This window comes from Pseudochaenichthys georgianus, chromosome 10 (assembly GCF_902827115.2).
Source record: "Pseudochaenichthys georgianus chromosome 10, fPseGeo1.2, whole genome shotgun sequence".
Classification (NCBI taxonomy): domain Eukaryota; kingdom Metazoa; phylum Chordata; class Actinopteri; order Perciformes; family Channichthyidae; genus Pseudochaenichthys; species Pseudochaenichthys georgianus.
The window spans coordinates 399,818-515,488 of record NC_047512.1 but is presented as its reverse complement, the minus strand read 5'-3'; the positions used below and the strand labels follow the sequence as shown (position 1 = coordinate 515,488).

Here is a 115,671-nt window from a genome sequence, read left to right as displayed (position 1 = left end):
ACATGTGGTACTGACACGAGAAGGGTCTAGCCATAGATATATATAAACACTAGATGGCTCACACGCGCTGCTGGCCAATGGAGACCGACGTTGCCACTTGGCCGCCATCTCGCTACAGGCAGTGCTCTCATTCATAACATTATGGTTTACTATTTAAATAACCATAGCTTGCTCAATTTTCAACCGATTTTCAAACGGTTTGGTTTTTTATAAACATCAAAGATGTAGTTATGATACTGCATACTTATAATCATGGACTTTCATATGAAAATAACATTAATCAGATAAAGCAATAGCTATACACACACACAAGGTATTTATATTAAATATTTGCCGGTGTATATATTTCCATTTATTTTATTATATTGTCAATATTTAAAATAAATTATAAATAAATTATAAAATTAAAATACATTTATATTTTATATATAAAAATCGGTCTCATGTTACCACTCTGTAAACCAAGAGTTGTTAATTGAGCAATGCCTTAGCTTGAAGAACAGGGACACAACTAATGACAATAGCATATGTTGATATATTATTTAGATATTCACACCTTTATCAGAAGAACCAAACCAACATAAAATGTGCTCACAGACAGGCCAGTTCTGTCTAATTTATCACAATTATTTTTGACATGAGATCTTCATATCATCCTAGTTTTGTATTTAGTTTCTAGATTTGTAAACAAATCCAGAACCTTTGAAATATGTTATTGAAAAAAGACCAAGAATAATATAAACTGTACCATGTGTCCTTTTGTGTCCTTCTGTAGTCCATTTGTGGTTTGTCTTGACTCACCCGGCTGATATATCACAAAATCCACTGTTTAAATTGTTCCCTATATTGCCCCTATGCCCCTGTAAGGTGTCCTTGGGTGTTATGAAAGGCGGCCCCCCAACATAAATGTATTATTATTATTAAGAAGAACAACTTGGTGTGGTGTGGAGGGGATGTAGGAAGCAGGAGCAGGTGGGGAGAGATGGGGCTTCAAGGTTCAAAGTTATTTGTTTTAAATGTGTCTTGCACACAATAAAATAAAATACAGTATACCACAAAACCAATAAGACACACAGTGACACATGGCACACTAACAATCAATCATCGTCCAGCCTCAGCTTTGGTATTCTTTCACAACCATGTTATGGGTTTATTAGACTGAGCAAACATAAACATATGTGGTGATCCCACGGGTTCTTGTTTGCAGACAGCGGCGATTGGAGCATCCGTAGGCTGCGCAAAAGTCCGGCATAGTCAGGTACTTCTGTAAACACAAAGCCAGCAAATTCCTGTATCATAATGCAAGATGTTTTTAACAAGCCAAACCACGTGGAAGAAATCATGTGTAACTTAAGTTGTGTTGAAAAGAAAGAGCAGTTCTGCCTCTCCCACTGGTGTAAAGTTGCTGGGTGAACTTTGTAATACTAGGTCTCACTGACAGCCTCTTGTTATTAGCCAGCTAATAAATACAACCACATACACAAAGAAAATCTGCAATTTCAACATGTCCAAGCATCCTGTATCATAGCCATGCTAATCATGTTTATAATAAACCAAACCGTTTGTAAATCAGTCAAGATTTCAGCGAGTTAAGAGTATTTTTGTGCAGATCACTCACCTTACAACAGCTACCATAACGCGAATCAGAAGAGGCTTCTCAATACTCAAATTTCCCCTCCTCGACTCCTCGACTCCTCGGTCCTCCGGTAGTGACCCGGAAATGAATTTCAGCGCGCCATTTTGAAGGACGTCTCATTTCTCTAAATGCACACCGAGGACCGAGGATCGAGCGTCGAGGAGGCTCTCTGGAGGAGCTATAACCGAGGATACACTGATGGTTCCTCCACGGCTCCTCCGCGGATGCATTTCCGGGAACGGTGGAGGCGTGACGCACGGCCGGACTTATCTCAGCCAATGACAGCTCTGCATGCATCCCCTGGATATTATTTTAGAAACTGCTCTCATCCCAACGCGATGTTTACAGTGAGAACAGCTGTGAGGTCCTGCAGAAAGCAGAGCAGTGTGTAAAATATATATCACTCAGTAGAACAGGCCTACTCTCTTTATTTGCTTTAGTTTAGTAGATATCTACAAACAAAGAGTCGATATTTTTCTAAAACCATTTAGTGCTTCACATAATAAAATACACAACGGCTGTAGCCTGATTATGCTTTAGGAGCTGTAGGTGTGTGTGGTACAGTGTGTAGGTGTGTGTGTGTGGTAGGTTACAGTGTGTAGGTGCGTGTTGTACAGTGTGTCGGTGTGTGTTGTACAGTGCGCAGATGCGGCGGACAGACAGGTCTCCGTTGGTTTGGTGTCCTCTGCTTACTTTTAATACTTGCAAATACAACTTTTGGCCCGTAATTTCAATTCCCCATTTCAGCGACCAGAGAGAGGGGGGGGGATATATCCAGTCTCTGATTGTGTTACGTTATTATGAGAGTGCTCTCACACTTTAAATTGCATATATTTATATAAATATATTTGTGTGTGTGTGTGTGTCCGCATCTGTAGCCTGGTATTTCCTCATTATACCGCACTCTCAATGAATTCAAAGTAAATATGTGGGGGAACAATGTTCAGCTGATCTAACAGAGATTATAAAATATGACAAAACACTCCAGCTGATGCAGCTGTTGCCACGTAATAATGAACGGACGTCGCTTTAATATGACCGCTCAGAGGAGAGGAGTTCTCATTTCTTTAAACGTCTGCTGCTTCCCCTCCTCTCTCCTCGGTTCCCCTCCTCGGTCCTCCGCTCGCATCTCCTGTGGGCGGGTCTAAGTATCGAGGAGGGGAGTCGAGGAGGGGAAATTTGAGTATTGAGAAGCCTCTATTGTAACTGTCATTACCCGATCCGTCACCCTGCCCGATCGGTTCTGCGCATGTGCGAGAGGGTCCGCCATGTTGGACAACTCCAGACGGCAAAGCTCAAAAATAAAACTCGAGAGAGATGAGTCATTGTTATTACAACGTGACTTCACTATTATTTAACAACTCTTTTTATTGGGTTCTTTTATTTGGGGTTAAGTACATTGTCAGAATAAGTGAGGAATGAATTTAACTTCTGTTAGACAGCCATATGCCATACATTTTTGCATACATTCACAGTAAATATGTATTCAGTATGATAGCTGTCTAACAGAAGTTAAATCTATTTCTCACTTATTCTGACAATGTACTTAACCCCTCTTAATAAAAGAACCCAATAAAAAGAGTTGTTAAATAATAGTGAAGTCACGTTGTAATAACAATAACTCATCTCTCTCGGTTTTTCTTTTTGAGCTTTGCTAAAAGCCACTGTGTCAAGTGTCCATCTTGGGTTGCCGTCCGGACTTCCGGACCATCTCGCACATGCGCAGAACCGATCGGGTAGGGTGACGGATCGGGTAGTGACAACTCTGATTCGCGTTATGGTAGCTGTTGTAAGGTGAGTGATCTGCACAAAAATACTCTTAACTCACTGAAATCTTGACTGATTTACAAACGGTTTGGTTTATTATAAACATTATTAGCATGGCTATGATACAGGATGCTTGGACATGTTGAAAATGCAGCTTTTCTTTGTGTATGTGGTTGTATTTATTAGCTGGCTAATAACAAGAGGCTGTCAGTGAGACCTAGTATTACAAAGTTGACCCAGCAACTTTACACCAGTGGGAGAGGCAGAACTGCTCTTTCTTTCAACACAACACAAGTGGTTTGGCTTGTTAAAAACATCTTGCATTATGATACAGGAATTTGCTGGCTTTGTGTTTACAGAAGTACCTGACTATGCCGGACTTTTGTGCAGCCTACGGATGCTCTAATCACCGCAGTCTGGAAACAAGAACCCGTGGGATCACCTTTCACGTGTAAGATATGACAATAATATGACTAAAATTAGGATAATCGTTAATTACTTAGTGGATGTATGTACATTACAAGTCCTGCTACACAGGATCAGTGGGGCTATGTGAGATAATAGTATTGCAAGATTGTTGTTGACCTCTTTAGAATATGTTGTTACCATTTCTTTACACAATTATTTAATGTTTCTATTGGACACCTTTTTTATTACTCTTAGTGTGGTTGTCTTATTCTTAAAGTAGGCTATACATACATGCATACATACCAAAAATATGATAATTTCGGTGTGTATTTTTGTCCTACCCTTAATGTTAAAGGAAAGAAGGGAGGAACATGTTGACAATAATTTATATATCTGGCTACCTTTCTCATGTTTTTAAGGTTTCCCAAAACCAAAGAGAGGAGGAGGCAGTGGGAACTCGCCCTAAGAAGGGACGGTGTTGTTTCCTGTGACAGGACACCGGACAGGGCAGACTGTCCGGCTTAAAGATGGTGTTGTGCCAACAATATTCAACTTCCCAGCTCATCTTCAAAGGGTATCATCATTGGCCAACAACAATTCAAGGTGTATAAGATTGATATATAAATATGTGATTAAATGTCACACTCTAGTTTTTCTTTCTGCAAGTTTAGGAATAAATGATGTGTTGTGTATTACAGCACATTTTAAACACTCAACATGTGTTTAATGTTTATTTTAGCCGGAAGCAACAAGAAGCACAACCACTTCAAGAAGAGCGGAAGATGAACCTCAGCCTAATGTTGTGAGTATTCTGAATGTGGCCAAGACCAGAGAGATGGTCATTGATTTCAGGAGGGTGAGGATGTCTCCTCTACCCCTGTGCATTCTGGGAGAGGATGTGGCTGTTGTGGAGGAATACAAATACCTGGGAGTGCACTTAGACAATGGGCTGAACTGGAGGATCAACACTGACACTGTGCACAAGAAGGGATATTAGAAGAAGGATATTAATTTCCATATTACTATTATTTATATATTCGTATATTTTGATATTTATATATTAATGGCGAATCGCTACCACTAGGAGCATATATCGCCACCTACTATGTATTTATTAAATCTTCATGTTCCATGAGACGCAGCACTATGTTCCCCACATATGTTTATGTTTGCTCAGTCTAATAAACCCATAACATGGTTGTGAAAGAATACCAAAGCTGAGGCTGGACGATGATTGATTGTTGGTGTGCCATGTGTCACTGTGTGTCTTATTGGTTTTGTGTTATACTGTATTTTATGGTGTGCAGCTGGTCCTTATCTCCAAGACACATTTAAAACTAATAACCTTGAATTCCCATCTCTCCCCACCTGCTCCTGCTTCCTACATCCCCTCCACACCACACCAAGTTGTTCTTCTTAATAATAATAATACATTTATTTTGGGGGGGGCGCCTTTCATAACACCCAAGGACACATAGGATAGTTTATGTTTAAATTGTTCCCTATATTGCATAGGGGCAATATAGGGAACAATTTAAACAGTGGATTTTGTGATATATCAGCCGGGGTGAGACAAGACAAACCACAAATGGACTACAGAAGGACACAAAAGGACACATGGTACAGTTTATATTATTCTTGGTCTTTTTTCAATAACATATTTCAAAGGTTCTGGATTTGTTTACAAATCTAGAAACTAAATACAAAGCTAGGATGATATGAAGATCTCATGTCAAAAATAATTGTGATAAATTAGACAGAACTGGCCTGTCTGTGAGCACATTTTATGTTGGTTTGGTTCTTCTGATAAAGGTGTGAATATCTAAATAATATACCAACATATGCTATTGTCATTAGTTGTGTCCCTGTTCTTAAAGCTAAGGCATTGCTAAATTAACAACTCTTGGCTTACAGAGTGGTAACATGAGACCGATTTTTATATATAAAATATAAATGTATTTTAATTTTATAATTTATTTTAAATATTAACAATATAATAAAATAAATGGAAATATATACACTGGCAAATATTTAATATAAATACCTTGTGTGTGTGTATAGCTATTGCTTTATCTGATTAATGTTATTTTCATATGAAAGTCCATGATTATAAGTATGCAGTATCATAACTACATCTTTGATGTTTATAAAAAACCAAACCGTTTGAAAATTGGTTGAAAATTGAGCAAGCTATGGTTATTTAAATAGTAAACCATAATGTTATGAATGAGAGAACTGCCTGTAGCAAGATGGCGGCCAAGTGGCAACGTCGGTCTCCATTGGCCAGCAGCGCGGGTGAGTCATCTAGTGTTTATATATATCTATGGCTGTCAGTACCACATGTGCTCGGGGTCCGTTACGCTTACCAATGACGTCACGCATTGGCCGTACGGCACCCAAGAGGCAATAATAATAATTCTAAATAAAACAAGAAGTTCACCTAAATTACTAAGACACTGCAACGAAAGTAACAAAAACAATGTAATATCCTTTTTTTTCATTTCAGAGAACACAAATTGGGTTATTTACATAATTATGTTTATACTGGTGGTGACATTTACGGGACACAATTCACTGGGTTATATAGTGTGTGTTGAACCACGGACGAGTTAGTGAGTGCACCTGTGTTATGTTGTCATTCTAGCTTGTGTAGCGTGTATACAAGATCATCCTGCTGACTCCCATTCATCGGCTCTACAACACTGTCGATTGTTCTTTTTTAACATTCAAACATAAAAAATAACAATTGACATTAATCTGAATGAGGGAGGTGATTTATTATCATTACAACGTAATTTCCCGATCATTTAAATATGAATATGGTGAAATACATTCTTACAATAAGCAAGAAATTGATTTAACTCCTGTTTGACAATAACTGTACATTTATTTCCTTTTATCTAAAATTAGAAATCAAATTTGATCATACACCAATAGGGCGGGTCATACTCAGGTGCTATATGAATCTGAAGTTCGTGGCGGGCCATTTGAATCACGATTTGAATCAATCAATCAATGTTTATTTATATAGCCCAATATCACAAATGTTACATTTGTCTCAGTGGTCTTCACAGTGTGTACAGAATATCAGTATGACAATACGACACCCTCTGTCCGTAGACCCTCACATCGTACAAGGAAAAACTTCCGGAGAAAACCCACAGTTTAAAGGGAACATGGGAGAAACCTCAGGGAGAGCAACAGAGGAGGGATCCCTCTCCCAGGACGGACAGACGTGCAATAGATGCCGTGTGTAAATTGAAAAGATAATACATTTGCAACATAGGTAGTCCAAATGTTTGGAAATGCATGTGTGTATAATAGGAAGAGGAATCCACAAGGATATCCATCCAGGGCTCGCGATCCAGGACACAGGACCGCAGGATCATTCATGACTCCGGATCCTGGCGTATATAGACACCAAAAAGAAAGACATTTGGGGAAGCTGGGTTAATCGGAACATGAGAGGACACAGGTACAGACAGAGAGAAGAAGAAGTAAGGTGTCCCCCGACAAACTAAGCCTATATCAGCAAAACTAGGGGCTGAATCTAATCAGCCCTAACTATAAGCTTTATCAAAAAGGAAGGTCTTAAGCGCACTCTTAAAAACGGATAGGGTGTCTGCCGCCCGAACACAAACTGGAAGCTGATTCCACAAATGTGGAGCTTGATAAGAAAAGGCTCTGGCTCCCATTGTACTTTTAGAGACTCTAGGAACAACCAACAACCCTGCATTCTTGGAACGCAATGCCCTAGTAGGACAGTAGGGTATAATGAGTTATTTAAGGTAAGATGGCGCCTGCCCATTAAGGGCTTTGTAGGCGAGAAGAAGAATTTTAAATTCTATCCTGTGTTCTATAGGGAGCCAGTGTAAGGCAGCCAGAACAGGAGTAATGTGGTCCCTTTTCCTAACTCTGGTTAGTACACGAGCCGCAGCATTTTGAATCAGCTGAAGCGACTTGACTGACTTCTTGGTACTCCCTGATAATAAAGAGTTACAATAATCCAGCCGAAAAGTAACAAATGCATGGACTAGTTTCTCTGCATCGTTTTGAGGCAAGATATGCCTGATTTTTGCAATGTTACGTAGATGGAAGTAGGCGGTCCTTGAAATTGATTTTATGTGGGCGTTAAAGGATAAATCCTGATCAAATATAACACCAAGATTCCTTACAGTCTCACTGGATGCCAAATTAATGCCATCCATAGTTAGTATATCTTTAGATAATTTGTTTCGTAGATTCTTCGGGCCAAGTACAATAACTTCAGTTTTGGTCGTGTTTAACATCAAAAAGTTTAAGGTCATCCACGTTTTTAAGTCCTTGAGGCAGTCTTGAATTTTATTTAGATAATTAATTTCATCAGGCTTGATTGATAAATATAGTTGAGTATCATCCGCATAACAATGAAAGTTTACAGAATGATTCCTTATAATATTGCCTAACGGAAGCATATATAATGTGAACAAAATAGGTCCGAGCACTGAGCCCTGTGGCACTCCATGGCTAACTTTGGTTTGCGTGGAAGATTCATCGTTAACACGTACAAACTGAGAGCGTTCAGATAGATAGGACCTAAACCAGCCTAAAGCAGTTCCCTGTATGCCAACTAAGTGCTCTACTCTTTGCAATAGGATATCATGGTCGATAGTATCAAATGCAGCACTGAGATCGAGCAAAACAAGAATAGAGACAAGTCCCTTGTCTGAGGCTATTAGAATGTCATTTGTGACTTTAACCAGAGCTGTCTCTGTGCTATGATGTGTTCTAAAGCCAGACAGAAAATCTTCAAATAAATCATTGTTTTTTAAGTAATCACACAGCTGTTTTGCGACCGCTTTCTCAAGAATCTTTGAGAGGAACGGAAGATTAGAAATAGGTCTATAGTTGGCTAAAACCTCTGGATCGAGGTTGTGCTTTTTAAGAAGCGGTTTTATCACTGCTACTTTGAATGATTGTGGAACATAGCCTGATAATAAAGACATATTCATAATATTTAATAAAGAAGTGCTAATTAATGGAAAAACTTCCTTCAACATGCACGTTGATGGTTTAGAAGAGAGAATCCTTGAATGTAATTGTTCAAGGTTTGTGGCTGAAAAGCATTCTAGTTTACTATCTAGTGTAATATTAGAACTTACGGGCGGGCAATAGGGCGGGTCATACTCAGGTGCTATATGAATCTGAAGTTCGTGGCGGGCCATTTGAATCACCATTTGAATGCATAAATAACAGGATAGAAATGCAATTTTTGGTCATTAGTGGTCAATAAAGGTTTTGATTTGCAATATTTATACAACATATCGATATGTCTATGTAGTTACATCAATGTTTTGTTTTGTTTTTTAAAGTAACATTTGCTATTATTTGAGGATTAAGATAAAAAAAGAAGTACTTTATTGATACCAATTGGGGAAATGTTTACGCTGCATTAGCAAAAGACAAGGCATTGTACATTAGACAGTTAAGAGACTAGAATTAAACAATCGAAAATGTAAACATCTTAAATAGAAATAAAATAGCATTACACAAAGTAGAAAATAGACAGTGTGAACAGCTATCTTACCTGTTAACATATACATGTTAGGCTAACGTTGCCTTGGTTAAAGAGCCTGTTGTTTATTGCTTTGAATTCTTTAAAAAAAATGTTATCTTCTTAAACCTGTATGGTAGTCAGGAGCATCACTTCATAATGTTTATTGATATATTTAGAGGGACGGGAGGAAGGTTTAAAAATTCTGATTAGATACATTTCTACCATTACTTTAATTCGTGGTGGTTTCAGTAATCCATCATCTAAAAGACTAATGTAATCTTTATGACATTCAGAAAGGACAGGAGACCAACAGGTGCCTATCAATGATTGTCAACTGACAGCACAATGAGTCAAAGGACTAGCAGCAGCAGCATGATGATGATGTTAAATGTGTTGTTTTAGGAACATCCATTGTAAATAAATGGAATTCAATGAACATTGAATGGCATGCATGCAGTTTGTCTGTGCCTTTTCCTCTGTGTTGTCCTGGCATATAGTCTCCCTCATGGTTTGCTGTGCTGCCGGGGGATGCTCCAAGCGCTCTGAGAAAGGAGTACAAATGTAAGGTTTCCCCACTGACACAGAGAGGAGGAAAGAATGGCTGGCTCAAGTCAGCAGGAGCAATTCACCATTGTCAGAAACTTTCTTACGGCATCAACAACTATTTTGGTTCTTTCTGACTTTCTTTCTGCCTCAGCAGCACAGTTGATCCCCATAGACAGCCACGCCAATATTCCTCATGACTCCTACCTGCTTTACACTCCCTATTTTCTCGACTCTACCTGTAGTGACTATTTAACCTAATCTATACTCAAGCCACTGAGGGATGGGAACGGGAGACCTTTGTTCTGACGCGTGTTCCAGACGATAAAACAATGTCCATACGAGTCATGTATCTTTCAATCTAGTATCGATCCATTTATTTTGTGTTCAATATGCATGCCAGTCAGGATTTAGGTTTGTAGGAGATCCGGGGCATTGCCCAAGAGTTGTTGGGGTGCAGGGGTAATGTGCTATTTTCTTACAAGTAGAGGGTGGACCGAACATCCTTTAGGGGGGTCGTCGCCTCCTCTAATATTTTTTTAAATATTGAAGTTAAAAGCATCAATCTGGTGCACTTTGAGAGCAACATTAACCCTACCTTAATAATACCTTAAAGGGGACATATCATGCTATATTTGAACAATATATTGTAGGGCCATACCTATATAAAGTATATAAATTGTTTTTTTTTCAAAATACCAAACAGATCCTGCATTTTAGCCATGCCTCATTTCGCTCTATTTGCTCTTTCCAGCCCTGTTTTTGCAGGGGGCTGATTCTGTGAGCTGCACCATGCCCCCTGCAGGAGAGGGGAGCGCGCTTTGAGATCAGCTGCTGGGCTGCAGCGGGGAGAAGAGGGGGAGAAAAAGAGATCTCCGTCCTCCGTGTTTTATTCTTATATTATTATATAGAGTCATTATTCATTTGTTTTAAAGCTCAATAAATAACAAAGAAGACCTTTGACCGGCACTTTTCTAACTTTGTCCGGAAGATTTAAACTTTAACGGACATGTTGACCGGCGAAAAAAAATCTAACTGAAACTCTGCCGCACGGTCCCCTCGTTCCTTGGAAGAGGCGGAGAGGTGGGTGTTTGTCATCAGCTGGTGGACTACCGGAGAGAATTACAGCGAGGGAGGGATTGCATTGAATTACAGCAGCGGGAGCAAACGCTTGCCTCGAGGAGGGAGAAAAAGAGCCACAGCGGAGAATAAACAGAAGGGCAACCATGGCAACCATGCGCGGGAAGTCTTCTTCGCTGCTTTTGTGAAAGACTACAGCGCCACTTACAGGCCTGGCATATGTACTACAGCGTCTCCTGCGCTTTCGAGCGGCAATGGCCGGCCGTGGCCCAACCCCACGTTCCCCTGATAGGTGGAGAATTGACCACTAAGCGGAGCACCACTTCTGTGATGTAGAAAATAATTCAAATCTGGATCAGTCTGTATCAGATCCGTTGCAGCCCCGTTTTTAGAGATTTGGGTATGGAGGAAAAGAGAGAGGGTTGTGTTTTCTGACACTTGGTGAGTTCCCTGGAACACCGGGGACACATATTCATGTATAAAAGACGTACAAACGTGCATTTTGCATGATAGGTCCCCTTTAAAGCGGACAAAAGGCACTGGAGAACACTTATTCATTAACACCCTTTAATGAAGCAAACTAATGCCTTAACTCACTCAAATACAGTCGTTTACTTATTTCGGTGAAACGAATGTGCGTAGAGTTTTAAAGGATGCGGATAGTCTCACCTTGATTCTGGTGCATTGCTTATCGTTTTATAGATCTATTCTCATCCACCATCTTTGTTTGTGACGTAAAGAGTGTAAGAGTCATGTTTCTGACTGTTGCCTGTCAGTTCCGTTGCCTGTCAGTTCCGTTGCTATGGTTCCGTTGTTATGTGTACTGAAACGAGAGCCGGTATAGAGAGGCGAAGTCCCTCCCTTTCCGGGAGCCTCCATGGGACCCCGGAAGCGTAAAATTATACATTGAAGTCAATGGAGAGAGAAAGGTTATCTTTTGATCCCGTTTGAATTGTGCCACGAATGACACATAGGATGTTTGTCAATTTAAAAGAATATTTTGCAAGTCAAAAAAATAAAAATGTGTCGTAAAACTGTGAAGTTACACATTTTTTTGTGTGAAACCGCTGAGTGAACTACAGGTCTCTCGTCTCGCACAATACGCGTCACCATCACAAAGACGGCCGTCACGTTAGCAAATTTCACCTGTTTCTTTCAGAATGAGAATAAAAGTATAAAACGAGGTGAACATCACTACAAGTCTGGACACGTTGAGAGCTGGACATACACGAAAGGGGAGTTAGTCGGTTCTGTAGCGGGACCGGCTTTACAAGGTTTCGGTGAGTAATATGAGTGCAATGTGTAACGTTAAGGTCAGCTAGCTAACATTAGCTAACAAGGTACACTAACGTGTTTTGTTTCAGGAACTAGTTTTCTCCTTAAGAACTTCGTGGTCTCTGTGTATGCTGTGGATAACATTAGTGTTCACAAGAACAAGATACAGTCCCGTGTTTTGTTTTAGTTGCTCTTCAGATTGAAGCGGCCAGTTTTATATCGACTATACTGTATGTGTGATCTCCTTTTACATCTCGTTGTGTCATTTGAGTTTATTTGCTGTGTGTAGATTCAAGGGTTTTGGTTATCTTGTCAATTTGTTTGGTTATCCAGGCACAGCTGTGTGTGACTCCCTCTGATACACTGGTATGTGTTTTCCTAATGTAGAGAGCATTGATTAATTAATAAACTACACACTGAGTCTAGATCCTGACCACATCCTTTTTTATTGTTGATCAAATGTTTTTCAAAAATGTATTCATACACATTTAGAAAAATACAATGTACAATCACAACCAGTACAACACACATTACAAAAAATACAGAAAAAACAAACAATAACAACAATCAGACAAGAGGACAAAACTATGGAAAAATAACCCCTCCCACCCCCAGATCCAGACCATCCTTGTATTATTGCTCATTCAATCTATTATAGCATGCTAACAAACATGGTACTTACTTTATTTGTACAGATCTGCATGGGAGACGATGGCGCGATGCAGAGCGCTGTCTGTGATTGTGCACGGGGGATGTACAAATGCAGCCACGCTGCAGCATTGGCAGCCGGTGTCTCAACTTTACCAACAGTCAGAGGAGACATACAACCCACTGGCCAGAGACATCGCCAATCAGGATGTAGACTGGTTCAGGTCTGCACTGAGGGGTGCACAGTGTGGCATGGCATGGCCTTTGTCAGGCCATTGTCACCGTGCCGGAGCTGATGAAGGGGCACGGGGGTCGGGGGCTTGAGGCAATGCTTGCCTCAATGCGACTGAGCAGAGACCAGCAAGCTGCCATCCAGACAGTGAAGTGTCCACCATCATTATACATGATGGTGTATATAGGATATATATATATATATATTTGTATACATATCTGTAAATTGTATAATTTTATTTGATTTAAAAGTCTTTTTGATCTCTCTGTCTATAAACACAAACTAAGTAAGATTGACAATAAAGTTGACTTTGAAAAATATATATATTCTTTATGAAAATAGTTGACTGTTGGAGAAATTAATTGATTTGATTTTCTGAAGTTAATTTAACTTTGGCGACCATGTAAGGTCATTATTAAAAAGGTACAATCAATTTGTTTAGGGTTGACTAAAATAATGATAAACATTTCATTTGGATAATTTACTGACAGAATAAGAAACTCAATGATGCTCTACTCACCTGTTCCTTTTTATAAAGTGAAACAGTTGAAACGATAGATTTTAGTAAACTTAAAAACAACCTTCTCCAAAAGCTATCAAGGAATATACCGAATACTTGTTTTAGAACTTTATTTTTATATAAATAGTTTGAATGATCCATAATTGACAGAAGCTTGTGTTTACACTGACCTGTTACTCATATATTAATGTCTTTGTAACTTATTTAAACCACTACATCACTCATTTCTTTCATTCATCACGGTTCAGTAAACTAAGTGATACATGAACCAGTTTAATAATTATAATGACGTAGGATTGCAACTCTTTGAAACTGTAGGTGGCTCTTAAAAGAGCTTTTGTGTTTGGGTGTGCTGGTCTCAGGTCAGTTTAAGCCCTCTCTCGCGGATGCAGCGGGCCAGCTGGATGTCCTTGGGCATGATGGTGACCCTCTTTGCTTGGTTCATCTTACCAATGGATGTCGGTGCAGTCCACAATCATTTTGCAGTTGAAGGCAGAATGGATGTATTATTGACTCCGAATGAAACACAACTTCATGTCATACAATACATTGACTTTATTTGTAATTGTGTAAAAAAATATGAGCATTGATTAGCAAGCAGGACCTGCAGGAACAGAGCACGGTGATGGATGGAGCTGGGAAGAGAGAAGAATAAAGAAAACAGTTCAACTTTATTATCGGATATTAAAAATTCAATTTCAAAACAAGTTGCCGCTCCTACAGTTTTCTAGTATGTAAAGATGATTTCACATGACCTATGCAAAATATCACACTCAATACATGTGTGTCTCTGGGGGGTGCATTGTGCCTTTGATGTATATAAATAATATACCATAACCAAATACTATTACGTACAGTGGAAATCAGGTTGCCAGAGCAGGTCAGTCCAGTGTGCATGTTCCTCAGGGTCTCAGCAGTTACAGGTGAGGTAAAGGAAATAAAAGAGAAAAAGGTCAGTAACAACACTTTAAAGTAACAACACTTTGAATAATTATCTCTTTTAATAATGTTCTATCAGTAATCACTCAACTACTGTCTTTCCAACAAACAGATTGACTCACTATCATCACAATGAAACACGTCCAGAAGAATGTACCACAGATGGAAATTAGCTATTAGCTATAATCTGGCATATTGCATCTCTTCTCTTTGCTGAGATTAATGTTTTTGTATGCATGGTCCTTCTATAAATAAATAAATGTCATGCAAAGCTGCCTGCCTGCCTTCCTTCCTTTGACTCTCCCTGAACTGCCTGATCTTTAATGTTCAATGTTAACCATTTGAGCAGATAGCATTAAGTAGAAAAGATCGCAGATGCTAATGTGCCGTTAGCCTACCTCTCGCCCCCTTAGCACCTGGTGGAGGGGGCGATAGGCTCCTCTTCAAATGTTTCACAAAATACTTACCATCATGACTACTCTTACTGTTTAACATTTGTGTTTATTTCATGTTAAGGCTAATACAAATGACAAGGCTAAGTAATGTGATGCTAACTAACGTGCTCGCTACTAGCTAGGTAGCTAACTTGACTATGTTCAATGCAAAACATGTGTATTACCTGAGATGTCTGATCCAGCGACTCCTGGTCCTTTCATCAGACGGGAAGCGATAGAACGAGCAAGTGGTATGATCACTTATGTGATTACAACCTGGTACAAAGCACACAGGCATCTTGTAAAAGTGAATTTATTTTTAGCAATCTCTTATTTATTGGAGGGAATAAATGAGTTATGAGATCTTCTTCTTCTTCTTCGCTTTAATTACGAGTCGCAACCACTTGGAGAATTATCGCCTGTGACATCACTTACGCGAGCCAGAATGGGATTTGGGATTTGTAGTCTTTGTAGTCGCGTATTTTTCATAGTCTTATATTTCAACAGTTTTACGACAAAATGTGACTTTTTTGACATGGAACTTATTGTTTAAGATTGACAAACATCATTATGTGTAGTTCGTGGCACAAATCAAACGGGATCAAAAGATACGTGTTCTCTCTCCATTGAATTCAATGTTAATTTTTTTTTTTAAGTAGATAATAAAATAAAAATTGGAATACGTTATTTTAGTGTCTTGAAAGTAGACTGAGGTATGAAGGGTTAACGTTACATCTTAGAATAATTTGTAGTCATGTTCTGTATACATACTAACATATAAGGGTATTGACTTAGTGTGGTTTATCTTTTTGTCGCTGCTTTTAATTTAAACTGAGCTGTTGTGTTCATCAGTAAAGTGGAACTTCTGTGTGAACTATTCATATCTTAAACTGCACTGTAACTTTTTATTCATGTACTTTTTATTCATGTTTTTTTCTTTTAATGTTTCTTTTATTATCTTTTACTGTTTTTAAATGCCTTTGTCTGAATGTCTTTCATTTTTGTAAATCGCCTTGAATTGCCTTGTGTTGAAAGGTGCTATATAAATAAACTTGCCTTGCCTTGGTTACTCCATGTTTACTAGCTATAAGATTAACGTTACTGTACATCACTCTTTTTCACTTCTTACTCAGTCAGCCAGAATGCAGATATCACCATTAGATTCACAAACCTGAAACATCATCCATTTCTTCACTGCTGGTGATGACATTGTTGTCAGCTGCTGCTGCTGCTGCTGCTGCTGCTGCTTGTGGCGCCTGCTTCGATGAAAATAACTTTCTAATATCCATAACTTTATAGGCTATTAGCTTAAAACTCGTCAGGCACTAGGAAGGATCACTTTTTCTTCAGGGCAGGGAAGGCTACGCAGTACGCAGGCTAATGTCCCGCAGCGGCTGCCTCTCTGGTGGACTCCGGTACTGCACATTACTCCCGAGACATTTACAAAAGAAAAAAATCTTTTTTTTTTTAAAAATGTATTTAAGTGAAACATCCAGGGCTTTTCAGAAAACATCCGGGGCTTGAGCCCAAGTAGCCACCCCCTAGCGCCGCCACTGCCAGTCACGCTGAATACAAACAGGTTTAACTCAGCTCATCTCGACAGGGCTTCTCCGGACACGGTCAAAACACTGTTTGCTTCCCTCCCACACACCTGAATCTGATGACCAGGGACCAGTAGTTAAAAACTTTGAATCTCAATCACATCCGATTTTTAAATGCAAGTTTTTGTGATCCAGGATCAGACAACTCGGACAGATTTTGTCCCAGTATTTCAAAGCAATTCAGGACAGGATCACCCTGATCCAGATTCAAACTTTTCAAGATTACTAGATCATGAATATCAGTGCTTTAATCCCACTGATCTCCATCTAGTGGATATGAAAAATAATACAAGGAAGACAAGAGACCACATTGAAGAGACATCTATAGAGTCTAATTATATTTTTAAATACAAAAAGGACATAAAATCATAATGGAATTGTAATTAAAAAAAATACTCCCACTAGGGTAACAACAAAAAAAACATTAATTAAAAGGCAGCTGGATCATCCTGTCATGTCATCAACATTTGGTTGGAAGAAAAAAAAGGCCACCACAAATGTGACCAGAAATTGAAAAATAAAATTGATTTGCCATGAAGGCTAACAATTGTGTAACAAACGTTGCCATCTTATTTATATTGAAACATATTTTTAAATACATTGTACAGTTAATTTTTCTCTGGTAATCCACTGGAACTCTACCCCTCCTGATCTGATCTGATATCAAAGTGATCCTAATCCTGTTTTTTGGTTTTGAACTACCCAAAATCCAAATCTGATTTGATCAGATAGGGATTACAAATGTTGATCTACTGGGCCCCGGTGATTACCTATATGCACTCATAAGTTGAATGCTCCATCCTGTGTTCAATGTTAGAACTGCATTATACATTCAGCTTGTGCAGATACAATTAAAACAAACAAGACATTATGGCTCCAACACTTCCCTTGCTTTGGTTCTTCTTCCTCATGCATTGTTTTGTTGGCACTATTCTTGGTTATTTTAATCTCTCTCTTTGGACAATCTGATCGCCATGCTTTGTGATTCCCCCCACACTGACTATACTTTGGTTCCTTCTCAGTTTCTACCGCTGCACAACTTATTCCTATATTTGCCACGAATCACCAAGGCATGTCTTCAGACCAAAGAACTGTGACCAAACTTACAACATCGTCTGCACTGTATTGGCTTGGGTTCAAACATCCTCAATGGGTAACCGATGTGATCCAGGAATACTTCGTCCAGCACCGAAGTCCATAGGGACATGGCTTGGGAAACGGAAGATCACCGGTACGAGTCCCCGAAAGACCAAGTGCAACCGATGTGTCCCTGAGCAAGGCACCTTTGATGACACTGATACCCGGGCAGTACATATGGCAGCCCACTGCTCCTAACACTAGGATAGGTGAAATGCAGAATGTACATTTCCCCTCTGTGGGACGATTCATGGTATCTTCTTCTACATGTACACACTTCAATTGCTGTATTATTTACTCGAGGAACTTATACTATACCTAATTGTTTATTATATAATTGTTTTCTGCTACTTAACACCTCAACATTATATCTCAGAGGAAAATATGGAACTTTTTATGGCACAATTTTATTTTACAGCTTATTTTACAGATTCAGATTTTTATACAAAATAAAATCATCTCGTGAATTATTTCGTATTTCAACAAAAAATAAACTACCAAGCAGCATAGCCAATAATGTTATTAAAAATAGCTCCAACTTTATCAGCTTGAATATTAAGGTGATGAACAAATTGATAAATACATAATAACAAATATGATTTATTAATAAATAAGTACTTTTACATTTGGTATTTAGATGATAACACTGCAAAAAGTATAATCATTTGTAATATTTGTATTCTTTCTATATCCCTGATAATCTTCAAAACCCTTTCTGGTTATTTGAAGGCTCTATCCAGACTATCTTCTGGTTATTTTCTGCATCAATCCCTATTATCTCTTACAACAACAAAAGACAACATCTTGGACATAACCGCAAGACTGTAACCTCTTCACATTCTGTTGAAATTGTGAGTCAATTACCAGCCATATCTCACACATTGCTGTTTTTAATCATTAATATGTGGATAACAGTTGAACTGGATGATGTAACATTTATGCCATCTGCTGGAAAGAAGACGTATCGCTCTGTTGGCGTCATTTGGACAACAAAAACAGAGTGAAGCTCTCATACCATAAACAATCTTTGAGTACAGACACCGTCCTGCAGAGAGCACACAGCCCAACAGCACGTTTTCGGTCTAGCGTCACTTTACAAAAACGTTTGCATTAAGACACTAAGACTAGCTGGTCCATTGTAAAGGTCAGTCCACCTTAAATGAGCAGTGGGTGATCAGCAGGTGAAAGGCAGGACACGGGAACTTGGTCCTGAGGAGATGTAACGATTATTAAATAAGAAATAGACGAGTCAAGGGGTCAAAGAAATTAACATTTTTGATTATTAGCGAATCGGTTGCAGATGGGTGAAAACAGGCTTAGGGAGTAACGTATTACATGTATCGGCATTAGGTCATCAGGACACAAAATAGGAAAATGTATTCCCTTACAGTTACAGAAGCAAAAACACTTATGTTTTGTTATCATTTATGTAAAACAGGGCTCATTAACAGGATAGCAATGATACAAAACATTTAGAAATAAAGAACAATACATTAAATCATCCTATATGAAAACTTGGAGCCCTCAATCCAAATAAAATGGTTCATCAACAGTCAGTGGTTAACGTATACATCAGAATGACAAAAACATTAAACATATTGTCCACTTATGTTGATAAAGATGGAGTTCATTTAAGTCTTATATGGATGTTGTACAACAATGTTAATCCAGTCAGAAAGATTTGTCTCACGTGTGAACTGTCATAAAACTTATTCATTGTCCTCTCCATCAGCTTCTGATTCTATGTGTTCAGCTGAGCTGCTGATTGGAGGCTGCCTCTCTGTTATCCTCAGTTTGAATTTCATTAAGCTGTGAGGACTGACGACCAACACAATTGTGCCTTTTGAAATGATTACGCCATTTAGATCTTTTGTCACAAACAGACTGATTAGATGTGTGTTTTCTCTCCTGTGTGGACTCTCATGTGTATCTTTAATTTCATATTCACGGCAAAAGCTTTCTTACAGACTGAGCATTTGAATGGTTTCTCTCCTGTGTGGACTCTCATGTGTGTCTTTAAACTTCCACTCTGTGCAAAAGCTTTCTTACAGACTGAGCAGATGTGTGGTTTCTCTCCTGTGTGGACTGTCATGTGTGTCTTTAAATTCAAATTCATGGCAAAAGCTTTGTTACAGACTGAGCATTTGAATGGTTTCTCTCCTGTGTGGACTCTCATGTGTTCCTTTAAACTTCCACTGTGTGAAAAAGCTTTCTTACAGACTGAGCAGCTGTGTGGTTTCTCTCCTGTGTGGACTCTCATGTGTTTCTTTAAATTTCCACTCAGTGAAAAAGCTTTCTTACAGACTGAGCAGCTGTGTGCTTTCTCTCCTGTGTGGACTTTCATGTGTGTCTTTAAATGTCCACTCCGTATAAAAGCTTTCTCACAGACTGAGCATTTGAATGGTTTCTCTCCTGTGTGGACTCTCGTGTGTCTTTAAACATCCATGCCGTGAAAAAGTTCTCTCACAGACTGAGCATTTGAATGGTTTCTCTCCTGTGTGTCTTTAAATTTTCCTTCTGTGAAAAAGCTTTCTCACAGACTGAGCATTTGAATGGTTTCTCTCCTGTGTGTCTTTAAATTTTCCTTCTGTGAAAAAGCTTTCTTACAGACTGAGCAGCTGAATGGTTTCTTTTCAGCACTACGTCGGGGATCACTGAAAGATTCTTGTCTATTTTTAAGTGAGTTTGAGCCTGAGGCAGGTTCTCTGGTCTTCTTCCAATCAGCACTGTGTTCAGCGTCAGGTTCAGAAGAGTCATCAGAGTCTTTAGAAGAGTCTCCAGTGTCGTCCTCAGTCTTTGGTTGTAAACTGCTCTCTGGATCCGAGTCCCTGGCTGGTTCTGGTCCTCGACAGTCATCTCCATCAGCTTCTGTTTCCATGTGATCAGTTTGTCTTTGATGAGGCTGTGAGGACTGAGATTTCTCTTTAACATCTTCACTCTTCACAGGGTCAGGAGTGAAAGTGGACTTGGTGATATCAGCCTCCTCCAGCTCCTGAAGCGGCTCTCCCTCCTGACTGATCCTGAGTTCCTCCTGTTCCTGCTTGATGTGTGGGGGGGGCTCTGGGTTCTCCTGGTCCAGACTGGAGCTCCACTCCTGCTGGTCAGGGAGAGGCTCTTCTTTAACCACCACCAGCTGCTGGACATCTGCAGGAAACAGGAAACACACTGTTATATCAGTCTTGGACCTAGTCAATATAATTAGGTATGTTATTGAATTACAGTTTCCAGAGAAGAGAGGCCCATAGTCTCTTCCGCAATTATTAGGGGTGAGCGGAAGTGCAAAAAGGCCCTCCTCAGGATAATACAGTTAAGTCCTGTTAGTTAGGTGGTTCATATCCTGACAGGGTATGAACTACACTTAAAGAGGTCACGAGATAATGACCGACATGACCTCTATCTCTCAAAGTAACACCCTCGCTGGAATAAAGGCACTCTTACTCTCTTACTTTTTAACATTATACTCAAAGGGCCAGCAAATATCCCCCCGGGCCAGATTTGGCACGCCAATTGAATAGCCCTGCACTACGCCTACATTATAGAATGAAAATACTGTTACAAATGAAAATCCTGCATTCAAACTAGGGCTGCTCGATTATGGCAAAAATCATAATCACAATTATTTCTGGTAAATATTGATAGTTAGTAAAAGTTGACTGTACGCTAGAGACCGGAGGATAGAGACACGGCAACTAAAGCTTCCCTTGTGACGTGTTTATATGGATTTATTAAACAGACTGCAAGTCACAACACAACCTGGCTGAGGGATTTTAGGGAGGGGGGGTGGGGGCAGGATATATAATGCACGACACATTGAGAGCATCATTGCGAAAGGGAATGCAGCAAAAGAATAGTTTTTTTTTCGATGAGGTTGTTTTCATAATCGTTGCAAGCCAAAATCGTAATAGTGATTAAAATACGGTTAATTGCACAGCCCTAATTCAAACCTTATTTAAGTAAAAGTGTGCAAGTATTATCAGAACATTTTACGGCACCCTCTTATGTCACAGTAATGATGGTGCAGTAAAATGTTCCTTGTCAGTGTTTCATTTATGATGTTTCTTGATTGTTTGGAATGTTGCATTTTACTGCTGTACATGTTTAAAGTCAAAGCCAGTTGAGGTGGTTCGGGCACCTAGTTAGGATGCCACCTGGGCGCCTCCCTAGGGAGGTGTTCCAGGCACGTCCAGCTGGGAAGAGACCAAGGGGTAGACCTAGGACCAGGTGGAGGGATTATATCTCTTCGCTGGCCTGGGAGCGCCTTGGGATCCCCCAGTCAGAGCTGGTTGATGTCGCCAGGGAAAAGAAAGTTTGGGGCTCTCTGCTGGAACTGCTGCCCCCGCGACCCGACCACGGATAAGCGGGAGAAGATGGATGGATGGATGGACATGTTTAAAGTTCCGCTTCTATACATGAGGGATGAGAGAACCTGCTAAATATTAAAATATGTTTGTTTTTTATATACAGTACCAGTCAAAAATTTGGACACCTTCTCATTCAATTGATTTTGTTTATTTTAATGTGTTTCTACTTTGTAGATTAATACTGAAGACATCAAAACTATGAAAGAACACATATGGAATTATCTAGTTAACAAAAAAGTGTGATTTTTTATTCTAGATTCTTCAAAGCAGCCCCCTTTTGCCTTGATGACAGCATTGCACAGTCTGGGCTTCTCTCAGTCAGCTTCACGAGGATGTTAGTGCAATTAATGGTTCACCAACTTTAAATGTTAACACAGAGAGAGAGAGATCAATAAAACATAAACACAGATATGGTTGAGATTAATCAATATTTAGTTGCACAACAACAAATAATAATATTGGAGTATATCACCTCGCTTCAACAGCAACCAATCGCGGAAATGCCCCAACGAGTAGCAGTTTTACACAGGCATATATAGCTACTGTAATGAACACACACACATTTCCCCCTATGAATGCCATACTTGTATATGTTTCAGATGTCGAAAGGTATTAGCGAATCCGGTGCTTAAACAAATAGCTCTAAACCCCTGGCCAAAATGTCCCTAAATGAAGTCCGAGTTTGAAATATATCTCAAATAATGTATGCACTGCCATTTCTCCACATAAACATAACAGTCTGCAATGAAACGGTTGTCTCGTCTGTGCTCCACTTCCTACTTGGTGCACCGGTAAGTTTCTCGTGCGAACGAGAAACTTTTTTTTCTCTCTATGAACCTTTAGGGCAGGGCTATTCAACTTCATTAGCAAGTGGGCCAAATAGGAAAACCACTGGGGGTTTGTGGGCCACACAATACTTTGTCAAGGAATCACTACAAATAACTCTTGCTTACAGTAGTGTTAATATATACTAATACGAACAGTAATTTACACACATCTGGTTCTCCATAGTTATATGTGTATTCCCAAGTGAAAGAAATGTGTTTAATCTTAATCTCGATGTAGTGCTATGGTCTATAGTTTTCTCTCTATTAACCCTCCAGGGCTCCGTATGTATATCTCTCTCAGAATATATATTCTGTGTGTATGTATGTATACATTACATTACAACCCTACTAACCCAAGTACAGAGCTTTCGACAGGGAACTCCTTGGTCTCTATTTGGCGGTTCGCCATTTCCGTTTCCTGCTGGAAGAGTTTGCGACGTTCCTGGATCACAAGCCACTGCATGTCCAAAGTGGCCGAGCCGTGGTCTGCCCGACAGCAACGCCAACTTTCGTACATCTCCGAGTACACCACGGAAATAACGACACATCGCTAGCAAGGCTAACGTGGTCGCAGACTGCCTCTCCAGAGCGGTCATCAGAGCTGTGCAGCTGGGCCTCGATTACCTCCGCATGGGCGCTGACCAGGCAGCTGACCACGGGGTCCAGACCCTCAAGGTCTTGGTCACAGGATTACGCTTGGAGGAGGTCACGGTCGGTGACTCGGGCGCGAAGCTGTGGTGTGACATCTCCGCGGGCCAGCCTCGACCGCTAGTCACAATTTTTCCGACCGTGAAGTTGGTGTCGCTGAAGTTCGTGTGGCAGGGGCTTAAGAAGGACGTGAGGTCCTGGGTCAACTCATGCGTGGCCTGTCAACGTGCTAAGGTCCACCACCATACTAGGACACCTTTTGGACTTTTTGTGGTTCCCGAGGGGAGGTTTGACCATGTCAATGTCGACATCGTAGGTCCGTTTCCCCCCTCTCATGGTTTCACCTACCTGTTTACGATGGTGGACAGGACGTTGGCTTCCGACGTCACCCGCGCTTTCATCGGCACGTGGGTGGGGCACTTCGGGACTCCGTCTGACCTCTCCTCTGACCGCGGTTCTCAGTTCACCTAGGAGCTGTGGAACGCGATTGCTGTGGGTTTGGGGGTCAAGCTGCACCGCACCACCGCATATCACCCCCAGGCTAATGGATTGTGTGAGCGGTTTCACCGATCCATGAAGGCGTCACTGCACGACAGACTGGGTGGATAAACTCCCGTGGATTATGCTCGGCCTCAGGTGTGCCCCCAAAGAAGACCTGTAGTCCTCGTTGGCAGAGCTCGTCAATGGCCAGGCGCTGCGGGTCCCCGGGGAATTCATCCCCGCCGCCACTGTGCCCTGGTCTGCAGCCGGGCAGCGCTCCTCCCTGCTGGAGACCGCCGGGACATTCAAGCCCGTCCACACGTCGCAGCACAGCAACCCAGCTTTCCGGGTGTCCCCCAGATTACGGTTGGCGGATTTCGTTTTTATTGGCCACGACGCCCACCGCGGCCCCCTTACGACGGCCCCCTTACGACGGCCCATTCAGGGTCATACGACACGGGGTCAAGATGCCTGGTGGTGGACGTTGGTGGCAGGCCTGAGACTGTGTCCGTCGATCGGATTAAGTCTGCTCACGTGCACGTTTCCAGGCCGTGGAGTCAGTGTTAATTTTGTCAACGAAAACTATGACGAAAAATGTTCGTCAACAACCTATTTTACATGACTAAGATGAGACGATGGCGAGCTAAAAATAGTTTCTTGATAATGAAAACTTTGACGAAATGTATATTTAGTTTTCGTTGACGAGACGAGACGGGACTAAGGTGTTAATGGTGGACTATCGGACATTCAAAATGCAGCATATTTTCCCCCAATTGTCGGTCTTGTCTGTCAAAATGCATCTTACGTTTCTAACTTGCAATTAGGGGTGGGCGATATGACGATATATATCGTCGTGACGATATTAGGTCTCCACGATATGCTTTTTCAGAGATATCGTCCTATCGTGATAAAAAAAAATATATATATATATATTGCGGGAGGGGAAGAGGCTCTCCGTGCACGGCGCAGGGGGCTATGACAGCGGACGGAGAGCCTCTTCCCCTCCCGGTCCCCCAGCCACACCTACTGATTTTAATTTCACCATATATCAAACCCGATCGATTTCACAATGTCAGCGCACCTCTGCTTTCGTTCAGTCCGAGTTGTTTGACACGCTCCCAAAGTCCCCGCCCCCTTTCTTTGCAGCGAGGGAAAATACACTGTTGGCAGTCTGCACACACAGCAATAATGGACGGAGAGTCAGATTCTGATGTAGAAGAATTAGATTTAGTCCCCAAAAAGAACTCTACGTCTGTGGTATGGAAATATTTTGGATATAACACAACAGACACGGAGCAAACAAATGTAATTTGCAAAATGTGCAAAAAAGGACATTTCAAAGCGACAGATGGCAACACGTCGGGCTTACGAGACCACCTCAAACGCAAGCACCAGAAAGAGCATGCAGAGACTGTAAGAGTGCAAGGTCCCCCGCGTGTGAATGCACAATCTACCGCAGCGACTGCACCAAAACAAACTACCATAGGGCAGGCATTTCATAAAGGGGCTCCTTATGGAAAGACTAGCAAACGGTGGAAAGACATAACTGACGCGGTGGCGTTTTATGTTTTACCCTTCAGTTATGCTAAAGTATTTTATTACACTTCAAGTCTACTCTAAAGTTTACATTTTAATTGTTTGGCACTGACTTTTCCTCATTGATGTTTTATGTTTTACTTAGTTATGTTTTACCCTCCTTTTCATGTGTATTGATGTTCACTGCTCACTTGTTCATTCAGGGATCATTTCAGAAATAAAACCAGCTTGAAATGCTGTTTTGGTCTGTTACTCCTTTTTGTTTTAGTTTCTGTTACCTTGTAGGTGCTTGTACTGTTAAGTAACTTGAAAAATAACCATAATAACCGACATGAAAAAATATCGTGATATATATCGTCTATCGTGATACTGCTTGAAAATATCGTGATAACATATTTTTCAATATCGCCCACCCCTACTTGCAATATCATTATTTCTGCTCTCTTCACTCCAGAAGAGCGATCTCCCTGTGTCTCTCTGTGTGCGGGGGGCAGGGCCTAACAGACACGCTGCAGCGGCACACAGAGATCTGCCGGGGACGGAGCGTTCAAAAGTATAGAGACATTCTACAAGGCTCGATGTGGACAAAGCTCGTTTGCCATTAGTGTTTTCTCGTTAGCGCATTGACACGAGTAGAGTAGTCTGTCCAAACAGCCGGCCAAAAGGCGTCATATTCAGTCGGAGAAATGCACAATTTTCGACATCCTTAACTCGTTTTCTCCATTTCAGAATAATATATATGATATGTTTTATAATGATTGATCATGAAAGTGTTCTCAAAGCTGGTAAAGGTGCAGCTAGTTTGAATGACTTTGTATACTGCAGGGTAGCTTGTGGATTTACTCCAGGTGGAACTAAAGTCTGATTTAACACTTGATTATATTTCACATCATTCATCCAGATCTGTAAAGTAACTAAAGGTATTAAATACATGTAGTGGAGTAAAAGTACACCATGTAGCTCTGAAATGTAGTGGAGTAGAAGTACACAGTAGCAAAACATTTAAATACTCTTACAGTACTTATACAGTACTTATACAGTAAAGTACAAGTACCTCAACATTTTACTCAAGTACAGTACAATATAATAACATTATATATATTTCATTTATTTCACATTTAAATAAAGCAATTAATTTGATTAACAATTTGTTAGTTTTTCCCTTTAACAAATAACAAAAAGTAAATAGAAGAATACCGTTAAAGTACCGGATCGATAAGCAGTATCGATAAGACTAGTAGTACTGTAAAAAACCTTAACGATACCCATCCCTAGATATTACACACGTAAAGTGTTAAGAGAGTGAAATGTTGCTTTACGAATGTCAACACTTGATGCTGTCCCATTGATTCCGATTTCAGAAACCTGTATTTGCCTAACTGAATTGGTTTAGAGAGAGAAAACATTTTGCCTATAAGTTGACTAAAATGCAATTTTTCATCGACCAAAACTAGACTAAAACGTTTTGAGTTTTCGTCGACTAAAACTAGACTAAAACTATGAAGGATAGAAATGACTAAAATGTGACTAAAACTAATAACCATTTTGGTCTAAAGACTAAATCAAAAACAGCTGCCAAAATTAACACTGGTTGAAGTTGGCTCTGCCCCCACGTCGGGGCCTCCTCCCATGTCCCGCCCCCTGTGGAGATGCCCTCGCCCTCGTTGGCGCCCCTGCCCTCGCCTGTGGCCCCGCCCTCCTCGGCCCCTGTGGTCCGTACGCGCCGGGTGGTACTTCCTCCCAGGCGCGAAGGTTTGACCATGGGTGAATTCTGGGGGGGCTTGTGTGGTGATTGACATTATTCACCCATGGACCTATGGGTTGGGGTATTGTTCCGCACGGACATTTGAGTTAGCCGGACTTCCCGTTTACCCCAGTCTTGCTTCCCGGGCTTGAAGTGTTTACATGTGTGTTAATGCTAAATAAAAGTCTAGCTTGTACCTTTGATGAGCCTCCGACTCCCGTCTTATATTAATATTGAAATCAGTACATTACATGGCATATTATTCAATGTTTTCATATTATTCAATGTATGTATTTTTCTAAATATATTTATGTTGGTAAGTTTGCTCTTCCGTGATAAACTATTATTATTATAATTAAGTACATTTGTCTCATAATACTTACATACTTGTACTTAAAGATATGAATGCAGTACTTTAACTTATTATTAGTATTTTCACAGTGTGGTGTTTGTACTTTTACTTCAGGATCTACTACCTGCAGCAAGTGCTGATAAAGAGTCTAAAGGGTTATTAATGCGATAATAAAGTGTTACTGAAGAGTGTAAAGTGTTAATGAAGAGTAAAGGGAACAGACCTGCTCTGTGTATCCGAAGCTGAGGCTGTAAAACAGCGTCCAGTAGTTTCTGGAGTCTCTTGTTCTCCTCTTTGGAAAGAAACAGCTCCTCCTCGAGCTCTGATATTGTTTGTTCAAACAGAGCAAATATCTCTTCAGAATCAGAAGCAGTGACTCGCTGCTGCTTCAACGACAGCAGCATTTGGACTTTACTCATGTTTCCTGGATCACCTTTCCCTGCAGACTCCGTTAAACACACCGTTTCTCTCTCCGTCAAACTCTCAATCTGACTAGTGTTGCTAACGTGTTTCCAGCTAGCATGCTAAGCTAGCTCCTATAGTCCGAGGTAAACGCTCCAGAAAAAAGAGCACAGAGTCCGTTCAGAGGTTTATCCAGACACACAGATGATGGATCAGTAGAGCTGGAGCTCACACACACTTTCTCAGGAACACAGAGAGAACCGTAGCGACGAGACGCCACATGCAGGGCTCGAGTTATGTGTGAGCTAGTGATGTATCCGGTCGCGAACGACGGGAGCCGGTGTCAGTACCACATGTGCTCGGGGTCCGTTACGCTTACCAATGACGTCACGCATTGGCCGTACGGCAACCCAAAAGGCAATAATAATAATTCTAAATAAAACAAGAAGTTCACCTAAATTACATTTAAGACACTGCAACGAAAGTAACAAAAACAATGTAATATCCTTTTTTTTCGTTTCAGAGAACACAAATTGGGTTATTTACATAATTATGTTTACACTGGTGGTGACATTTACGGGACACAATTCACTGGGTTATATAGTGTGTGTTGAACCACGGACGAGTTAGTGAGTGCACCTGTGTTATGTTGTCATTCTAGCTTGTGTAGCGTGTATACAAGATCATCCTGTTGACTCCCATTCATCGGCTCTACAACACTGTCGATTGTTCTTTTTTAACATTCAAACATAAAAAATAACAATCGACATTAATCTGAATGAGGGAGGGGATTTATTATCATTACAACGTAATTTCCCGATCATTTGAATATGAATATGGTGAAATACATTCTTAGAATAAGCGAGAAATTGATGTAACTCCTGTTTGACAATAACTGTAAATTTATTTCCTTTTATATAAAATTAGAAATCAAATTTGATCATACACCAATAGGGCGGGACATACTCAGGTGCTATATGAATCTGAAGTTCGTGGCGGGCCATTTGAATCACGATTTGAATCAATCAATCAATGTTTATTTATATAGCCCAATATCACAAATGTTACATTTGTCTCAGTGGTCTTCACAGTGTGTACAGAATATCAGTATGACAATACGACACCCTCTGTCCTTAGACCCTCACATCGTACAAGGAAAAACTTCCGGAGAAAACCCACAGTTTAAAGGGAACATGGGAGAAACCTCAGGGAGAGCAACAGAGGAGGGATCCCTCTCCCAGGACGGACAGACGTGCAATAGATGCCGTGTGTACATTGAAAAGATAATACATTTGCAACATAGGTAGTCCAAATGTTTGGAAATGCATGTGTGTATAATAGGAAGATGAATCCACGAGGATATCCATCCAGGGCTCGCGATCCAGGACACAGGACCGCAGGATCATCCATGACTCCGGATCCCGGCGTATATAGACACCAAAAAGAAAGACATTTGGGGAAGCTGGGTTAATCGGAACATGAGACTACACAGGTATAGACAGAGAGAAGGAAGAAGTAAGGTGTCCCCCGACAAACTAAGCCTATATCAGCAAAACTAGGGGCTGAATCTAATCAGCCCTAACTATAAGCTTTATCAAAAAGGAAGGTCTTAAGCGCACTCTTAAAAACGGATAGGGTGTCTGCCGCCCGAACAAAAACTGGAAGCTGATTCCACAAATGTGGAGCTTGATAAGAAAAGGCTCTGGCTCCCATTGTACTTTCAGAGACTCTAGGAACAACCAACAACCCTGCATTCTTGGAGCGCAATGCCCTAGTAGGACAGTAGGGTATAATGAGTTATTTAAGGTAAGATGGCGCCTGCCCATTAAGGGCTTTGTAGGCGAGAAGAAGAATTTTACATTCTATCCTTCTATCTCAATCAGATCCGACCAGATTTTGAAATCCAAGTTTTTGTGATCCAGGATCAGACAACTCGGACAGATTTTGTCCCAGTATTTCAAAGCAATTCAGGATAGGATCACCCTGATCCAGATTCAAACTTTTCAAGATTACTAGATCATGAATATCAGTGCTTTAATACCGATCTCCATCTAGTGGATATGAAAAATAATACAAGGAAGACAAGAGACCACGTTGCAGAGACATCTATAGAGTCTAATTATATTTTTAAATACAAAAAGGACATAAAATCATAATGGAATTGTAATTAAAAAAAATGGCTTGGGTTCAAACATCCTCAATGGGTAACCGATGTGATCCAGGAATACTTCGTCCAGCACTTCGTCCAGCACCGAAGTCCATAGGGACATGGCTTGGGAAACGGAAGGTCACCGGTACGAGTCCCCGAAAGACCAAGTGCAACCGATGTGTCTCTGAGCAAGACACCTTTGATGACACTGATACCCGGGCAGTACATATGGCAGCCCACTGCTCCCAACACTAGGATAGGTGAAATGCAGAATGTACATTTCCCCTCTGTGGGACGATTCATGGTATCTTCTTCTACATGTACACACTTCAATTGCTGTATTATTTACTCGAGGAACTTATACTATACCTAATTGTTTATTATTTAATTGTTTTCTGCTACTTAACACCTCAACATTATATCTCAGAGGAAAATATGGAACTTTTTATGGCACAATTTTATTTTACAGCTTATTTTACAGATTCAGATTTTTATACAAAATAAAATCAACTCGTGAATTATTTCGTATTTCAACAACAAATAAACTACCAAGCATCACATGTGGGGTGTACGCAGGTGTAGTTAGTAGTTGCGTTGAGTTGAGCGGTTGTGTTTTAGTGAGCTGGTATTTTTCGGTAGTTTTACATTGTATTTCACCATTTGTAATCATGGTGCAGTATTGTGTTTGTGCAGGTTGCACAAATACCAGCCTGTCAGGACATCGAGTCCACAGTTTCCCTAACAGGAAAAGAAAGCTAGCTAACTTTCAGTCCTGGGTTCGTTTTTTGTGCAGACAAAGAGACTGAACTTCAATGCTGCGTCTGTGACGAAAAACGCGGTCTTTTGTGGCGCTCATTTTCGACCGGAAGATTATGAGTCAAGTGATGTGAGGGAGTGCAGTATGGGATGAAGCCAGGGCCGTGTGAGGCTGATATCTAGTGCGGTTCCGTCAATACACACAGCTCCGGCAGCAGCAGCAGCAGCCGCCGGTAGTGTATCAACAGTACATCATCAGTATCAACAGTTCTGCCAGTAACGTTACTATATTATCAATGCTACTTTAGTTATAGCCTGATATATGATAGCTAACTTTACAATGTTGTGATGTGACGTTAACTAACATTCTGTAGCTAACGCCGGACACTCACCAAGATAGCTGCCCCTTCCCTGCTCTCTCTCCCCCCCCCGGTACAGCTCCGAAGGTAGTGTGGAGTTGCATTAGGTAACGCGAGATACGGCTGATACTTGAGCATTAGTTTCTGTTATGGATCAGTATCAACAGTCCTGCCAGTAACGTTACTATAGTATCAATGCTACTTTAGTTATAGCCTGGTATATGATAGCTAACTTCACAATGTTGTGATGTGACGTTAGCTAACATTCTGTAGCTAACGCCGGTCACTCACCAAGATAGCTGGCCAGTTCTCCACTGGTTCTCCTCACACCACAGCTCAATTTCTCTCCGATGGCCGTTATTTCTTCTAATCCTTGGATGCTCCTGGTCTCTTGGACGTCTAGCAGGCTCATAATTATAAGGTTGTGGTCCGTCATATGCATTCGAATATTCTTGTTCAACTTCTTCTGTGTCGAAACTAGCATTGGGATCCATGTTTATTAATACCTTACACCGGCCGCTCTCCCCCTTGTTTACCCTGTGTTACGTCACACGCGGGAGGTCACGTGCCTAGGATTTTTTATGCGGAAGTGAACATTTCTTACAAAAACGACGCCAGATGTCACTGTAGTGTATATTTCTGTATATTTTTTTGAAAATCTAGTGTTTTCATCATTTTCCTACACATTTATTCACAGGTGTCTTTAACCTGGAAGTTGCTCTTTAAAGAATGTAAAGACAGACAGGTTAGCGAATGTGATAGATAACATAATTACGTCATGCTCAAGCCCATGCCCTCAAATCTAAGTCAAACCAGTGTAATTTATTTTGTGACAAACGAGGCAATTAATGGCAATGATAACTGTCTACTATGGCTATCTTTTTAGCTAACTTACCAATGTGGCTAACATCTGCAATGTACATTTGGTCAATCATTATGTATATTACTGTACTATTACATGTTAATAAAATATAAAATTAACTATCAAAGAAATCACATAAACTCAAGTATAAAGAAGAGACCATGTTGTAAGAAAACACTTAACAGATCAAATACAATTTTATTGATCATGAAAATAATAAAAGAAAATATCGAAAAATAATCGGAATCGCAAATTCTTCACTTAGTATTGGTATCGAAAACAAAATGTTGGTATCGTGACAACACAAATCCAGTCAGACAGATTTATCTCACGTGTGAACTGTCATAAGACTTATTCATTGTCCTCTCCATCAGCTTCATCACACTTGTCCCTTTGGAAATGACCACGCCATTTAAATCTTTAGTCACAAACATTGCAGCTGTATATTTCCTCTCCTGTGTGGACTCTCATGTGTGTCTTTAAACTTACACTCAGTGAAAAAGCTTTCTTACAGACTGAGCAGCTGTGTGGTTTCTCTCCTGTGTGGACTCTCATGTGTTTCTTTAAATTTCCACTCAGTGAAAAAGCTTTCTTACAGACTGAGCAGCTGTGTGCTTTCTCTCCTGTGTGGACTTTCATGTGTGTCTTTAAATGTCCACTCCGTATAAATGCTTTCTTACAGACTGAGCATTTGAATGGTTTCTCTCCTGTGTGGATTCTCATGTGTATCTTTAAATATCCTCTGTGTGAAAAAACTTTCTTACAGACTGAGCAGCTGTGTGGTTTCTCTCCTGTGTGGACTGTCATGTGTTCCTTTAAACTTCCACTGTGTGAAAAAGCTTTCTTGCAAACTGAGCAGATGTGTGGTTTCTCTCCTGTGTGGACTGTCATGTGTTCCTTTAAACTTCCACGGAGTGAAAAAGCCTTCTTACAGACTGAGCATTTGAATGCTTTCTGTCCTGTGTGGACTGTCATGTGTCGATTTCGATCTCTTCCATCTGTAAAAGCTTTCTTACAGACTGAGCAGCTGAATGGTTTCTCTCCTGTGTGGACTGTCATGTGTTTCTCTAAATGTCCACTCCGTGAAAAAGCATTCTCACAAACTGAGCATTTGAATGGTTTCTCTGCTGTGTGGAATATCATGTGTGTCTTTAAATGTCCACTCTGTGAAAAAGCTTTCTCACAAACTGAGCATTTGAATGGTTTCTCTCCTGTGTGGATTCTCATGTGTCGATTTATATCTCTTCCATGTCTAAAAGCTTTCTCACAGACTGAGCAGCTGAATGGTTTCTTTTCAGCACTACATCGTGGATCACTGACAGATTCTTGTCTATTTTTCAGTGAGTTTGAGCCTGAGGCAGGTTCTCTGGTCTCCTTCCAATCAGCACTGTCTTCAGTGTCAGGTTCAGAAGAGTCATCAGTGTCTTCAGAAGAGTCTACAGTGTGGTCCTCAGTCTTTGATTGTAAACTGCTCTCTGGATCTGAGTTCCTGGCTGGTTCTGGTCCCCGACATTCATCTCCATCAGCTTCTGTTTCCATGTGTTCAGTTTGTCTTTGATGAGGCTGTGAGGACTGAGGTTTCTCTTTATCATCTTCACTCTTCACAGGGTGAGGAGTGAAAGTGGACTTGGTGATATCAGCCTCCTCCAGCTCCTGAAGCTGCTCTCCCTCCTGGCTAATCCCGAGTTCCTCCTGTTCCTGCTTAATGTGTGGGGGGGGCTCTGTGTCCTCCTGGTCCAGACTGGTGCTCCACTCCAGCTGGTCAGGGAGAGGCTCTTCTTTAACCACCACCAGCTGCTGGACATCTGCAGGAAATAGGAAACGCACTGTTATATCAGTCTTGGACCTAGTCTATATAATTAGGTATGTTATTGAATTACAGTTTCCAAAGAAGAGAGGCCCATCGTCTCTTCCGCAATTATTAGGGGTGAGCGGAAGTGCAAAGAGGCCCTCCTCAGGAGAATAAAATTAAGTCTTAATAGTTAGGTGGTTCATATCCTGACAGGGTATGAATTAATTTACACCTAAAGAGGTCACGAGTAGGGGTGCAACAACTAATCGACTTAATCGATTAAAATCGATGACCTAATTAGTTGCCAACTAATTCAGTCGTCAATTCGTTGGTGACGTCATCATGTGTGTTTTACGCACCGTTAAACTCCAACATTATCTGTCTTTTTATCGGTACTGGAGACATTTAAAAAATATATGACATGTATTATTGCTACATAAACATTATATCACAGTCTTAGTGTCACCAACTCGTTAAAAATGCGTCTATGGTGTATTTTCGATCTTTCCAATCGAGACAAGATCTCTCTCTCCCCCGTCTGTGTGCGAGGGGGCGGGGCAGTTTACACACAAGCGTCTGCTACATGCAGCAACCATAGGCAGCAACACACGGCGGGGATGGCGGAGAGAAGCGCTCCAAGGTGTGGTTAATTGTTACCCGTCTCGATGTGGACAATGCTCTTTGCCACAAAAAAAAAAGTGCAATAAGAGTTTAGCATGTAAGGGCGGTAACACGAGCAATTTGTCTAAACATTTTGCAAAAGTGCACCACATCCAGACGGAGAAATGCACCGGGTTCGACTGTCTTTCTTGTAGCCCCCCATCCACGAATAACTTTTCCACATCAGCAACACACGGAGTTAACAACATTATTACAAACATGGGATAATGATTAGAGGTAACTGAGTTATTTATTTTGTTAAAGTTTCAGCTATTCTGTTTACAGTTAGTTTAATATGATTTGTCAAAACATTGTTGTTTCTTTTGATGTGAAATATTATTTATTTAATTTAAATAAAAAGCAATGTTAATTTTGTTCACAATTTGTTAAGTTCATTTAATATTGTATGTATTTTTGAATCAAGTATTCATCTTTATTGTCTTCATTGTTAGTTTCCACATGCCTAAAACAACCTCAAGCTAAATCTAAAAGTTGATGGCTAAATAAGAGCGTTTGAGAAATTGTGCAAGGCATACAGTAATAGTCCGAATAGTCGATTAATCGTTTCATTAATCGATAGATTCATTGATTATCAAATGAGTCGTTTGTTGCAGCCCTATTGTAGTTATCCCATGTATAAATAAAACGTGTTCTTCAGCAACCCTTGCAATTTGGGATTTTATTGTTGGTTGGTAGACCTCGTGAGTTGGTCATTTCAAAAGTAGCTCACCAGCCAAAAAAGTGTGGGAACCCCTGGTCTAAAGGGTTATTGTTGAGCATATTTGTATAATAACAAAGTCATGTTTCAGTTCATGTGTATGACATCATCAGAATGTGCCTGAAACGTGGTGATGCTAATGAGCATGTGCAGATACAATAAACCGTCCGTACTCCAGGCCAAACTCTGAGCGATGTGGTCGTGTGTTTCTTCGGTCCGTTAGCATACTTACAAGCTACTTTGGTTGACTGCAAACGTGGAGACTTCTGCTGAATATAATGTCTCACGCAACAGGTTATGGGCCCAGTCAAGGAGGCCAACGGTGGTTTAAGTTGTTATTCGACGGTGACGAGAAAAACTTTGAGTTATGGGAGACGAGATTGTTGGCGCACATGGAACTGCGCAGCCTCATTGAAGTTATCCTGGAAGAGCCAGCGATAGACTACAACGACTAACAAGCACTTGAAGAAGACGCAACAAAGAATGCAGAAGCATATGCTGAATTAGTGCAGTGTCTAGATAATAAGAGTTTATCACTCATAATGAGAGACGCGAAACGAGATGGAAGAAAAGCGTTGGCAATACTCCGAGAGGACTACGCAGGAAAGGACCAACCACGAGTCGTGAGCATGTACTGTGAACTCTCTTCTCTCCACAAAGCAAGCAACGAGACTGCTACTGATTATATTATTCAAGCGGAGACTATATTCACATCTTTGAGAAGGGCCGAAGAAAATATCAGTGACGGGTTGCAGATTGTCATGGTAGTGAAGGGGTTACTGGACTCATTTAACCCGTTTGTCACTCAAACCAACGACCGTCTAACATTCGGTGAGTTCAAAGCTAAACTGCAGAGCTATGAGAGCACTGACAAATATAGGACGAGTGACATGAATGCGGACGAGGACGGCGTTATGAGGACTAGCGGGGCGAGGACACGAGGACGAGGAAGAGGGAAGAAGATGGACTTAGCCGACACTGAATGCTACACATGCGGAAAGATGGGGCATATGGCTAGGGCATGCCCTAACGAGATCCAAGCGAGGCGAGAGGAGCGACGGTGGGACACACCACACCAAGGAAGGGGGCGAGGCCGAGGCAGAGGGCTGGGCCGTGATCAGGTGAAGGCAGACAGAGACACAGAGGATGATACCGGTGCATAGGGCTGCACGGTATTGAAAAAAACTGACATCGCGATTTCCCCCCCCCCCCCCCCCCCCTGTGGTATATATTGCGTTTTTTTTAACCTGTTAAACCCCAAAGTCCCGGCGGGTACTTTACTTTTTTTTTACGACACCGTCTCAGGGGATCGTAATATTTAAGAACCTATTCATGTGTTATACCAGATTAACGGAAATAATCTCAGCTAACTGACGATACAAACCATTTTTACCAAAACAAAACACAAGTTTCATAAGAAGCATCTAAATGACCCCTGAGCGAAAAATGCTAACGCACTTTGGCACAGAACTCAAGATAAAAGCACCTTTATTACTTATCGTAGCTGCACATAGAAGATATCCGATTAAAGCTAAGGTTCCACAGATTATTTAGGTATATAGTATCATCACTGAGTGATCTGAACTCAGACAGGGGAAGCAAACACAGACATCACAACACGTACCTTTACGTAGCTTCTAGGGGAGATGTCTCACCGTAGCTGTCCATCTGATCAAAAGACGTGTTCAATGGCATTAAAACGAGAAAAAACGCGGCTGAATCGGTTAATCCATAGGTTTTTAACGTCTCTGTATAAAAAAAGGATTTAATTTATAATCCATAATTCCATTTTTATGTAAAAATCGCAGAGCAAAAGTTAGCTGCTAATGGTAGCCACCAGAGTGGCTGCTGCTTCCGGTCTTGGCTATGCGGCAGTCTAACACACACACACATTACCAAATAAGGAGTGAGAGTGACGCATAGCCAAAACCGGAAGCTGCATACACTCTGGTGACTACCATTAGCAGCTAACTGTTGTGCTCCGATTTTTACATAAAAATGGATTATGGATTATAAACAATTGCTTCAAAGCCACAGATACATTATCAACCTATGGATCAACCGATTCAGCCGCGTTTCTCGTTTTAATGCCATTGAACACTTATTTTTATCAGATTGACAGCTACAGTGAGACGATCTCCCATAAAAGCTCCGTAAAAGGTACGTGTTGTGATGTCTGTGTTTGCTTCCCCTGTTGCGAGATCGGATCGCTTAGTGATGATACTATACTTAAATAATCTGTGGAGTCTCAGCTTTAATCGGATATATTGTATGTGCAGTTTCGATAAGTAATAAGGGTATCTTTATTTTGAATTCTGTGCTAAAGTGCGTGAGCATTTTTTTTTACATGAATAAAACCGCACGTCCCTGCGGTGTGAATACCGCGCATGCCGCGGTTATCGCCATGACACGGTATATCGTTCAGCCCTACCGGGGCATCATTCTTTTTCAAAATAAGTGACTGTCAAAATCAAGTAGGAAATAAGAGAGGTCTTATGGTCGACTGTGGTGCCACGACACACATGATTAATGACCCGGCAAAGTTTAAGACAATCGATAAGAGCTTTAGACCCGAGGACCATGTGATAGAGCTGAAAGATGGAACGAAAACGACCGGGATGGCGAAGATGAGAGGAGAAGCCGAAGTTGTTCTGCTCGACAGCGAGAGACGGCAAGTGAAAACGAGGCTCAAACGAGCGCTTTACATCCCATCTTTTCCACGGAACATTTTCTCCGTGAAAGCAGCGACAGCCAGCGGAGCTGAGGTCCGTTTCAAGGACGGTGATGAATGGCTGATTCATCAAAATGGTACCAAGTTTAAAATGGATGTGTATGGTAGGCTATATTACCTTAGCACAGTAGAGGATGAAAATACTGATGTTTGTAATGGTTGTCATGACATCCCGACATGGCATAGAATACTTGGTCATTGTAATTTTGAGGATGTGTCTTCACTAGCAAATCTTTTATCACAACTAGACTACTAGGAAATAGTGCTACTTGGAGATTTCAACTGGGACTGGTTAACTGCAGTGTCAGAGGATTTTAAAAACCTTCTCTTTAAATGTTACTCAGATTGTTGACAGTCCTACTCGCCCTAACATTAAGTCCCCTAATAAATCCTCCCTAATTGATCTCATTCTAACTAATGTTCCCCATAAATACTTATCTGTGGGAGTATTTGCAAATGATGTTAGTGATCACTGTGTTGTAGCCACAATTAGGGACACTAAGGTTCAAAAGGTTAAACCTCGTATTATTATTAAGAGAGACATAAAACATTTTGTGGAGCAGGGTTTTGTGCATGATCTGTTTGATTTTGATTGGGGGAAAATCGATCTGTGTGCTGATGTGGAAACCGCATGGTCTTATTTTTATCTTGGTTTTATGGAGATCATTGATAGACATGCACCCCTGCGTACATTTAGAGTGAAGGGACGAGACAATCCTTGGTTTTCTGCCGAACCGTCCAGTCTCCTTCATGAGAGAAACAAGGCCTGGGCAAAGGCTAGGAAATCAGGCTCAGAGGTAGAATGGCTGCGTTTTAGGCAGCTAAGGAACAGCTTCACTTCACATGTCAAAAGTGCTACATCTAAGTATTATCTGTCAGTAACCACAAAGAATCTGAATAATCCTGGAACATTTTGGAAAGCCATTAAATCGTTATCCACCGGCGATATCCGTAATGAGCTACCTCCGTGCCTTACCACAGCATCTGGCTCTACATCGGACAGGGCCACTATGCTCAATTGCTTTAATGAGCATTTTGTGTCCTGTGGCTCTCTGTTTGATTCTGTCACTAACTCTGCTTCTGTGAACACCACAGTCTGTGATTCTGAAAAACGTGTTTTGGAAAACCCTTTTAGTTTTACTCCTTTTACTGTTGATGTGGTTCGTGAAGCTCTAACCAAGTTAGATCCTAAGAAACCGGCCGGCCCGGCCAACGTAGAACCTTTCTTTTTAAAGATAGCTGCAGATTTTATTGCTCCACCTCTCACTACTCTTTTTAACCTCTCTCTCAGCACAAATGCAATTCCAAAAGTATGGAAGTCAGCGTTTCTCCTGCCTTTGCTAAAAGGAGGGGAGGCCATCGTATTAAATAATTATAGGCCAATCTCTAAGTTGTCAGTTCTGGCTAAGCTTCTTGAACGCCTAGTGAGTGAACAGGTAAAGGAGTTTTTATGTACAATGACATCCTGTCTAAACATCAGTCAGGCTTCAGAAAGAAACACAGCACCATCACTGCCACAATGAAAGTGGTGAATGATGTGGCGAGTATTTTAGATAATAAGCAGAGTTGTGCAGCTCTATTTATTGACCTGTCCAAAGCGTTTGATACCGTCGATCATCGCATCTTAAAGCAGAGGCTACTCAGTATTGGCATATCCAGCCATGCAGTGGGTGGTTTGTGAACTACCTCTCTGAAAGGTCCCAATGTGTTCATTTTGATGGGCTGTCTTCTGAGTGGTTGAACATTACTAATGATGTTCCTCAAGGTTCTGTTTTAGGTCCACTTTTATTCTCCATCTACATCAACAGTTTAGGTGAAAATGTGGATGAAGCTACTTTACATTTCGATGCGGATGATACCGTGATGTACTGTGCAGGTCCCTCCATTAAGGAGGCTGTTGTTGAATTACCGGCTGTTTTTAACATTATTCAGACTCAGCTCTCTGAACTAAAGCTTTAGATATTGTAACTACGCAAGGAATAAAACTTGAAGTGGTTACCTGTTACAAATACCTTGGTATCTGGCTTAATGATTGTCTCACTTTTCAACGTCATGTCAATAATATATATGCTAGTGGATCGCCGGAGCTGTATTAGCTTAACATGCTTATTGTAGTTGTAAGTGCACTGTCTTGATGGAGGGCTGGACCTGTGTTATACAGGAAAGGAGTGAGCAGGGGGGAGTTGTCGATTCTTGTTCAGTTTTCTGTGACTTATCTTCCTCACCCTCTCAGACTTTCAGTTGCGCACGCTACTAAAGAGACGCGCTACCATGGAAACCAAACAATGGTGTAGCTGTATTAAAGTCTGAGTGCAAACAGTCGTGAGTAAATCCAATTTTGTCAGAAATTGGGAGAAATGCGGGAGAAATGTGACCCTGGGAGGAAACCGGGAGAGGGCAATGAAATCGGGAGTCTCCCGTGAAAATCGGGAGGCAAGTATCTGCTCCCTGGTCTCACGGAGAATTGTAAGTGGCTACTGCCTGAGATCGAATGCTGTGGTTTTATTAAATGTGCCAACTGCTCGTCTGTCTTGGAATAGTCTGCAAATTAAAAGGAAACTGAACAATCTGGTGCCACAAAATGTTTTTAAAGCTCGGTTGGATGCTAGTCAATCGGAAGCTGTTGGTACCTGCTCATGTGGATAATTATGTAAATGGTGCTGTGTGATGTCCTTTTGTTGTTCTATTTATGTTTTATGTGGAACTACTTGAGCAGGTCTCCCTTGAAAAAGAGATCAATGATCTCAAAGGGATTTATCTGTATAAATAAAGGTTTGAAATGAAAGGAAATACATAATTATAACATGATTTATTAATAAATGACTACTTTTAAATTTGGTATTTAGATGTTAACACTGCAAAAAGTATAATAATTTATATTCTTTCTATATCCCTGATAATCTTCAAAACCCTTTCTGGTTCTTTGAAGGCTCTATCCAGACTATCTTCTGGTTATTTTCTGCATCAATCCCTATTATCTCTTACAACAACAAAAAACAACATCTTAGACATAACCGCAAGACTGTAACCTCTTCATATTCTGTTGAAATTGTGAGTCAATTACCAGCCATATCTCACACATTGCTGTTTTGAATCATTAATATGTGGATGATGTAACATTTATGCCATCTGCTGGAAAGAAGACTTATCGCTCTGTTGGCATCGTTTGGACAACAAAAACAGAGTGAAGCTCTCATACCATAAACAATGTTTGAGTCCAGACACCGTCCTGCAGAGAGCACACAGCCCAACAGCACGTTTTTGGTGTAGCGTCATTTTACAAAACGTTTGCATTAAGACACTAAGACTAGCTGGTCCATTGTAAAAGTCAGTCCACCTTAAATGAGCAGTGGGTGATCAGCAGGTGAAAGGCAGGACACGGGAACTTGGTCCTGAGGAGGTAACGATTATTAAACAATAAATAGTCGAGTCAAGGGGTCAAAGAAATGAACATTTGTGATTATTAGCGAATCGGTTGCAGATGGGTGAAAACAGGCTTAGGGAGTAACCTATTACATGTAACGGCATTAGGTCATCAGGATACAAAATAGGAAACTGTATTCCCTTACAGTTACAGAAGCAAAAACATTCCGATAACAGGAACATTTATGCAAAACAGGGCTCATTAACAGGATAGCAATGATACAAAACATTTAGAAATAAAGAACAATACATCAAATCATCCTATATGGAAACTTGGAGCCCTGAATCCAAATAAAATGGTTCATCAACAGTCAGTGGCTAACGTATAAATCAGAATGACAAAAACATTAAACATATTGTCCACTTATGTTGATAAAGATGGAGTTCATTTAAGTCTTATATGGATGATGTACAACAATGTTAATCCAGTCAGACAGATTTCTCTCACGTGTGAACTGTCATAAGACTTATTCATTGTCCTCTCCATCAGCTTCTGTTTCCATGTGTTCAGCTGAGCTGCTGATTGGAGGCTCTGCCTCTCCGTTATCCTCAGTTTGAATTTCATTAAGCTGGGAGGACTGACGACCAACACACTTGTGCCTTTTGAAATGATTAGGCCATTTAGATCTTTTGTCACAAACATTGCAGCTGTATATTTCCTCTCCTGTGTGGACTCTCATGTGTGCCTTTAAACTTCCACTCTGTGCAAAAGCTTTCTTACAGACTGAGCAGATGTGTGGTTTCTCTCCTGTGTGGACTGTCATGTGTGTCTTTAAATTGATATTCATGGCAAAAGCTTTCTTACAGACTGAGCATTTGAATGGTTTCTCTCCTGTGTGGACTCTCATGTGTTCCTTTAAACTTCCACTGTGTGAAAAAGCTTTCTTACAGACTGAGCAGATGTGTGTTTTCTCTCCTGTGTGGACTCTCATGTGTGTCTTTAAACTTCCACGGTGTGAAAAAGTTTTCTCACAGACTGAGCATTTGAATGGTTTCTCTCCTGTGTGGATTCTCATGTGTTGATTTAGATCTCTTCTATGTCTAAAAGCTTTCTTACAGACTGAGCAGCTGAATGGTTTCTTTTCAGCACTATGTCGGGGATCACTGAAAGATTCTTGTCTATTTTTCAGTGAGTTTGTGCCTGAGGCAGGTTCTCTGGTCTCCTTCCAATCAGCACTGTGTTCAGCGTCAGGTTCAGAAGAGTCATCAGTGTCTTTAGAAGAGTCTCCAGTGTCGTCCTCAGTCTTTGGTTGTAAACTGCTCTCTGGATCTGAGTCCCTGGCTGGTTCTGGTCCTCGACAGTCATCTCCATCAGCTTCTGTTTCCATGTGATCAGTTTGTCTTTGATGAGGCTGTGAGGACTGAGATTTGTCTTTATCATCTTCACTCTTCACAGGGTCAGGAGTGAAAGAGGACTTGGTGATATCAGCCTCCTCCAGCTCCTGAAGCGGCTCTCCCTTCTGAGTGATCCTGAGTTCCTCCTGTTCCTGCTTGATGTGTGGGGGGGGCTCTGGGTTCTCCTGGTCCAGACTGGAGCTCCATTCCTGCTGGTCAGGGAGAGGCTCTTCTTTAACCACCACCAGCTGCTGGACATCTGCAGGAAACACACTGTTATATCAGTCTTGTACCTAGTCAATATAATTAGGTATGTTATTGAATTACAGTTTCCAGAGAAGAGAGGCCCATAGTCTCTTCCGCAATTATTAGGGGTGAGCGGAAGTGCAAAGAGGCCCTCCTCAGGATAATACAGTTAAGTCCTGTTCGTTAGGTGGTTCATATCCTGACAGGGTATGAACTACACTTAAAGAGGTCACGAGATAATGACCGACATCTGGAACATATGTGGGTGTGTTGGCTAATGTAAGGGAAATTGTGTGTGCATTTATTACAGCTGCTATATATGATGTGAAAGACTTGTACTCATTGGAACATTACCACTGCTTGTGTGCTTGTGTGCAAGGTTATGTTTCTTCATTATTATTGATTGTTGTACAATGAAATAATAATTAATCAACTATATCTGTGTTTTATTGATTCCTCTCTGTTTTTATTCTTTCCTTCTTTGAGTGCTGAATTGCCACAACAACACAGTCGGAAAATAGTCTAATTATGTTGGCTCAATTCACCTCAAGTAGCCCAGCCCCTTTCCACTTACAGTTAAAAATGAAAAAGGGTGTTTTCTTCGGGTTTAGCACTAGCCGCAATGTAAACAATGAATTGTATTTGGGATTGTTCACAGATACACTACGCCAGGGCTATTCAATTAGTTTGGAATGGGGGCCGGTTGATGAAAATAATCCAAAGCAAGGGGCCGGGAAAAAGATGGCTTGAAATATGAGCAATCATATTAAGAGCTTCAGATACAGTACAACAGCATAGTGGAGTGCATATATTGTGTTTAATTCAATCAAACAACATAGCCCCAAGGCCTTTATAGATCTAAATGCTAAGTTCAGAACTCAGTAGACCTAATGTGTGAACTCAGTAGACCTAATGTGTGAAGCTAATTTAACAATCAACATCATTTAATTTAATTTAGATGACATGATCTAATCTTTCACGCAGATAGAATAAATGACAGGAGTTGTCACTACAGTAGCCATTAGGTGAGTTTGAAACCCGAGCCCGCCCAAGTTTTAAGGCAATGTCTTCCTCTCTATATCTCAAGGTAACACCCTCTCTGGAATAAAGGCACTCTTACTCTCTTATTTTTTTTAAAACTTGGATGAAGCTACTTTACATTTCGATGCGGATGATACCGTGATGTACTGTGCAGGTCCCTCCATTAAGGAGGCTGTTGTTGAATTACCGGCTGTTTTTAACATTATTCAGACTCAGCTCTCTGAACTAAAGCTTTAGATATTGTAACTACGCAAGGAATAAAACTTGAAGTGGTTACCTGTTACAAATACCTTGGTATCTGGCTTAATGATTGTCTCACTTTTCAACGTCATGTCAATAATATATATGCTAGTGGATCGCCGGAGCTGTATTAGCTTAACATGCTTATTGTAGTTGTAAGTGCACTGTCTTGATGGAGGGCTGGACCTGTGTTATACAGGAAAGGAGTGAGCAGGGGGGAGTTGTCGATTCTTGTTCAGTTTTCTGTGACTTATCTTCCTCACCCTCTCAGACTTTCAGTTGCGCACGCTACTAAAGAGACGCGCTACCATGGAAACCAAACAATGGTGTAGCTGTATTAAAGTCTGAGTGCAAACAGTCGTGAGTAAATCCAATTTTGTCAGAAATTGGGAGAAATGCGGGAGAAATGTGACCCTGGGAGGAAACCGGGAGAGGGCAATGAAATCGGGAGTCTCCCGCGAAAATCGGGAGGCAAGTATCTGCTCCCTGGTCTCACGGAGAATTGTAAGTGGCTACTGCCTGAGATCGAATGCTGTGGTTTTATTAAATGTGCCAACTGCTCGTCTGTCTTGGAATAGTCTGCAAATTAAAAGGAAACTGAACAATCTGGTGCCACAAAATGTTTTTAAAGCTCGGTTGGATGCTAGTCAATCGGAAGCTGTTGGTACCTGCTCATGTGGATAATTATGTAAATGGTGCTGTGTGATGTCCTTTTGTTGTTCTATTTATGTTTTATGTGGAACTACTTGAGCAGGTCTCCCTTGAAAAAGAGATCAATGATCTCAAAGGGATTTATCGGTATAAATAAAGGTTTGAAATGAAAGGAAATACATAATTATAACATGATTTATTAATAAATGACTACTTTTAAATTTGGTATTTAGATGTTAACACTGCAAAAAGTATAATAATTTGTATTCTTTCTATATCCCTGATAATCTTCAAAACCCTTTCTGGTTCTTTGAAGGCTCTATCCAAACTATCTTCTGGTTATTTTCTGCATCAATCCCTATTATCTCTTACAACAACAAAAAACAACATCTTAGACATAACCGCAAGACTGTAACCTCTTCATATTCTGTTGAAATTGTGAGTCAATTACCAGCCATATCTCACACATTGCTGTTTTGAATCATTAATATGTGGATGATGTAACATTTATGCCATCTGCTGGAAAGAAGACTTATCGCTCTGTTGGCATCGTTTGGACAACAAAAACAGAGTGAAGCTCTCATACCATAAACAATGTTTGAGTCCAGACACCGTCCTGCAGAGAGCACACAGCCCAACAGCACGTTTTTGGTGTAGCGTCATTTTACAAAACGTTTGCATTAAGACACTAAGACTAGCTGGTCCATTGTAAAAGTCAGTCCACCTTAAATGAGCAGTGGGTGATCAGCAGGTGAAAGGCAGGACACGGGAACTTGGTCCTGAGGAGGTAACGATTATTAAACAATAAATAGTCGAGTCAAGGGGTCAAAGAAATGAACATTTGTGATTATTAGCGAATCGGTTGCAGATGGGTGAAAACAGGCTTAGGGAGTAACCTATTACATGTAACGGCATTAGGTCATCAGGATACAAAATAGGAAACTGTATTCCCTTACAGTTACAGAAGCAAAAACATTCCGATAACAGGAACATTTATGCAAAACAGGGCTCATTAACAGGATAGCAATGATACAAAACATTTAGAAATAAAGAACAATACATCAAATCATCCTATATGGAAACTTGGAGCCCTGAATCCAAATAAAATGGTTCATCAACAGTCAGTGGCTAACGTATAAATCAGAATGACAAAAACATTAAACATATTGTCCACTTATGTTGATAAAGATGGAGTTCATTTAAGTCTTATATGGATGATGTACAACAATGTTAATCCAGTCAGACAGATTTCTCTCACGTGTGAACTGTCATAAGACTTATTCATTGTCCTCTCCATCAGCTTCTGTTTCCATGTGTTCAGCTGAGCTGCTGATTGGAGGCTCTGCCTCTCCGTTATCCTCAGTTTGAATTTCATTAAGCTGGGAGGACTGACGACCAACACACTTGTGCCTTTTGAAATGATTAGGCCATTTAGATCTTTTGTCACAAACATTGCAGCTGTATATTTCCTCTCCTGTGTGGACTCTCATGTGTGCCTTTAAACTTCCACTCTGTGCAAAAGCTTTCTTACAGACTGAGCAGATGTGTGGTTTCTCTCCTGTGTGGACTGTCATGTGTGTCTTTAAATTGATATTCATGGCAAAAGCTTTCTTACAGACTGAGCATTTGAATGGTTTCTCTCCTGTGTGGACTCTCATGTGTTCCTTTAAACTTCCACTGTGTGAAAAAGCTTTCTTACAGACTGAGCAGATGTGTGTTTTCTCTCCTGTGTGGACTCTCATGTGTGTCTTTAAACTTCCACGGTGTGAAAAAGTTTTCTCACAGACTGAGCATTTGAATGGTTTCTCTCCTGTGTGGATTCTCATGTGTTGATTTAGATCTCTTCTATGTCTAAAAGCTTTCTTACAGACTGAGCAGCTGAATGGTTTCTTTTCAGCACTATGTCGGGGATCACTGAAAGATTCTTGTCTATTTTTCAGTGAGTTTGAGCCTGAGGCAGGTTCTCTGGTCTCCTTCCAATCAGCACTGTGTTCAGCGTCAGGTTCAGAAGAGTCATCAGTGTCTTTAGAAGAGTCTCCAGTGTCGTCCTCAGTCTTTGGTTGTAAACTGCTCTCTGGATCTGAGTCCCTGGCTGGTTCTGGTCCTCGACAGTCATCTCCATCAGCTTCTGTTTCCATGTGATCAGTTTGTCTTTGATGAGGCTGTGAGGACTGAGATTTGTCTTTATCATCTTCACTCTTCACAGGGTCAGGAGTGAAAGAGGACTTGGTGATATCAGCCTCCTCCAGCTCCTGAAGCGGCTCTCCCTCCTGAGTGATCCTGAGTTCCTCCTGTTCCTGCTTGATGTGTGGGGGGGGCTCTGGGTTCTCCTGGTCCAGACTGGAGCTCCATTCCTGCTGGTCAGGGAGAGGCTCTTCTTTAACCACCACCAGCTGCTGGACATCTGCAGGAAACACACTGTTATATCAGTCTTGGACCTAGTCAATATAATTAGGTATGTTATTGAATTACAGTTTCCAGAGAAGAGAGGCCCATAGTCTCTTCCGCAATTATTAGGGGTGAGCGGAAGTGCAAAGAGGCCCTCCTCAGGATAATACAGTTAAGTCCTGTTCGTTAGGTGGTTCATATCCTGACAGGGTATGAACTACACTTAAAGAGGTCACGAGATAATGACCGACATCTGGAACATATGTGGGTGTGTTGGCTAATGTAAGGGAAATTGTGTGTGCATTTATTACAGCTGCTATATATGATGTGAAAGACTTGTACTCATTGGAACATTACCACTGCTTGTGTGCTTGTGTGCAAGGTTATGTTTCTTCATTATTATTGATTGTTGTACAATGAAATAATAATTAATCAACTATATCTGTGTTTTATTGATTCCTCTCTGTTTTTATTCTTTCCTTCTTTGAGTGCTGAATTGCCACAACAACACAGTCGGAAAATAGTCTAATTATGTTGGCTCAATTCACCTCAAGTAGCCCAGCCCCTTTCCACTTACAGTTAAAAATGAAAAAGGGTGTTTTCTTCGGGTTTAGCACTAGCCGCAATGTAAACAATGAATTGTATTTGGGATTGTTCACAGATACACTACGCCAGGGCTATTCAATTAGTTTGGAATGGGGGCCGGTTGATGAAAATAATCCAAAGCAAGGGGCCGGGAAAAAGATGGCTTGAAATATGAGCAATCATATTAAGAGCTTCAGATACAGTACAACAGCATAGTGGAGTGCATATATTGTGTTTAATTCAATCAAACAACATAGCCCCAAGGCCTTTATAGATCTAAATGCTAAGTTCAGAACTCAGTAGACCTAATGTGTGAACTCAGTAGACCTAATGTGTGAAGCTAATTTAACAATCAACATCATTTAATTTAATTTAGATGACATGATCTAATCTTTCACGCAGATAGAATAAATGACAGGAGTTGTCACTACAGTAGCCATTAGGTGAGTTTGAAACCCGAGCCCGCCCAAGTTTTAAGGCAATGTCTTCCTCTCTATATCTCAAGGTAACACCCTCTCTGGAATAAAGGCACTCTTACTCTCTTATTTTTTTTAAAACTTGGATGAAGCTACTTTACATTTCGATGCGGATGATACCGTGATGTACTGTGCAGGTCCCTCCATTAAGGAGGCTGTTGTTGAATTACCGGCTGTTTTTAACATTATTCAGACTCAGCTCTCTGAACTAAAGCTTTAGATATTGTAACTACGCAAGGAATAAAACTTGAAGTGGTTACCTGTTACAAATACCTTGGTATCTGGCTTAATGATTGTCTCACTTTTCAACGTCATGTCAATAATATATATGCTAGTGGATCGCCGGAGCTGTATTAGCTTAACATGCTTATTGTAGTTGTAAGTGCACTGTCTTGATGGAGGGCTGGACCTGTGTTATACAGGAAAGGAGTGAGCAGGGGGGAGTTGTCGATTCTTGTTCAGTTTTCTGTGACTTATCTTCCTCACCCTCTCAGACTTTCAGTTGCGCACGCTACTAAAGAGACGCGCTACCATGGAAACCAAACAATGGTGTAGCTGTATTAAAGTCTGAGTGCAAACAGTCGTGAGTAAATCCAATTTTGTCAGAAATTGGGAGAAATGCGGGAGAAATGTGACCCTGGGAGGAAACCGGGAGAGGGCAATGAAATCGGGAGTCTCCCGCGAAAATCGGGAGGCAAGTATCTGCTCCCTGGTCTCACGGAGAATTGTAAGTGGCTACTGCCTGAGATCGAATGCTGTGGTTTTATTAAATGTGCCAACTGCTCGTCTGTCTTGGAATAGTCTGCAAATTAAAAGGAAACTGAACAATCTGGTGCCACAAAATGTTTTTAAAGCTCGGTTGGATGCTAGTCAATCGGAAGCTGTTGGTACCTGCTCATGTGGATAATTATGTAAATGGTGCTGTGTGATGTCCTTTTGTTGTTCTATTTATGTTTTATGTGGAACTACTTGAGCAGGTCTCCCTTGAAAAAGAGATCAATGATCTCAAAGGGATTTATCGGTATAAATAAAGGTTTGAAATGAAAGGAAATACATAATTATAACATGATTTATTAATAAATGACTACTTTTAAATTTGGTATTTAGATGTTAACACTGCAAAAAGTATAATAATTTGTATTCTTTCTATATCCCTGATAATCTTCAAAACCCTTTCTGGTTCTTTGAAGGCTCTATCCAAACTATCTTCTGGTTATTTTCTGCATCAATCCCTATTATCTCTTACAACAAAAAACAACATCTTAGACATAACCGCAAGACTGTAACCTCTTCATATTCTGTTGAAATTGTGAGTCAATTACCAGCCATATCTCACACATTGCTGTTTTGAATCATTAATATGTGGATGATGTAACATTTATGCCATCTGCTGGAAAGAAGACTTATCGCTCTGTTGGCATCGTTTGGACAACAAAAACAGAGTGAAGCTCTCATACCATAAACAATGTTTGAGTCCAGACACCGTCCTGCAGAGAGCACACAGCCCAACAGCACGTTTCTGGTGTAGCGTCATTTTACAAAACGTTTGCATTAAGACACTAAGACTAGCTGGTCCATTGTAAAAGTCAGTCCACCTTAAATGAGCAGTGGGTGATCAGCAGGTGAAAGGCAGGACACGGGAACTTGGTCCTGAGGAGGTAACGATTATTAAACAATAAATAGTCGAGTCAAGGGGTCAAAGAAATGAACATTTGTGATTATTAGCGAATCGGTTGCAGATGGGTGAAAACAGGCTTAGGGAGTAACCTATTACATGTAACGGCATTAGGTCATCAGGATACAAAATAGGAAACTGTATTCCCTTACAGTTACAGAAGCAAAAACATTCCGATAACAGGTACATTTATGTAAAACAGGGCTCATTAACAGGATAGCAATGATACAAAACATTTAGAAATAAAGAACAATACATCAAATCATCCTATATGGAAACTTGGAGCCCTGAATCCAAATAAAATGGTTCATCAACAGTCAGTGGCTAACGTATAAATCAGAATGACAAAAACATTAAACATATTGTCCACTTATGTTGATAAAGATGGAGTTCATTTAAGTCTTATATGGATGATGTACAACAATGTTAATCCAGTCAGACAGATTTCTCTCACGTGTGAACTGTCATAAGACTTATTCATTGTCCTCTCCATCAGCTTCTGTTTCCATGTGTTCAGCTGAGCTGCTGATTGGAGGCTCTGCCTCTCCGTTATCCTCAGTTTGAATTTCATTAAGCTGGGAGGACTGACGACCAACACACTTGTGCCTTTTGAAATGATTAGGCCATTTAGATCTTTTGTCACAAACATTGCAGCTGTATATTTCCTCTCCTGTGTGGACTCTCATGTGTGCCTTTAAACTTCCACTCTGTGCAAAAGCTTTCTTACAGACTGAGCAGATGTGTGGTTTCTCTCCTGTGTGGACTGTCATGTGTGTCTTTAAATTGATATTCATGGCAAAAGCTTTCTTACAGACTGAGCAGATGTGTGGTTTCTCTCCTGTGTGGACTGTCATGTGTGTCTTTAAATTGATATTCATGGCAAAAGCTTTCTTACAGACTGAGCATTTGAATGGTTTCTCTCCTGTGTGGACTCTCATGTGTTCCTTTAAACTTCCACTGTGTGAAAAAGCTTTCTTACAGACTGAGCAGATGTGTGTTTTCTCTCCTGTGTGGACTCTCATGTGTGTCTTTAAACTTCCACGGTGTGAAAAAGTTTTCTCACAGACTGAGCATTTGAATGGTTTCTCTCCTGTGTGGATTCTCATGTGTTGATTTAGATCTCTTCTATGTCTAAAAGCTTTCTTACAGACTGAGCAGCTGAATGGTTTCTTTTCAGCACTATGTCGGGGATCACTGAAAGATTCTTGTCTATTTTTCAGTGAGTTTGAGCCTGAGGCAGGTTCTCTGGTCTCCTTCCAATCAGCACTGTGTTCAGCGTCAGGTTCAGAAGAGTCATCAGTGTCTTTAGAAGAGTCTCCAGTGTCGTCCTCAGTCTTTGGTTGTAAACTGCTCTCTGGATCTGAGTCCCTGGCTGGTTCTGGTCCTCGACAGTCATCTCCATCAGCTTCTGTTTCCATGTGATCAGTTTGTCTTTGATGAGGCTGTGAGGACTGAGATTTGTCTTTATCATCTTCACTCTTCACAGGGTCAGGAGTGAAAGAGGACTTGGTGATATCAGCCTCCTCCAGCTCCTGAAGCGGCTCTCCCTCCTGAGTGATCCTGAGTTCCTCCTGTTCCTGCTTGATGTGTGGGGGGGGCTCTGGGTTCTCCTGGTCCAGACTGGAGCTCCATTCCTGCTGGTCAGGGAGAGGCTCTTCTTTAACCACCACCAGCTGCTGGACATCTGCAGGAAACACACTGTTATATCAGTCTTGGACCTAGTCAATATAATTAGGTATGTTATTGAATTACAGTTTCCAGAGAAGAGAGGCCCATAGTCTCTTCCGCAATTATTAGGGGTGAGCGGAAGTGCAAAGAGGCCCTCCTCAGGATAATACAGTTAAGTCCTGTTCGTTAGGTGGTTCATATCCTGACAGGGTATGAACTACACTTAAAGAGGTCACGAGATAATGACCGACATCTGGAACATATGTGGGTGTGTTGGCTAATGTAAGGGAAATTGTGTGTGCATTTATTACAGCTGCTATATATGATGTGAAAGACTTGTACTCATTGGAACATTACCACTGCTTGTGTGCAAGGTTATGTTTCTTCATTATTATTGATTGTTGTACAATGAAATAATAATTAATCAACTATATCTGTGTTTTATTGATTCCTCTCTGTTTTTATTCTTTCCTTCTTTGAGTGCTGAATTGCCACAACAACACAGTCGGAAAATAGTCTAATTATGTTGGCTCAATTCACCTCAAGTAGCCCAGCCCCTTTCCACTTACAGTTAAAAATGAAAAAGGGTGTTTTCTTCGGGTTTAGCACTAGCCGCAATGTAAACAATGAATTGTATTTGGGATTGTTCACAGATACACTACGCCAGGGCTATTCAATTAGTTTGGAATGGGGGCCGGTTGATGAAAATGATCCAAAGCAAGGGGCCGGGAAAAAGATGGCTTGAAATATGAGCAATCATATTAAGAGCTTCAGATACAGTACAACAGCATAGTGGAGTGCATATATTGTGTTTAATTCAATCAAACAACATAGCCCCAAGGCCTTTATAGATCTAAATGCTAAGTTCAGAACTCAGTAGACCTAATGTGTGAACTCAGTAGACCTAATGTGTGAAGCTAATTTAACAATCAACATCATTTAATTTAATTTAGATGACATGATCTAATCTTTCACGCAGATAGAATAAATGACAGGAGTTGTCACTACAGTAGCCATTAGGTGAGTTTGAAACCCGAGCCCGCCCAAGTTTTAAGGCAATGTCTTCCTCTCTATATCTCAAGGTAACACCCTCTCTGGAATAAAGGCACTCTTACTCTCTTATTTTTTTTAAAACTTTAACATCCTCCGATAGCAGATCAGCACTTTTCCCCTCTAGTGCTGTAATTTGGAAAGGGCCAAGGAAGTTTGCCTCAAGCTTGCCACCTTTTCTTTGTTGGCCTGTCATAAAATGCCCCCCCCCCCAAAAGAGGTTTCTATGAATCCCACCCTCAAGCATTTTTCAGGGTATGGTTCTAGGACTGGCACCAATAAATGGAGCAAGTTTCAGGAATGTCACACTTTTATTTTGTAAGATAGCAAGGGGGGGCATATTGTGATGGCCAGGCCTGTCATAAAATGCCGCCCCCCCCCCAAAAGAGGTTTCTATGAATCCCACCCTCAAGAATTTTTCAGGGTATGGTTCTAGGACTGGTACCAATAAATGGAGCAAGTTTCATGAATGTCACACTTTTATTTTGTACGCATAGCGTATATAACAATATGCTGACAAAGACTATGTAACATTTGTAAACATATATTTTGATTATTAGATGACAACTATGTAAAATTAAACAATACATTTTAAAGCACGTTTATACAGACAGGACGTAACAATAATGATAACAAAAAGATTAAAAAAAACAAAGGTCTTTTATTTTGAAACTCCACATCAGAATGTCCTGATTTTTTTCTGGGTGAGTATATGGGGTGTCCTATCACCCTGCAGTGAGATGAGTCTTGGATCAGGGAGAGACTTCGTTTTATTCTTATCTAAACACAGGGCTGATAGCTCATATATGGGATTTCAAAGGTCTTTTATTTTTGAAACTCCACATCAGAATGTCCTGATTTTTTCTGGGTGAGTATATGGGGTGTCCTTCTATCACCCTGCAGTGAGATGAGTCTTGGATCAGGGAGAGACTTCGTTTTATTCTTATCTAAACACAGGGCTGATAGCTCATATATGGGATTTCAAAGGTCTTTTATTTTGAAACTCCACATCAGAATGTCCTGATTTTTTCTGGGTGAGTAGATGGGCTGTCCTTCTATCACCCTGCAGTGAGATGAGTCTTGCATCAGGGAGAGATTTCGTTTTATTCTTATCTAAACACAGGGCTGATAGCTCATATATGGGATTTCAAAGGTCTTTTATTTTGAAACTCCACATCAGAATGTCCTGATATTTTCTGGGTGAGTAGATGGGGTGTCCTTCTATCACCCTGCAGTGAGATGAGTCTTGCATCAGGGAGACATTTCGTTTTATTCTTATCTAAACACAGGGCTGATAGCTCATATATGGGATTTCAATGAGATTTCAAAGGACTTTTATTTTGAAACTCCTTACATTTTACATTTACTCGTGGTAGTTATACGTAGTTTGTTTTAAATAATTATTGATCACATTATATAGTACATATTTCTTAATTTAATATGTTTGGTTTGTTTTTATAGGTGATTTTGTTATTGACCGAGTAAGCGCTGGGATTTTACCGTAATGCTTCTAATATTCGCGCACCCCAATATCACGTGCGGGCTGGCTTGACTGTGTTTTCCCAAGTGGAGGCTGGCTTGACCGCAGTTCAAATACGGAGCGAAAGTTAAACCATAAGAATCAGACTATGAGCTACCACTAAACAACTCACAGTCTGAATATTACCATTAATAAAAACCCTGAACGTTTACTTTTCGTTTTAAACGTCTTTTTAAGGTGTAAACCTATGGTGTAAACGTGTCATTAGAGGCGTAAACGTATCATTTAGAAATGCGCGTTCCCGTGACAAGGGGGGCATTTCATGACGGGGAGGCATAATGTGACACAACACCGGGCTTGAAGTGTTTACATGTGTGTTAATGCTAAATAAAAGTCTAGCTTGTACCTTTGATGAGCCTCCGACTCCCGTCTTATATTAATATTGAAATCAGTACATTACATGGCATATTATTCAATGTATGTATTTTTCTAAATATATTTATTTTGGTAGGTTTGCTCTTCCGTGATAAACTATTATTATTATAATTAAGTACATTTGTCTCATAATACTTACATACTTGTACTTAAAGATATGAATGCAGTACTTTAACTTATTATTAGTATTTTCACAGTGTGGTGTTTGTACTTTTACTTCAGGATCTACTACCTGCAGCAAGTGCTGATAAAGAGTCTAAAGGGTTATTAATGCGATAATAAAGTGTTACTGAAGAGTTTAAAGTGTTAATGAAGAGTAAAGGGAACAGACCTGCTCTGTGGATCCGAAGCTGAGGCTGTAAAACAGCGTCCAGTAGTTTCTGGAGTCTCTCGTTCTCCTCTTTGGAAAGAAACAGCTCCTCCTCGAGCTCTGCTATTGTTTGTTCAAACAGAGCAAATATCTCTTCAGAAGCAGCAGTGACTCGCTGCTTCTTCAACGACAGCAGCATTTGGACTTTACTCATGTTCCCTAGATCACCTTTCCCTGCAGACTCCGTTAAACACACCGTTTCTCTCTCCGTCAAACTCTCAATCTGACTAGTGTTGCTAACGTGTTTCCAGCTAGCATGCTAAGCTAGCTCCTATAGTCCGAGGTAAACGCTCCAGAAGAAAGAGCACAGAGTCCGTTCGGAGGTTTATCCAGACACACAGATGATGGATCAGTAGAGCTGGAGCTCACACACACTTTCTCAGGAACACAAGAGAGAACCGGAGCGACGAGACGACACATGCAGGGCTCGAGTTATGTGTGAGCCGGTGTCAGTACCACATGTGCTCGGGGTCCGTTACGCTTACCAATGACGTCACGCATTGGCCGTACGGCAACCCAAGAGGCAATAATAATAATTCTAAATAAAACAAGAAGTTCACCTAAATTACATTTAAGACACTGCAACGAAAGTAACAAAAACAATGTAATATCCTTTTTTTTCGTTTCAGAGAACACAAATTGGGTTATTTACATAATTATGTTTACACTGGTGGTGACATTTACGGGACACAATTCACTGGGTTATATAGTGTGTGTTGCACCACGGACGAGTTAGTGAGTGCACCTGTGTTATGTTGTCATTCTAGCGTGTGTAGCGTGTATACAAGATCATCCTGCTGACTCCCATTCATCTACAACACTGTCGATTGTTCTTTTTTAACATTCAAACATAAAAAATAACAATCGACATTAATCTGAATGAGGGAGGTGATTTATTATCATTACAACGTAATTTCCCGATCATTTGAATATGAATATGGTGAAATACATTCTTACAATAAGCGAGAAATTGATTTAACTCCTGTTTGACAATAACTGTAAATTTATTTCCTTTTATCTAAAATTAGAAATCAAATTTGATCATACACCAATAGGGCGGGTCATACTCAGGTGCTATATGAATCTGAAGTTCGTGGCGGGCCATTTGAATCACGATTTGAATCAATCAATCAATGTTTATTTATAAAGCCCAATATCACAAATGTTACATTTGTCTCAGTGGTCTTCATAGTGTGTACAGAATATCAGTATGACAATACGACACCCTCTGTCCTTAGACCCTCTGTCCTTAGACCCTCTGTCCTTAGACCCTCACATCGTACAAGGAAAAACTTCCGGAGAAAACCCACAGTTTAAAGGGAACATGGGAGAAACCTCAGGGAGAGCAACAGAGGAGGGATCCCTCTCCCAGGACGGACAGACGTGCAATAGATGCCTTGTGTAAATTGAAAAGATAATACATTTGCAACATAGGTAGTCCAGATGTTTGGAAATGCATGTGTGTATAATAGGAAGATGAATCCACGAGGATATCCATCCAGGGCTCGCGATCCAGGACACAGGACTGCAGGATCATCCATGACTCCGGATCCCGGCGTATATAGACACCAAAAAGAAAGACATGTGGGGAAGCTGGGTTAATCGGAACATGAGAGGACACAGGTACAGACAGAGAGAAGGAAGAAGTAAGGTGTCCCCCGACAAACTAAGCCTATATCAGCAAAACTAGGGACTGAATCTAATCAGCCCTAACTATAAGCTTTATCAAAAAGGAAGGTCTTAAGCGCACTCTTAAAAACGGATAGGGTGTCTGCCGCCCGAACACAAACTGGAAGCTGATTCCACAAATGGGGAGCTTGATAAGAAAAGGCTCTGGCTCCCATTGTACTTTCAGAGACTCTAGGAACAACCAACAACCCTGCATTCTTGGAACGCAATGCCCTAGTAGGACAGTAGGGTATAATGAGTTCTTTAAAGTAAGATGGCGCCTGCCCATTAAGGGCTTTGTAGGCGAGAAGAAGAATTTAAAATTCTATCCTGTGTTCTATAGGGAGCCAGTGTAAGGCAGCCAGAACAGGAGTAATGTGGTCCCTTTTCCTAACTCTGGTTAGTACACGAGCTGCAGCATTTTGAATCAGCTGAAGCCACTTGACTGACTTCTTGGTACTCCCTGATAATAAAGAGTTACAATAATCCAGCCTAGAAGTAACAAATGCATGGACTAGTTTCTCTGCATCGTTTTGAGGCAAGATATGCCTGATTTTTGCAATGTTACGTAGATGGAAGTAGGCGGTCCTTGAAATTGATTTTATGTGGGCGTTAAAGGATAAATCCTGATCAAATATAACACCAAGATTCCTTACAGTCTCACTGGAGGCCAAATTAATGCCATCCATAGTTAGTATATCTTTAGATAATTTGTTTCGTAGATTCTTCGGGCCAAGTACAATAACTTCAGTTTTGGTCGTGTTTAACATCAAAAAGTTTAAGGTCTTAATTGATAAATATAGTTGAGTATCATCCGCATAACAATGAAAGTTTACAGAATGATTCCTTATAATATTGCCTAACGGAAGCATATATAATGTGAACAAAATAGGTCCGAGCACTGAGCCCTGTGGCACTCCATGGCTAACTTTGGTTTGCGTGGAAGATTCATCGTTAACACGTACAAACTGAGAGCGTTCAGATAGATAGGACCTAAACCAGCCTAAAGCAGTTCCCTGTATGCCAACTAAGTGCTCTAGTCTTTGCAATAGGATATCATGGTCGATAGTATCAAATGCAGCACTGAGATCGAGCAAGACAAGAATAGAGACAAGTCCCTTGTCTGAGGCTATTAGAATGTCATTTGTGACTTTAACCAGAGCTGTCTCTGTGCTATGATGTGTTCTAAAGCCAGACTGAAAATCTTCAGATAAATCATTGTTTTTTAAGTAAGAGCTGTTTTGCGACCGCTTTCTCACGAATTTTTGAGAGGAACGGAAGATTAGAAATAGGTCTATAGTTGGCTAAAACCTCTGGATCGAGGTTGTGCTTTTTAAGAAGCGGTTTTATCACTGCTACTTTGAATGATTGTGGAACATAGCCTGATAATAAAGACATATTCATAATATTTAATAAAGAAGTGCTAATTAATGGAAAAACTTCCTTCAACAGCTTAGTTGGAATCGGGTCTAACATGCACGTTGATGGTTTAGAAGAGAGAATCATTGAATTTAATTGTTCAAGGTTTATGGCTGAAAAGCATTCTAGTTTACTATCTAGTGTAATATTAGAACTTACGGGCGGGCAATAGGGCGGGTCATACTCAGGTGCTATATGAATCTGAAGTTCGTGGCGGGTCATTTGAATCACGATTTGAATGCATAAATAACAGGATATAAATGCAATTTTTGGTCATTAGTGGTCAATAAAGGTTTTGATTTGCAATATTTATACAACATATCGATATGTCTATGTAGTTACATCAATGTTTTGTTTTTTAAAGTACATTTGCTATTATTTGAGGATTAAGATAAAAAAAGAAGTACTTTATTGATACCAATTGGGGAAATGTTTACGCTGCATTAGCAAAAGACAAGGCATTGTACATTAGACAGTTAAAAGACTAGAATTAAACAATCGAAAATGTAAACATCTTAAATAGAATTAAAATAGCATTACACAAAGAAGAAAATAGACAGTGTGAACAGCTATCTTACATGTTAACATATACATGTTAGGCTAACGTTGCCTTGGTTAAAGAGCCTGTTGTTTATTGCTTTGAATTCTTTAAAAAAAATATTATCTTCTTAAACCTGTATGGTAGTCAGGAGCATCACTTCATAATGTTTATTGATATATTTAGAGGGAGGGGAGGAAGGTTTCAAAATTATGATTAGATACATTTCTACCATTTCTTTAATTCATGGTGGTTTCAGTAATCCATCATCTAAAAGACTAATGTAATCTTTATGACTTTCAGAAAGGACAGGAGACCCACAGGTGCCTATCAATGATTGTCAACTGACAGCACAATGAGTCAAAGGACTAGCATCAGCAGCATGATGATGATGTTAAATGTGTTGTTTTAGGAACATCCATTGTAAATAAATGGAATTCAATGAACATTGAATAGCATGCATGCAGTTTGTCTGTGCCTTTTCCTCTGTGTTGTCCTGGCATATCGTCTCCCTCATGGTTTGCTGTGCTGCCGGGGGATGCTCCAAGCGCTCCGAGAAAGGAGTACAAATGTAAGGTTTCCCCACTGACACAGAGAGGAAGAAAGAATGGCTGGCTCAAGTCAGCAGGAGCAATTCACCATTGTCAGAAACTTTCTTATGGCATCAACAACTATTTTGGTTCTTTCTGACTTTCTTTCTGCCTCAGCAGCACAGTTGATCCCCATAGACAGCCATGACTATTTAACCTAATCTATACTCAAGCCACTGAGGGATGGGAACGGGAGACCTTTGTTCTGACGCGTGTTCCAGGCGATAAAACAATGTCCATACGAGTCGTGTATCTTTCAATCTAGTATCGATCCATTTATTTTGTGTTCAATATGCATGCCAGTCACCAGTGACGGATTTAGGTTTGTAGGAGATCCGGGGCATAGCCCAGGAGTTGTTGGGGGGGGGGGGGGGGGGTAAAGTGCTATTTTTTTACAAGTAGAGGGTGGACCGAACATCCTTTAGGGGGGTCGTCGCCTCCTCTAATATTTTTTTAAATATTGAAGTTAAAAGCATCAATCTGGTGCACTTTGAGAGCAACATTAACCCTACCTTAATAATACCTTAAAGGGGACATATCATGCTATATTTGAACAATATATTGTAGGGCCATACCTATATCAAGTATATAAATAGTTTTTTTTCAAAATACCAAACAGATCCTGCATTTTAGCCATGCCTCATTTCGCTCTATTTGCTCTTTCCAGCCCTGTTTTTGCAGGGGGCTGATTCTGTGAGCTGCACCACCCCCCCTGCAGGAGAGGGGAGCGCGCTTTGAGATCAGCTGCTGAGCTGCAGCGGGGAGAAGAGGGGGAGAAAAAGAGATCTCCGTCCTCCGTGTTTTATTCTTATATTATTATATAGAGTCGTTATTCATTTGTTTTAAAGCTCAATAAATAACAAAGAAGACCTTTGACCGGCACTTTTCTAACTTTGTCCGGAAGATTTAAACTTTAACGGACATGTTGACCGGCGAAAAAAAATCTAACTGAAACTCTGCCGCACGGTCCCCTCGTTCCTTGGAAGAGGCGGAGAGGTGGGTGTTTGTCATCTGCTGGTGGACTACCGGAGAGAATTACAGCGAGGGAGGGATTGCATTGAATTACAGCAGCGGGAGCAAACGCTTGCCTCGAGGAGGGAGAAAAAGAGCCACAGCGGAGAATAAACAGAAGGGCAACCATGGCAACCATGCGCGGGAAGTCTTCTTCGCTGCTTTTGTGAAAGACTACAGCGCCACTTACAGGCCTGGCATATGTACTACAGCGTCTCCTGCGCTTTCGAGCGGCAATGGCCGGCCGTGGCCCAACCCCACGTTCCCCTGATAGGTGGAGAATTGACCACTAAGCGGAGCACCACTTCTGTGACGTAGAAAATAATTCAAATCTGGATCAGTCTGTATCAGATCCGTTGCAGCCCCGTTTTTAGAGATTTGGGTATGGGGGAAAAGAGAGAGGGTTGTGTTTTCTGACACTTGGTGAGTTCCCTGGAACACCGGGGACACATATTCATGTATAAAAGACGTATAAAAGTGCATTTTGCATGATAGGTCCCCTTTAAAGAGGACAAAAGGCACTGGAGAACACTTATTCATTAACACCCTTTAATGAAGCAAACTAATGCCTTAACTCACTGAAATACAGTCGTTTACTTATTTCGGTGAAACGAATGTGCGTAGAGTTTTAAAGGATGCGGATAGTCTCACCTTGATTCTGGCGCTTATCGTTTTATAGATATATTCTCATCCACCATCTTTGTTTGTGACGTAAAGAGTGTAAGAGTCATGTTTCTGACTGTTGCCTGTCAGTTCCGTTGCCTGTCAGTTCCGTTGCTTGGTTCCGTTGTTATGTGTACTGAAACGAGAGCCGGTATAATTCCACGAGCGAAAACAAAATAAAAATTGGAATGCGTTATTTTAGTGTCTTGAAAGTAGACTGAGGTATGAAGGGTTAACGTTACATCTTAGAATAATTTGTAGTCATGTTCTGTATACATACTAACATATAAGGGTATTGACTTAGTGTGGTTTATCTTTTTGTCGCTGCTTTTAATTTAAACTGAGCTGTTGTGTTCATCAGTAAAGTGGAACTTCTGTGTGAACTATTCATATCTTAAACTGCACTGTAACTTTTTATTCATGTATTTTTTCTTTTAATGTTTCTTTTATTATCTTTTACTGTTTTGAAATGCCTTTGTTTGAATGTCTTTCATTTTTGTAAAGCACCTTGAATTGCCTTGTGTTGAAAGGTGCTATATAAATAAACTTGCCTTGCCTTGGTTACTAGCTATAAGATTAACATTACAGTACATCACTCTTTTTCACTTCTTACTCAGTCAGCCAGAGTGCAGATATCACCATTAGATTCACAAACCTGAAACATCATCCATTTCTTCACTGCTGGTGATGACATTGTTGTCAGCTGCTGCTGCTGCTGCTGCTGCTGCTGCTGCTGCTGCTGCTGCTGCTGCAGCTTGTGGTGCCTGCTTCGATGAAAATAACTTTCTAATATCCATAACTTTATAGGCTATTAGCTTAAAACTTGTCAGGCACTAGGAAGGATCACTTTTTCTTCAGGGCAGGGAAGGCTACGCAGTACGCAGGCTAATGTCCCGCAGCGGCTACCTCTCTGGTGGACTCGGGTACTGCACATTACTCCCGAGACATTTAAAAAAAATAAAAATCTTTTTTTTTTTTTATTTAAGTGAAACATCCGGGGCTTTTCAGAAAACATCCGGGGCTTGAGCCCAAGTAGCCACCCCCTAGCGCCGCTACTGCCAGTCACGCTGAATACAAACAGGTTTAACTCAGCTCATCTCGACAGGGCTTCTCCAGACACGGTCAAAACACTGTTTGCTTCCCTCCCACACACCTGAATCTGATGACCAGGGACCAGTAGTTAAAATCTTTTAATCTCAATCAGATCCGACCAGATTTTGAAATCCAAGTTTTTGTGATCCAGGATCAGACAACTCGGACAGATTTTGTCCCAGTATTTCAAAGCAATTCAGGACAGGATCACCCTGATCCAGATTCAAACTTTTCAAGATGACTAGATCATGAATATCAGTGCTTTAATACCGATCTCCATCTAGTGGATATGAAAAATAATATAAGGAAGACAAGAGACCACGTTGCAGAGACATCTATAGAGTCTAATTATATTTTTAAATACAAAAAGGACATAAAATCATAATGGAATTGTAATTAAAAACAATGGCTTGGGTTCAAACATCCTCAATGGGTAACCGATGTGATCCAGGAATACTTCGTCCAGCACCGAAGTCCATAGGGACATGGCTTGGGAAACGGAAGGTCACCGGTACGAGTCCCCGAAAGACCAAGTGCAACCGATGTGTCCCTGAGCAAGGCACCTTTGACGACACTGATACCCGGGCAGTACATATGGCAGCCCACGGCTCCTAACACTAGGATAGGTGAAATGCAGAATGTACATTTCCCCTCTGTGGGACGATTCATGGTATCTTCTTCTACATGTACACACTTCAATTGCTGTATTATTTACTCGAGGAACTTATACTATACCTAATTGTTTATTATATAATTGTTTTCTGCTACTTAACACCTCAACATTATATCTCAGAGGAAAATATGGAACTTTTTATGGCACAATTTTATTTTACAGCTTATTTTACAGATTCAGATTTTTATACAAAATAAAATCAACTCGTGAATTATTTCGTATTTCAACAAAAAATAAACTACCAAGCATCACATGTGGGGTGTACGCAGGTGTAGTTAGTAGTTGCGTTGAGTTGAGCGGTTGTGTTTTAGTGAGCTGGTATTTTTCGGTAGTTTTACATTGTATTTCACCATTTGTAATCATGGTGTAGTATTGTGTTTGTGCAGGTTGCACAAATACCAGCCTGTCAGGACATCGAGTCCACAGTTTCCCAAACAGGAAAAGAAAGCTAGCTAACTTTCAGTCCTGGGTTCGTTTTTTGTGCAGACAAAGAGACTGAACTTCAATGCTGCGTCTGTGACGAAAAACGCGGTCTTTTGTGGCGCTCATTTTAGACCGGAAGATTATGAGTCAAGTGATGTGAGGGAGTGCAGTATGGGATATCGAAACCAGGGCCGTGTGAGGCTGATATCTAGTGCGGTTCCGTCAATACACACAGCTCCGGCAGCAGCAGCAGCAGCCGCCGGTAGTGTATCAACAGTACATCATCAGTATCAACAGTTCTGCCAGTAACGTTACTATATTATCAATGCTACTTTAGTTATAGCCTGATATATGATAGCTAACTTTACAATGTTGTGATGTGACGTTAGCTAACATTCTGTTGCTAACGCCGGACACTCACCAAGATAGCTGCCCCTTCCCTGCTCTCTCTCCCCCCCCCCCGGTACAGCTCCGAGGGTAGTGTGGAGTTGCATTAGGTAACGCGAGATACGGCTGATACTTGAGCATTAGTTTCTGTTATGGATCAGTATCAACAGTCCTGCCAGTAACGTTACTATAGTATCAATGCTACTTTAGTTATAGCCTGGTATATGATAGCTAACTTCACAATGTTGTGATGTGACGTTAGCTAACATTCTGTAGCTAACGCCGGTCACTCACCAAGATAGCTGGCCAGTTCTCCACTGGTTCTCCTCACACCACAGCTCAATTTCTCTCCGATGGCCGTTATTTCTTCTAATCCTTGGATGCTCCTGGTCTCTTGGACGTCTAGCAGGCTCATAATTATAAGGTTGTGGTCCGTCATATGCATTCGAATATTCTTGTTCAACTTCTTCTGTGTCGAAACTAGCATTGGGATCCATGTTTATTAATACCTTACCGCTCTCCCCCTTGTTTACCCTGTGTTACGTCACACGCGGGAGGTCACGTGCCGAGGATTTTTTATGCGGAAGTGAACATTTCTTACAAAAACAACGCCAGATGTCACTGTAGTGTATATTTCTGTATATTTTTTTGAAAATCTAGTGTTTTCATCATTTTCCTACACATTTATTCACAGGTGTCTTTAACCTGGAAGTTGCTCTTTAAAGAATGTAAGGACAGACCGGTTAGCGAATGTGATAGATAACATAATTACGTCATGCTCAAGCCCATGCCTCAAATCTAAGTCAAACCGGTGTAATTTATTTTGTGACAAACGAGGCAATTAATGGCAATGATAACTGTCTACTATGGCTATCTTTTTAGCTAACTTACCAATGTGGCTAACATCTGCAATATACATTTGGTCAATCATTATGTATATTACTGTACTATTACATGTTAATAAAATATAAAGTTAACTATCAAAGAAATCACATAAACTCAAGTATAAAGAAGAGACCATGTTGTAAGAAAACACTTAACAGATCAAATACAATTTTATTGAACATGAAAATAATAAAAGAAAATATCGAAAAAGAATCGGAATTGCAAATTCTTCACTTGGTATCGGTATCGAAACCAAAATGTTGGTATCGTGACAACACAAATCCAGTCAGACAGATTTCTCTCAAGTGTGAACTGTCATAAGACTTATTCATTGTCCTCTCCATCAGCTTCTGTTTCCATGTGTTCAGCTGAGCTGCTGATTGAGGCTCTGGCTCTCCGTTATCCTCAGTTTGAATTTCATTAAGCTGTGAGGACTGACGACCAACACACTTGTCCCTTTGGAAATGACCACGCCATTTAAATCTTTAGTCACAAACATTGCAGCTGTATATTTCCTCTCCTGTGTGGACTCTCATGTGTGTCTTTAAATTTCCACTCAGTGAAAAAGCTTTCTTACAGACTGAGCAGCTGTGTGGTTTCTCTCCTGTGTGGACTCTCATGTGTGTCTTTAAATGTCCACTCCGTATAAAAGCTTTCTTACAGACTGAGCATTTGAATGGTTTCTCTCCTGTGTGGATTCTCATGTGTATCTTTAAATATCCTCTGTGTGAAAAAGCTTTCTTACAGACTGAACAGCTGTGTGGTTTCTCTCCTGTGTGGACTGTCATGTGTTCCTTTAAACTTCCACTGTGTGAAAAAGCTTTGTTGCAAACTGAGCAGATGTGTGGTTTCTCTCCTGTGTGGACTGTCATGTGTTCCTTTAAACTTCCACGGAGTGAAAAAGCCTTCTTACAGACTGAGCATTTGAATGCTTTCTCTCCTGTGTGGACTGTCATGTGTCGATTTCGATCTCTTCCATCTGTAAAAGCTTTCTTACAGACTGAGCAGCTGAATGGTTTCTCTCCTGTGTGGACTGTCATGTGTTTCTCTAAATGTCCACTCCGTGAAAAAGCATTCTGACAAACTGAGCATTTGAATGGTTTCTCTGCTGTGTGGAATATCATGTGTGTCTTTAAATGTCCACTCTGTGAAAAAGCTTTCTCACAAACTGAGCATTTGAATGGTTTCTCTCCTGTGTGGATTCTCATGTGTCGATTTATATCTCTTCCATGTCTAAAAGCTTTCTCACAGACTGAGCAGCTGAATGGTTTCTTTTCAGCACTACATCGTGGATCACTGACAGATTCTTGTCTATTTTTCAGTGAGTTTGAGCCTGAGGCAGGTTCTCTGGTCTCCTTCCAATCAGCACTGTCTTCAGTGTCAGGTTCAGAAGAGTCATCAGTGTCTTCAGAAGAGTCTACAGTGTGGTCCTCAGTCTTTGATTGTAAACTGCTCTCTGGATCTGAGGTCCTGGCTGGTTCTGGTCCTCGACAGTCATCTCCATCAGCTTCTGTTTCCATGTGTTCAGTTTGTCTTTGATGAGGCTGTGAGGACTGAGGTTTCTCTTTATCATCTTCACTCTTCACAGGGTGAGGAGTGAAAGTGGACTTGGTGATATCAGCCTCCTCCAGCTCCTGAAGCTGCTCTCCCTCCTGGCTAATCCCGAGTTCCTCCTGTTCCTGCTTAATGTGTGGGGGGGGCTCTGTGTCCTCCTGGTCCAGACTGGTGCTCCACTCCAGCTGGTCAGGGAGAGGCTCTTCTTTAACCACCACGAGCTGCTGGACATCTGCAGGAAATAGGAAACACACTGTTATATCAGTCTTGGACCTAGTCAATATAATTAGGTATGTTATTGAATTACAGTTTCCAAAGAAGAGAGGCCCATCGTCTCTTCCGCAATTATTAGGGGTGAGCGGAAGTGCAAAGAGGCCCTCCTCAGGAGAATACAGTCAAGTCTTGATAGTTAGGTGGTTCATATCCTGACAGGGTATGAATTAATTTACACCTAAAGAGGTCACGAGTAGGGGTGCAACAACTAATCGACTTAATCGATTAAAATCGATGACCTAATTAGTTGCCAACTAATTCAGTCGTAGATTCGTTGGTGACGTCATCATGTGTGTTTTACACGCTGTTAAACTCCAACATTATCGGTCTTTTTATCTGTACTGGAGACATTATATCGCAGTCTTAGTGTCACCAACTCGTTAAAAATGCGTCTATGGTGTATTTTTGATCCTTCCAATCGAGACGAGATCTCTCTCTCCCCCCCATCTGTGTGCGAGGGGGCGGGAGAGTTTACACACAAGCAGCTGCTACATGCAGCAACCATAGGCAGCAACACACGGCGGGGATGGCGGAGAGAAGCGCTCCAAGGTGTGGTTAATTGTTACCCGTCTCGATGTGGACAATGCTCTTTGCCAAAAAAAAAAAAGTGCAATAAGAGTTTAGCATGTAAGGGCGGTAACACGAGCAATTTGTCTAAACATTTTGCAAAAGTGCACCACATCCAGACGGAGAAATGCACCGGGTTCGACTGTCTTTCTAGTAGCTCTGTAGCCCCCCATCCACGAATAACTTTTCCACATCAGCAACACACTGAGTTAACAACATTATTACAAACATAGGATAATGATTAGAGGTAACTGAGTTATTTATTTTGTTAAAGTTTCAGCTATTCTGTTTACAGTTAGTTTAATATGATTTGTCAAAACATTGTTGTTTCTTTTGATGTGAAATATTATTTATTTAATTTAAATAAAAAGCAATGTTAATTTGTTAATTTGTTCACAATTTGTTAAGTTCATTTAATAATGTATGTATTTTTGAATCAAGTATTCATCTTTATTGTCTTCATTGTTAGTTTCCACATGCCTAAAACCACCTCAAGATAAATCTAAAAGTTGATGGCTAAATAAGAGCATTTGAGAAATTGTGCTAGGCATACAGTAATAGTCAGAATAGTCGATTAATCGTTTCATTAATCGATAGATTAATCGATTATCAAATGAGTCGTTGTTGCAGCCCTATTGTAGTTATCCCATGTATAAATAAAACGTGTTCTTCAGCAACCCTTGCAATTTGGGATTTTATTGTTGGTTGGTAGACCTAGTGAGTTGGTCATTTCAAAAGTAGCTCACCAGCCAAAAAAGTGTGGGAACCCCTGGTCTAAAGGGTTATTGTTGAGCATATTTGTATAATAACAAAGTCATGTTTCAGTTCATGTGTATGACATCATCAGAATGTGCCTGAAACGTGGTGATGCTAATGAGCATGCGCAGATACAATAAACCGTCCGTACTCCAGGCCAAACTCTGAGCGATGTGGTCGTGTGTTTCTTCTGTCCGTTAGCATACTTACAAGCTACTTTGGTTGACTGCAAACGTGGAGACTTCTGCTGAATATAATGTCTCACGCAACAGGTTATGGGCCCAGTCAAGGAGGCCAACTGTGGTTTAAGTTATTATTCGACGGTGACGAGAAAAACTTTGAGTTATGGGAGACGAGATTTTTGGCGCACATGGAACTGCGCAGCCTCAGTGAAGTTATCCTGGAAGAGTCAGCGATAGACTACAACGACGAACAAGCACTTGAAGAAGACGCAACAAAGAATGCAGAAGCATATGCTGAATTAGTGCAGTGTCTAGATCAGTGGTTCCCAAACGGTGTGCCGCGGCACACTGGTGTGCCGTGAGGCAAGTCCGGGTGTGCCGTGGGATTTTGTGACAACCATACATTATTATTGCAATATACAACTACACAGAAATAATAATGTTTTAATTTACTATATCAGTACTTTGTAGGTATATATGTACGTAATCTGCGCGACTTGCGCGTCCACATCTCCACGTGCAGTGCTGCATAAACATGGCTGAGTCAGCGATAACTTTCGAGGGGTGGAGGTATGCCCATTATTTTGAGTTCGTCCGAAGAATAGACAGGAATGTGACGGTGAGGTGCAAACTGTGTCCAGGCCAGAAGCTGTTATCCACTGCTGTAAACACCACGTCAAACCTCAACAATCACCTGCAACAAACACATGCTAAGGTGAAGCTACCGCTCACGCTATTTGTCGTTTTGTTTATATCACGTAGTTCTTCTTCTCTGTCTTCCGGTTGTTGCCTGTTTTGAATGACAAATACACACTACCGCCGCCTGCTGGTAAGGAAAGTTATTGCCACTCACGCATGCGCAGTTCGTACGTGCTTGGCGAGTAAAGTAACGAGTTACTTTATGAGGATAGTAACGAAGTAGTGTAATATATTACTTCTTTTTTTTTTTTAAAGTAATATGTAATATATTACATTGTTTTAGTAACAACCCCATCTCTGGAGTTGGCGTTCTCTACTCTGATTTACATGAAGAACAACAGGAGGTCACGGCTGCTCTCTGTTGAACAGGACTTGCGAGTGGCCCTCTCCTCAGTGCCACCAAGGATAACAAAATTCTGAGCGCCCCGACAGGCACATGTATCTCACTAATTTGTAAGTCGGCAAAAATATTTACAATAGCACATGTTTCAATGCTGATTGCTGAAATGTTACATTTATAATTTGTAGTTCAGGACCATGGACAATGCAGCTTCCTTGCATTGACAGTTCTCTGTGCTGAATTTCCTTTGCCTCATTTTTAATGTTGTGACCTGTCTGGTTTAAACGAGTGTGTTGCTGTTTTGATGAATCCTAATTTGATACAGTTTCAAATTAATTTCTGAAATATTTCGTTAATAAATATTTCATGAGTAATATAGTTGTTTTTGTCACATTTTATTTTGCATTAGTAAATAATTATGCACATTTACAGATATTTTACATGATATGAGTGATAACACGTGTTATAAGGGCTATTTTGCACAATAGGGGTGCCTTGAGATTTGTACTTGTCCTTTGTGTGCCTTGGGCACAAAAAGTTTGGGAACCACTGATCTAGATAATAAGAGTTTATCACTCATAATGAGAGATGCGAAACGAGATGGAAGAAAAGCGTTGGCAATACTCCGAGAGGACTACGCAGGAAAGGACCAACCACGAGTCGTGAGCATGTACTGTGAACTCTCTTCTCTCCACAAAGCAAGCAACGAGACTGCTACTGATTATATTATTCGAGCGGAGACTATATGCACGTCTTTGAGAAGGGCCGAAGAAAATATCAGTGACGGGTTGCAGATTGCCATGGTAGTGAAGGGGTTACCGGACTCATTCAACCCGTTTGTCACTCAAACCAACGACCGTCTAACATTCGGTGAGTTCAAAGCTAAACTGCAGAGCTATGAGAGCACTGACAAATATAGGACGAGTGACATGAATGCGGACGAGGACGGCGTTATGAGGACTAGCGGGGCGAGGACACGAGGACGAGGAAGAGGGAAGAAGATGGACTTAGCCGACACTGAATGCTACACATGCAGAAAGATGGGGCATATGGCTAGGACATGCCCTAACGAGATCCAAGCGAGGCGAGAGGAGCGACGGTGGGACACACCACACCAAGGAAGGGGCCGAGGCCGAGGCCTCTACTTTACTTTCTTTTTTTTTACGACACCGTCTCAGGGGATCGTAATATTTAAGAACCTATTCATGTGTTATACCAGATTAACGGAAATAATCTCAGCTAACTGACGATACAAACCATTTTTACCAAAACAAAACACAAGTTTCATAAGAAGCATCTAAATGACCACTGAGCGAAAAATGCTAACGCACTTTGGCACAGAACTCAAGATAAAAGTACCCTTATTACTTATCGTAGCTGCACATAGAAGATATCCGATTAAAGCTGAGGTTCCACAGATTATTTAGGTATATAGTATCATCACTGAGTGATCTGAACTCGGACAGGGGAAGCAAACACAGAAATCACAACACGTACCTTTACGTAGCTTCTAGGGGAGATGTCTCACCGTAGCTGTCAATCTGATCAAAAGACGTGTTCAATGGCATTAAAACGAGAAAAAACGCGGCTGAATCGGTTAATCCATAGGTTTTTAACGTCTCTGTATAAAAAAATGATTTAATTTATAATCCATAATTCTATTTTTATGTAAAAATCGCAGAGCAAAAGTTAGCTGCTAATGGTAGCCACCAGAGTGGCTGCTGCTTCCGGTCTTGGCTATGCGGCAGTCTAACACACACACACATTACCAAATAAGGAGTGAGAGTGACGCGTAGCCAAAACCGGAAGCTGCATACACTCTGGTGAATACCATTAGCAGCTAACTGTTGTGCTCCGATTTTTACATAAAAATGGATTATGGATTATAAACAATTGCTTCAAAGCCACAGATACATTATCAACCTATGGATCAACCGATTCAGCCGCGTTTCTCGTTTTAATGCCATTGAACACTTATTTTTATCAGATTGACAGCTACAGTGAGACGATCTCCCATAAAAGCTCCGTGATGTCTGTGTTTGCTTCCCCTGTTGCGAGATCGGATCGCTTAGTGATGATACTATACTTAAATAATCTGTGGAGTCTCAGCTTTAATCGGATATATTGTATGTGCAGTTTCGATAAGTAATAAGGGTATCTTTATTTTGAATTCTGTGCTAAAGTGCGTTAGCATTTTTTTTTTTACATGAATAAAACCGCACGTCCCTGTGGTGTGAATACCGCGCATGCCGCGGTTATCGCCATGACACGGTATATCGTTCAGCCCTACCGGGGCATCATTCTTTTTCAAAATAAGTGACTGTCAAAATCAAGTAGGAAATAAGAGAGGTCTTATGGTCGACTGTGGTGCCACGACACACATGATTAATGACCCGGCAAAGTTTAAGACAATCGAGCTTTAGACCCGAGGACCATGTGATAGAGCTGAAAGATGGAACGAAAATGACCGGGATGGCGAAGGTGAGAGGAGAAGCCGAAGTTGTTCTGCTCGACAGCGAGAGACGGCAAGTGAAAACGAGGCTCAAACGAGCGTTTTACATCCCATCTTTTCCACGGAACATTTTCTCCGTGAAAGCAGCGACAGCCAGCGGAGCTGAGGTCCACTTCAAGGACGGTGATGAATGGCTGATTCATCAAAATGGTACCAAGTTTAAAATGGATGTGTATGGTAGGCTATATTACCTTAGCACAGTAGAGGATGAAAATACTGATGTTTGTAATGGTTGTCATGACATCCCGACATGGCATAGAATACTTGGTCATTGTAATTTTGAGGATGTGTCTTCACTAGCAAATCTTTTATCACAACTAGACTACTAGGAAATAGTGCTACTTGGAGATTTCAACTGGGACTGGTTAACTGCAGTGTCAGAGGATTTTAAAAACCTTCTCTTTAAATGTTACTCAGATTGTTGACAGTCCTACTCGCCCTAACATTAAGTCCCCTAATAAATCCTCCCTAATTGATCTCATTCTAACTAATGTTCCCCATAAATACTTATCTGTGGGAGTATTTGCAAATGATGTTAGTGATCACTGTGTTGTAGCCACAATTAGGGACACTAAGGTTCAAAAGGTTAAACCTCGTATTATTATTCAGAGAGACATAAAACATTTTGTGGAGCAGGGTTTTGTGCATGATCTGTTTGATTTTGATTGGGGGAAAATCGATCTGTGTGCTGATGTAGAAACCGCATGGTCTTATTTTTATCTTGGTTTTATGGAGATCATTGATAGATATGCACCTCTGCGTACATTTAGAGTGAAGGGACGAGACAATCCTTGGTTTTCTGCCGAACCGTCCAGTCTCCTTCATGAGAGAAACAAGGCCTGGGCAAAGGCTAGGAAATCAGGCTCAGAGGTAGAATGGCTGCGTTTTAGGCAGCTAAGGAATAGCTTCACTTCACATGTCAAAAGTGCTAAATCTAAGTATTATCTGTCAGTAACCACAAAGAATCTGAATAATCGTGGAACATTTTGGAAAGCCATTAAATCGTTATCCACCGGCGATATCCGTAATGAGCTACCTCCGTGCCTTACCACAGCATCTGGCTCTACATCGGACAGGGCCACTATGCTCAATTGCTTTAATGAGCATTTTGTGTCCTGTGGCTTTCTATTTGATTCTGTCACTAACTCTGCTTCTGTGAACACTACAGTCTGTGATTCTGAAAAACGTGTTTTGGAAAACCCTTTTAGTTTTACTCCTTTTACTGTTGATGTTGTTCGTGAAGCTTTAACCAAGTTAGATCCTAAGAAACCGGCCGGCCCGGACAACGTAGAACCTTTCTTTTTAAAGATAGCTGCAGATTGTATTGCTCCACCTCTCACTACTCTTTTTAACCTCTCTCTCAGCACAAATGCAATTCCAAAAGTATGGAAGTCAGCGTTTCTCCTGCCTTTGCTAAAAGGAGGGGAGGCCACCGTATTAAATAATTATAGGCCAATCTGTAAGTTGTCAGTTCTGGCTAAGGTTCTTGAACGCCTAGTGAGTGAACAGGTAAAGGTGTTTTTATGTACAAATGACATCCTGTCTAAACATCAGTCAGGATTCAGAAAGCAGCGCAGCACCATCACTGCCACAATGAACGTGTGAACGATGTGGCGAGTATTTTAGATAATAAGCAGAGTTGTGCAGCTCTGTTTATTGACATGTCCAAAGCGTTTGACACGTCGATCATCGCATCTTAAAGCAGAGGCTACTCAGTATAGGCTTATCCAGCCATGCAGTGGGGTGGTTTGTGAACTACCTCTCTGAAAGGCCCCATGTGTTCATTTTGATGGGCTGTCTTCTGAGTGGTTGAACATTACTAATGATGTTCCTCAAGGTTCTGTTTTAGGTCCACTTTTATTCTCCATCTACATCAACAGTTTAGGTGAAAATGTGGATGAAGCTACTTTACATTTCGATGCGGATGATACCGTGATGTACTGTGCAGGTCCCTCCATTAAGGAGGCTGTTGTTGAATTACAGGCTGTTTTTAACATTATTCAGACTCAGCTCTCTGAACTAAAGCTTCTTTTAAATGTGGATAAAACCAAGGTAATGCTCTTTTCTAAAGCTAAAAAGACACCAGAGCCTGTTTTAGATATTGTAACTACGCAAGGAATAAAACTTGAAGTGGTTACCTGTTACAAATACCTTGGTATCTGGCTTAATGATTGTCTCACTTTTAAACTTCATGTCAATAATATATATGCTAGTGGATCGCCGGAGCTGTATTAGCTTAACATGCTTATTGTAGTTGTAAGTGCACTGTCTTGATGGAGGGCTGGACCTGTGTTATACAGGAAAGGAGTGAGCAGGGGGGAGTTGTCGATTCTTGTTCAGTTTTCTGTGACTTATCTTCCTCACCCTCTCAGACTTTCAGTTGCGCACGCTACTAAAGAGACGCGCTACCATGGAAACCAAACAATGGTGTAGCTGTATTAAAGTCTGAGTGGAAACAGTCGTGAGTAAATCCAATTTTGTCAGAAATTGGGAGAAATGCGGGAGAAATGTGACCCCGGGAGGAAACCGGGAGAGGGCAATGAAATCGGGAGTCTCCCGCGAAAATCGGGAGGGTTGGCAAGTATGCCTACATCTGCTCCCTGGTCTCACGGAGAATTGTAAGTGGCTACTGCCTGAGATCGAATACTGTGGTTTTATTAAATGTGCCAACTGCTCTTCTGTCTTGGAATAGTCTGCAAATTAAATGGAAACTGAACAATCTGGTGCCACAAAATGTTTTTAAAGCTCGGTTGGATGCTAGTCAATCGGAAGCTGTTGGTACCTGCTCATGTGGATAATTATGTAAATGGTGCTGTGTGATGTCCTTTTGTTGTTCTATTTATGTTTCATGTGGAACTACTTGAGCAGGTCTCCCTTGAAAAAGAGATCAATGATCTCAAAGGGATTTATCTGTATAAATAAAGGTTTGAAATGAAAGGAAACACATAATTATAACAAATATGATTTATTAATAAATGACTACTTTTAAATTTGGTATTTAGATGTTAACACTGCAAAAAGTATAATAATTTGTAATATTTGTATTCTTTCTATATCCCTGATAATCTTCAAAACCCTTTCTGGTTCTTTGAAGGCTCTATCCAGACTATCTTCTGGTTATTTTCTGCATCAATCCCTATTATCTCTTACATCAACAAAAAACAACATCTTGGACATAACCGCAAGACTGTAACCTCTTCATATTCTGTTGAAATTGTGAGTCAATTACCAGCCATATCTCACACATTGCTGTTTTGAATCATTAATATGTGGATGATGTAACATTTATGCCATCTGCTGGAAAGAAGACATATCGCTCCGTTGGCGTTGTTTGGACAACAAAAACAGAGTGAAGCTCTCATACCATAAACAATGTTTGAGTCCAGACACCGTCCTGCAGAGAGCACACAGCCCAACAGCACGTTTTTGGTGTAGCGTCATTTTACAAAACGTTTGCATTAAGACACTAAGACTAGCTGGTCCATTGTAAAAGTCAGTCCACCATAAATGAGCAGTGGGTGATCAGCAGGTGAAAGGCAGGACACGGGAACTTGGTCCTGAGGAGGTAACGATTATTAAACAATAAATAGTCGAGTCAAGGGGTCAAAGAAATGAACATTTGTGATTATTAGCGAATCGGTTGCATATGGGTGAAAACGGGCTTAGGGAGTAACGTATTACATGTAACGGCATTAGGTCATCAGGATACAAAATAGGAAAATGTATTGCCTTACAGTTACATAAGCAAAAACATTCCGATAACAGGTACATTTATGTAAAACAGGGCTCATTAACAGGATAGCAATGATACAAAACATTTAGAAATAAAGAACAATACATCAAATCATCCTATATGGAAACTTGGAGCCCTGAATCCAAATAAAATGGTTCATCAACAGTCAGTGGCTAACGTATAAATCAGAATGACAAAAACATTAAACATATTGTCCACTTATGTTGATAAAGATGGAATTCATTTAAGTCTTATATGGATGATGTACAACAATGTTAATCCAGTCAGACAGATTTCTCTCACGTGTGAACTGTCATAAGACTTATTCATTGTCCTCTCCATCAGCTTCTGTTTCCATGTGTTCAGCTGAGCTGCTGATTGGAGGCTCTGCCTCTCCGTTATCCTCAGTTTGAATTTCATTAAGCTGGGAGGACTGACGACCAACACACTTGTGCCTTTTGAAATGATTAGGCCATTTAGATCTTTTGTCACAAACATTGCAGCTGTATATTTCCTCTCCTGTGTGGACTCTCATGTGTGCCTTTAAACTTCCACTCTGTGCAAAAGCTTTCTTACAGACTGAGCAGATGTGTGGTTTCTCTCCTGTGTGTACTGTCATGTGTGTCTTTAAATTGATATTCATGGCAAAAGCTTTCTTACAGACTGAGCATTTGAATGGTTTCTCTCCTGTGTGGACTCTCATGTGTTCCTTTAAACTTCCACTGTGTGAAAAAGCTTTCTTACAGACTGAGCAGATGTGTGTTTTCTCTCCTGTGTGGACTCTCATGTGTGTCTTTAAACTTCCACGGTGTGAAAAAGTTTTCTCACAGACTGAGCATTTGAATGGTTTCTCTCCTGTGTGGACTCTCATGTGTTCCTTTAAACTTCCACTGTGTGAAAAAGCTTTCTTACAGACTGAGCAGATGTGTGTTTTCTCTCCTGTGTGGACTCTCATGTGTGTCTTTAAACTTCCACGGTGTGAAAAAGCTTTCTTACAGACTGAGCAGCTGAATGGTTTCTTTTCAGCACTATGTCGGGGATCACTGAAAGATTCTTGTCTATTTTTCAGTGAGTTTGAGCCTGAGGCAGGTTCTCTGGTCTCCTTCCAATCAGCACTGTGTTCAGCGTCAGGTTCAGAAGAGTCATCAGTGTCTTTAGAAGAGTCTCCAGTGTCGTCCTCAGTCTTTGGTTGTAAACTGCTCTCTGGATCTGAGTTCCTGGCTGGTTCTGGTCCTCGACAGTCATCTCCATCAGCTTCTGTTTCCATGTGATCAGTTTGTCTTTGATGAGGCTGTGAGGACTGAGATTTCTCTTTATCATCTTCACTCTTCACAGGGTCAGGAGTGAAAGAGGACTTGGTGATATCAGCCTCCTCCAGCTCCTGAAGCGGCTCTCCCTCCTGAGTGATCCTGAGTTCCTCCTGTTCCTGCTTGATGTGTGGGGGGGGCTCTGGGTTCTCCTGGTCCAGACTGGAGCTCCATTCCTGCTGGTCAGGGAGAGGCTCTTCTTTAACCACCACCAGCTGCTGGACATCTGCAGGAAACACACTGTTATATCAGTCTTGGACCTAGTCAATATAATTAGGTATGTTATTGAATTACAGTTTCCAGAGAAGAGAGACCCATAGTCTCTTCCGCAATTATTAGGGGTGAGCGGAAGTGCAAAGAGGCCCTCCTCAGGATAATACAGTTAAGTCCTGTTCGTTAGGTGGTACATATCCTGACAGGGTATGAACTATACTTAAAGAGGTCACGAGATAATGACCGACATCTGGAACATATGTGGGTGTGTTGGCTATTGTACATGTTTAAAGTTGCGCTTGTATACATGATTATAGATGAGGGAACCTGCTAAATATTAAAATATGTTTGTTTTTTATATACAGTACCAGTCAAAAGTTTGGACACCTTCTCATTCAATTGATTTTGTTTATTTTAATGTGTTTCTACTTTGTAGATTAATACTGAAGACCTCAAAACTATGAAAGAACACATATGGAATTATCTAGTTAACAAAAAAGTGTGATTTTTTATTCTAGATTCTTCAAAGCAGCCCCCTTTTGCCTTGATGACAGCATTGCACACTCTGGGCTTCTCTCAGTCAGCTTCACAAGGATGTTAGTGCAATTAATGGTTCACCAACTTTAAATGTTAACACAGAGAGAGAGAGAGATCAATAAAACATAAACACAGATATGGTTGAGATTAATCAATATTTAGTTGCACAACAACAAATAATAATATTGGAGTATATCACCTTGCTTCAACAGCAACCAATCACGGAAATGCTCCAACGAGTAGCAGTTTTACACAGGCATATATAGCTACTGTAATGAACACACACGCACACATTTCCCCCTATGAATGCCATACTTGTATATGTTTCAGATGTTGAAAGGTATTAGCGAATCCGGTGCTTAAACAAATAGCTCTAAACCGCTGGCCAAAATGTCCCTAAATGAAGTCCGAGTTTGAAATATATCTCAAATAATGTATGCACTGCCATTTCTCCACATAAACATAACAGTCTGCAATGAAACGGTTGTCTCGTCTGTGCTCCACTTCCTACTTGGTGCACCGGTAAGTTTTTTTTTCTCTCTCTATGAACCTTTAGGGCAGGGCTATTCAACTTCATTAGCAAGTGGGCCAAATAGGAAAATCACTGGGGGTTTGTGGGCCACACAATACTTTGTCAAGGAATCACTACAAATAACTCTTGCTTACAGTAGTGTTAATATATACTAATACGAACAGTAATTTACACACATCTGGTTCTCCATAGTTATATGTGTATTCCCAAGTGAAAGAAATGTGTTTAATCTTAATCTCGATGTAGTGCTATAGTCTATAGTTTTCTCTCTATGAACCTTCCAGGGCTCCGTATGTATATCTCTCTCAGAATATATATTCTGTGTGTATGTATGTATACATTACATTACAACCCTACTAACCCAAGTACAGAGCTTTCGACAGGGAACTCCTTGGTCTCTATTTGGCGGTTCGCCACTTCCGTTTCCTGCTGGAAGGCCGGGAGTTTGCGACGTTCATGGATCACAAGCCACTTACTTTCTGCATGTCCAAAGTGGCCGAGCCGTGGTCTGCCTGACAGCAACGCCAGCTTTCGTACATCTCCGAGTACACCACGGAAATAACGACACATCGCTGGCAAGGCTAACGTGGTCGTAGACTGCCTCTCCAGAGCGGTCATCAGAGCTGTGCAGCTGGGCCTCGATTACCTCCGCATGGGCGCTGACCAGGTCGCTGACCACGGGGTCCAGACCCTCAAGGTCTTGGTCACAGGATTACGCTTGGAGGAGGTCACGGTCGGTGACTCGGGCGCGAAGCTGTATCGATAAGACTAGTAGTACTGTAAAAAACCTTAACGATACCCATCCCTAGATATTACACAAGTAAAGTGTTAAGAGAGTGAAATGTTGCTTTACGAATGTCAACACTTGATGCTGTCCCATTGATTCCGATTTCAGAAACCTGTATTTGCCTAACTGAATTGGTTTAGAGAGAGAAAACATTTTGACTACAAGTTGACTAAAATGCAATTTTTCATCGACCAAAACTAGACTAAAACGTTTTGAGTTTTCGTCGACTAAAACTAGACTAAAACTATGAAGGATAGAAATGACTAAAATGTGACTAAAACTAATAACCATTTTCGTCTAAAGACTAAATCAAAAACAGCTGCCAAAATTAACACTGGTTGAAGTTGGCTCTGCCCCCACGTCGGGGCCTCCTCCCATGTCCCGCCCCCTGTGGGGATGCCCTCGCCCTCGTTGGCGCCCCTGCCCTCGTTGGCGCCTGTGGCCCCGCCCTCCTCGGCCACTGTGGTCCGTCCGTGCCGGGTGGTACTTCCTCCCAGGTGCGAAGGTTTGACGATGGGTGAATTCTGGGGGGGCTTGTGTGGTGATTGACATTATTCACCCATGGACCTATGGGTTGGGGTATTGTTCCGAACGGACATTTGAGTTTGCCGGACTTCCCGTTTACCCCAGTCTTGCTTCCCGGGCTTGAAGTGTTTACATGTGTGTTAATTTTTCAAAGACCTATTGAAATCGTCAGTATTATTATTCTTCTGTTACCGGTTCTGCACTTTCGACCTGTTTTTGAGGGGGTTACGACACTATTCATGTAGCGACATTTGGCAACGCCGCCAGGACCGGTGAAAATGTTAACATTCTGGATTCGATGGGAGAAAATGTTTCAACTTGCTCTCTAGCGCCACCTGTGTAACTTCAGTGTTTCGAAAAATGTACAAAGTCGCAGCGTAAGTCTGACGGACCTGACATTTTGCATACTTATCCGGGTGGAGCAGCTCTATATATTATCCTTTCATATCCCGAAGCTCCGCCTACTTTGATTTTTTTTTAATTAGCATAATGTGAAAAACATTGAAATATTAACTTAAATTCCAATTTCTTGATTTTCCAAACCAAACTTAGTGCACAGCATCAATGGAGGGGCAGACACATTACCGTACAAAATGAGCACGAGGTGTGGAAAAATGTGGCCGACATCAATCAAAACGTATTAGCAAAAGGGTGTGGCCTACACATAAATGCTCACAATTCATCCAAAATGTATCCAAATATCACAGATTTCGGTGGATAGGTTCAGTGTGTCTTGGGGAATAGGCACAACAAACAATGTTCATTTCGGACAATAGGGGGCGCCAAAAACACAACTAATTTATATCTCAAGAACCGATGGACTAAAAAAATATATATTGTCATAGACATACTGGCAGGGTGAGTATAAACTGAGATTTAAAGGGTCGCAACCAATGAAAAATGTGGGCGTGTCCTATTCAGTTTTTTCTCGAAATCGAAGGGTTAAAAAATGTACCGAGCCATAAGTAAGGGAGAAAATGAGTTACGGCCTTTAAATTCGGAACGCATGTCATAGCCCACAACCTTTTCCAGACTGTAGAAAAGAATCGGACGTTTTAGCAAATATGTCTCAGTAGCGCCCCCTATTGTGCGGTAGTCAAATATAGTTTCTTCGAACTACCCGAAACTTGGCACAGAGATTCCTCATGGAAATGCGGACATATTTCAAAATGGCTTCCATTATCTCCGCCCTCCATGAAGTCAGCCATTTTGAAATATGTCCATTTTAAGCGCATTTTCGCATACTTGTCCTAGGAAAATGATCGGAAAAATTTCAAACCAGGACAAGATCAGCCCATATCCAATGTGATGCTAAATTGCGAATGAATAGTCGACTGCTCAAACGGGGAGCTCGTAAGCTAACGGAACATGTACCAATTTTGACGATTTAAATGCCACAAAATCGTTAAAATTACTTTCGGACGCAAAACTTGGAACACACGTCACAACCCACGTCTTTTTCCAGACTGTACAAAAAAATGTACATTTTTGTACACCAGCTCAGTAGCGCCCCCTATTGTGCGATAGTCACATATAGTTTCTCCAAACTACCCCAATCTTGCCACAGACATTACTGATGGAATTGCAGACATATTTCAAAATAGCTTCCATTAGCCCCGCCCCCCAGAAAGTCGGCCATTTTGAAAAATCTGTGTTATTCATGCATTTTAAGCGCTTTTTCGCAAACACCTCCTCGGGAAAAGATCGGGAAAATTCCAGTCCAGGACAAGTTAAGCCCATATCCAATATCATGTTAAATTGCGAATAAAATAGTTGCTAGCTCAATCGGGGCGAACGTAGGCTAACCAGTCTCAAATGACTTTTTTTTTTGATATTTTTCCAGATATTCACGAAACGCTGTATACACATTACTATTATGATGGCACACAAATTTACCAGCAACAGCTCTGCTTATTAATTTCCCACATTAACCATAAACACCCAATACATATAAAACTCCTAAACAATGTATGGTGAAATGTTTTCCATCTTTGTTTTTCTATCTACGACTACAAACAGTATTTCCACTACAAGCAGAACAGTAACACATCTTTCTATGCAATACAATAGAACAGTATGTGTTCACAGCCAATCCATGATTTAATGAGTATTTCTTTTGTGCCAAGAGCTGATTTAGTATATTGCATCAACGACCTTTTCAATTAAATTGACAATTCTTTTGTGTAATTAATAGTGTGTGAAACCAGGCAGAGTGAGTGACATGGTGTTCATTTCCACTATGCCAAAGCAGTTTACAGTTGCTGACGGTGTAAGGTACTATATATTGTCCTAAGTAATTGTAGCTGTGTTCAAAGGAGTACACGTTACAAGGCCGTGCGGGGGGAGCTGCCAGACCCAGATGTCCTCAAAGTCAGCGAGGTATACAAGTACCTCTCAGCAGACATCTCACCATGAAAAAAAACGAATGGCTCACTACTCAACTCAATCTTGTGCACAGAGCCTATAGAACACATAATTTAAACCAGCAGGATGTAAACAGAGGAGAACAGCCGGTCTGATTTAGTGCCATGTGATTATCCTGTAATGAGTAACATACACAGTGTTGATCGACTATATAAACAGTTCATTTATTGTCTCGATACATGTGTTGTGTAAGACATTTTAATCAATTTGATACGTCAATATTAAATGTACCTTTATTTTGAAAAACTTTATTGTGAAGGACAAACCGGATGTCACATTTCCGGTATTGCCGGTTTAGGGAGAGACTTAATTCAGGTAGCTTGCCTTGGCTGTCTGTGTGCGCAGAGGTTTTGTCGTCAACAGACTCATTAAACTACCCACTTCTCGGTACATAGAAACCCTGCTCCACGGTGTCAAACGTGAGTAATATCGCAATTGGTGTGTTATACTGAAATGTGTTGACCTATATTTTATACTTTATTTATATATATGTATGCTTTTCATTGGAACACGCCGTGGGTGTGTGCAGTGTTAATGCTAATACCTAGCGCCACTTGTTTTGATGTACGTTTTTGTTGGTAACCTCGCTAGTTTGTATCTTTTAGTGTTGAGGTGGGCACCGTTAGATTCTGTGTCTCCTTGCGGTCATAAACAATGTGTTGGATGTTGAGCTAGGATAAGTAATAAGGGAGCTAGGAGTGATTTTCGGTGCAGTAATAGGTTAGCATTTTTCGCTCGGGGCTAATTCAGAGGCTCACTGTTAGCATTGTGTGTTTTTTGTGAAAAAATAAATGAAAAAGATCAGTTAAATTCGTTTTTTTCCCGTTCTATGGATATAAAATATTCATAGTTTATTAAATATTAAGCTTCCTTAGACGTTGTTTCCTGAAAATGACGCGATGTCGGGTCGGTGGGGCCTAAGAGGATAACAGAGTAGCCTCTGTTTTATTTTTATTTTATTTATTTTTTCACAACAGTTGTATTTGGATGGAATGAATACCTATAGTGATGTACGGTGGCCCTGAAGTGCAAGAAACCACAGCATTTCACAAAACACAACAGAATTTCACAAAACACAACAGCATTTCACAAAACGCCACAGCATTTCAGAAAACACAACAGCATTTCACAAAACACAACAGCATTTCACAAAACGCCACAGCATTTCACAAAACACTGCAGCATTTCACATTGGACGGAAAGGGTATTCCTTAGGGAGAACACTTATTGTTTGTGATATTGTTTGTGGACAGAGCCAGCCAGAGAAGCACTGCTGTGATTGGTTGTTTTTGCTGCCAATCAAGAAATGACTTCGTGATTGGACCAACACATCAGCCGTTAGCTGTTAGCACACACTTAGAGCTCACAGCTCCTCATATCTGTTCAGAAACTGGACAAAAGTTAAAGATATGCAAAACACAGACTGTCTATGTCATGGCGAATACAGTCGCTGCTTTATTTATGTCTGTATGATGTTGTTGTGAGTGTGGATGGAGCAGCTACAGGTTAGTTTAGCCTGATCGATTCGATTCACATGGAGATCCGGCCCGCCCCCTCTCCAGCGTCTTTTTTTAATCACAGGAGTAAACACAGAATTAATGCTTTATTAATTCATGGTTTTTAAGGGGCTTATCTCCATGTAAATACTATGGTAGACTACGCAGTTACCAAATCAGCCTACTATCACCTAAAGAACATATCTAGGATTAAAAGACTAATGTCACAGCAGGATTTGGAAAAACTTGTCCATGCCTTTATCTTCAGTAGACTGGACTACTGCAATGGTGTCTTCACAGGTCTCACTAAAAAATCTATTAGAAAGCTGCAGCTGATTCAGAACGCCGTTGCTCGAGTCCTCACTAACACTAAGAAAGTGGATCACATCACTCCTGTTCTGAAGTCTTCACACTGGCTTCCTGTGTGTCAAAGAATAGATTTCAAAATACTGCTGCTGGTTTATAAAGCACTGAATGGTTTAGGCCCAAAATACATTACTGACCTCCTGCTAAATGATGAACCATCCAGATCTCTCAGGTCTTCAGGGACTGGTCAGCTTTCTGTCCCCAGAGTCAGAACTAAACATGGTAAAGCAGCGTTCAGTTATTATGCTCCAAATATCTGGAACAAACTCCCAGAAACCTGCAGGTCCGCTGCAACTCTGACTACTTTTAAATCCAGGCTGAAGACTTTTCTTTTTGTCGCTGCTTTTAATTGAACTATTCATATCTTAAACTGCACTGTAACTTTTATCCATGTACTTTTTCTTGTAATGTTTAATTGAACTATTTATATTTTAGACTGCACTGTAACTTTTATCCATGTATTTTTCCTTAATGTTTATTTGATTAGCTTTTCTTTTTTAATGCTTAATGTCTTTCATTTTTTTTTTTGTAAAGCACTTTGAATTGCCTTGAGTTGAAAAGTGCTCTATAAATAAACTTGCCTTACCCAATATTCGCATCGCTCTAATCGCTTGAGTTTCACCGCGGCTGTCAGCTGTGTTTGCTCCTGTCATTCAAACAAGACGCGCTGGAGAGGGGGCGGGAAGTATCTCCATGTAAATCCTATAGGAGATACCAACTACAACAAAATGAACATATTTGACAGTGATTTAATTGTAATACACGTTTCAAAGTGATGCCGAAGTAACTAATACTGATAACGGTTAGTAAAAACCATGAATTAATGCTTTGACAAGTCTGCAGACAAGACGGCAGGCGAAAAGCTTTTAAAATGCGTGTTTTCAGAATGGAATCGGATCCATCAGGCTAAGCTAACCTGTAGCTGCTCCGTCCACACTCACAACAACGTCATACAGACATAAATAAAGCAGCGACTGTATTCGCCATGACAGTCTGTGGTTTGTACATATTTAACTTTTGTCCAGTTTCTGATAGGGATGGGAACGATTAATCGAATATTCGAAATGATTCAGGTATTCGAATAATTATTCATGTATTCGAATATGAGTTATGAATATTTTTATAAAAAAAAATTGTATTTTATTAAAAAAAAAATTGGGAGTGATGCCTAAGTTGATTACATATTATCAAATTGAATAATTCAATGTATATATATACGACTATGCCATAGCTAAATGTGTTAGGTGACGTCTAAAGGTGTGTTTTGCTCCGCTCACCGGTCCCTCACAGCGGGCAGAGCTGCAGGTGCTGATCTCTCTCCCTCGTGTCCGGTTATACTTCACTCGCGTTTATGTCCAAATCCATCAGATCTAGCTAGTTCTAGCCAATGATACGGCTGCTGCCCCTCCCTACACGCAGATCACGCAGACTCAAACCTCATCTTAGGCCCAAATGTGGCGCAAATGAGCTCCGCAGCCGTTGCGAGGTTCCGGCGCTAACAGGGGGGCGCTAACAGGGGGCGTGCTCCCCCGCCCCCTGTCAACACTCGCGACACATGAGTGGCCAGCCTAAACAACAATAAGCGCTGCTTGGCAACCGTGTGTGGCGGCAAAGTACATAGACATTTTGACTGGAGAGATTTAGTTTTGCCGGTATTCAACATTTTACGAGTCATAGTCCGGTAATTATTTACACTCTAAGAAGAGTCCTACACAGACATGGCGTCAAAAAGGAGTAATGTATGGAAATATTTCGACCAGGTAAGTGAGTGCGGTGTAGAGGTCAACCTATGCCAAATTAAACTTATATACATGCTATACCTTGCTATACCCGCAACCTCTGTTCCAGCTGAGAGGGTCTTCTCTACAGCTGTGAATCGCCTCCACACATGAAAGCTGTAGGCCTATAGCTTTCAAACTGTGATCACCAGTTCAATACATTTGACAAATTCGACTTGGTTTCTACTAGTGCTGTCAAAATTATCGCGTTAACGGCGGTAATTAATTTTTTGAATTAATTGCGTTAAAATATTTAACGCATTTAACGCATGTGCAGAATGGCCCGCCCCATACGTGCCACCAGTGGCAGCGCCAGGGTATGGCTGGGGTAGGCTACACCCATACCAAGAAATGGCTTAGCCCCACCATGAAAAATGATGTTAAAGTAAGCAAAATAAAGTCTGTCAACTCGCGGAGTAAATTGCACAGACAGCAGTTAGTAAGATTGATTTCAGTAGCCACGGTTTTGAAAACTTTTGTCACGTAGTGATCGTCTTCTCAATAGAACATATTTGATAACGGCGTGGTGTTGTTGCAGGAAATCCCGACGGAGAATACTTTTGCTGTAGTACAGGGCAGAGCCATATAATAGTAATAATATGGCTCTGGTACAGGGGTGCACATAACTGGTACGCAGGTTATGGCGTAATCTGAAATGCCTACCGTCACTTGTGTCACAAAGCGCATTTGCGTACCGACGTACTTGTGAAGCTTTCCCAGAAGGCGGTTAGATCACCGGACGACAGAGTCGGTCTCCGTGTGCACAGACAGGGCTGCTGTTAACGTCGGTCAGTAGGCCTACAACGGAACTGTGCCAAAACTACGCCAACCGGCTGCGGAGGGAGACTCCCCCCTTCACTGGAGAACTGCGCTAAAACAGCTGATCACAACGTTCACACTCTGTGGTCACCAAGTACTCCACTAGCCGCCGCCGCCGCCCTCCTCCCCCTCTGTCGACTTTCCTGAAGTACTCCCCCGTTGATAGAAATCAACACGTAATGAATTAAGACCCCACGGTTTGATGATTGATAGGTGTGTGGGTTGTCTTTCATTTTGACATGCAGACAAATGTTATAATAAACATACATACTGTATGTTAAATGGATATATCCGCCTTCTTTCATTTATCTTTCCATTCCCAACAATATACATAAATAAATGGCATATTTTGGACATAGTTCGAATGGTGATTAATGTGATTAATTAATTTTTAAGCTGTGATTAATATGATTAAAATGTGTAATCGTTTGACAGCCCTAGTTTCTACACTTATTTGAACATGTATGTATTTGTAAAAAATGATTGGAAAAAAAAATGGGTAAAAAAAAAAATTGTAAAGAAAAATGTTACCCATTTTTTTTTTTATAGGATATGTACATTTCGGTTAACCGGTTAACCGTTTTTTGGGGGGTCGAATATTCGAATATACATTTGCTTTCAAATTCCCATCCCTAGTTTCTGAACAGATATGAGGAGCTGTGAGCTCTGAGTGTGTGCTAACGGCTGATGTGTTGGGAGGGACCGGTTGGGACATATTGCGCTGTCGGACGTTGACCAATCACGAAGCGTCATTTCTTCACTGGCAGCAAAAACAACCAATCACAGCAGTGCTGTCTGGCTGGCTCTGTCCAATCATAAACAAGAAGTGTTCTCCCTAAGGAATACCCTTTCCATCCAATGTGAAATGCTGTGGTATTTTCTGAAATGCTGCAGCGTTTTGTGAAATGCTGTTGTGTTTTCATTTTAAGTCATACGCTAATATTAACCAATACACAGCTTCAATTATTACTTTACTTACCTTGACCACATAACAGCTGTATTGAAGGTTTGCTTTTTGATCAATAAACACAACAACAAAAAGCAAACTCCACTGGTATGGAACATACATGGCCTAATATCCAGAGGAGATGCGTTTATTGAGTAAACAAACAGTCAAGGGCAGAACGTCTGCACAACCCACTGCACCGCACGCCACGGTTAATCTGTTAAACCCGAAGGTCCCCGCCGGCGGGGACCCTGTTTTTTTTTTCCACGACACTGTCTCAGAGCATCTTAATATTTAAAAAACTATTAATGTGTTATACCAGATTAACGAGAAGAATCTCAGCTAACTGACGATAAGAACTATTTTTACCGAAACAAAACAAAAGTCTCACAAGAAGCGTTAGCATTAGCCCTTAGCTAAAACGGGCAGATGCTACTTCCGGTGCTAACTAGCAAAAACGACCTTTAAAACGTAATGTTTTCTGCACAAACTACATATCATCTGAAAGCTGATACTCCACAGATTATTTTTGTTATAAGTATCATCACTGTAGGACACAAACTCACTGAGCTATCAGCCAGAACAGAGAAGAAAAAAAACAACAGTTTTCAAAACCATAACAATAAGTATGTCTTTCCATTGCTGTTTTGTGATCAAAGCTCTTGTTCAAGGGAATAAAAACGCTGCTTAAGGTTAATCCAATGTCTCTTAGTCACTTTAGAATTGTTCCTGATAATCTATCATTACATTCATGGCAGCAGAGTAGGTATAACGTTTTGCAGTCCCGAGCTAATGCTGTCTCACGTGCTGTTTACGCAAACCTCTCTCTACTTGACGTAAGTGTTTAGCGGGACTTACTAACTGTCACTCGATTCTATTGGCTCTAGCGGTTCAGAAAAGGTGTCAATCACCCAAATCGACCAATGGGTTCCAAAGATATGATCCTGCGTAGTATAAACTACGCCTGCTCCGGCTCCATTACGCATTACGCAGCCAGAAGGGAGAGCTTCACCATCGAGCAGGTGCTAGAGATGCTAGCTGACGATAGCTATGATCATACCACATGACTCTTCGTCGGATGATGAAGATCTCCTCCAGCCAGACCTGGATCCGGACAGTAGTGACTCGGATGTTGAACTTCCACCACGGGAAAGGTATGTAATCTCTCTGTTTTTATATATGACTTATGTGTTTGGTGGAACTGCGTCACAGTGCTAGCTTAGCCAAGAAGCTACAGGAATGATTAGGCAAAATGCTAAATAGTTTTACTTTTTGGAGTTACATTTTCTAAATGAATGGCCAGTGAATGAATATATACATGTGTTTACTTATTTATTTGGTGTAATATTATTTATTTATAGTCCAATATTATCCTTTTTATATATTACTTTTGTGTTTGGTGGAACTGCATCACAGTGTTAGCTTAGCCAACAGGAATGATTAGCCAAAATGCTAAATAGTGTTACTTGTCTTTTTGGAGTTACATTTTCTAAATGAATGGCCAGTGAATGAATATACATGTGTTTACTTATTTATTTGGTGTAATATTATTCATTTATAGTCCAATATTATCCTATAAGTATAAGCCAGTGAATTAATCTAATCTCTTTGTTTTTCCACATTTAACATTACATAGCATGCTGTTCCCAATTACGTCAGATCAATTTTATCCTGCAATACAGTGCAATACATATGTTACAACTACATATTTAGTCATACATCACTATTACCCAACACACAGCTTCACGCATCATTGTTGTGCCATTGACAACATCACATTAACAACTGTATTGCAGGTTTGCTTTTTGATCAATACACACAGCCACAAAAAGCAAACACCACTGGTATGGACTCTCATATGAGACAGGGTTCAAATCCCTGTAGTGGCTTGAACTATTGTTGGACTGTACACATTTCTTTAACACGCCAAATATATCCCGTAAAAACTCAAACAACTCTTAACTATACCTCCATTCAACAACTATAACATCAACCACAAATCAACACCCTGCTTACACAGCCAGAACCACTAACACACAAGCCTAATACCTCCTGGTCAGATCACACGCAGCTCATTTACCACGACTCCAGCACGCCTGCAGGACGCCGGGACGACCGGCGACCCTCCCCGGCAGGCGCTCGGACGCGAAGGCCCGCCCACAACTGCGTGCACGTCTGTGACCGCAGTTTTAATATTAATATTGAAATCAGTACATTACATGGCATATTATTCAATGTTTTCATATTATTCAATGTATGTATTTTTCTAAATATATTTATTTTGGTAGGTTTGCTCTTCCGTGATAAACTATTATTATTATAATTAAATACATTTGTCTCATAATACTTACATACTTGTACTTAAAGATATGAATGCAGTACTTTAACTTATTATTAGTATTTTCACAGTGAGGTGTTTGTACTTTTACTTCAGGATCTACTACCTGCAGCAAGTGCTGATAAAGAGTCTAAAGTGTTATTAATGTGATAATAAGTGTTACTGAAGAGTTTAAAGTGTTAATGAACAGTAAAGGGAACAGACCTGCTCTGTGTATCCGAAGCTGAGGCTGTAAAACAGCGTCCAGTAGTTTCTGGAGCCTCTTGTTCTCCTCTTTGGAAAGAAACAGCTCCTCCTCGAGCTCTGCTATTGTTTGTTCAAACAGAGCAAATATCTCTTCAGCAGCAGCAGTTACTCGCTGCTTCTTCAACGACAGCAGCATTTGGACTTTACTCATGTTTCCTAGATCACCTTTCCCTGCAGACTCCGTTAAACACACAGTTTCTCTCTCCGTCAAACTCTCAATCTGACTAGTGTTGCTCACGTGTTTCCAGCTAGCATGCTAAGCTAGCTCCTATAGTCCGAGGTAAACGCTCCAGAAAAAAGAGCACAGAGTCCGTTCAGAGGTTTATCCAGACACACAGATGATGGATCAGTAGAGCTGGAGCTCACACACACTTTCTCAGGAACACAGAGAGAGAACCGAAGCGACGAGACGCCACATGCAGGGCTCGAGTTATGTGTGAGCTAGTGATGTATCACATGTGCTCGGGGTCCGTTACGCTTAGCAATGACGTCACGCATTGGCCGTACGGCAACCCAAGAGACAATAATAATAATTCTAAATAAAACAAGAAGTTCACCTAAATTACATTTAAGACACTGCAAAGAAAGTAACAAAAACAATGTAATATCCTTTTTTTTCGTTTCAGAGAACACAAATTGGGTTATTTACATAATTATGTTTACACTGGTGGTGACATTTACGGGACACAATTCACTGGGTTATATAGTGTGTGTTGAACCACGGACGAGTTAGTGAGTGCACCTGTGTTATGTTGTCATTCTAGCTTGTGTAGTGTGTATACAAGAACAATGGACACACGGTCATAATAACCCATGAGCGCCGTTATAAGGCCTCATGTGAACAGCACTGCACACACCTCCACTCATCCCCTGAGCGTGTACGCGCCTGATGATGAGAGCCGGAGTGAAACGCAGCGTGTGGAGGCTCCCTCGCAGCCCTTTCGCCTCACGGGCAGCGGCGGCGAGGGCAATGGCGTGGCTGGTCACCATGACGACCATTACAGCACATCACAGAGAAGCCAGAACGGGGGAATGAGTCAAAATACAGCTCTGTAGAACAAACCTTTCTGTAATCAGATCAGTTGTATTGATTCAGATGTTCTCTCACAGCACTTTACAGATACTAAACCGTACTCTTTGTTGTTTATTACAATCATCCTCATTCACCCTAACCCCTGTTTCAGAGTCACTGTGTGTCAGTCAGTGCTGGCTCTCATGGCTGCCCCTCCTCCTCGAACTCAGATCCAGAGAGCAGTTTACAACCAAAGACTGAGGACGACACTGGAGACTCTTCTGAACCTGACGACGCTGAACGCAGTGCTGACTGGAAGGAGACCAGAGAACCCGCCTCAGGCTCAGACTCACATAGACGAGAATCTGTCAGTGATCCACGACGTAGTGCTGAAAAGAAGCCCCTCTTATTGAACTAGGGGGCGCGGATAACCGGGCCTGCTCAGTCTCACTTAGAGTCCCGCCCCTCCCGTTCATTTCTATGGCATTCTCGTTCACATCTTGTGTCCACCCATTGGTCGTCTCACTTAGTTCTAGTACTCTGATTGGATGACGTCAGCGGGGAGCGTCTTCACTGTAAATGAACAGGCATCATAACTGACCGGCTTTTGAAAAGGTAACATAAACTGTAGTTTATTACAATCATCCTCAGTCACCAAAACCCCCTGTTTCAGAGTCACTGTTGCCCCTTTCACACCAATGCGTTTTCAGCTCCGGCTCGGAGCCTGAAAAGTACCGGTTTTTCCTGTTCACACCGCAGATACCTCATTCACACCAACGGTGTTTCAGGGCCTGTTCGGAGCTGGAGCTTGAAAAGCACCGGGTTTTCCTGTTCACACCGCAGCGGAGCAGCCTCTTAGCTCCGGAATCCGGTTTGTTTCAAGAACCAAATTGTCCAGCCAGAGCAAAAGCACCGCATACGTCACGCTTATGTCGAGGCGGGGGCAGAGACAGATCAACTCCTGAACAACAACAACAAGCCCGCGTTTTATCCAGTTTGTACACAACGCTGGAGAAACTTAACAAGAGTTTCAGAGTTTCTGCCATAGACTGTATAAAGGTTTCTGCTCGCAACGTGTCATTATAACTCATTATAAATCTATAAAACTATAAATATTAAACTTTACTTCACGTGTTCATTTGAGAACAGCTGTTACATACCTGGGTGAAGGTTACAGTTCATTGAAATGAAAGATACAACGTTACTCCACACTCATGGTTCAGTCCACCTTAAGAAATAAGACCGACCTCGAAAGCAGTTGTGTTTTAAAAAAACCTTTATTGACACGGGTACATTTTTATTTAAAGAGCCTGTGACACGGTTTTCCCCCATCATCCAAACCCATCAATTTGAGTACATATTGTCCCCTTGAAAACCGTTACTGAACTGATTTTGGATATTTGTACTTTGATAACCGTTAATCTGCCTTCAATGTTGACCATTTTCTGGATCTTCTCGCGGATTCTTCAAGTCCCGCCAAATGATGGGTGTCGTCATTGCGGGCACAGCGCTCCAGCTGCACCGTCCAGGATCCCAGCGTCTGCATGTAAACCTTTATATATATACAGTCAGATGTAAACGCACGACGGCGCACACAGCAGCAAGCTCAGACAGCGATGACAGGTTAATGTTGAACGTGTCTGAGAGCTCATGTGAGGCTGAAGGATCGGTTTATGTTGTATCTGTTAGAAGTTTAGGAATGAGGTGCGTCAATATGGGCGATCATACGGTCATGTAGCCAGTGGTGGAATGGGACTAAAAATCATCCCGGGACTCTCGACCGGCCCACTTCGGTACCGCTAGTAAATTGTCAACGGGGGGAGTGGGGGATGTCAGGGTGCTGTAGATAGTAAATGTAAATATGTAAATATTTGTGTCACTGCATCCTGGTAAAATACAAATATAATGTATAATGTCTGTGTCTTTGACATTAGCGCTGCTCGCCACCTGTGCCCTGTACTACGAAGCCAGTTCAACAGACCCTGGATATGTTTGAGTAACAAACAAACTAACAACAACAAACTAACAAACGAGATCTCGCTAAGCGGTCCTACGACGCTGGTTATCAACTCGGTAAATCAAGCCAGGGTTTCTCTCTCCAGCTGAGAGCGCGTTCACGTCTAAGACACGAGTGGATCTGACTTTAATTACATTTGACTCGAGTGTTTCGTCAACATAATGTGTTAAATAATACTTCTGCATCCAGTCTGTGACACTGTGAGTGTTGCACGGCCAGATACGGCTCAGCGGACTCAGATCAGGACATATATGATATATTATGATATTATATGATCGATGATCTGATTGATGATGTAATATGAATGATAAGTGCGACACGTCGGCGTCTTCTCTGCATACGGCAGTTTAAACTGTATTTCCTTTATCCTGTAATATGACTTGAGAGATTTAAACTCCGCACACTGAGTTGATCTCTTTTCTATAGACGCCAGAGGCGGGCAGCGTCAGGTAAAAGAAGTTATTTAGCCTTCTCAAACCTGAGCCTCACGCGCCGCCTATGGGGGATGTGCTGGTGACTTATCCGACCGGCCCACTTCGGTACCGGCCAGTCCGCCACTGCACCCAGCCCACGTAAACTGTCAACGGGGGGAGCCTCGCTGCGGGGAAACGGTGGACCTAGTGTCCCGATCGGAGTGGGAATAATAATAATAATCCGTGCATTTTATCCATTAAATTCCCCAACATTGTGGTAAAAAAAACACACGTTTAATCCATGTTGTTGGTGTACTACAACTACAAAACGCATCGGTTTGTTTTCTCATCAGGAAATGCAGACCGGCTCAAACAAACGATTTTTAATCATCATCCTCACTCATCATTTAATGTATCATATGTTCGCCGAATTGACATGAAAGCACTAATAAATGTAGTTTCATCCACTTGAGTTTACAACCACAAAAATAATCGATTTGTTTTTATATCACATCCTACGGGAGGAAATTCAGCAGCTCTCACTCCCGATTTTTAATCCTAATATAATCATCATCTTCACCACGATCATTTATGTTTATGTTCGCCGAATTGACATGAAAGCACTGACACATATGAATATACTGTCAGTGGCGGCTGGTGGAAAATATTTTTGGTGGGGCTATTGATAGAGTGAGTAAAAAAATTTTTTTGGGAGAAATGACCCCTTAAATTAGGACTTCTGGTGATGTAATGGCGCGTTTCCAGTGCAGCGCGGAGCTGCGTTCAGACCAGACGCGATGCGAATATTCGCTTCGCTCTAAACGCTCCTATCGCATCGCTCTAGTCGCTCGAGTTTCACCGCAGCTGTCAGCTGTGTTTACTCGCATCATTCAAACAAGATGCCCTGGCTCGGGAGCTACAACTACAACAACATGAACATATTTTACCGTGATTAAATTGTAATACACGTTTCTAAATGATGCCGACGTAACAACATCCTGATACCGGTTAGTAAAAACCATGAATTAATGCTTTGACAAGTCTGCAGACAGACGGCAGGCGAAAAACCTTTTAGAATGCTTGTTCTCTGAATGGAGCTTGGCTAAGCTAACGCTATATATGCTCCGACCGTACACACTCACAACAACGGCCTACAGACATAAATAAACCAGCGACTGTATTCTCCATGACACAGACAGTCTGTGGTTTGTACTTGTTTAACTTTTGTCTAGTTTCTGAACAGATCGTATCTGTCCCCGGCTGTTTGAAGAGCAAGCATGTGAAACAAAAGATAGCATTTACCTGTTTGCATCCAGCTAGCCATGTGAGAAGCCTTGTTGATACGTTTTGTCTTTTTCACGAGCTTGCTGTGATATATAAAAATCGGGTTGGTCCGGTCCAAGGTCTTTAAGTATCAATTTATCTCCCAAACTTCTCCTTTCAAAAGGATTGGAGAGTAGCTCTTGGGCAGACCGAGGCTCCGGCGACTCCACCTGCACACCATTCTCATCCAAATACTGCGTCACCTTGGTTACTCACGAGTCTAAACAACGCACGTAAGCAACATGGGCGCCAACGTGAGCGCCCACGTGACCAAAATATTTGACGGCGCTGATTGGCTGAAATTATGTTTCGGCGGCACAGTTTACTATTGAGACTTTTGCAACCTGCTGGTTGCTGCTGTTTCGCTCGGGGGCTCTGCCCCGTAATGATAAACTAATGCCATGGGCAAGGCCAGGCAGGAAACAGGTGACTTATCAGTAACTTTAGACATCGTAACACAATTTTAAACGAAATTGTATTGTAGATTATACATTTTTGTGATACTAATTGTATGATATTTACCTTGTTCATTAAAAATTTAAATATAAAATATATATATTTTTTAAATATATATTTTTTAAATATATTTTTTTTTATTTAATATTTATTTTTATTTTTTATTTTGTATCTGGCAAGAGGTGGGGCGGCGCCCCTAGCGCCCCTATGGGCCGGCCGCCACTGTGTAGTCAACTTCATTAAAACGTTATTAACGTGCCTAAACTCAGTAATTCACCATTTCTACGCATGACAACACACTTTGTCCGTGTTTGGCTCTCGAAGCGTTCCCGCATTGACGTCACTTCCCCCAAAACTTCAAAATGAGTCGATGGAATTTCCCCGCGATGTTCGAAATTATTGATATTTAACGGAACGGTATCGCGTTTTCTTTTTTAAACTGACGGTTCGAGATTACTAGTAGCCCAATATTTCATTGCACAACAGTTGTTGGGATGGTGTCACAGGCTCTTTAACTAAACCACAGAAATGACTCCGGAAAAGCTGCAGATAGAGCCATAAGAAATGAATGCAACTGATTTCATCCGCGCGGTTTGGCTTTATGAAGCAGGCACGCAAACGGTTACGTCATGACGCAAACGGTTACGTCATGATGCAAACGATGACGCATTACCAGTCGGACTCTGGGCGGTGTGAAAAGAGCCAGAGCTAAACCGAAGAACTGGTTCTGAACCTGAAAAGCTCTAGCACGGAGCTTGAACCGGAGATGCGTTGGTGTGAATGAGGTAATAGGCACCGCCTCTTAGCTCCGGAATCTGGTTCACTTCCAGCTCCAAAAAATTGTCGATCTAGAGGCAAGAGCTTCGGAGCTAAGAGGCGGCGGCGCTTACGTCTCTTTTACGTCGAGGCGGGGGCAGGGGCAGATTCGTAGTTGAAGTAGATGCTGAAGACCACAAATAAGTCTTGCATTTCGCACGTGATGTTTATAAAGTTCCAAGTGAAGTCGACCCTTGTAAAGTCGTCCGATGCCTTCCATTTCGTTTCGTAAGAGGATAACCAAAGCGAACAGCGCTTCAATACAATCGGCCATTGTTGTTGCTGTGTGTGTTGCGGCTTTCACACCAGCGCTTTTCCCTTTCTAGCTCCGAGCGGGAGATTTTCTGTTCAGCTCCGGTTTCCCTTTTCTGCTCCCGCTCTGTTCACACCGCCCAGAGCTGCCGCTGCTGCGTCATGACGTCACCGTTTATGTGCTTGCTTCATAAAATCCAAACCGCGCGGAAATCCCTCACATCGACAACAACAACAATGGCCGATTGTATTGAAGCGCTGTTCGCTTTGGTTATCCTCTTACGAAACGAAATGGAAGGCATCGGACGACTTTACTTGGAATTTTACAAACATCACATGCGAAATGCAAGACTTCTTTGTGGTCTTCAGCATCTACTTCAACAACGAATCTGCCCCCGCCTCGACGTAAAAGAGACGTAAGCGACAAAGCTCTTGCCTCTAGACCGCCAATTTTTTGGAGCTGGAGGTGAACCAGATTCCGGAGTTAAGAGGCGGTGCCTCTGCGGTGTGAACAGGAAAAAACGGTACTTTTCTGGCTCCAGCTCCGAGCCGGAGCTGAAAACGCGTTGGTGTGAAAGGGGCATGTGTCAGTCAGTGCTGGCTGTCATGGCCTTCCGAAGAGGTACAGAGGAAGCACAATCGGCCATTGTTGTTGTTGTCGGTGTCAGCTGTGAGGGGTTTCCGCGCGGTTTGGCTTTATGAAGCAGGCACGCAAACGGTTACGTCATGACGCAAACGCTGACGCAATGACGCAGCACCAGTCGGACTCTGGGCGGTGTGAAAAGAGCTGGAGCTAAACCGAAGAACCGGTTCTGAACCTGAAAAGCTCTAGCACGGAGCTTGACACGGAGTTGCGTTGGTGTGAATGAGGTAAGAGAATGGCCAGTATATCCTGCATCACAGACCCCAGTGGATCTTCTATGTTGAGAAGGTCTCTGCTGGGGGCCGGAGTGGTTTGGTGAAGGGGCTCTGTGGCATTATTCCCCCCCTCTCTGGGTCCCTTTTTAGTGTCAATCAGATCAGAGCCCTTTAGATCAATAAAGCCAGTGTACCACCCAGACCCCACCTGAGAACTTGAACTTGAATACATTCATAGAAAGGTGGAGGGTGCTGGCATTCAAGATCCAAGAAAGGAGCAAGAGAAGAGTGAGATTTGAAACAATCGGCAGGAGACATTCACAAAGACTGGCAGTCTCCTGAATATTATTGTAACCACACCCATGGCTACGGCCTACGGCTGAGGCAGGGGGGTGCTTTCCCACTCTGAAAAGGATAAAGACTTTCTTGAGGAACAGCATGACACAGGATCGCCTGAATGCTCTGGCTATGCTGTCAGGAGCATTCCTGACTTCAACACCAGATGGGTCATAAACCATGAACAGTTTTAAGAAAGAAGAAAACAAATACCAGTTCTGAGAATACAAATTCCTAGTACAGCGGTAGATGTTCAGGTTGATAAATAATATTTTCCACCAGCCGCCACTGCTCAGTGGGTCTCAAACGGTTTGGTTACAAATTATTCAAAAGATTATTTGCGCGGCACACCTTCTTCATATGATCATTATCGTTATAAAAAAATGAAAATAAAGGAAAAACAGTTATGAAATACTATATGGCAGTAAAACAAGTATACAGTTTGAAAAGGGAGTGATTTGAACATCTGCTTCCAGTTGTGTTTCATCTGGGTGCTGAGAGATGTATCCATAGATCCAATGTTGCTCTCAAAGTGCACCAGATTGATGCTTTTAACTTCAACATTTAAAAAAATCTTCTCGGGGGAGCATGCCCCCGGACCCCCTAGAGGAGGTGAGGTCCGCTCCCCACTCCTAAAAAATAGCACTTTACCCCTGCCTATATGCCGTGAGCTGATTATCGAGCCTTCATTGTAACAGTCGCGGGTGTACTGTGTGTTTGCGTGTGGGGAGTGTTGCAATAGAACATTCCACTGTAGCACCTCAGCACCCCCACTAATACCTTCCCGCGCCTCTGGTCAGGTCTGTATTCACTGTGATCAGATGCTGCTCTATCTGAATGCACAGATCACTCCTGCTGTTAGAGGAAATCCTGCTTATTGTAATAACAGAAATGTGCAATGCAGACAGAAGAAGAAAGGCAGAGGAGATGAGCAGAGTGAAGAGGAGATCAGAGGCTCTGCAGCTGCAGTACCGCAGGGGGCCATGGGGGCGCTGTTTCACCCAAATCATCCCAAATCATATCAAATCTTTAAAAAATCATATAAAATCACAGAAAAGAGCTACGGGAAGGAAACAATAAGGAACGCTTCACGAATTTGCGTGTCATCCTTGCGCCTAGGGGGCGAGGATAATCGGGCCTGCTCAGTCTCACTTATGGCGCGTTTCCACTGCACCGGGTAGCTCGCTTTAAGCGTGCCGAGCCGTGCAGGGCCCGTTTTTGGTTGCGTTTCCACTTGGCCTAGTTTTGACCCGGGGCTACTTTTCCACCTTTTTTCTGGCCCGACTAAATCGTGGTTCTAGGGCCAGGAACAACCAGGCTGAGTCGGGCTGAGTATGCTAAACTAGAGAGAGAACCGCTGGCAAGGGGGCTACAACTACAACAAGATGAACATATGTGACCGTGATTTAATTGTAATACACGTTTCAAAATGATGCCGAAGTAACAACATACTGATACCGGTTAGTAAAAACCATGAATTAATGCTTTGAGTCTGCAGACAGACGGCAGGCGAAGAACCTTTAGAATGCGTGCTTTCTAAATGGAGCTTGGCTAAGCTAACGTTATATATGCTCCGACCGTCCACACTCACAACAACGGCCTACAGACATAAATAAAGCAGCGACTGTATTCTCCATGACACAGACAGTCTGTGGTTTGTACTTGTTTAACTTCTGTCTAGTTTCTGAACAGATATGAGGAGCTGTGAGCTCTGAGTGCTAACAGCTAACGGCTGTGTTGTTTTTTGGGGCGCTCATTGAAGAAGACGTCATGGCTCCGCCTACACTGCGTTACTATGGTAACTACCCCAGTTCCTAAACTGTAATGGAAGCGCAGCATTAAAGTGAACCGGGCCTAATAAGGCATAACCAAACCGAGCGAGGCCTGCAGTTTTACAAATTAAAATTAGGACATCTCAGTCATTGAGCACCTCTCCTCCAAGGAAATTAGGACTAATTATTACTCATGTATGTACTATGTGTATTTTCAATGCAGTGTTTTTATATTTATTGTTCAAACTATTTAAAATAAAGTTTTCTAAAAAGGCAAAAATCAGAATCAGAATCCCTTCATTAGTCCCACAGAGGGGACATGTGCAGCGTGACATCAGGAAAGAGCCACAGACACTCAGACAGCTTAGTGTTGCATATCTTACATGCGTTAAAAAAGTACTAAGTTATAATATAATAAACATTATGCTAAAAAAATAATAAAAAAGATAAAAAAGTTACATCATTTTCAAAAATCAGATCAAAAACAAATCAAATCTACAAATCAAATCCTGTAGCAGTTCTTAGGGTTTAGCAGCCCGGCATATATTACAGCTTTTAAAGATGGCGTATAGAAAGTATATATTGCACATAGTTTGACGGTATTTAACAGCAGCAAGTTACACAATTTACAAAATACAAGGGTTTAGCAGCCAGGTATAAATTACACGGTTATTAACGGCATACACATATAGCACATATTGCATAAAGTTGGTTTGTATTTAGCAGCAAGGGGTGTTATAGTGTGTGTTGTGGTGTGTGTAGGGGGGGGGGGTCTACTAGGGGCAGTGCTGGTTGTAAAGTCGGACCGCTGCAGGAAGGAAGGACCTGCGGTATCTCTCTGTGAGACAGCGGGGGTGCAGCAGCCTGTCGCTGAAGGAGCTGCACAGTGAGGACAGGGTGTCCTGGAGGGGGGGACATATTGGCTGCCATTCTCCTGTCTCCCACCACCTCCACAGTGTCCAGAGGACTCCTGTCTCCCACCACCTCCACCGTGTCCAGAGGACTCCTGTCTCCCACCACCTCCACCGTGTCCAGAGGACTCCTGTCTCCCACCACCTCCACAGTGTCCAGAGGACTCCTGTCTCCCACCACCTCCACAGTGTCCAGAGGACTCCTGTCTCCCACCACCTCCTCAGTGTCCAGAGGACTCCTGTCTCCCACCACCTCCACAGTGTCCAGAGGACTCCTGTCTCCCACCACCTCCACAGTGTCCAGAGGACTCCTGTCTCCCACCACCTCCACCGTGTCCAGAGGACTCCTGTCTCCCACCACCTCCTCAGTGTCCAGAGGACTCCTGTCTCCCACCACCTCCTCAGTGTCCAGAGGACTCCTGTCTCCCACCACCTCCACAGTGTCCAGAGGACTCCTGTCTCCCACCACCTCCACAGTGTCCAGAGGACTCCCCAGGACAGAGCTGGCCTTCCTTACCAGTCTGTTCAGTCTCTTCCTGTCAGCAGCCCAGATGCTGCCGCCCGAGGAGCAGGCCACACCATAGAAAATGGCTGATGCCACAACAGAGTCAAAGAAGGTGACTCCTCGGGGCTCCTCCCTCCAGCAGGAGCAGGACAGGAGCTCACCCTCTCCCCGCTCACCTTCACCAGGAGTGTAAGGAGGAGGAGGAGGAGGAGGAGGAGGAGGAGGAGGAGGAGGAGGAGGAGGGCGGTGCCAGGGCCTCCTCTGCTTCGGGCTGAGGAGCAGCGGTCCGCCGGGTTCCCCCCCAGCGCCGTGACCCTCGACGCGGCTTGTGTCTCAGCCAGCTCCCTGGTGGTGGAGGTGAGGCGCGGGGCTGCGGACCCCGACAGCTTGATGTGTGGCTGCAGCTCTGCAGAACCAGCAGCTCTGAAGAACCAGCAGCTCTGAAGAACCTGCAGCTCTGAAGAACCTGCAGCTCTGCAGAACCAGCAGCTCTGAAGAACCAGCAGCTCCGCAGAACCAGCAGCTCTGAAGAACCAGCTGCTCTGCAGAACCAGCAGCTCTGAAGAACCAGCAGCTCTGCAGAACCAGCAGCTCTGCAGAACCAGCAGCTCTGAAGAACCAGCAGCTCCGCAGAACCAGCAGCTCTGAAGAACCAGCTGCTCTGCAGAACCAGCAGCTCTGAAGAACCAGCAGCTCTGCAGAACCAGCAGCTCTGAAGAACCAGCAGCTCTGAAGAACCAGCAGCTCTGAAGAACCAGCAGCTCTGAAGAACCAGCTGCTCTGCAGAACCAGCAGCTCTGAAGAACCAGCAGCTCTGCAGAACCAGCAGCTCTGAAGAACCAGCAGCTCTGAAGAACCAGCAGCTCTGAAGAACCAGCAGCTCTGAAGAACCAGCCTGGAAACGGAGGGCCTGTCTGCGATCCATTGTCCTGACATCACATCAGAAACACGTCAGAAGCTCGCAGTGAAGTGCTTCACACGTGCATGTGAAGTTCAGCAGCTCGTCAGCACAAAGCCTCTCTTTGCAGAAGACGGCCTTTGAATTCAGGTGTTGAAGCACGAGAGAAACACAGATAGGACACAGGATGAAATTAACAGGATGATAAGAATAACAAGTAAATAACAGAATATGAAATAAGAAAAAACATGTAGTAACAGCCTGAATAGAAATAAGGAAAAGAACACGAGTAAAAGCTGGTTCTGATTTGAAAGATAAAGCCAACACTTTTCCATCGGCTCAACATTAACCTCAGAGGTCGGACTTTAAATGAATGATACTTATTACATTATAATAATAATATTCGCCCTATGGTAGCCTTCCAACCTGATCTCACCAGAATGCGTGACTCCACCACGACTCCTTAACACCACAATGCGTGGGGAATCACGAACTTTGTTACATTTGCGTGTCGGCACCACGCAAACAACCCCAATGTAAAGTGAATGAGGCTCCTTTGTCGTGGTGCACACACGCATTTCTACAACGTCCCGCAGTGAGCTTTTATTCTATAAAACGTTTTTTAAATCTACTTTATAGCGTGTAGTAACTCACGGGAGGCTTCTTTTATTTTATTTGTATTCATAATAATTTTTATTTTTCGTCAGAATGTAAAAATTACATTAGTTACGAATTTGTGTTCTCAAAAAACAGTGCATTGTGTGTAATGCAACTGTTAATTTTATTAAATTAGTTAGTTTTTAAGGAAGGCCAGAGCTTCAGCTGTGTCAAATAGATTGTTCCCTTTAGTTAACGTTATTTAAAAGATAATGATCATGTCCTCTGTATTGTATTACGAGCGTCCATTCCCATTGGATAACGGGGAATTTTACACCCGGAAGTAAGTAGCCTATTCTCCTTACTGTCGATTGATTTTACAGTGATATCTGCACTACTCATCGACTAAAAAACACCAGATTGTCCTTGTTAATTACACAACATTGATTGGTTTGAATTGTGTGCAATGCTTTTGTATTTTCCCCTTCGATTCGGAGAAACAAATATTTTTTCGGAGTTTTAGGATGGCCCAAGACACTACACTACCCAGAATCCTCAGCTATCGTTTGGAACTACACCATGTGCTTAGCTTGACAAACCCCGTGATCAGTCCTCAACCTCTGTGATTGGATGCGCGACGTTTACACAGAGCGTCCAAAAGGACTTTGAAATGGAATGAAACCCATCGACGGCACACTATTCAAAACAGGAATCGAACGTGTCCTACCCCCCCTCCCCCCCTTAGGTCACAGGCTCCTCCAACAGTGCTACGCAATAAAACAGATGCACAGAAAAAATAGTGAAATAGTGCAATAAGAGTCTATATACAAGTGATTGGAATATGATATATTAGATAAATAATTTCTAAGTAGCAGCCAGATGAATGTTATTTCTAAGTTCAGGTGTTTAATAGTCTTCTGGCCTGTGGGATGAAGCTGTCTCTGTGTCTGGTGGTTTTAGTCCGGATGCTGCGGTACCGCCTGCCAGACTGCAGCAGACAGAACCGTTTTATTTTAGTTACTTTACAGATTTGGATTAATGATGTGAAATATAAACAACCCTTAAATCAGACTTTAGTTACACCTGAATGAAATTCAGTGAAGGTGATTGTCAAGTGCCAACAATCAGGCGAGATATTTGATAGTTGGTGCTTGAGAAGACTAAATATTTATCTGCAGATCCGTTTAAAGCATATTCATTACTCGTTATTCTCTAATAGTTCATTAAAGACTGTATATAATTGCTATTTTGCACATCCCTTTCAAGATTTCAAGATTTTCTAAGGTTTATTGACATATCATATACACAACAGTGTAGTTATGCAATGAATGAACAACTTGGGTCACAGGTTCATCAACAGTGCATTACAAGACATCTATCAATGTGTGTATACTTCCACCATTACACTGTCGTATTCTGCACATTTCTTTAAATAAAGCCTTATTAGTTAGCACATCCTCCTATCAGGCACTAAACTGTTTTACTCTAGATATCATTTGAGTATCTTCTTGATATTTTCTATTCTATATTTATATATTTATATCTACTTTCCCACTATTTTGTATGTACTCTTAATATTTGAATGTTTTCATAAAATATAACACATTCAAAAGTGCGTTACAAAATGAAAGACATTAAGAAAAAGGCATTTTAAACAGTCATTAAAAAGCAACACAATCTTCCTGCATTGCAATTACTCTAAACGTGTAATAACGTGCTTTAACCAGTAGGTGGTTTGGGTTAAAAGGCTGTCAAGTTTACAGTGTTAACAAAATAAAATATACTGCTGTTTCCGGTTTAGTTTACGAAGGATATATTTAGTTATTGTTTTGATATTTGTAACACAGAAGCGATGGAAACCCCCACAGCAACACAGAAAAGATGGTCTTAACATGACCCAGTCGTCTAGAAGTTAATAAAAAACAATAATATCAAAACAAAATATTACTACTAACTTTATTGTGAAATTAAAACAGAACGGTAAAAGAATAGTTTCCGGTCTATTCTGAGCCCGATCTCTGTAGATAAATAAAGAACTACGACAGATGTGTAATATTTAATGCAGCCAAACCATTTATTACAACGCATTCATGTGATGACTTTCAAAGAGTAAAGCAAGCACTGCTGAATAAAGTATGATTTTCTCTTTTACGAAACGTTTTTTTTCATATGGAATGCAGTTGGAGGTCAACCAATCACAGAGCTTGAGGACTGATCACGGGGTTCATGGTGTAGTCCCAAACGATAGCTGAGGATTCTGGGTAGTGTAGTGTCTTCTGCCGTCCAAAAACTCCGAAAGAATATTTGTTTCTCCGAATCGAAGGGGGAAAATACAAAAGCATTTTACACAATTCAAACCAATCAATGTTGTGTAATTAACAAGGACAATCTGGTGTTTTTTAGTCGATGAGTAGTGCAGATATCACTGTAAAATCAATCGACAGTAAGGAGAATAGGCTACTTACTTCCGGGTGTAAAATTCTCCGTTATCCAATGGGAATGGACGCTCGTAATACAAGACATGATAATTATCTTTTAAATAACGTTAACTAAAGGGAACAATCTATTTGACACAGCTGAAGCTCTGGCCTTCCTTAAAAACTAACTAATTTAATAAAAATCACAGTTGCATTACCCACAATGCAACAAATTCGTAACTAATGTAATTTTTACATTCTGACGAAAAATAAAAATTATTATGAATACAAATAAAATAAAAGAAGCCTCCCGTGAGTTACTACAAGCTATAAAGTAGATTTTAAAAACGTTGTATAGAATCAAAGCTCACTGCGGGACGTTGTAGAAATGCGTGTGTGCACCACGACAAAGGAGCCTCATTCACTTTACATTGGGGTTGTTTGCGTGGTGCCGACACGCAAATGTAGCAGAGTTCGTGACTCCACCACGCATTGTGGTGTTAAGGAGTCGTGGTGGAGTCACGCATTCTGGTGAGATCAGGTTGCATCCTTCATATACATGCTAACTTTAGTACACTACCACATAGTAAATACAAATTACCATGAGCATTAACTTCATGAACATTTACATTTTACGTGAGTGCAAAGTAAAAAAGCACAACGTGTTTGCACCTAGCAAAGCGCAGGAGAGATGCATGTTGTTGCAGTAGTTACTGTTAAGACGGTACATGGCGGAGCGGCAGCTTTTAATCACGCATGGTGCATACACATGTTAACTTCGTAAACGTTAGCGCATAGTAATAAACATTACATGACAAGTATTTACGGATTTAAACGGCCGGAAAGCTCCGGTGTGTTTCTGGCTAAGCGGCACCAATGCTAACATGCGCGAACGTTAAAAGACAACACATTGGCATTCATCTGTTATATTACATTATAACGGACTGTCGTGTTAAGGGTAATATCAGAGTTTATGTTACCTTTTCAAAAGCCGGTCAGTTTTGATGGCTGTTCATTTACAGTGAAGACGCTCCCCGCTGAATGAGACGTCATCCAATCAGAGTACTAGAACTAAGCGAGACGACCAATGGGTGGACACAAGATGTAAACGAGAATGCCACAGAAATGAACGGGAGGGCGGGACTCTAAGTGAGACTTAAGTGAGACTTATAGTTATCTTGTGAGATACGCTCCGTCCGTCTTGTGTCCACCCATTGGTCGTCTCACTTAGTTCTAGTACTCTGATTGGATGACGTCTCATTCAGCGGGGAGCGTCTTCACTGTAAATGAACAGCGCATATTAGCATTGGTGCGCTTAGCCAGAAGCTAACCCTCCTCCTCCTCCTCCTCCTCCTCCTCCTCCTCCTCCTCCTCCTCCTCCTCTCCTCCTCACACTCCTGGTGAAGGCCAGCGGGGAGAGAGTGAGCGACTGCCCTGCTCCTGCTGGAGGAGGAGCCCCGAGGAGTGGCTGGACTCCCTCCAATCAGAAACACTGGACACAATAACATGCTGTATATAATGTAAATATCTTTTTCAAATAAAGACTTCAAACTTAAGATCCGTTTGGATGATTTCCTAGTTTCCAACACTCGCGCTGTCTTCCTCGCTGGGGTTCAACATTTAGTTTCACTCGGAGAAGGAGAAGGGAAGCAGTCATTAAGGAAGAGAGGGATGGAGATCTGGCAGAAGAGGCGCGAGGAAGACCATGAAGGCAAGAGTGTCATAAGTTCAAAAGACAATTAATATTTATAAAGAAAGAAGCAGAGGGAAGGAAGTCATGACGGCTCGACTCGGACTGGATCACGCGGCTTTGAAAGGTAGCTGTGCGTCATGGGGAAGTGACAGTGACCAGGTGGGAGCCGTGGAGGTAAGGGAAATGTGGAACATGTTTTATTAACTGGTGTCACCTATAAAGCTGAAAGAGAACAACTGAAGGATGGAGGGATCGAGGCAGAGAGGGGGGGTGTGTGGGAACAGGAGGAGAAGGAGTGAGAGCTACAGAAAGCCACTGCTTACCTTTCTGAGAGAAACAGTTTAGTGCCTGATACAAGTGATTGGAATATGATATATTAGATACATAATTTCTAAGTAGCAGCCAGATGAATGTTATTTCTAAGTTCAGGTGTTTAATAGTCTTCTGGCCTGTGGGATGAAGCTGTCTCTGTGTCTGGTGGTTTTAGTCCGGATGCTGCGGTACCGCCTGCCAGACTGCAGCAGACAGAACCGTTTTATTTTAGTTACTTTACAGATTTGGATTAATGATGTGAAATATAAACAACCCTTAAATCAGACTTTAGTTACACCTGAATGAAATTCAGTGAAGGTGATTGTCAAGTGCCAACAATCAGGCAAGATATTTGATAGTTGGTGCTTGAGAAGACTAAATATTTATCTGCAGATCCGTTTAAAGCATGTTCATTACTCGTTATTCTCTAATAGTTCATTAAAGACTGTATATAATTGCTATTTTGCACATCCCTTTCAAGATTTCAAGATGTTCTAAGGTTTATTGACATATCATATACACAACAGTGTAGTTATGCAATGAATGAACAACTTGGGTCACAGGTTCATCAACAGTGCATTACAAGACATCTATCAATGTGTGTACTTCCACCATTACACTGTCGTATTCTGCACATTTCTTTAATTAAAGCCTTATTAGTTAGCACATCCTCCTATCAGGCACTACACTGTTTTACTCTAGATATCATTTGAGTATCTTCTTGATATTTTCTATTCTATATTTATATCATTGACCTTCTACTTTCCCACTATTTTGTATGTACTCTTAATATTTGAATGTTTTCATAAAATATAACACATTCAAAAGTGCGTTACAAAAATGAAAGACATTAAGAAAAAGGCATTTTAAACAGTCATTAAAAAGCAACACAATCTTCCTGCATTGCAATTACTCTAAACGTGTAATAACGTGCTTTAACCAGTAGGTGGTTTGGGTTAAAAGGCTGTCAAGTTTACAGTGTTAACAAAATAAAATATACTGCTGTTTCCGGTTTAGTTTACGAAGGATATATTTAGTTATTGTTTTGATATTTGTAACACAGAAGCGATGGAAAAAACCCACAGCAACACAGAAAAGATGGTCTTGACATGACCCAGTCGTCTAAACAATAATATCAAAACAAAATATTACTACTAACTTTATTGTGAAATTAAAACAGAACGGTAAAAGAATAGTTTCCGGTCTATTCTCAGCCCGATCTCTGTAGATAAATAAAGAACTAAGACAGATGTGTAATATGTAATGCAGCCAAACCATTTATTACAACGCATTCATGTGATGACTTTCAAAGAGTAAAGCAAGCACTGCTGAATAAAGTATGATTTTCTCTTTTACGAAACCTTTTATATGGAATGCAGTTGGAGGTCAACCAATCACAGAGCTTGAGGACTGATCACGGGGTTCATGGTGTAGTCCCAAACGATAGCTGAGGATTCTGGGTAGTGTAGTGTCTTCTGCCGTCCAAAAACTCCGAAAGAATATTTGTTTCTCCGAATCGAAGGGGGAAAATACAAAAGCATTGCACACAATTCAAACCAATCAATGTTGTGTAATTAACAAGGACAATCTGGTGTTTTTTAGTCGATGAGTAGTGCAGATATCACTGTAAAATCAATCGACAGTAAGGAGAATAGGCTACTTACTTCCGGGTGTAAAATTCCCCGTTATCCAATGGGAATGGACGCTCGTAATACAATACAGAGGACATGATCATTATCTTTTAAATAACGTTAACTAAAGGGAACAATCTATTTGACACAGCTGAAGCTCTGGCCTTCCTTAAAAACAAACTAATTTAATAAAAATCACAGTTGCATTACCCACAATGCAACAAATTCGTAACTAATGTAATTTTTACATTCTGACGAAAAATAAAAATTATTATGAATACAAATAAAATAAAAGAAGCCTCCCGTGAGTTACTACACGCTATAAAGTAGATTTTAAAAACGTTGTATAGAATCAAAGCTCACTGCGGGACGTTGTAGAAATGCGTGTGTGCACCACGACAAAGGAGCCTCATTCACTTTACATTGGGGTTGTTTGCGTGGTGCCGACACGCAAATGTAGCAGAGTTTGTGACTCCACCACGCATTGTGGTGTTAAGGAGTCGTGGTGGAGTCACGCATTCTGGTGAGATCAGGTTGCATCCTTCATATACATGCTAACTTTAGTACACTACCACATAGTAAATACAAATTACCATGAGCATTAACTTCATGAACATTTACATTTTACGTGAGTGCAAAGTAAAAAAGCACAACGTGTTTGCACCTAGCAAAGCGCAGGAGAGATGCATGTTGTTGCAGTAGTTACTGTTAAGACGGTACATGGCGGAGCGGCAGCTTTTAATCACGCATGGTGCATACACATGTTAACTTCGTAAACGTTAGCACACAGCAATAAACATTACATGACAAGTATTTACGGATTTAAACGGCCGGAAAGCTCCGGTGTGTTTCTGGCTAAGCGGCACCAATGCTAACATGCGCGAACGTTAAAAGACAACACATTGGCATTCATCTGTTATATTACATTATAACGGACTGTCGTGTTAAGGGTAATATCAGAGTTTATGTTACCTTTTCAAAAGCCGGTCAGTTTTGATGGCTGTTCATTTACAGTGAAGACGCTCCCCGCTGAATGAGACGTCATCCAATCAGAGTACTAGAACTAAGCGAGACGACCAATGGGTGGACACAAGATGTAAACGAGAATGCCACAGAAATGAACGGGAGGGCGGGACTCTAAGTGAGACTTAAGTGAGACTTATAGTTATCTTGTGAGATACGCTCCGTCCGTCTTGTGTCCACCCATTGGTCGTCTCACTTAGTTCTAGTACTCTGATTGGATGACGTCTCATTCAGCGGGGAGCGTCTTCACTGTAAATGAACAGCGCATATTAGCATTGGTGCCGCTTAGCCAGAAGCTAACCCTCCTCCTCCTCCTCCTCCTCCTCCTCCTCCTCCTCCTCCTCCTCCTCCTCCTCCTCCTCCTCCTCCTCACACTCCTGGTGAAGGCCAGCGGGGAGAGAGTGAGCGACTGCCCTGCTCCTGCTGGAGGGAGGAGCCCCGAGGAGTGGCTGGACTCCCTCCAATCAGAAACACTGGACACAATAACATGCTGTATATAATGTAAATATCTTTTTCAAATAAAGACTTCAAACTTAAAGATCCGTTTGGATTGATTTCCTAGTTTCCAACACTCGCGCTGTCTTCCTCTGCTGGGGTTCAACATTTAGTTTCAACTCGGAGAAGGAGAAGGGAAAGCAGTCATTAAGGAAGAGAGGGATGGAGATCTGGCAGAAGAGGCGCGAGGAAGACCAGGAAGGCAAAGAGTGTCATAAAGTTCAAAAGACAATTAATATTTATAAAGAAAGAAGCAGAGGGAGGAAGTCATGACGGCTCGACTCGGACTGGATCACGCGGCTTTGAAAGGTAGCTGTGCGTCATGGGGAAGTGACAGTGACCAGGTGGGAGCCGTGGAGGTAAGGGAAATGTGGAACATGTTTTATTAACTGGTGTCACCTATAAAGCTGAAAGAGAACAACTGAAGGATGGAGGGATCGAGGCAGAGAGGGGGGGTGTGTGGGAACAGGAGGAGAAGGAGTGAGAGCTACAGAAAGCCACTGCTTACCTTTCTGAGAGAAACTGGGATAGGTGGAATAATCTATAGGTTAGAATAAATGATGGATGATTATTTTGTTTTGTTTTATTTATTTTATGGTTTCTTATTTTCGTTATTTTGTTTATTAGAGATGGAATGACACACACTCATGTACAGCGGTATGCAACTAAAAGCAGTTTGCGATCCGCCATTACAAAAGAGAAGAAGGGTCCAGAGGCTGCCTCATCTCCGCCACAGCTGGGGATCGAACCGCGGAGCAGGGCCCACTTTCCCCTCCTTGGCTCCTAAGTCCTAACCAGGGTCGGTTCCATCGTTCGCCAATGGGAGGCCGGATAATGTTCCAAGTCAGAGAATCAAACTTTCGGGGCTCTTTTGGCGTCCAATCGTTGAGGCGGATTTCTTTCCAAATGCTCAGCGGTCTCTCCTCCCTCCGCCATTGTTTCCCACGGGTGTTCACACTGAGTGACTTCAAGCAAGCGACACTGTGAGTAAAATGTGCATTAATTATGAGCAAATACGCGTGTACCCACAGTTACGAAGACACTTCTATGTCCGAGACGAGTCATAGGGAGTTAACCGTGGTGTGTGTACGGTACTTTGTGAACCGCTGAGATGAACTGCTGCGCGTGTTCACCTTTAGCGGCTCGTGGAACAGACAAGGCCGGATTAACCATATGGGCAACCTGGGCAAGTGCCCAGGGGCAACTTTATTTCAATCAGGAGAGACATGATGTATGGAATACATATTTATTATCGGTCACATTATATCAATGAAACATAATGATGACAGTTCATCACAAATGAATGAAATGTTGTTTTGGCGATTAGGCCCAGGTTTTTTGTAGGATATCAATCGGGAAGGGAAGAACCATTTCCGATGAACCCCCAAAAGAATGAAGTATGAAGTACTGAATGTGAATACTCTTACCTTGCGGGATGCAGCGGAAATCTATGGATGGAAAGGAGAGGTTAATACATGTGAGGATTTAAGCGACTGATGCCTCCCGGGCATCCTTCCTGGAAAGTACAGGGCTTCCCGGCCGTATGGGGCATCCCGGACGTACGGGGCATCCCGGATGGGGCTTCCTGGACGTACAGGGCGTCCTGGACGTACAGGGCATCCCGGAGGGGGCATCCTGGCCGTACAGGGCGTCCCGGACGTACGGGGCATCCCGGGTGAGCAGGGACTACCCGGACGCACCGAGCGACCCGACCAGCACCCCGGGGCGCCCGGAACGTGCGAGGCTTCCCGAACATTTTCTTTTGCGGGGCAACCTGCTTTAGCAGGGACACGTTATACAGACCCGAAGGTTTTACAGCCTGGACATACAGGTTTAAATATGCAGAAATACACATGAGCCGTGGGGCGACATACGTGCTGACATGCTAAGAACCACCACCAGTTATATGCATACGTACCAATTTGTTTAAGGTTGGAGAGACCTTTGGATAGCCAGCACGGCATTGAGGTCAGGGCGAATGTAGGATGAGAAAGCGGAGGAGGACCACCGTCCGAGTTGTTGCAGAGATGAGGATGAGACGCCTTGATTGGCAGCGGGAGTAGCTGCGCCTATTCTGAAGGAGTGCCCCGTGTATAGAAGGGGTGATAACCCGGATTTAATGAGGACTTGTTTTAAGTAGACATTGAACTGTTGTTGTGTTAAAGGAAAATTCCCTGAGATAAGGAATAATGGCGAGAGAGGATTCGAGGTAGGTCTAAGCCGTAGGAACTTGATCATGGCCTTATAAGGGCAGAACTGGGAATCGATGCGGGCGGCGATGACGGAGCAGTCGCCGCCGCATTTGGAGTGTTTAAGATATAAACTAAAATGGCTAGCGTGAAAGGATAAGTCAGAAAAGCTGACGTCTCGATTGGAATCGAAAGTGAGGGAAGCGGTGGTAAATTCGCCTGGTCTGAGAAAGGCATAAAAAGCTAGGAGAAATAGAGCGTCGAGTAGAGCATCGATATAAGGGGAGAATACCCCACTTCTAAGCTTGGAGAGCATGAGGCGTAAAGTGGAGAGTGTAATAGGGCGTCTCCGGTCTAAGACGGGGGAACAGTTTTAATGAGACCTTTGAGGATGAGTTTGACTGACTGGTTTGTGAACAGGCTGGGAAAGCCGGGATCGGAACGCGAACGTTAAACTGAACTCCTGCTAAGAGGCCCCGGATGTATTGGGGTTTGAGGTGGCGATCAGTGGCGCAGTAGCACATGAAGGCGCACACGGTGGAGATGAGAACAGGTTTAAGTGTGAAGCCTACGGAAAGCAAAACGTCGCAAACGTTCTCCAAGCGAATCATATGTTTTGAGGGTGGACGCGCTAAGCCCTTCCTCATAGACCTGCTGATTCGAGGTGCCTTTCTAGGGGGCTTCTATTTAAGAGAGAGAGAGGAGATGCAGGGGAGGAATCCTGACGGGTTGAGCGCTGGCTCCTGGGCAGAGGTTCCGGAACGTCTTGTGGGCTGACTGCGGTGATCTATGGATGAAATGAGAGATTAACATGTGGATTAAACAATCGGCCGGAATCACTGCCGGGCTTACTGTACATCATAGGATGCTGACTCGGAAGTCGACGGCCGGAATCAGCGCCGGGCTTACGTGAACACTACCACTAAACCTTGCCGACACGATGGTCGATGACCTGCGATGCAGGGTTAAACATGCACAGATGAACACTACCACTAAATGCATAAATACCAGGAAAGAGAGATCTTGGATGGCCGTCTGGTTGTTGTAGGGATGAGGAATAATTACCTTGATTGCGGCAGGGTTGCTGCACCTATCCTGGATGAAGCCCTGGAATGCTATTAAGACACCACCACCAGTTATATGCATGTTTACCATAGGTAAACTGAGAGATCTAGGATTGCCGGCACGAGTCGATGTCCGGGGGAAGAGGGAGATGTAGACAATGTAATGCAGCTGTTAGCTTGAGTACAATGATACATGAATGTTATACCCTGGCTTATCGTAAGCCATGTGAGCATGAACCAATATAAATGAGACAATATGCGCAGCATAAAATGATGTATGCTTAGTGAACACTGAAACATGACCCATGATATGGGACTAGCTTAATTAGCAGTTTAATTACGCCACGGTGAGACATAGATGCACTTGATTGGGTGATTAGACTGTCTTCTATCATCTTACGTGAACTTCTCTTTCTCCCTGAAGAAACTCCCCAAAAACCCCGCGGATGGGCAGCATCCGTGAATAAAAACGAAGACTCATTGAGTGTCTGAGTGAGTAGATACGCCGCTGCTAATGTGTGGCGTTAATGGGGGTAGGGGGGGGGGGTTGAAAGATTATTTGCCACGTGGTTCCTGGCGCGAGGTACCGGCAAAGCTGCGGTTGCGCCTGGGGCATACAGACCTCGGATGGGCGTCCTTGCAGGACTAAGGTGTGGAGGAATGTACGATATGGGTGGTAGCAGACGTTTTCGTTAAAGTTATGACAAATCTTCTCCTCTTGCCTATGCTGCACCTGACGGCTTTGACTATTTTTCCCGGAAAACAGCGTGGGAAAGACTCTAGCCCAACAAAATAAAATACTCAGTTACCTCTAATCATTAACCCATGTTTGTATAATTTAGTGGACTCTGTGTGTTGCTGCTAGCATACATGACACCTGACGTGGACTACTCGTGGATGGGGCTACAGAGCTGCTAGACAGTCGAAAACGGTGCATTCCTCTGTCTGAATGTGCTGCACTTTTGATAAATGTTTAGACAAATTGCTAAACTCTTATTGCACTTTTGGCAACGAGCATTCTCCACGTCGAGACGGGTAAAGTTTAACCACACCTCGGAGCGCGTTCTCTCCGCCACCTCCGCAGAGTGCTCCGCTGCATGGAGCAGCTGCGTGTGTGTAAACGGCCCCGCCCCCTCGCACGCAGACCGGGAGAGAGATCTCGTCTGATCGAAAATACATCATAGACGCATTTGTTTGTCTTTTGCATATTAGAAATGAGTTGGCGCCATTCATTTCAGGTAACGCTGTGTTGAAGCTTGACACTGCGTTAGTTACTGAGCATTGTAATGCGTAGTAATTACCCGACTGCAAGTAATACGTTACTGAAACTCCATACTGTACACGTTACACCCAACGCTGCCTGGAACTCACCTTACCCTGAACTAGAGGTAGCAATGCATCGTATTGAACTTCCTGTCGGCTCCCAGACCGTAGTCGAGGAAAGGGGGGGGGGGGGGGGGGGGTGACTCTCTATCGTCTCCCAGGGCAGGAGCAACACGCTTCGGGTTCAATAACCCATTTTATCGGAAAGACTGGAGAGAGGCGAGCTCTTCTTGGGAGGTCGTTGCATTTATTTAGCTCTTCTGTTTCGTAAGATCACAGACATTCCTTTTTCTGCTGCCTTGTTTACTTCTAGAAAACATGAATCCCGCTCGCTCTCCCATACCATGCCCAGCACACCTGTACGCGCCACACCCCTCTCTTAAAGGGGTAGTGATCTCGCTCTGCATGCCCCGATGTCATGACAATATAACGAAACATCTCGTGAATTTGCTGCAACTGCCTCTTGCCAGCGCTACCCTGACGCCTGTTTTAGAGGTGAGGCGCAGGAGGAAGTAGCTCCAATGGGATGTAGCTTGAGCCCTGCCTGCCTGCAGGAGGGGTTGTGGTTGAAGCCAGAATGGGTAAAGCTTCGCATGCGATGAGGACCCGTTCCGCGTGAAGCCGGAAGCGCCGCATTTGAGCGGCCCTGAAGCCAGTGATGCCCTCTTGAGAGACTGAAGGCGTGCGTCAATTGTTTGGGTGAAGTAGCCCGTTTCCATTAAGCCGGAGGAACTTCCGTGGAGCCCGATTTCCTTGTCTTTTCCTCCCGTGTCCGGGTTTGCGGGGCGGCCGGCTGGACCCGCTAGCCGACTGGGGAACGCCGCCTGTAGCTTAATCCGCCGGACTGCGGAGCTGATGAATAATGCCTAGAGCTGGGACGAAGCCCTGCTGCTGCTTGCGCGTTGACACCTGGAAGACAGCTGATAGGAAAGGGGAGAGCATATATAGAGGGATTAACAGGTGCGATCATTAGGCTTGTGAATGGAGGGGCGTGATAGGTTTAGCTGAGGAGAGGCGCTCCCTGTCATTTAGATGCAGGGAGCAAGTATTGCCATGACGAGCAATACGGAGTGTTAGGTCTTCCTGTCTGAACTTGCGCTAAGCTTCATTACTACGCGGCGGCGGTGTATAGCCGACTCACAGCCCCACCCTCACTCATGTCACATTTTGTCACGTGAGCAGAAATCATGGATGGTGCCGGTAGCCAAACGCCCAGCGGGGCTGCGAAGAGAAAGAAAAAGAAGAGAGAGTGGCGGCTGCATTAAAACATTTGCCAACAATAAATTGCTTTTTCAAAAAAGCAAAAAGTGACGAAATAGGCCAGCGACCACAAGGAACGGTGGCGGCGGTCACGGAGGATGTGGTTGAGCTAGCGAGCAATGTTAGCCTTGAACCTAGCATGCTAACGCAGCAGCGGGTAGAAGAGGAGGAAAAAGATGAAGACGAGCCTGACGAGGACGTCACAGAGCAGGGTGAAGGATCGAGTTCATCGGAAGTTCCCTGTGTCTCTCAGGACCCTGCTTTTGACAAACAGGTGTGCGATTTGCCAGATTGACTGAACATTCTAAATATTGGTCATGTTGGTAGGATTGGGTAGGCGTGGTGTTACTTGTTGGTACGTGGGTTGGGGGGGGGGGGCATGAGCGCTCAGTGCCCAGGGGCCCCTGCAGGTACTAATCTGGCCTTGCTCACGAGTCCCAATGTAATCATCTAGAACAGCAACATGACTTGTTAATTCCACAAACTACTGCAGCACAATACTAAATAGCAACAACAACTATAGAAAAGAAAAACTGAACGTAAACAATGGCACATATGGTGTTAGCAAACAATAGCTCTAGCTAAGGCTATCTGCCTTAGCTAGCTATGTAGCTCTTCGGGGC

At 41.8% G+C, this 115,671-nt stretch overlaps 5 protein-coding genes and 2 long non-coding RNA genes across 9 annotated transcripts; 1 reads left to right on the top strand and 6 right to left on the bottom strand.

Moving 5' to 3' along the window:
- Positions 1–3,393: 3,393 nt before the first annotated feature.
- LOC139434683 (uncharacterized) lies at positions 3,394–5,027 on the top strand. Its single transcript, XR_011644000.1, has 4 exons — positions 3,394–3,430; positions 3,763–3,854; positions 4,231–4,385; positions 4,551–5,027. It is a non-coding gene; the product is annotated as an uncharacterized lncRNA (long non-coding RNA).
- A 9,153-nt stretch (positions 5,028–14,180) lies between these two features.
- On the bottom strand, positions 14,181–14,816 carry LOC139434687 (uncharacterized). Its single transcript, XR_011644005.1, has 2 exons — positions 14,501–14,816; positions 14,181–14,280 (listed from the first exon to the last, which is right to left on the bottom strand). It is a non-coding gene; the product is annotated as an uncharacterized lncRNA (long non-coding RNA).
- Positions 14,817–18,990: 4,174 nt separating this feature from the next.
- Positions 18,991–20,254, bottom strand: LOC139434724 (zinc finger protein 664-like; the record flags this gene model as incomplete). Its single annotated transcript, XM_071204704.1, is given in 2 exon segments — positions 18,991–20,182; positions 20,184–20,254. Coding segments are annotated over 2 exon segments (609 nt in total), but the record flags the coding sequence as incomplete, so codon positions are not given.
- Positions 20,111–28,123, bottom strand: LOC139434723 (protein starmaker-like). Its single transcript, XM_071204703.1, has 2 exons — positions 27,928–28,123; positions 20,111–20,900 (listed from the first exon to the last, which is right to left on the bottom strand). Exons 1-2 carry the CDS (start codon positions 28,121–28,123, stop codon positions 20,290–20,292), a joined length of 807 nt encoding a protein of 268 aa, XP_071060804.1. The 3' UTR covers positions 20,111–20,289.
- Positions 28,124–32,642: 4,519 nt separating this feature from the next.
- Positions 32,643–48,833, bottom strand: LOC139434722 (zinc finger protein 83-like). Its single transcript, XM_071204702.1, has 5 exons — positions 48,821–48,833; positions 47,274–47,473; positions 45,165–45,178; positions 42,282–43,164; positions 32,643–33,297 (listed from the first exon to the last, which is right to left on the bottom strand). Exons 1-5 carry the CDS (start codon positions 48,831–48,833, stop codon positions 32,653–32,655), a joined length of 1,755 nt encoding a protein of 584 aa, XP_071060803.1. The 3' UTR covers positions 32,643–32,652.
- Positions 48,834–50,127: 1,294 nt separating this feature from the next.
- Positions 50,128–55,350, bottom strand: LOC139434721 (zinc finger protein 79-like). Its single transcript, XM_071204701.1, has 2 exons — positions 55,158–55,350; positions 50,128–51,877 (listed from the first exon to the last, which is right to left on the bottom strand). The coding sequence occupies exons 1-2, from the start codon at positions 55,348–55,350 to the stop codon at positions 50,667–50,669; spliced, it is 1,404 nt and encodes a 467-aa protein (XP_071060802.1). The 3' UTR covers positions 50,128–50,666.
- A 9,346-nt stretch (positions 55,351–64,696) lies between these two features.
- Positions 64,697–94,409, bottom strand: LOC117453935 (zinc finger protein 583-like). 3 transcript variants are annotated; one of them, XM_071204554.1, is made up of 2 exons: positions 94,220–94,409; positions 64,697–66,331 (listed from the first exon to the last, which is right to left on the bottom strand). In XM_071204554.1, the coding sequence occupies exons 1-2, from the start codon at positions 94,239–94,241 to the stop codon at positions 65,031–65,033; spliced, it is 1,323 nt and encodes a 440-aa protein (XP_071060655.1). In that variant the 5' UTR covers positions 94,242–94,409; the 3' UTR covers positions 64,697–65,030. The 3 variants fall into 3 exon arrangements, with proteins under 3 accessions (XP_071060655.1, XP_071060653.1, XP_071060654.1); XM_071204552.1 differs by lacking the exon at positions 94,220–94,409 and adding an exon at positions 89,434–89,935; XM_071204553.1 differs by lacking the exons at positions 64,697–66,331; positions 94,220–94,409 and adding exons at positions 74,429–76,694; positions 89,434–89,935.
- Between the last annotated feature and the right edge of the window lie 21,262 nt (positions 94,410–115,671).

Coding starts and splice junctions, on each gene's coding strand:
- LOC139434723 (XM_071204703.1), bottom strand. CDS start 28,123: ATGAGTAAAGTCCAAATGCTGCTGTCGTTGAAGCAGCAGCGAGTCACT. Junction 20,901..27,927: donor GCTTCGGATACACAGAGCAG/GTCTGTTCCCTT, acceptor TGTTTCCTGCAG/ATGTCCAGCAGCTGGTGGTG.
- LOC139434722 (XM_071204702.1), bottom strand. Junction 33,298..42,281: donor AGAAACCACACATCTGCTCA/GTCTGTAAGAAA, acceptor GGACATTTAGAG/AAACACATGACAGTCCACAC.
- LOC139434721 (XM_071204701.1), bottom strand. CDS start 55,350: ATGAGTAAAGTCCAAATGCTGCTGTCGTTGAAGAAGCAGCGAGTCACT. Junction 51,878..55,157: donor GCTTCGGATCCACAGAGCAG/GTCTGTTCCCTT, acceptor TGTTTCCTGCAG/ATGTCCAGCAGCTGGTGGTG.
- LOC117453935 (XM_071204552.1), bottom strand. CDS start 89,626: ATGAGTAAAGTCCAAATGCTGCTGTCGTTGAAGAAGCAGCGAGTAACT. Junction 66,332..89,433: donor GCTTCGGATACACAGAGCAG/GTCTGTTCCCTT, acceptor TATTTCCTGCAG/ATGTCCAGCAGCTCGTGGTG.